The sequence below is a fragment of the Eptatretus burgeri genome, chromosome 6 (assembly GCF_056783735.1).
Source record: "Eptatretus burgeri isolate ZD-2024b chromosome 6, Ebu_testis_v1, whole genome shotgun sequence".
NCBI lineage: Eukaryota > Metazoa > Chordata > Myxini > Myxiniformes > Myxinidae > Eptatretus > Eptatretus burgeri.
This window is the reverse complement of record NC_140966.1, coordinates 72,913,678-73,040,387: the sequence shown is the minus strand read 5'-3', so window position 1 is coordinate 73,040,387 and position 126,710 is coordinate 72,913,678. Positions and strand designations below refer to the sequence as shown.

At 45.8% G+C, this 126,710-nt stretch overlaps 2 protein-coding genes and 1 long non-coding RNA gene across 9 annotated transcripts in view; 1 reads left to right on the top strand and 2 right to left on the bottom strand.

The window, feature by feature from the left end:
- Positions 1-10,256: 10,256 nt before the first annotated feature.
- Positions 10,257-79,215, bottom strand: TMEM53 (transmembrane protein 53). 2 transcript variants are annotated; one of them, XM_085885611.1, is made up of 4 exons: positions 79,049-79,215; positions 44,705-44,811; positions 19,489-19,872; positions 10,361-11,070 (listed from the first exon to the last, which is right to left on the bottom strand). In XM_085885611.1, the coding sequence occupies exons 1-4, from the start codon at positions 79,107-79,109 to the stop codon at positions 10,708-10,710; spliced, it is 915 nt and encodes a 304-aa protein (XP_085741737.1). In that variant the 5' UTR covers positions 79,110-79,215; the 3' UTR covers positions 10,361-10,707. The 2 variants fall into 2 exon arrangements, with proteins under 2 accessions (XP_085741738.1, XP_085741737.1); XM_085885612.1 differs by lacking the exon at positions 44,705-44,811 and having other exon boundaries at positions 10,257-11,070.
- Positions 79,216-85,127: 5,912 nt separating this feature from the next.
- On the bottom strand, positions 85,128-86,048 carry LOC147025046 (uncharacterized). The gene is made up of 2 exons (XR_015059327.1): positions 85,726-86,048; positions 85,128-85,312 (listed from the first exon to the last, which is right to left on the bottom strand). It is a non-coding gene; the product is annotated as an uncharacterized LOC147025046 (long non-coding RNA).
- Positions 86,049-115,856: 29,808 nt separating this feature from the next.
- IPO13 (importin 13) overlaps positions 115,857-126,710 on the top strand; it is a 189,032-nt gene continuing 178,178 nt past the window's right edge. For 3 of the 6 annotated variants that reach the window (XM_085885607.1, XM_085885609.1, XM_085885605.1), the window contains exons 1-3: positions 115,858-116,372; positions 118,451-118,663; positions 125,597-125,826. In XM_085885607.1, the coding sequence (XP_085741733.1) occupies positions 116,316-116,372; positions 118,451-118,663; positions 125,597-125,826 (500 nt within the window). In that variant the 5' untranslated portion in view covers positions 115,858-116,315. Of the gene's footprint in view, positions 116,373-118,450; positions 118,664-125,596; positions 125,827-126,710 lie in introns of all 6 variants that reach the window. The other 3 variants (XM_085885606.1, XM_085885604.1, XM_085885610.1) reach the window with 3 other exon arrangements.

The window sequence follows — 126,710 nt, the reverse complement described above, 5'->3', positions numbered from 1 at the left end:
AATCCAATAATCCTGCTCATCGTTCTATGCAGAACCGAGCTGGGGCTCGCATCAGTTCTCAAAGGGTTGTGAAAATGACTCCTCTGGAGGTTGGAGCAGACATTTGGAATTTGGCTCTTGTGCCGTTGATAACTCGCTTACTCTTTATTGACACCGTTACCTCCTTAATGCTTAATGTTAAAGCCTTTATCGGGTCAGAAAAGCAGTTCTTGTCTTTATATACACACACATGCACCACTGTGCAAAAGTTTGGTTTATTTACTTTATTCCAATGATATTCATAATTTTGTGTAAATTCATCAAATTATCAGTGATAACAGTCATACGTGTTTATTATTGTAAATTAACAGCCGATATAAATGCAAGTGAAAAAACTGCGAAAGGAAATAACAAGAGCAGTGCCATTTTATAGTATCAGTCAATACTTTGTGTGTCCACCCTTTGCCTTCTTAAGTGCCATCACTCTTTTATCGATGCTTCCTGTATATTATTGAAGCAATCTTGCAGGAATATTATGCCAGATGTCCTGTGGTACATTCCACAGTTCTGTAAGGTTAGTGGGATTTCTATGTTTCCAGGTAATCCCATATGATATCTTTGGGACTCATGTCTGGACTCTGGGTTGGCCATTGTAACAATTGGAGCACACTCGCTATAACCTTGTTTTCAAAATACTGGTTTACCATATTAGATGTGTGTTTTGGATCATTTGTTTTGTTGCAAAATGGATCCTCTTCCGATTAAACAAGTTCTACTACAAGTTCTACTAGGAACTACATGGTGCTGCAGTATCTGTTTGTACTTTGCTTTTGTTAACATCCCATTGATTTGAAAAACTTTTCCTCCATCAAAAGCTGAGATATAACCTCAGACAGTCACAGAGCCGACCCCATGTTTAACTGGATGCTGCAAATATTGCACGTTGCTATGTACACCAGGTCTTCGGCATATGAATTGGTGTCTTCGATCCAAAAAGTTAAAACTTCGATTCATCAGACCAGCAGATTACCCAATTACATTTAGTCAGCCAATCTTCATGTTGCCTTAAATTTCAGTCTTTTCACCTTATTCTGTGATCTCAACAGTTTGCTGCAGCTCTGCCTTGGAGACCTGCCACAATCAGCCTTCTGCACACAGTGCGAGATGAGATGTTAATGTTTAGGCTTGCTCTCATTTAATTTGTCAACTGCTGACTTGGTTTTCTTCTGTCATGTAAGCTGAGCCACTTCAAGTGCTTGTCGTGCCTTGATGAGGTTCTTCTGGGTCTTCCTGGCGTTTTATTGTGTTGTACCGAACCAGTTTATTTCAGGCGTTATAAAATGTACCTTACACCATGGTTAGACATCTTCAGCTTTTCTGCTATTTTTCTTCAGTGTGCCCTTCTTCTCATAGAGTTTGGATCTTCACACTCTGTTCTGTTGAAAGTTGCTTCCTTGGTGCCATTCTGAACCCACTCATGGATTTTTCAAGCAAGGAAACAAGCTGATAAAAAGTAATTTCACATCTATACCAATAAAAGGTAATGTGTGTGTGTGTGTGTGTGTGTGTGTGTGTGTGTGTGTGTGTGTGTGTGTGTGTGTGTGTGTGTGTGTGTGTGTGTGTGTGTGTGTGTGTGTGTGTGTGTGTGTGTGTGTGTGTGTGTGTGTGTGTGTGTGTGTGTGTGTTTCCATGTCCTCTGTAACTCCAAAACTATAAAACCGAGCAGCCTGAAACTTTGCATGCATACTAAGGGAAATCCTAGGAAGTGCATGAGTGAAAATTGGGTGTTTGGATTAATTAAACTACCGCTTTTGAAAATAATTAATGACCTAATTTAATTATATCCTTTATCAGGTGCATCCTCGGTTGCCTCACTCTTTGGGGTCTTAAGGCATCTCCTGGGTAACCTTGCCAGGGTCTGAAGCTGCCATGTTTTTTGGCCTGCTCAACCAAGCCTTGATTTGGAACAGACAGCAACAATTTCAAAATGATAAAGTTTTTTTTTTCACTTTTCTCACTCATATTATCGAATGACTGTTCATCATCGCTGCATACAACACTTTTGAAAGTGATATCGTTTTCAAATTAGGAGCTTGGAGCGATTTCATGCATTATATGATACGATATTCCATGATCAACTCTCACGGAATAATTAAAGCACATCATCGAAATATTATTTCAGTTTTGAGAATCAGATATCATCTGGACTAAAAAAGTGTCAAAATCTGTTGTGAAATCTGATAATTAAAAAAAAAAAAAAGAGTCTTATAACTAAGCCGATATACCTATTTACTTTAAACAAGCAAGGCTATGTTCCCTTCTCCTCCATATATATTGTTGTGGTTGACGAAATTCGCAAACCACCATTCAGGTCCCGTAGGTGAGATATCTCTGTAAGTATATGTGTAGTTAGGCCCAAACCCGTTGTTTAGAGGGAATAAATGTCATTCATTCGGGCTGCGACCCTTCAGGATAGCCGTTTTTCTTTTACTATCTTTATTTTGGACCAGCCGCCATTACTACCACCACAACCACCACCATCCACGTCTCAACAGCCATCACACAACAACCACCAACCGCAACGCTGCTTCACAACAACAGCCACGACCCTTGCCGTCACATCTCGCTCTCGCAACCATCGCATCACCGCCATTCCCGCGCCGCTTGTGGGCGCCGATCCTGGACTCGTGCAGGGCGCGCACCGAGCAGCGGGTGCAAAAACACCAGCCTTTCTGAAGAAATCGGATCAAAAACGATTCACGCCCACTTCTGTTCCGTCCTATCGGCGAGCGTGGGGCGATTTGGCCCCGCCTCCAGGTGCGTCGGAGTATAATCGCAATATGCAGATTCGCGGATCAAAAATCATTCACCCCCACTTTTCCTCTGTCCAATGGGGAGCCAGCCAGAGGTGAAGGGTCGAAGGTGAAGGAGCGAAGCCACGGGGGCTATAAAGGGCCGCGTTCGCTCGCCAACAGGAGAAAAAGGAGTCAGTCAAGGAGAGTTGAGAAGAGAAGAGAAGAGAAGAGTCAGAGAAAGCAGTTGGACGGAGCTGAGAAGAGTGGAGAGTTGGAGAGGTGGTGGCGGCGGCGGCGAAGGCAGTCGAGAGGGCGCTCGTGTCAGAGTCGGGGAGCTGCGGAGAGGGGAGGCCGGTAACGCGACCGAGGTCGCGGTGGAGACGCTCGTCGCGGGACCCAAGCCAGCGAGATATCCTCATTCCCCCGAGCATCAACAACCCCCTCCTGTTTCCCCCCGCGCTGAGATAGTGTGAGAAGGGGGCCCCGTTCCCGCCCCATTTCCAGGCAGTGCCAGCGAGGCCCGCGGAGTCGGGGCGCCACCGCCATTTTGCGGCTCATCACCAGACGGGTAGGCTCGACGCGGTCTCGGCCCCAGGCCCGTCTGCCCCCCTCATCGTTGAGGATGGTCTCTTTTTCTTTTGCTTTGAGTATATGTGTTGTCGGCGTCGTCTGTGAAGTAAAATTGTATAAGTGTTGCCGTGTGCTCGGTAGTCGGTAGTAGATCTGCATTGTTACATTTGCTTTTTGTGCAGAATTGTGTGCTTCTTCTACTTTTACATTTGCTTTTGGTGTATAATTGTATATGTGTGCTTTCCATTTGCCGCGGAATAAATGTGCTTTATGTTGAACTGTTTCTCCCGTTTCGCTTCGTCTTTTCTTTTATTGAATCTCCATCTTACTTCACGTAAAGGGTTGGTCGTGGGCTAAAACGCCCGATAATTAATCGAACCGTCGAGGTTGACGATAACACCGCTCGGTTATCCCGATAGTACGGAACGGGTCGCTTAAAGTGGCCCGTGTCCGAAGTCGACCTGCGGCGAGGTGCGATCGCCCGGTCTACCCTCCGTGTGGGTACTTAGGTAGGTCGAATTTGGCGAGCAACCCTATCCCACGCGGGGGGCCGATTGGCACGATCGTGGTGAGGCCGAAAGGCCCACCCGTGACTAGTTCCCGGCGTTAGTCCGAGAGGGTCACGACGGGATTGTCCGTCCGGTGGGCGACGTTCCGCGATTCGAGTTACGTGGCTGTTCGCACGCCGGCGGGCGCGAATCCGCAAATATATATATATATATATATATATATATATATATATATATATATATATATATATATATATATATATATATATATATATATATATATATATATACACAAGAAAATGTGAAATTTCCAAAGCATTAAACTTATCTTTTTCCACTGTTTCAAGAATTATATTGAGTGAACAAAAAATTTTGGAACGTGCCAAAATTAACCAGCTTCATTGAGCTACATGATTTAATGCTTCACTGCTTGACCTCGTGCCCTGTCCCCCAGAGGGACTGCTTATCCATAGCATCTGCCAGATCAGTCAGATGTTTCATGAGGTGCTCTACAGGGAATCAAAGCAAATATAGTGAAAAACAAGGTTATAACGTTTGCACGGACCGTGAATGAGGTACCACGTGACGCGTGCACAGACAAGCAGGCAATATGGCAGATTATCTGCATTGTTTATTTCACGGGCGATTAAACTTTGCGATGTCTCCAGGGTTGTTCTACATTAAATATATGGTGTGCAACCACAGCCTGGCCAGCCGTTCATGATCAACAATTTCATTGGAGTGCTTGCTTGAGTGCTTAAGCCACTTGCTGAGCACGCTATAGTTGATAGTGGTACCGCGCTACGTCATTCTGAGTGAATAGTTCACTCACTGCAGATGCTTTTGCCACGCCACGTCATCCTGAGCAAGTGGTTCGTGCTCCATCATCCTGAGTGAGTGGTTCGTGCTTCGCCATTCTGTACGAGTGGTTCGTGCTCGTCATTTCGAGCGAATTGTTGTGAAATAACACCCAATTTCTGAGCCGTTTGCCATAAAGACTAATGTTTGTAAATATACCCCTGAAATGTCTATATAATTGCATCATTGTTTTTCAGTGAAAGTTACTCAAAGTTTTTGGGTTGTATACAGTACGTACTGTAGTCGGTAATCACACTGAGTCCAACCTGCCGATAACCGAAAAATTGCCGATATCGGCCAAGCATAAATGTGTGTGCATGTTCAGAAAGCATAACATATTGTTGCGGTTCTGGAAACTGCATGCCTCCAGGGCAATGGCATCTATCATTCAGTGATCCCCAGACAGTTATTTCATTAATATACGTACAGTTAGACCTTTCCCTCACGTCTAATGGGTAAGCGGAACGAAGTGTATTGTGTGGGGTCTCATTGTCAGGTCTGATAATATCTCCTCCTATATTCCAACTCTTTTCCTCTTGTTCCTGAAATAAATCCAAGCAGGCACCACACCCAGACGGCCGTTTCTGAAAACCGCAGCAACACCCTCCACGTATGAATGTTCTCGTGGAGGCAAAAGGAATAACCAACGGAACGATTAAAAAAACAACCTCAACCGCAGGATCGTACGGGATGCACGTGGCGCGCCCTTTCATCCAAATTTCCATGTAATAATGAAATCTCTCCTCTTTTCAACCCGATTCTGCATCTGGTAATTGTATCTGTTCTTCTTTTCAACCCTGATTTATATCAAATTCTTTCGTTCAATCCATGACACAGGTCGGGCCGGCACCGTGCTAAGGCAACGCCTGTGAGGATCACCACTGTGGTGGATGCACGATGGCAGACACGGGCGCAGCCCCGTAATATATGACTACTGTGCGTGGATTTACAACGACATCTTACCGTCAATATTTGCTTGCCACCGCGGCCACCGGTGTTTCCCGCGGATGATGGAGGTCTTCTCGCGCCTACGCCTCAATACAGCCGCCACCAAGCAGAGGCGTGCTGTGCGGCCCGGATCGCTCGGGCCGCGTAGCATGCCACGGAGCAGGTGCATTGGCCAGCGGTAACCATGGGTCGCCAGAGCTGCCTGGGCGGGCATGCCGGGCCGACGCGCCCCTCAGCCAGTCGCCGGGGCACGGCCCGGGAGTTCGGTGCAAAGCGATTCATATCACGGAGTTCAGAGCAATACAATTCCGCAGCTCAGCTATGGCCAGCCGGATGTACAGTGAGGCCAATGCCGGTCATGGCGGCCGGGCTGTGTGGTGGCCGTGCTGATCTTTGACTTCGCGTGCTGACTCTGCCTTCTCCACCCACTCGCCGTTGGCTCCACCCACCCACCTGGCTCCGCCTACCACCCTTCCTCATGCCTGATGGCCTCGCCCATTCTCATACCATGCAAGGTATTACGAGACCATTATCCTCATCTCCTCTCCTTTCTTGAGATTAACTCCTCTTCATCGGTGTGTGTGTGTGTGTGTGTGTGTGTGTGTGTGTGTGTGTGTGTGTGTGTGTGTGTGTGTGTGTGTGTGTGTGTGTGTGTGTGTGTGTGTGAGATGTCAATTATATCGGGATAAGTCTGCTCTGTCTCTGCTTTAGTAAGTTGCTTGTTTTGTTGTTGCACCACACATTTATTTCTATCCCTGGTTTCTTTTTTTTATATGTCTTGTCGAGGATCGTGTGAGAGCTAACACACAGCGCACATCATGGGGGACATGAGACAAGAGAGGAGGGAGTGGGAAGGACAAAACAGTGGGGAACAGAGACATTAGGATATCTGTGGAACGGAGCAGGATGGGACGGGGAACATGGGGAATAGAATATGGACATGACAGGGACTTTCAGGAAGGAAAGCAGGGAATTTGAATGAGGTGGGCTTAGGTGGATTATCGGGGGTAGAAAAGATCGAGGATTTGGATGGGGGATGATAGTTGGTGGTGAACAGCTGTTTTGAAGGCCTGGAGGGAAGAATGCGAATGAATAGAGTGAGGGAGTTTATTCCAAAGGCGGGAAAAAAGAGGAATGAAAGAGTGAAGGTGAGCAGTGATTCGTGATTTCGGTAGTTTTACCAGAAGGGGGTTGTTGGCGGACCTTAAGCGCCCTGCGGAAATGTGGTGGGGACAAATCACAGAGAGAGCTGGGGGGGGGGAGGCTGGAGAGGAGACGGTGGAAGACAGAAAGACCACCGACCAACCTGCGGTGAAAGAGTGAGAGGCCCAAAGACTCAGCCTCATTGCGGGAGATGCCAATGATCCTAAATGCCCTGGTTTCTACAGCGTGAAGTCGAGAAAAGTGGGAGGCGGGAGCACCAGCCCAGAGGGCTGCGGACAAAAGCTTTGTAAGTGGTCAGGAGCTCAGGTGGGCCGAGGAAGGACTTTGCACGACGGAGGATTCCCAGTCGCGACTGGCTTTGGAGGTGAGGTTTGAAATGTGGCTTTCCCAGGAAAGGTCATGGCAGATAGTGAGACCCAGAAGCTTGAAAGAAAGGACTTATTCCAGAGGATTGTTGAGAAAGTGGATGAGGGGATTTTCTAAACGGTCCTTTCGAAGACATAGTAAGAGTATGAGATTTGTCCGGATTGAAAGACATAAACCGCAGGATCGTACGGGACGCACGTGGCGCGCCCTTTCATCCAAATTTCCATCTCGTAATGAAATCTCTCCTTTTCAACCCAATTCTGCATCTGGTAATTGTATCTGTTCTTCTTTTCAACCCTGATTTATATTCAATCCTTTCGTTCAATCCATGACACAGGTCGGGCCGGCACCATGCTAAGGCAACGCCTGTGAGGATCACCACTGTGGTGGATCACCACTATAAATCTATTGATTGTGCCACATGCTTTTCCTCGCCTGCCTGTTAATAAATGCTTATATAGGAATGTTCCCAGCTCGTTTTTGTCTTTTCTTTCATTGATCCAGCATGGTCCGTATCCGAGCCTAGCCAGGACTTTATTCCGAACAATCTGTTCTTCCAGCTCGATATGTCCTTGTCAGTGTCGCTCGGCTGCATCTGACCCGTTAAGATGACCCGGTTCGGACAAGGCGTACCGAGGGCGTGTTCCCCGGTAATTAGGTAACCGGTTAACCCATAGACGGACGACCCTAGGTCACGTGGTTGAGTTATTTGTGTTCACGGTCGGTTGGCGACCTGCCGCGTCACGGAGTTATCTGTGTGCGATGGCCTGCGATTTCGGGGAGTCTGGTGGGAACCCAGGATAGCTAGCCCCCTCGTGGTCTTCTCAACCTGACCCCCGGCCGCAACAATACTCAATCTGCGGATTTCCTTACCCCACCCCTCCCTCTCTTTGTCCCATCCTTGCTCTACCCCTTCCCAATACAGTGCATCACCCTCCTCACACACCTCTCTCTCTCTCTCTCTCTCTCTCTCTCTCTCTCTCTCTCTCTCTCTCTCTCTCTCTCTCTCTCTCTCTCTCTCTCTCTCTCTCTCTCTCTCTCTCTCTCTCTCTCTCTCTCTTCCCCTCCCCCCTTTAGTATTCCCTTCAGTGTAGCGAAAGGTGGTATTTGTAGTATTCACTAATTTGCAACTTTTATTTTTTTATTTTTTTGTAATTCACATTAATGTAACTGGTGTTCATTACTTCAATAATTTATAATTATTTACTCCACAAATATCCACAGCTGTTTCATGCATATTTTATTTGTGGTAAGTGGATATTACAAGCACATGATAACATTATATGTCGAGCAAATATAAAATTTCAATTTTCTAATTTATTTTACGAGAAACACCCGCTGCCTACGGGAGCAACCAGGGGTTGGCGAGGGAGGCGTCATGTGTACGTGCGCACCATGCGGATGGTGGGTGCCCTTCTAGTTACCTCTGCCACCGAAGGTGAAGGAGGTTATGTTTACACCCCCTCTTTGTCTGTCTCTGTCTGTTTGTGTGCAAGATATCTCAAAAAGTTGTGGACGGATCCTGATGAAATTTTGTGGACAATGTTGCGTGTGTGACAAGGAAGGATGGATTCAATTTTGGTGAAGATCCGGATTCGGATCTGATAATTTTTTAAGTGATTCTTCACCATTGAGAGATAGGGTGAAACCGATATATAGCACGATATCTCAAAAAGTTGTGGATGGATTCGGTTGATTCTCAGAAGGTCGATTGGTTTTAAGCACTCAAGCAAGCACTCCAACGAAACGGTTGAGAAGGAACCGCTGGCTTATACACTGCTCATGTGTAAGTATAGTATGTCCAATTTTATCAAAATTTCTCTCTGTTGATCGAGTATGAAACAATGCTAACAAACTTTAGGAATATGGTTATGCATTAAATAAAAGGTCACAATTGGGTCGTAAGGGTGTTGGAAGCAATCTCACACATCGCACTTGAAACCATGGCTAGGAGAAATCACATATGAGGGCCCAAGAAGATATAAGTTATATTAAACGGATTATAAACAATCCATATCCAGTCCACCTATAATGTGATGGTTAGAAAAATCGGACACACAGTGGAATTCATCATGCATGCGTAAAGACTGATTGAAGCAACTTTGTTAGCTCAAGATCATTGCTGCTTACCTATAGGCTTAGAAAGTGAGAACGCTCTGATCTGTTTGTCTGAGGGGGAAGTGATAAGTATAGAATGTCAATTAAGCTCGTCGAGTTTCTTCCAAACTTCTTCAGGTTTAGTAGTGACCGTTTAAAAATGCAATTGTCCATTGGACAGAATTGACTGAATCGTTTGTGGTTATGATAATTTTTATGTCCGATAGGTCCCTCATGAAACGCCATGACAACCTATTTATACACCTTAACATGGAGTCCGTCCAACGTGGAAATCCTCCTTGGGGAGGAGGGCAGTTAAGTCGCCACAACCACCGTCGTGTGACCTGGCAAGTTTGGTTGAGATTGGATAAATGTAACGACCAAATTTTTCATAGTCAGACAGAAAGACAGACAGACAGACAGACAGACAGACACCGAATGGCATATTTTCTTCTGGTTATATACGTTAAAGTAACTTTGATATTAAATTCACTTTCACCGATATTTAAATTATCATCGACTTACATTGCACACTTTTAACTTCTCACAAATGCTTAATGGGGGATATCACCGCAAAAAGTGAAAATAACCCAAACGGTTACACAGTACTGTAAATATATACCCGTTTTCGCCAAGATCCATCAAGTTCTCGATGTCAAAGGACAGTCAATTTTGATTGGCTTGTGCCGACAATTGTATTTTACAGATATACTTCTTCACATAAATTAAGTGCTTTGGTCCATTGATGATGTGCCTGAGATTTTGTATTCATCGGTTCAACAGTTCTGGAAAAGAGTATTTTTGAAATTTCTTTGAACTTTCTTTTCGTAAACCCAAGATGGCAACCAAGTCTTTCAACCAATTATGTTGATTGAAGAATATGCACAGGTTCTGAATTCAACAACCCAAATAATCTGGGATGGCTGCCAAATGGTTCAACTCATGGAAAGATGACATTAGCTCTGTAGAATTACCACCAACTCATATGTTTTATTAACCTTTATGTTGCTACATCTGTGCCTCCTGTTGGGCATTTTCCCATCAACGCATACAGATTTCAGAAATACCACCACGTCATTCTTCATCGTGGTGTCCAGTAACACACACAAGTTTTTATTCAAATTTGACAATATTCATGAAGGTATTTTGATTCGTTGTTGGCAATTGCAAGCTATAACATTCATCCTTCTTGATTCAACATCGATGATGTGTCTGAAGTTTCGGATTTATTGATTCAGCGGTTCAATATTATAATCTTTGGGACCAAAAGTGCAATCAAAATTCGATGTGTGTCAAATGAAGTTAGACTTAACTTCAACAAAATGAGTAGTTTGATGAGGTTGTGTTGGGTAGTACTTCATGACAAGTGCAACAGGGTGAGAAATGCTCACAGTGGAGAGCTTGAGCAAGCGTGACAGGAATCAATGACCCTTATTCTCTAAATTGTCCCCAATTCCTCGAGGCCTAATGGTGGCAGTGCAATCTGGCCTCAAACACACTCTGTGAAGATGGTTTTGAAGCAAGCAATGTTTCAGGAATGAGCAACAAATAACCTGATAACGCTGCGGGAAGCGACGGTAATGCTGGACGTGCTCCGATGTGCCAAAGTCCACAGCTTGCGTGATGACCCCAAACTGGTTCCGCGCAGCCATTATGTGCTCCACATCTTTGTACTGTACTATGGTATCAGCTCGTGAATACAGGTACAGCTCTGGCCAGCGACAATGTTGATGTAAGAGCTTTGAATATAATGAATCACAAAAGCCAAGAGGAAGGATCAGGAACTGGTCGTTTGGATGGGGGAGGGGGGAGGGGAAGCAGACATAGTATATTAATCAAAAGGAAGTAAATTTATCAATTACAACATTATAGTCGAAATTTTATCGAATTGGGCTAGATCTTAATTAAACGAGGTACACCGATGAGATAGTCAAGTGCATGTTCAGTCATCAATCACTGTCAGATGAAAGCTTTCCTTCATAAAGTCAGAAGGGTCTCAAAATATCTGTGACCGAAACGATATAATGGTTGTTAAATGAAACGTGTTTTTTGGCTTTAAGATCACAAAGCCCTTCATTTAAACAGTTTGTCTTGCTCAAAGGCCAATAAACTACAGGTTAACATTAGTTACTAGCAAAGGTAACCAGCATTGCCCACTAACGTCGGTTCCCTCCTCCCACCTCCACCCTACCCCTCCCTCCTCCACCCTACCCCTCCCTCCTCCCTCCTCCACCCTACCCCTCCCTCCTCCCTCCTCCACCCTACCCCTCCCTCCTCCACCCAATCCCTCCCTCCTCCCTCCTCCACCCTACCCCTCCCTCCTCCCTCCTCCACCCTACCCCTCCTTCCTCCACCCAATCCCTCCCTCCTCCCACGTCCACTCTACCCCTCCCTCCTCCACTCTACCCCTCCCTCCAACAAAGGGATTTTTTACAGGGTGTATATCAAAGTGTACGTTTACATAATCACTTCTAAAAAACGAAATAAAAAAATATCTCACAATTTCCTCGGCGGGCTCCGACTAATTAATTACATATGTCAGCATTTCACTCTTCCAAGACAACGCCAGGTACCTTTGCTAATCTACACTAATTAATGTGTGTGTGTCAGTGCATCATGATCTCCTGAGTTCATTAGGTTAATTAACTACAAAGAACACGAAGAATTCCCATGTTTTAAATGCACGCCATGTTAAGATATAAAGAGCAGCTTAATTGGTCCTTCAGCTGCATGGCATTCCAATCTTCACTAATCAATGTCAGTGTGTGTGTGTCTCCTCCATAACTCCAAAACCTTGAAACCTATCAGGGTGAAACTTTGCATGCATACTAAGGGAACTCCAAGGAAGTGCGTGAGTGAAAATTGCCTGTTTGGGTTTATTAAAACACCCCTTTTGAAGACAATTAACGGCCTTATTTAATTAGTTCCTTTATCAGGCGAATCCTCAGACACCTCACTCTCAATGGGATATTAAGGCACATCCTGGGTTACCTCCCTGGGGTCTTAATTCGCCATTTTGTTTGGCCTGCTCACCCATTCCTTCACTTGGAACAGTCCGCAACGATTTCTTAACGAGTTTTTTTTTTTTTAAGTTTCCTCATTATCGAATGCCGGATCATCATACCTCCGAATCACTGGACATATTACAATGCTTATAAACGCCCAGAGATGCCAGAGTTCATGGCTTTATTTCATTTCCACACATGCCATAAACTCAGGTCAGGCCAGATTAGATCTGTGACTTGCTGCAGGTACGATGTAAACCTGTACGAACCTGTTTCCTGGTCGGGCTGTCAGCGACTAAACCATTTCCCCCACCTGGTTTCCCGGTGAGGAGGGTGTATGATATGGACACCCCGCAGGATAAAAACAAAACCTGTTAAAGGGCGGAAGAGCTCCTTGTGAGCCAATGGCCATCCATATCTAGTGGCCAAATGTGTCTATGGACAGCCTCCTGCAGTTGGGTTACTCTTTTTTTTTTTTTCGGAGGATAGTGGCAGGATTTGCACTCCGGCCACCATAAAACCCTTCACTTCGCAAAACACAAAAATACAAACAAATTTGAGAACCCTCTCTGTGGGAGTACCTTCTGTGCAGCTCCAATACCTTCTGTGCAGGAGTACCCTCCACAGGGCAGCTCACCGGATGAGAGGATTGGGGCAATGCCTTCGAGAACCCCAATCTTTGATGTTTTGAGGAAAACCACGGGGTAACTTTCCCGGGTCAGATTGCAGTAGTGTGTGTCATGGTGGTGCTGAGGTGTCGTCCACCAGACGGCGGTCTTCTTGGGTAAATCTGGGGCGGTCCCTTCGGGTGGGTGCCTGGAATGTCCTACCCTAAGAGAGGATGATCACCTTTCTTTGTTATCATCTGAGCTCAAGCGCTTCAACATCAGTATTGCAGCACTATTTGAGGTTTGGAGACCAGATAGTGGCGAGATCATGGTGGATGGTTACACCTACTATTGGTCTGGTCGCTCTGATGGTTACCATACCCAAGGAGTTTCTGTACATGTGCCCAATAAGCTGACTCCAATGATAATTGAGGTAACACCGGTCAACGAGCGTATTATGAGACTAAGAATTCGTCACTCCTTGGGAGTCATTTCCCTGGTCTCTGTGTATGCTCCGACTGAGGTGAGTGATCTCACCATGAAGGCGTATTCTATGCCACGCTCGAGTTTATGGTTGATCAGTGCCCCAGGCGAGATACTCTTCTCGTTTTGGGAGATTGCAATGCATTGACTGGAACTGATAGAGATGGCTATGAGACATGTGTTGGTCCCCATGGGTCTGGAACTGTGAACCAGAATAGCACGAAGTTCCTTGACTTTGCAAGAAGGTCCACAGGCTCATCGCTGGACTTGGAATTCCAATGCTGGTGATGTGGCAAAGGAGATTGACCACTTGCTCGTTGATGCTCTTTGGAGGATGATCCAGAACTGCAGGGTCAACCGGAGTGATCGGTTCCTCAACACTGACCACAGGCTTGTTGTAGCAACTCTGAAGTTGCAGCTTAAATCCGGGAGAATGGTACCATCCCAGCCTCGGCTGGATGTTGGCAAGCTCAAGGATGAGAGGGTAACTGAAGAGAGTTTGCAAACAGGCTGAGTGGTGATTTGGGGTGGGGGGGGGGGTCTGGGTGCTTTAGGGAATCCTGAAGAGTTGTGGAATGCCTTCAAGACCACCTTCCTTGATGGAGCTGGTGGATGTCTTGGAACTCACTGGAGGGTGAAGAAGAATTTTGTCTCAAGGGACACTGGATACCATTGATCAGAGTTGGAGGGCCAGGCTTAATGGCAGAGCTGAGCTGTTCAGGGAGCTGAGGCGTAAAACTGTACGTGCGCTAATGGGTAGACAAGGAGGCCTATGTGTGAGGAATGTGTGAGGGGGAGAGCATCACCTGTGGTCAAGTGATTCTCATCCTGCATTCAGGGGAATTTGCGCATTGTATTACTCCAAGCCCGTTCCTCGGTGTACTGCAGATCGAATAAAGGGTGGTGGGCTCTTGACAGAGGAGTCCAAAGTGAAGGCCCACTGGGCCGGTTACTTTGAGTGGCTGTACCAGGCTGATCCACCAGCTGTTGAGTTAGATGTCAGGGGTGTTACTACCGCTGAGGGCTGACCCTCCAATCAACTGTGATCCACTTTTATTTGTGGAAACACAGGCTGCAGTGAACCGGTTGAAAATGGGGTAAAGCTCCTGGGATGTGTAACATCCATGCTGAACTTCTCAAGGCTGGTGGAAATGCTGTACTCATGTTGTTGCATGCAGTTCTGTGCTCTGCCTGGAACACAGGCATCATCCCAACTGATTGGAAGAGGAGCCTTGTTGTCCCTCTCTGGAAAGGGAAGGGTGATCGCCAGGCCTGAAACAATGACCGAGGGGTTACGCTGCTCTCAGTACCAGGTAAGATCTTCGCTCGGATAATTTTTTATATGGTTCGCCACCATCTGCTTGAGCACCAGTGCCCAGAGCAGTCAGGCTTTGCACCAAAGAGGTCAACGATTGACCGTATCCTTGCCCTTCGGGTCCTCGCCGAACGCAGTCAATAGGTTCGGCAGGGGCTGCTTGCAGTTAATGTTGATCTCTGCAAAGCATTCGATTCAGTGAATCAGGATGTCCTCTGGAGGATTCTGGGTCTTCGTGGGGTGCCACCAAAACTGATCAATCTGATGTCTGAACTATACTCTGGTACTGAGAGTGCTGAGAGATGTGGTGATACCATCTCTGACTTACTTCCAGTTATTACTGGAGTTTGCCAGGGGTGTGTACTGCCTCCACAATTTTAGGTGCTTGTATGAACTGGATTCTGGGGAGGATGTCAGAGAGATCAAGCTGCGGTGCATCATTTGGGAATGTCAAGATCTCTGACAATTATTTTGCAGACGATGCAGTCATCTTTGCAGAGACCCTGGATATCTTTGTGGAGGCCCTCGAGGTACTGAATGAGGAATCAGAGCCACTGGGATTATGGGTTTCCTGGGTCAAAACTAAGATCAAGGTTTTCAATGACATCTTTGACGCTGCTATGTTGTCTGTACCTGTTTGTGGTGAGGAAGTTGAGGTCATGGAGAGATTCACTTACCTTGGCAGTGATATTCACATCTCTGCTGGCTGTGAGTCAGAGGTCATTAGACGTCTGGGTCGTGCCTGGGGAGTCATGGATTCACTGGATCATGGGGTGTGGTGCTGCCGGTACTTGTGCGGGAGGAGGAAAGTCCGAGTCTTCACGTCCTTGCTGCTTCCAGTCTTGCTCTATGGATGTGAGACTTGGACTCTGATCAGGGATCTGAGACTGAGACTTAATTCCTTTGGTACCAGGTCTCTTCGGATAATCCTTTGCTGTCGCTGTTCGGACATTATGTCCAACGAGCAGTTGCTGAGAGACTCGAATGAGATTTGTTACTTGCATCGTTCGTGAGCATCAGCTGCAGCTGTATGGACACGTGGCTCATTTTCCTGACGCTGATCCTGCTCACCAGATTCTCTCAGCGAGGGAGTTTCATGAGTGGAGGAGGCCAATGGGCCGACCACGTGCCTCGTTGTTGCTGCAGGTTGATCAGCATCTCAATGAGATGGGGATGAGCCAGGCATCTGCCTGAGGGATGGCCAGATGGAGGTCCCTGAAATTCCAGCGGAAATGTACGTAGCGATGCACTGCTCTGGTGCATGCTCCAATACCTGACCTGACCATACCATATACTTGAGAATCTCTTAACCTAAGCCGAATTGCAAAACTTAAGCTCCAGAATTGAACTTAGAAGCACTTCCGACTGCAAAAAAACAAGTGTTCATTTTTCTAATTCAGACATATTTTGGGCGTCTCTGCGAGGTGTGTGTTTAATATGCTGGATCGGCGCTTCCCAAGCCAGCCATTCCTTATCAACCGTTTCGATGAATAAATACATAAATAAAATCATTTCATTGACATCAGGGAAGGATAGTTGCAAGGTACGCACACTCTCTCTAAGCTGTCGAGCTTGGCTTCAAATCCTGACGCAGCTACAAGCTGTCATCCCGGTGTTTCACAGGCATGGTGATTCATCAATGTGTGTGCTGTTAAACTGGACGTCACATCTGCAAGGATTCCTCCCCCCCTCCTCCCCTCTCTCTCCACTTCCATATCTCTCTCTCTCTCCCCCCCCCACCTTGCATCTCTCTCCCTCTCCCCCCCTTCATCTTTCTCTCTCTCTCTCTCTCTCTCTCTCTCTCTCTCTCTCTCTCTCTCTCTCTCTCTCTCTCTCTCTCTCTCTCTCTCTCTCTCTCTCTCTCTCCCCCCCACCCCTCTGCCTCTCTCTCCCAGCCCCACTCCCTCTCACTCCCACCACTCTCCCTCTCTCTCCCATCACTCTCCCTCTATCTCTCCCACCACTCTCCCTCTCTCTCCCACCCCTTCCCCTCTCTCCCACTCCTCTCCCTCTCTCTCCCACCCCTCTCCCTCTCTCTCCCACGCCTCTCCCTCTCTCTGACTCTTCTCCCTCTCTCCTACCCATCTCCCTTTTTCCAAACCTCTCCCTCTCACCCTCTCACCTCTTTCTATCTCACCCAACCCTCTCCCTCTCTCTCCCACCCCACTCCCAATCCCTCTCTCTCTCCCCCCTCCTCTCTCTCTCAAACCTTAATCCCTCAGCCTCTCGCTCTCTCCCACCCCGATCCCTCTCGCTCTTTCTCTCCCACCCCGATCCCTCTCGCTCTTTCTCTCCCACCCCGATCCCTCTCGCTCTTTCTCTCCCACCCCGATCCCTCTCGCTCTTTCTCTCCCACCCCGATCCCTCTCGCTCTTTCTCTCCCACCCCGATCCCTCTCGCTCTTTCTCTCCCACCCCGCTCCCTCTCGCTCTTTCTCTCCCACCCCCCTCCCTCTCGCTCTTTCTCTCCCACCCCGATCCCTCTCGCTCTTACTCTCCCACCCCGATGCCTCTCGCTCTTTCTCTCCCACCGCGATCCCTCTCGCTCTTTCTCTCCCACCCCGATCCCTCTCGCTCTTTCTCTCCCACCCCGATCCCTCTCGCTCTTTCTCTCCCACCCCGATCCCTCTCGCTCTTTCTCTCCCACCCCGATCCCTCTCGCTCTTTCTCTCCCACCCCGATCCCTCTCGCTCTTTCTCTCCCACCCCGATCCCTCTCGCTCTTTCTCTCCCACCCCGATCCCTCTCGCTCTTTCTCTCCCACCCCGATCCCTCTCGCTCTTTCTCTCCCCCCCCGATCCCTCTCGCTCTTTCTCTCCCACCCCGATCCCTCTCGCTCTTCCTCTCCCCCCCCGACCCCTCTCGCTCTTTCTCTCCCACCCCGATCCCTCTCGCTCTTTCTCTCCCACCCCGATCCCTCTCGCTCTTTCTCTCCCACCCCGATCCCTCTCGCTCTCTCTCCCACCCCGGTCCCTCTCGCTCCCCCGCCCACCCCGGTCCCTCTCGCTCTCTCTCCCACCCCGATCCCTCTCGCTCTCTCTCCCACCCCGATCCCTCTCGCTCTCTCTCCCACCCCGATCCCTCTCGCTCTTTCTCTCCCACCCCGATCCCTCTCGCTCTTTCTCTCCCACCCCGATCCCTCTCGCTCTTTCTCTCCCACCCCGATCCCTCTCGCTCTTTCTCTCCCACCCCGATCCCTCTCGCTCTTTCTCTCCCACCCCGATCCCTCTCGCTCTTTCTCTCCCACCCCCATCCCTCTCGCTCTTTCTCTCCCACCCCGATCCCTCTCGCTCTTTCTCTCCCACCCCGATCCCTCTCGCTCTTTCTCTCCCACCCCGATCCCTCTCGCTCTTTCTCTCCCACCGCGATCCCTCTCGCTCTTTCTCTCCCACCCCGATCCCTCTCGCTCTTTCTCTCCCACCCCGATCCCTCGCGCTCTTTCTCTCCCACCCCGATCCCTCTCGCTCTTTCTCTCCCACCCCGATCCCTCTCGCTCTTTCTCTCCCACCCCGATCCCTCGCGCTCTTTCTCTCTCACCCCCATCCCTCTCGCTCTTTCTCTCCCCCCCCGCTCCCTCTCGCTCTCTCTCTCTCTTTCTCCCTCTCTCCGCCCCCCCTCTCTCTCTCTCCCCTCCCACCCCAATCCATCTCACTCCCAACCCCATCCCTCTCTTTGATCCCTCTCCCTATCTCCTCCTGCTCCTCCACCCCCCCCACTCTGTAGAGATGTTAAGGACTGACGGTTTAGTTCTGAATTTGCCCAGTAGATAGCGTGGGTTTCTCAATGCTCCTGCCTGGTTTTATATAGATTGGGGTGGGAGTGCGACCTGGTGGTTAAAAAGAAAATGTTGCTGTTTGGGCACATTTTATCACCCTTCCCTTCCCCTCACGCTGCCTTTCATTCCCTTCCCATCACGCTGCTTGCCCTTTCCCTCAAGCTGCCCTCCAAATTGTGCTGCCCCTCCCCGCCCCACCCTCGTGCTGCCTGCTCCCCCTCACACTCCTCCACTCCCCTCATGCTTCCTTCTCCCCCTCGAACTGCCTCCCCACCTTCACACTGACTTCCCCCCTCTTGCTGCCTTCACCCCCTCATACTGCTCCTCTTCTCACTGCCTTCCCCCCCTCCCCTCATGCTGCTTTCCCCATTTCCCTCATGCTGCCTCCCTCTCCCTTCCCCTCATGCTGCCTCCCCTCCCTTCCCCTCATGCTGCTGTTTCACAGGCAGAGTAATTCATCAATATATGTGCCATCCCTCAGATGGATGTTAAATTGGACATCACATCTGCTGGAATTTCTTCCCCCTCTCTCCCCGCTCCCCTCCTCACATTCCCCCCTCCACCCTCCTCTTTCTCACTCCCCTCTTTCTCTCTTATCCCCCTTCTTTCTCTCTCTCCCCTCCCTCCTCACTCTCCCCATCCCCCCTCCATTCCCTCTTCTTTCTCTCCCTCCTCCTTTCTATCTTTCTCTTTCACCCTTCCCTCCCAGAGTGTTTAGCCACGTTTGGTGAGGAATCGCTCTCCGTCCCCCTTGATCACCCCCCCTTCCTAGCCCCCACCCCTCTTTGCTCCCCCCTCCCTTTTCTCCCACTCTCCCCTCTCAGTATTTCTGTGAGCAAAGCGATGGGTGGTATTTGCTAGTTTATATTCAAATTTTGTGACATCTCCTTTGGCATGTCTTGGACTCTTGTGAGTATATTGCTTGTAAAACGTTTTTTTAAGCCCCTCATTCACTCTTGTAAATCATTGAAGGTTGTGGCAGGGTGATAACCACAAATAGACAGAATTAATTTCGTACCTTCATCGCCACGGTGAAGAAAAAAAACAAGAAGAGAAGAACATAGCGAAGAGGAGAAACAACAGAAGACTGGAGAGTTGTATTCAGAGCACGCAAACTTCCTGCAATGTGGCGCTCTCCAGGCCCACTGTCAAACACCGCACCAATCACGCGTTCAGCAGCAAAATGGGCACAATCGGTGTTGTTCACCACCTCAGCAAAATAGCGGTAGAGTAAGGCACCACCATTACTGAAGGAGTGAAAAAGAATGGGATGGTCATTGACACCAATGTCGAAGAGCAGATCTAGGAGCTTGTGGGCAGTGTTGCTTAGCTGACTGGTGCCCAGAATGCCCCAGAGGAAGATGTCTTGCGGCCTTGCCGTGTATCGGATTGTAATGCATCCCTGCAAGGAGGCAAAAAGGGCTGGATTTCATTCATGACCGATCTCCAGTCATCACTGTGATACGTTATTAAAAGGCAACCTATTATATCGTGAGGTTTAGTATCGATCTGCGTCGGCAGACAGATAGAACAATGGATGGAATCACCAGAACGTTGATCAAGGTACGGTAACTGCTGTGGGAAGAAAGCGGGAGCAAGAAGGGGGCTTTTTGCCCTTCGTTGGAGGTATTTTGCTCTGACGAAGGGCGAGAGCCCGAAACAGCTTCTTGCTTCTCATGGACGTTAATTGTCATACTTTGACCAATGTTATGTTGATTAAATCTATTGTTCCATGAAATGCATTTCTGTTTCCCAGGCAAAAATGGTATCGTTGGAACTGTAGCTGTTGTGCCCTCATGTACTTCCTGGTAGTTTAAGTTAACTTTAGAATCACCGTGTAGTTTACTCCTATTATGGTTTATGTACTGCATTAAGGATTGCCGTAACTGAAGTGCTTACAGCTCTAACTAGAGTTCATAGAACATGCTACCCCATGTAGTGTTCAAAATTATTGTTCAATTTAAATAAAATAATGATTATTAAAATAGTTTAAAAAAAACAAACAAACAACAAAACAATAAAAAGGAACAAAAAATAATTAAAAAATTCTGGAAGTTTGAAATTGAATCAGTCTCATACACCACCTTATTTTACATGTCCTGCAAAACTGGAGGTTCTTGGAAGTGATAAGAGAGCGATTTGTGTTCTGCAGTGTTGAAATAGACAATTCAATTTAGATAAAATTAAGATTATTTTACCGGCACTGATGCAGTGTCTATTGCATCACCCCATCTAACATGATTCATTAGTTATTCGTGTCTGTCGTTTATGTCCTTTATAACATCCTTAAAAACAGTACGTTTCCTGTTTAGAATGATTTTCAGTTTTCTTTGACTACCAGGCAGGCAGACAGTAAAAATCTTTTTTTGCTCCTCTCTGCACATGTGTGATCGAGACAAATGCAGAGACGATGTACAGTTCAATGGCAGGTTTGTTTTCCGATTCATGGTCCGGTCCTATTCATGTTCAAAATGTAACATTCAATTTAAATTAAGTTGTTCCTCGATCATAAACTGATGTTTGTGGACAGACAGACGAACGTACTTTAACCAACTGCTTAACCCCACTTTTCACGTCACGTGTGCAAGGTAATTACAATGTAGTAGTCAGCAGAGAATAACTGCTTAAAAGTAGTTTAAAATTGGAGCAATACCCCAGGGCACTCTCCTGGTAGCGGCTGAATAATAAAACCAGGGAACCACTGATATGCATGGATGACCCACAAAATATGTAACGGAGAAGAAAGTAAACACCTATGAATTTTTTTTATTAATGTCATGAACAAACTTTGGTACATCAAGGGTGATGAAGGTTGTGGTCAAGTATCATCAAAATTCTGTATGTAGTTTCTTAGAAGAGAGCAAATACCTCTTTTGGGAGGGGCAACCCCCCCCCCTTAATCTTGCTCTGTTGACCCCCTCAGACCCCAATATACAGATATATATATATATATATATATATATATATATATATATATATTTTTTTTTTTTAATGCCATGAACAATCTTTGGTACATACAGGGTGATGAAAGTTTTGGTGAAGTTTCATCAAAATCATTTGCGAGGTTTCAGAGAAGAAGTTGTGCAAGTATTTGTGGATGGACGGACTGAGGACGCACCATCCCAAAAGCTCCCTGGAACTACATTCCAGGTGAGCTAAAAAAAACATATTTGGAACTTGGAACTGTCGTAAAGGGATGCTTTTTTTCTGGAACAATATAGAATCAGGTACTCAACCACAGAAATAGTCATGTTGTTTAAAACCGTTTCCACATGCACTTCTTAAGTGTCTCAGATTGAGAAAAGGCGAAGGTTGATAGTGGGACCTTTTCGAGCACAAAGCCATCGCTTGTGTATTTTCTCACTAGCCTTTATCGAAGATGAAAACGTATATCGAAAATGTATATCGAAAATGTATATCGAAAAAAATCGAAGATATCGTATGGACACACGCACAGAGACACACCAGCAAAATGTAATTAATTTTAATCACCTCAGTGCAAGTAGCAAGCTGAAGAAGTCGCATTCCAGAAATTAATGTTTGCAAATGGTTAAACACTTCGTATAGACCACAGGAAATTCCATAAATCAGTTTTTGTCTGTTTCGTTGTACATGGTAGATAATGTTTGTGCAGAAACATACCATGCCTTGCATCACACACAGTGCCAAAATTGGAGAGAAAACGTAAAAAGGACATAAAATGTCATAGTCCCTGTTGTTTTAGTAATTTTACTGTTTGGAGTTAAAGGGCTAGTCCATATTTACATATAACTAAAATGGTTGCCAGTCTTCCAGTCTGCCATCTTTGATCAGATCGCAAAATAGAGTGAGGGTCACGTGTATGCCATCATGTGCTGTGCTTATGCCAAGTTTCAACAAAATCAGACCATGTATGTCTGAGAAATGTGGGGACACATTTTAGTAATGAAATGGCAGCCAGTCAGCCATCTTGGAACTGATCTCCAAAAAAAATGATGTGCATATGTAAGCCATCATTAATTATCTGTGTGCCAAGTTTAAACAACATGGTCATATGCATGTCCGAGAAATGGTTGATGACGTGTACAACAACAGGTTTTTTCCAACTAAAATGGCCACCAGTCGGCCATCTTTAATCTGATCTCGAAAAGAACGACATACATATGTAAACCATCATTCATTATCTGTGTGCCACATTTGAACATTGGTAAATGCATGTCCTAGAAATGGTTGAGGACATGTTCAACATGGGGTGTTTTTACAATTAAAATGGCCACCAGTCAGCCATCTTGGATCTGATCTCGAAAAAAATGACGTGCTTATGTATACCATAATGTGTTGGCTTTGTGAGAAGGACGAATAAAATCGATCCATCTATGTCCGAAATATGGTTGTGGACACACAGACATGAAAAATCGAGACCAAATCCATGAAGCCCCCATTTTGAACGAAGTCCAACGGGGGGGGGGGGGGTAATAACATGAGGAAAGGCCTGTCCACATTATAGTCAAACTAATATTGATGAAAACAGCTAAAAAAAAAAGATAGTGGCAATACTCCTGGGCACTCACTTGGTGGCAGCTGGAAAAGAAAAGCAGGGAACCCTTTGTAGGCATGGATAACCACAAAATATTCAACGGAGAAGAAAGTAAATACCTCTGGATTTGTATTTTAATGCAACAAACAAACTGGTTGATGAAGGTTGTGGTCAAGTTTCATCAAAATCATGTGTGAGGGAGGAGAGGTGGGGAGAGGAGGAGAGGGGGAAGGAGAGGAGGAGAGGGGGAAGGAGAGGAGGAGAGGGGGAGGAGAGGACGGAGGGAGAGGGGGAGGAGAGGACGGAGGGAGAGGGGGAAGAGGAGGGGAGGGGAGAGGGGGGAAGAGGAGGGGAGGGGAGAGGGGGGAAGAGGAGGGGGGAAGAGGAGGGGGGAAGAGGAGAGGACGGGGGAAGAGGAGAGGACGGTGGGAGAAGAGGAGAGGACGGTGAGAGAGGAGAGGATGGGGGGAGAGGAGGGGAAGGGGGAGAGAAGAGGATGGAGAGAGGGGGAAGAGAAGAGGAGGGGAAGAGGATGGAGGGAGAGAGGAGAGGGTGGGGGAAGAGGAGAGGACGTGGGGAGAAGAGGAGAGGAGAGGACGGGAGGAGAGGAGAGGACGGGAGGTGAGGAGATGACGGGAGGTGAGGAGAGGAGAGGACGGGAGGTGAGGAGAGGAGAGGATGGGGGAGAGGAGAGAATGGGAGGAGAGGATGGGGGGAGGAGGGAGAGGGGAGTATGGAGGGAGGAGAGGATGGGGGAGAGGGAAAGGGGAGGACAAAGGGAGAGGGGACGACAAAGGGAGGAGAGGACGGAGAGAGGGGAGGAGAAAGGGAGGAGAGATGGAGGGAGGGTGAGGAGAGAGGGGAGGATGGAGGGAGGGTGAGGAGAGAGGGGAGGAGGGAGGGGGGGTGAGGAGAGAGGGGAGGATGGAGGGAGGGTGAGGAGAGAGGGGAGGATGGAGGGAGGGTGAGGAGAGAGGGGAGGATGGAGGGAGGATGAGGAGAGAGGGGACAATGGAGGGAGGGTGAGGAGCGCACGGAGGGAGGGGAGAGGAAGTGAGGATGGGGGAGGGAGAGCGATGCCTCACCAATTGTTGCTATACACTGCAGGAGGGAGGGATGTGAGGATGGGGTGAGAGAGAGACAGACAGACAGACAGATAGAAACAGAGAGAGAGGAGGAGGGGAAAAATGATAGAAAGGTGAGGGGTGGAGTTGGTGATAGCAAACAGAATGATATCTTTTGCTTGATGACCGAACACACATACAAAAAAAAACAACTCATGTCGGAACAGCTGTACACACAACGACACAACAGAGTGTGTAAAGTTAACCGCTGGCACATCTGCAAAAACTTTGATATCCCAGTTCCAGAGAATTTGTGGAAACATGAACCAAAAGCATGGACTGAAAACATGGAAGTACCGCTCACGTACAATCAAATGAGCCCATCGTGCGTGAACATTGAACACAAAACATTGTGACCAGATATCGTACTTAGGTAAAAAGAGAGAAGAAGGCATTGCTGATTGAGGTGTTAATTCCAGTGATTTTGGACTAAACAAAGCAGAAATCAAGAAAATGACCAAATACCAAGACCTCAAGAATGAAGTGAAAACATCCTGGAAGCTGAAGAATGCCAACGTTGTACCAGTGCTGATGAAGAACCTCATGAGAATGATGATGAAGAACCTCACAGAGATCTTAAAAACCATCCCTGGGAATATTACAAACAAACTACAGTTGAAAACTGTCCGGGGTTCAGCAACGATCCTGAAGACAGTCCTTGACACAAAACTTTGAGAACAGAAAACTTCACAGCTTGGTCCATGAATCGTGACCCCTTACTGAAATAAAGGTGGATACTTTGAGCCCACCCTGAGAGGACTCCATTCCACATTGTGAAACTCGCATATGAAGATACCATTCAACGACACACGCACACGCACACACACACACACACATTTATTTGTACAGATACCATATATATATATATATATATATATATATATATATATATATATATATATATATATATATATATATATATATATATATATATATATATATATATATATATATATATATATATACACAGTATATACATGCACACACACAAACGATTGCAAAACCCCATCTCCCGCTGTGTTGGGGATGGGCTGATGAGAGTTGCAGTGTACCAAACAAATGTCGGTTTTGAAATTGTAGTCTTTTCAAACGTTTGTTATTTGGCTATTTATTTTGTTTCAGACATGCAAAAATTCGGCCGTAAGACCAACTGCAAGGCAAAAGTGTGAAGGGGCTGTCCACATGCAACCTACATAAAATTACACCGAATTTAGATTTATTTATTTTTAATACCAAGTTTCTAAACAAGAGGGAAATGATCACATTTCCGAATAGCCCGACGTTACCAAGGAGCATATTTTGGTCATCTTGCTGTAGAATGACAAGTGTCCACAAATGTGTTCATGATGCACGCTGTAGACAACGCCACATCAATCATGGCACAACTTTCCAACTACATAAGACACAACGCATGATGAAGTTAATACCTTCTCTTCAACACGCTCAGCCAAACACAATAATCTCTGGATTACAGCGATGGCATCGTGTGAAGAAGAGTGCTCGTAGTTTATGTGATGAAATCCCTAGACCAGCTTCGTCTGGACCCTTAATGTATAAAGGCACAGTTGACCCTTAATTGGATATTTGCTGGACCTTGAATCGGCTATTCTTGCTGGATCGGCTTGGAAGCGAACGGTGTACTATAAACGGGCCGAGAAAGAGCAGCTAGGCCTCCACCAGTCAATGTAACACCTCACCCATAGTGACCGAAAAACACAGCATGCTTATTATGTCGCGAGACATGTGAAAATGTAATCCGAACACAGTGCAGAGGTGTAGCCAGGCCTTTGGATTGCATGCTGGCGACAATCACTGTAATGTCCCCAACTTGATTGCATGGTCAATTTAAAAGTTATTGACAGCTGTCAAAAGCAAATTCAAATGGATTTTGGCTTTGTCCATATATACATGGATACCGATATGAATATAAAGCATGTCACAAGTGTGAAAATAGGCTTTTTCTGAACAAACGAGCAAGATGGCACAAGCTATGTCAAGGATGCAAAGTTTTCTGCTTGACGATGAGTTTCTGATTCTACTATTGAGTGTATATAAAGAAATACAGGGAAATAAAAAAATAAAAAGGAAGGTGCAGATGGTGGATACCATCAAATACTCCAAATACTCCGAAAGAGGCATGAATAGGGCAACTAAATAGGGTTTCCCATGTGCCAGCATTAGTTGGTTGACGTTGAAGATGCGCCACAGTGTATTTCGCAAATCTGTCCCCCAAGTTACAAATTCCTACCTGGACTGCGGATAGCAAGTGGTTTGGCCTTCTTTGAGGATGCTTGACACAGAGTTACACTGCTTGCTATTTCCGAGTGTGGTTGCTGTCTGGGCAGCAGTGGTTGTACTGTAAACAAATTGGCCAGATGGTTTTGAATTTGCATGACCTTCTTTAATATATGAAGGGCAACCAACATAACATCTGCCTATCCTGCTCTTGGCCTTAAAATGACAAGACCACCAAACAAGATGTCCATAGTAAGACATTGGGTCCTTGCTTGTGTATGTATAGCCAGTCTTACAGATCGACCGTTGTAAGTAAAAAAAAACAAATAAAATTTTGAAAAGTAAAAACAACAAATGTTGATTTTTGTGGGGGACCAAGAGGGCAGGGGTTGGAGGAGGGAAGAATATTTCAGTTAAGTTTGATGGATAGTATTTATGAAATAAAACTGCCCTTCGTTTGTGAACGCGTTCAAATGTCGATTTGCTATTTAAGGCATTCGCTTGGCATCTCTCTTTTAATAAACAAATATGATGAGGGAGCCTTTTAAGGGTTGTAGTGAAATCAGCAAAAGTTGGATGCCAGACTGAAGTAGTTAACAACTGGATTTCAAATACGGCTTGAGGGGTTTGAAAGCTAACATTGCGCACAATGATGTACAATGACGTACGGTGATGTATGCTCCTTGAATAAACTTGTAAAATATTTGTGACATCAAAACAAACGATCTGTGGCATTTTCTGCAGCGTCATTTGAAAACAAATAATTAAAGGGAACCTGATGTATTCCTTTAGTATGCTGGTTTGAATTTCTAAAGTCCTGGGGGGGGGGGGGCGACCCCTTTTGTGAAAGCAATATATTACCATGATCCGAGATTGATCCTGTATCACTCTCCTACTTATTAAATGAAGTAAGGAAATGACAAACATAATAAACTTCAAAAAAAAATTAAGCAACAAATGTTTCAAGGGTTGTATTGTTCTTATGAGAGGTCCAACTTTGTTCCTATTATGGCTCATCTTCTTGAACCTGATGTTGGCTTAGTGGTTAGGGTGGTGGCTTGGGATTCCAGGGTCCTGAGTTCAAGCCCCGTTGGCTGCTGAATTAACACCAGGGGGTTGACTCAGCCTGTCATCCTTCCGAGGTCGGCGAAATGAGTACCAGTGTACTGGTCCCGGTGTATGCCCCGGTTAGAATAGGTGTACCATATCCCTGTGTGTCGTAAGAGGCGACCAGGGTTGGCGTCAGGAAGGGCATCCGGCCATAAAAAAAACATTGCCTCAAGAAAAAAAGCCAACCCCTGCACAGCAGGGAAAAATGGCTGTAAAAACGGTCATCATGGCTCATCTTCTTTCACGTGGTTGAATTGAGCGAATTAGCGGGTAAATCGGGCAGTCCTCAGCCACACCTGAGCAGTGAATTGTTGCAGCGAGTTCTAGCATCCGTAAAAGATGGGGACCTCTTCCTCCAGGTGATTACCATTCTGTATTTCATTTCTTATGTATACAGCACAAGGCTATGGGGTAGCATCATTGGCTGAGGGTGTGACTGTGTCGCTGATACAATGCCCTCTGTCGGTTAGGGCAGGAATTTGGCCATGGGGCTGGCAATAGCTCACCTACTCTTCGAGAAGGACACCGTGGGATCTTTAACGTCCACCAACGAAGGGCAGCGGACGGGACACCCGTTTAACTTCCATCCGAGGGACGGCACACACATTGATGAATCACCCTGGCTGTGAAGCACCAGGATGATAGTTTATAGCTGTGTCAGAATTAGACAGGCTCGACAGCTTAAAGGCGAGTGTTCGTACCTCTAAGTCATCCTGTCAGCCCCCTGTATTTTACTGCAGTCACAAGTTGCAATGTCTGCGAGGTTCCAATAGCGTATGCATGTTTCAAGGTGCCTGACCTCCATCCAAATATGGTTCAGGCAGTACCACTGATTGTGTCGTAGTTTAGAGCCAGTAAATGAGTGAGAGATTGACAACATTTCTTGCAGTCTCCCAGCAGGTGGTTTCCTTTTCCACTCATTGAGTCATAACGATTGTCTTATTGTCTGTCCTGCCTATTGTTCGAATGATGAAGAGTTGAGCCGCTATGATGAAGGGTTTATGACTCGAGTCGTTGTGCAGGCAGTTCTAGGATTTTGTCGTGGAGGAGGTGGGCAGTGGGCTGGTTGCTCAACTGCTTTGAATGCAGCCTGTCTAGTTGTAGCTTCATGCCTCAGATCAGTGTTTCTCAACCGGGGTTCCCCGGAACCCTAGGGTTCCGCAAGAGGTCACTCGGGGTTCCGCGAGAAACAGTAATAAATAGGCTAATGTATTTTTGAGTAGTTTTTGTTTGATTTAATATTCGTAATTTTACTATACACGTACGGCATATTGTTGGAAACTCCTTGGTTATTGTAATAGAGGCTTCAACCTCTTGTATTATTTACAATTATAACAACCATAGGGATTGTATTTGACGATGTCTATATGGTGCCAGTGTGAAACCGCCCTCACTGGTTAGTGGACGTCCTGTACGCGGTGGATTCGTGTACCATTGAGTGACTGACTCAAGTACGGGACGCATGCACGGTGTCCATCTATCTTCTCTGTGTTTCCTAGCGCAAAGTCTCTTTCTCTCAAGGTTAGTTCTTCTGTTTACCTTTTTTGCTTCAGTGTTGTTTGTTTAAGTTTTGTTGATCAAGTTACATGAGGTGTGTTTTTTAATTGTCAAACAGACTCGGGGTTGACAAACACTTTCAAAAATGACGTTTTCAAACAAAACAACAAAAAAATTTTTTTTGTGAATTTGTGTGAGGTCTCATAAACGAGCGGTATGTTTTTTTTTTTTCATTGCCAATAAATTTGACAAAAAAGGGGTCAATTTTTCCTTAAACCAGGTATCCGAAAAAAAATATTATATTTACCACGTGAACTACGATAAAAATATAAAAGAGCTAGATATTAATAATAGTATATAATATTTTTTATGCAGGGGTTCCCTGAGACATGAAAACTATATTCAAGGGTTCCACAAGGGTAAAAAGGTTGAGAAACGCTGCCTTAGATGGTGAGGTGGGATACCTGCAAGAATTGGTACCATCCTATTCCAGTTTAAGAGGATCAGCATATTCATATACTACACTCCATACATAAGTATAATTTCAATGGAAGGCAACATTAAGAAGATCTGTTAAAACAACATGGCTATCTGTAAAGAGCCTGCAAATTGGCAATGAAGTGAGTTTACAATTGATCACACAGAAGTTTACATTGGCAGAAATTGCTTTATAACATTTGTGACCACTTTTAACCTCAAAATAAGCTCGTACACGTCTCGTGGACCAAATCAAACAATCCGTCTCTCACTCTGGAATGTTGTGTAATTGTTTGGCCAGGGTCGCAATTATGGATGATCAAGAAACTGTGGGCAGACTTGGTGACCACAAGCATGCCTCTATAGGATGTGCCCAGCATGTTCAATCAAATTTAAGTCAAGAGATCATGCAGACCAGTCCACACGAGTGCTGCTTGGTCCTGAAATGCACCATTGTCATGGTCACTGTGTGGATGGGTGTTATAATCCGTAAAGATGAAGTTGGGACTTTGCTGTTGGGTCAGAGGATTGCTTTCAGGTGTAGTGATCTTACCCTGTATCTGGCACCAATCAAAGCACCCTTATGGGTGATAACAAGATCAGTTCTTCAGCAAACTTGAATGCCAACCGAGACCATCATTTTGCTCCCATCAAACCGATGATACTACACTATGACATGATTAGTAAATCACTTTCCACATTGTCTCAAGAATTGAACACATCTGTCATTAGAGCCTAGACAGATTCCTGACTCATGAAGAAAAAGAACACTCAGTTGTGCTGTTGAAAAGCAGTTAATTTGAGAAAGGGTGACAAGATGACAATCCTCACAAGAGTTTGTGACAACTTTGGTGACCTGAATGAGGTCTCTCTATGAAATATCTCATCTGATGGTACCTTACTGGTATCTAGAAACGACTGAGATTAACATTGTACCGGAAGGCAACGGTAGTCCGAGTCACCCCTCCTTGAACCATCCTGAAAGCATTAGCCAATGTATTTGGTGTTAAATGATGCCAAGCTATTTTTCCACTAACTTCAACCACTTGGCTGACCAACTTGTATCGGGTATTGACAAGGGTCATGTGTAGATATACGCAGTGTCTGTGGGAGACAATTTCCAAGCGAATGACCAGAATTGCTCAGTTCAGGTGACGATAACTGGAACATTGCATGTTGGAAATCCAATTTTCCTGATGGGGTTTCTTTCCTCAGTAGCCAAGGTTTCCACATGTATGACTAAAACATTTCTGAACTGGGAATTCATGACCTCATTTTGCAGTTTAAAAGTGGTTGTTTAATTTTTCTGTCTGGAGTACATTGAGCCAGTGATTTTCAATTTTAAAAACGTCTTTTTTTTTTTTTTTTTTTTTTTTTTTTTTTGTATACCTTGGTCGAGGCTCGTATGAGAGCTAACACACAACTCACAGCAAGGAGGCATGAGACAAGAGGGGCGGGAGTGGAAGGGACAAAACATTGGGGAACAGACACAGGTGAACTGTGGAAGGGAGAGGGATGGGGATGGGACGGGGAACATGGCGAGGGGAAGATGGACATTAAAGGGACTTTCAGGAAGGAAAGCAGGAGAATTGAAGGAAGTGGGCTTGGGTGGATTATCGGGGGTAGAAAAGATCGAGGATTTGGATGGGGGAAGATAAGAGGTGGTGGTGAACAGCTGTTTTGAAAGCCTGGAGGGAAGAATGGGAAAGAATAGAGTGAGGAAGTTTATTCCAAAGGCAGGAAAAAAGAGGAATGAAAGAGTGAAGATGAGCAGTGATTCGTGATTTTGGTAGTTTTACCAGAAGGGGGTTGTTGGCAGACCTTGAGCGCCCTGTGGAAATGTGGTTGGGACAAATCACAGAGAGAGCAGGGGGGGCAAGGCTGGAGAGGAGTCGGTAGAAGACAGAAAGACCACCGACCAACCTGTGGTGATTGAGTGAGAGGCCCAAAGACTCAGCTTCATTGCGGGAGATGCCAATGATCTTAAAAGCCCTGGTTTCGACAGCGTGAAGTCGAGAAAGGTGGGAGGCAGGAGCACCAGCCCAGAGGGGAGAGCAGTACTCCATCAGGCTACGGACAAATTTTAGATTCCCAACAAAAATTACTAAATTGGTTTCAAATAAAATAAATTCCCTTTCGTGTGATCAATGTAAAAATTAATATTCATTTTGTGCACTTGTATTGACAAAAATACAATTTCCCTCAAGTCCTCCAAGGGGTCACTGGGTGGTGAGTTTTGCCATCAGTGTGAAGATGATAAACCGGTTCTATTGAACGTGCCATTTTAAACTGAAAAAATCTTGATCACGATGCCCATGCACGCTCACCTACAAAGGAAGTACGATGACATGAACTTTTATTGATGTTCTTGATCATTTTTGGCAATCTCATCTGTATTTTGATGCTTTCAAACTGTAAAACACAAAGTTTCTCCAAAGTTGCACGCATGCGCAGGTGATGACAGATATTTCGTTTCTGCCGGCGACATAATCTTGACTTTTTTTTTTTTCTGTAATTTACGAAATTCCGTTTTTTTCTCCCCCATGTTAGATTCGGTTTTCCATTTCAAGTATCTGATTCCGTGAAATTCCGTCAGTTTTCCACGATTTGGGAAACGTCATTGGCTCGAAATACAGTTGGACCCCACTATTCGCAGTTTCACGATTCACGGGCCCCGCATATTCGCGGTTCATAAAGTGTGACCTATTTCTCCATTTGCGCTTCACGTGTTTGTGTTTTTTTATTAATTTAATTTCAATTATTTTTTGATTTTTAATTTTTTTTAAATGTTGTTACAATTCAGGACTGGTCTCCTATATCCACCTGGGAAATTAGAAATCAGTAAACATCACAGTATTACATAAAAAGGTGCAAAAACGAACCCCCTTGACTACAGCCCAATTAGCTTACTGTATTTCCAATTATCAGCAAGGTCATGGAATCCATAATCGTAGTTGACATAAAAATCATTCCTTTTCTCCAATAACATCATCATTCTCAGATCATCAATTCGGATTCAAACCTGGTCACTCTACCTCGGACATGCTGCTTCGACTCGCCCTACAATGGTGGAGGCCCTCAATATCCACACATGAGGTCAGGGCCGTCTCTCTGGACATATCTCAAGCTTTTGATAAAGTTTGGCATCCTGCCTTGCTCTCCAAACTGTCTGCCTATGGAATCCAAGGCCAACTTCACTCTTGGATTGCTAACTTCCTGCACTCTTGTAGACAATGTGTGGCTCTCAACAGAACCCTTTCATCTCCTCCCTGTCAGGGCTGGAGTAACCCAAGGCAGTCTTCATCAATGATCTCTCTGACTCTCTGGAAAATCCTCTTTATCCCTTTGATGATGACTCCACTCTCTGCCAATGCGTCTCTCATCCTTCTGACAGACAGGCAGCAGCCTCTTCCCTTTCCTCAGACCTTGACAAAATCACAAACTGGTCAAACACAATTTTGCTCATGTATCCATGTCCACCCGTTGTATTCTCCCTCACTGCTCGGCGTAACCTTCATCCCTTGTTTGTCTGTCTCCGTCTACTTTCTCCCTCCGCCCTGCTGTTGGTGTTTCTCCTTTCTCCTGCTGTTCCCTTTGTTATGTTGTGTCCTGATTTGTTCTGTGTAATCACTTTTCCACGAGCATAGACCATGTTAAAAAAAAAAATTTTAAGGCTTAAATTGGATAGGAAAGAGCATCCGTTCCGAGTTTATGAAGTCAATCGTTTGAAGCTCGGTCGAGTCACACCAATGACTTTAAAAATTATATGTGCCCGTTTCCTTGCTTGAAAATCAGCATTTAAAAAGGATAGAGTATGGCCAAACTGTGCTGTGTCACGTGATTGGGTTTTCGTATATCATGCCTCGCCCGCTAGGGGTGGTAAGACTGTGCTTCTGGTCGCGCAATAAAGCAGAGTGGATGGTGGCCCGCGTGCTTCTTGCGTCCCACCGCACCTAGTACACACTAGTTGGCTGACGAGGATGGGTGCATACGGACTTATGCCCGTTTTCGACAGGGACGACTTCGAATTGTTTTCGGAGCAATTGGAATGCTATTTCCACGCGAACGATGTGGTCGACGAGAGCAAGCAGAAGTCGATCTTGCTCGCTTCGCTTTCGCCGGAGCATTATCAGCTGCTGGGTGATTTAGTGGCACTGAACAGGCCCCGGGATGACGGGCTGGCGTTTCGGGACATTGTGGAGAAAATGAAAGCACACATGGCGGTTGAGCAGACTCGCGGGGACGTTCGAGCCACCACCGGCCACGCGGGGTCGCGAGCACCCCGGGACGCGCGCACGACCTTCGATGCGGGTCGGATGTCGCCGCGCGGCCACGCGTGCGGCGGGGTGACCCCGCGGACATGCTTGGGATGTGGAGGTCGACACCTGAACCGTGCATGCCCGTATAAAGGCAACGTGTGTTTGAATTGTCACAAGGTGGGTCATTTGGCGCGTGTGTGCCGTGGGGCGTCGGCCACCGTTAAAGTCGTGGACGGCGATGTGCGACGCGACTCGGGGCGGAACCAGCGGCCGTTGTTGAGCCTGTGTTCAGTTGGCCCGACGACGGCGCGCCCGGTGACGGTGGAAGTCAAAGTGAACGAAACGCCGATCACGTTCCAGGTCGATATGGGAGCAGCGGTGTCGCTCATCGGCGAACAGACCGCCCGTAGACTCAACGGCTTGAAGCTTATCAGGTCAAACCTCGCGCTGTTCACGTACACCCGCGAGAAGATAACGCCAGTCGGGATGGCAGACGTGTCTGTGCGGTACCAAGGCCAGGTCGCCACGCTTCAGGTGTACGTCGTACGGGGGAGGGGGCCGTCTCTTCTCGGCCGAGATTGGATGACCCGCATCAGGCTAGACTGGGCCGCAGTTCACCTTGTGCAACCCGTGCCGAGCCAGTGGGAGGATCAGTTGGAGGAGATTCTTCAAAGACATCAAGGGTTGTTTAGAGACGACCTTGGAAAACTCAAGGGCATGGAGGCGAAACTCTTCTTGAAGGAGGGGGTGGTTCCTCGGTTTTGTAAAACGCGTCCGGTGCCGTATGCCCTGCGGGACAAGGTCAAGGGTGAACTGGATAGGCTAGAGGCCTGTGGAGTGATCGAACGGGTGTCATGCTCGGATTGGGCCACCCCGGTTGTCACGGTGCTGAAACGGAATGGGGACGTCCGATTGTGCGGGGACTTCAAATCCACAGTTAACCCGGGGCTCAGCGTGGAGCAATATCCATTGCCGTCAATCGATGAAATATATGCGCGATTGGCGGGGAGTCAATACTTCACGAAGCTAGAAGCGTGCGGCCTGCGCTTAAACAGGGACAAGTGCGCGTTCTTCAAGCAGCGCTTGGAATACCTCGGGCACATCATCACGCCTGAGGGGCTGTTGAAAGGTCCTCGGAAGGTGGAGGCGATTCAGCGCATGCCACCGCCTCGCAACAAGACGCAGCTGCGCTCGTTCATTGGCATGGCCCAGTATTACCAAAGGTTCGTGCGCGGGCTCAGCTTACAACTTGCGCCATTGACGCGGTTGCTCAAGAAGGACGAGCGCTGGGTTTGGGGGCCTGCACACCAGGCGTCGTTCGACCACGTCAAGCGGCTGCTCACAGAGGATACGGTCCTCGTGCACTACGAGCCTGCGCGTCCGCTCCTATTGGCATGCGACAGCTCTGCATATGGCATCAGGGCAGTGCTCTCCCACAGGATGGACGATGGTTCCGAGCGGCCTGTTTGTTTTGCATCCCGGACCCTGTCCACAGCAGAGCGCGGATATGCCCAGATTGAGCGGGAGGCTGTCAGCCTCGTCTGGGGTGTGCGGAGGTTTCATCAATATCTGCTGGGGCGGCATTTTACTTTACAGACGGATCACAAACCGCTTCAATTCATCCTGAGACCCGAACGCGGGGTGCCGGTGGTAGCAGCCGCGCGAATACAGCGGTGTTTGGAAGAACTGCATGTCAGTCACCTGGGCATCGTGAAGACCAAGAGTCTTGCTCGTAGCCTGTTGTGGTGGCCAGGGTTGGACAAAGACATTGAGCAGTTGGTTAAGCGTTGCGCCACGTGCCAGACAGATGCTGATAACCCGCGTCGAGCTTCGGGTCTCTGGCCTGTGCCAGACCGAGCTTGGCAGAGGGTCCACGTAGATTTTGCAGGACCGGTTAATGGCAAGATGTTTTTGATTGTGATTGATGCATTCTCTAAATGGCCGGAGGTTGTAGTAATGCAGCATACTTCAGCAAACATTACAGTAGAGAAGCTGCGGACGATCTTTGCTAATAAAGGGTTGCCGGAGTTCCTGGTCTCTGATAATGGTCCGCAGTTCATCGCGGGTGTATTTGATGAGTTTATGCGCCAGAATGGTATTCGACATCTAAGGTCCGCACCGTATCATCCTGAGACGAATGGCCAAGCTGAGTCGTTTGTCAAGATGTTGAAGCGGGCTTTGCGCAGGGGGGGTGTTGCACCTGTGCAGGCGGTAGTCGGTGTCTTTTTGCTCCATTACAGGAATGCAGTTCATCCTGTCACGGGTGATTCGCCTGCCATTCGTCTCTATGGACGGGCTTTGCGGTCCAGGCTGGATTTGCTGCGACCTGGAGGGTCGGGGAGTGGGGCGATGTCGCGTCCGACGTGGCTGCGCAGCTTCGAGGTGGGGCAGCGGGTGATGGTACGCGATTATTTCCACGGTTCCAAATGGGTGCCGGCGGTGGTCTCTGTGGTGCTAGGGCCGGCGAATTGCATGGTGCGGACTGATGGTGGGGATGTGTGGAAGCGGCACGTGGACCAGATGCATGATCGCTGTTCAGCATCACCCCCCCCCACACCTCCCCGAGCCGAACGTTGCGGGGCCCCCACCAGTAGTCTCGCCGGCACCTGACGTTGTATCGCCGGGACTGGCTGGGCCGGTGCCGAGGGGGTCTTCGCCTGATGCCGTCCTACCCGGGGACGTCGAGCAGGCTGGGCAGTCGGGGGTAGCATAGGTTGGCAACACCAGTGCAGCCTCGGTAAGCCGAATAGCCTCCAACTGCATTGAAATTTCTTGTCAGGGAACATGTATTATTATTATTATTATTATGAAGTTGAGAAGAGTTAACTGAAGCCTCACTGAACTGCAGCTGAAGTCTTCTTATCCTACATGGGTTGAAAGTTAACTGAGTCCAACTCATTAAAATATGATTGAAACATCCAGCGAGTCTACCCAAGGATTGTATAGAAACTCAGCAGGCAGCGAGCTCGTTGAAAAAGACAAAGCAGCAGAGAACTGACTCTAATGAGGCAACTATAATGTTACTGTGTCTAATATTTATTGAATAAACCATTTGAGCCGTTCATGATGTACTGTATATGTCTCACAAACGGTGGGTATTTCTTCCATGCAGCTATGTTCACAAAGGTTACTCAGCTTAATGCACAAATCCTGATCAGTGCACGAGGGTGCACTTAATAATATTATATTCACAACCAAATCACTCAGCTGACACAAGGCAAGATCTTCATTCACCTGAAACGCATGTTCATGAACTCGATGAGAGTGATTAACGGTACATCGCCTAAGTCATCAAGCATCAGCGTGTTCACATGGACGTCGTCAGTTGATGGCAGTAAAAATTAAGGGGACATGAATCTGGAGTGTAATTCTGCATGCCATGTTCATTGGTAAGCATTACAATTGCCAATTAAATTCAGGAACCCATTGTGCAGTCGACTCACCTTCACTTTTATTGGGAATTCTCCAATGTTCTGGATTTTTCTCTTCTTGCTACCTTATTACCCTGGCCAGAGGACAGGGTATTGCATTTGGGTCTGTTTGTTTGTCTGTCTGCACATAACGTGCTCACGTAGGCCACAACCACCACCTGGTGGTAGCCAGTATTACACGGTATGCTTTTCCAACCGAGTACCTCTATAAAATGCATACTATTACGATGTGAACACGTCGAGAAAGTACGTACTATTATAATGTGAGCACGTCTATAAAGTACATACTATTACAATGCAAACACGTTGATAAAGTAAGACTATTAGAATGTGAGTAATTCTATAAATGATGTACTATTAAGAATGTAAGTCCACAAAGTACGTGTATTAAAAAAGTTAGAATATCTCTAAAGTACAGTACATATGATAACAAGAAAAAGAGCAATTAGACATCGCAGACCCTCGCCAGGACTTGTTTTGTGTGGTGTTTGTGTACTTGTGTGTGACTAATTAATAAGAGACATAATTAGAACTACCACTTTATAGCTACTGGCAGTGATGACCGGGTACCAAGACGTCCCGCTTTGACGCAACCTCACTTTGATCAGACACCTTATCCTGACCCATGACGTTTATTATTATTATTCAATTGAATTTGGAATGGGATTAAAATAAATTCAATTCGATTCAAATCAAATGAAGACCAAATAGGTACAGCCCTGCATTGAAGTAATCGGAAGGAACCCAAACAACAAAAAAGAAAAGATGAAGTCATCAGGCGGAACCTGGATAGGATTCACATTTCAGCTGCTGCTCCTCTACCCTCAAACCCATCCAGACACAGTCAAGTGATCCTCATTCAAACAAAAAAATCCAACCTCAAAAAAAAGAGAAGAACCCACATCAAACAAATTAAATGATTCTGGCTCCAGACTGTGCGTCCGATCAAGTTGAAATTTAAAACATGCATTCCTCATCACTACTGGATCATAAATATGAAGTTTCACGTGCATTGATGACGCGGTTCCAGAGAAAACATTATTTAATATTTTCTTTAATCCAATATGGCTACCAAACCATGTGACCTATCAACTATTCCTTAAAAAGAAAAATTGTGCACCCATGGCTTGGTGAACATTTGTGTGAAGTTTCCCCTCAATCTATCCAGTCGTTCTGGAGATGAAGATTTTTATAGGTTTTAGGGTAAATCCAATATGGCTGCCAAACCGTCACCTATGATGTCATATGTGTGAACGTTTTGCTCCCCATTGATAAGCAGTCATACGTGTAAAGTTTCACCCCGATCTGTTCAGCCACTTCAGAGACGAAGATTTTTGAAGGTTTTGAAAATAAAAAAGAACATGGCTGCCGAATCACGTAACTGATGACATCATCAATTTTTTTTCTGTGGACCATTTTATCCCTAGATGATCCTCAAAAATGTTCATACTGATCATATGTAGCATTCTACATATGCAATTCTGATGTCATAACGAAGACACATATGATGTCAGAAAAAAAACTCACTTATTCCACATGAGGAGGACTTGCTATGTGCCAAGTTAAAAAATTTTCCTTCGTGCAGTTTCAGGAATACAGAGGTCGAAAGTTTTTCCCATTTTTCCAACATGGTTGCACACCACGTGACATATGACATCATAATTATCAATGAAACATTCTACATGAGTCGTCGCTTCAGTGGTGAAAATTTTGTCTCAATCCGACAAGCGGCTGCAGAGAAAAACACGAAAGCTCTGTGCGGACAAACAAACGACCAAAACAAACAGACAGACAGACAGACAAACATACAAACGGACCCAAATGCAATACCTTCTCCTTCGGCGAAGGTAAAAATATGTGTACATCAGTGAAATATGTGCATCTATAAAATAAGTACGTAAGTATGTATATAAAATACAAATAAGAACGTGAATCTATACAATAAAACCGAAAAGGTTTGATTGTCCGCTGTATGAACATAGACCTGCATCGTCAATGCACCGTCGACACACCACGCAAACACAAACACACCAGCACACAAAGACCACACTAAACAGGTCCTGGCTGGGGTCTGCAATCTATAATTTCTCTTTCTAGTTGAATTATTGAACAGGGTGTGCAGTACTCTTCAGCTTCAGGGGGATTCGTTTTGTGGCAAGACTATATCCCACCCTCCAAGCTAGTGCTGAGATCATCAACATCAAGCAACTTTATAGGGCCCAGAAGGATAAATCATTGAAGCCAACGTCAGAATTTTACACAATGCTGACACATCTGTGCTGAGATTAATCACATTCAAACATCAGAGTTCTCCAACCTTCCCCCCCCCCCCCCCCCGAAGAACCATGCCAATGGCTAGCCGATAGAAAACGATCTCAACCTTCCATGGAGTTTTGCAACCTCTCCACTTTCAGCAATGACCATCACCATGATGTATGATTACCAGTTATTACCCTCGCCAGAGGCTGTTTGCATTTGGGTCCATTTGTTAGTCTGTTTGTCTGTCTGTCTGTCCTCACGTAATGTGTTAACGTCTGTAATCTCTAAAAGCTTGGTGTTGGTTTAGCGGTTATGGTGGTTGGTTTGCTATCTTAGGGTCCTGAGTTTGAGCCCTGTTGGCTGATGAATTAACACCAGATGGGGTTGATTCAGTCTGTCATCCTTTTGAGGTCAGTGAAATGAGTACCTGTGCCCTGGTATGAGGGCACAGCATCAGCAGCAGAGCGCCACCCCCAACAAAATGATAGCTTCCTGGCAGCCAAGCTGCCATACACAAAAGAAGGAGAAGAAGCCCGTAATCTCTGATTGCTCTTTCTACTTTTTGTTCTTGTATTATCTGCAATCTTAGGATGGCACCGTGCATGGTAGTTCATACCAATTCTCAGGATGATTGAACAACTGTGATTCAATCTCCAACTTAAATCGGGTGTCACGTTTGCAGGCAGCCATTGCTGCTCTCCTCATGTGCTTGAAGCAAGTTGATGATTTCTACTCCTGTCTACATTCGCTCAGATTGATGGACGGTGTTCGAGGTACAGTTGAATGCTTGCACGTCATATTTGTGTCATAATGCAGAATTCTGGTCTACTCTAGTCTCGCTCCTGCTGCCCTCTCTCCTCCCTCCCAAGCTCTCCATGTAGTCCGTGTTCTGCCAGAAACCCTGTCCTCGTTACCCTTCGCAAGTCTAAACTCCACACTCCCCTGGATTCATTCATCCCCTTGTTCTTTTTATTCCTCTTCCTGTGAAATCTGTCTTTGTGAATAAATTGTCGTGAGCTCTTCCCAACAGGATTTCAAATTTGCTGCGTACTCGTCTCTCGTATGCTCTCCCATTTCCACTCATGATCTTTACTACAATCGGTAGGATCCATTTGTCACCCTTCTCATACAATCTCCACTCCCTGCGATGTGGGGCACCGTTTGTTGTCACACTACTGTTTCCCCTTTACCGCATTGTGTCTGTTGATCCATTACACCATGTCATTCGGCTCTTCCATAAGCCACAATACCTGTACAAAAAAAGCTTGCGTTATGAATGCTTCTCACCCATTACTGCAACTAGTCTGACACCTGATTTACCTTCAAGCACCTCATGCCAGGTTACTTTGATTCAAGTTGGGCAAAGTAAGGCTGGAGCATAGATGTCCTCCAGAAGGATGAAACAGCATTATAGCTTGAGGGTTATACAAGATAATGTCCTGTAGAGCCGGTGTGAACTTTGTAAATCACTGTTTTTCTCAATGGATCTTTTTGAGAAACTAGTGGGCCCATTGGTGTGTTGGACCAATTTTTAAATTGGTCTTCACGTCCTTGTAGCATAACCGCCTGCTGTACTGCTTGAGCATGAGCTTGCCTTTCACCAAACCCAGATGTGCTTGGAACAGGGCAGGGATGATACGTTCGTTATTATTATTGCCAAATGATACGACTATTATTATTACTAGTGTGTGTCCGTAGGTGCAGCTTCGTGCCTGCAGTATCAGGTCCCCAGCATCAATTGTGACGTCATATCAAACGAAGAAGAATTGTGACGCCTCCTCTCTCTCACCCCCCCCACTCTCCCCCCTCTCTCCCCCCTCCTCTCTCACACTCCTCTCTCGCCCCTCCTCTCTCGCCCCCCTCTCTCCCCCCTCTCTTACCCTTCTCTCTCCCCCTCTCTTGCCCTTCTCTCTACCCCCACTCTCCCCCTCCTCTCTCACCCCTCCTCTCTCGCCCCTCCTCTCTCGCCCCCCTCTCTCCCCCCTCTCTCACCCTTCACTCTCCCCCCTCTCTTGCCCTTCTCTCTCCCTCCTCTCTCCCCCCTCTCTCCCTTCTCCTCTCTCCCTTCTCCTCTCTCCCCCCTCCTCTCTTGTCCCTCTCTCTGTAAATGTATTCACAAATGTCTACCAAGCACAACAATAATAATAAATAATAATAAGGCACATACTCAGGTCCCCAGTGTCGATTGTGACGTCATACCAAACGAAGAAGAAAAAGAATTGTGACGTCAATCGTGCCCCAATAAATGAATAAATAAATAATGAAACAAACATTAATTGTGACGTCATTCTTGATGTCATAGCACCGTGTCCTGTCTTTGATTCGCAGATAAATGGCCGTAACTTGGGAACCCCTTGTCCGATTGATATCAAACCTTGAAAAGGCACATCTGCGGGGCCCCGGCAATATTCCTGGCAAGTTTCAATCCGATCGGACCGGTGGTCGTCTGGTTATTAATAATTTGGGGAAAATTGGCATGAGAAGGTGGAACGACACCTTCAGCTGCCATATATTCACCTTTTCAACACTGAAAAAGTAATAAAATGGCCTTAACTTGGGAACCGCTCGTCCGATCGATATCAAAACTCGAAAATGCACATCCGCGGGTCCCCGGCAATATTCCTGGCAAGTTTCAATGAGATCGGACCGGCGGTCGTTGAGAAACAGTGGTTGCAGACAAGCAGACAGACACACAGAGATTGTTGGAATTATAGATAGATAGATTATTGTTGTAAATATTATGAGTATTAATTAATATATGGTTTGTTACAATGTTATCATTCTTTTTGTTATTTATTTTGTTATTAAATTGCCATGCCATGGAAGGACCTATTGAGCTGCTCCACACACCTTAACATACAAGGAAATCAGACACAGGTGAGGCCATTCAGCCCATCATGCCTGCGTGACATCAACACCACACTAATTTATCAACACAAGATCCAAAGAAGAAAATGCAAGATTAATAATATATTTTTTAATCGTCTTTTTGTGGGGTTTTTTTTATTTTTTTATTTTTCTTCTCCTCTGGGGAGGGGGCATGGGCTTTGTTAAAACACACCATCAACCACACAACACCCCTTGACAAGACCCCCACCAACAGCACTCTGTACATGTGCACACAATCACCCAGCAATGTTCAAACTACCTAAAAGTCCTGTCAACATCCCGATACCCCTGTATCTCCAATACTTCCAGGTACCTCTCTAATTCTAATTTATCCACTGTTTCTGCTGCGACTCCCTTTCCAGGAAGACCATTCCATGCATTAACTACTCTCTGAGTAAAAGTTCACTGCCTTACTACTGTCTTAACTCTCCTCTCCTTTACTCTCAGGCTATAGCCCCTGGTTCTATCACTGTCGATTCTGTTGAATAATTCATCTACACTTATTTTACCTCTACCTTTAATTACCTTAAACATCTCCATCACATCTCCTCGTAACCGCCTCCTTTCTAGTGTATAAATCCCTGTCTCCTTCAGCCGCTCCTCATGGCTGAGTCCAGCTCGGCTCAAAATCAATCTCGTCGCCCTGCGCTGAACTTTCTCTTTGGCATCTTTGTCCTTCCCGAACTGTGGTGACCAAAACTGCAAACAATATTCGAGATGAGGCCTCACTAAATTCCTGTACAATGTTAACACCACCTCTTTCGATTTATAAATGATCCCCTCCAAATACAGTCTAAACCCCTATTTGCTCGACCGATGGCTGCCTGGCTCTGTGCTGCCTGCTTACCTCCTGAATCTATTACCACCCCAGATCCTTCTCCTGTGTGACATGCTCTGAAATTACCCCTTGCATGCTGTAATCTCTATTTTCATTGTTCTTTCCCATCCCCAACACCAAACACATCACGTTAAATTATATCTGCCAATCTTTTGCCCAATCTATGCAAGTATCAATACTTTCCTGAATCTGATCACCACCCCTCTGCAATCCACCATACCTCCAAGCTTTGTGTCATCTGCAAATTTGGAAAGTCTACTCTTCACCCTATTATCCAAATCGTTGATGTAAATAATGAATGGTACTGGTCCGAGGACTGATCCCTGAGATACCCCGCTACTTACATCCTCCCAGCAAGACATCCTCCCACTCACAGCCACTCTTTGCTTCCTATCACTAAGCCAGTTTGCAAACCAATTAGTAAAGTTACAAACTAACATGACATGCATTTAAAACATGGGAATTCTTCTGGGTTTTACTTTTTTGTAGCTAATTAGCCTAATCAACTCAGGAGATCATGACGATCATTTTAGTGAATGACATTCCATATCAGAACACTCCAGTACACACACACACACACACACACACACACACACACACACACACACACACACACACACACACACACACACACACACACACACACACACACACACACACACACCTACCTCATCCATTTATATTTAAGTGATTCTCAGGACTGAACATTTTGCCACAACTGTCAGGATAATCAAGGCAGGTGTTATATTCACAATTCTTGCAAAGCTCAGCAGTTGCACTTGAGTCACACAACCCATTTGGGAAGCAAAATTAAATAAAGAATACCTCCGATTTTGGGGGGGGGGAGGGGAAGAGCAGGAAAAAGGGAAGAAGAAACCTGGTGTTGACTTCGTGGTTAGGGTGGTGGCTTGGGATTCTAGGGTCCTGAGTTCAAGCCCCCTTTTTCCCACTAAATTAACACCAGGGGGTTGACTCAGCTTGTCATCCTTCCGAGATCGGCGAAATGAGTACCGGTGTAGCAGACAAAAGGCTGCACATGAAGGGAAGGGGTATCGACGGATTGATTAAATCTGGTATTGGTGTGGCGCAGGCATGATGGGCCGAACGGCCTCTTCCTGTGCCTGAATTCCTTGTAAATCCTTGAAAATTAATCCTCAAATTGGCCAGGGACATACCGGTGGACAATGGAATCATTTTTTTTTTTTCAAAATGTACAGAAGGCATGTACTCTTGTGAAAAAGTTAAAACATCCTCCAGCCAAGAGCACACAGGAATCGTACATCCGAAAGATATTTTAATTCTTCCGCACAGGATAACGTCAGGATAGATAAGTTGATATGAAATTAATGAATGCAAACATTTTAAAATCCACCTTTCGAATCAACTCCTGACATGTTGCTTTGCTCTTTCCACCATTGTTAACATGGCTGTTGAAAACACAACAGTATTTTATGGGTGGTGTCAACAGTGGAATATTGAGCTTCACCACATGTTGCCCTGGAAAATAAACTACAGATTAAAGTACATCATTTTTAAAGCGTATAAAGGGAACGTAACTTTCTTTTGCTGTTAGTGTATCAGAAAGTTTGTTACGCAGACCTGTTGATGGTAGATGCCCGTGTACTTGGCTAAGTGACGGTCATGGCATCCGGCCCAGCCCAGCAAGAAAACGATGGGTTCATTAGTTCGACCATCGGTGTCCAATTCTGTTGCGAGAAAAGAGTAAGAAAGTTGGAAATGTTAAAACTTGTCCTGCTTGGCATTCCCATCTGCTCATGGAGATCATGTGATCACAGGTTCAAACTCCATTTTCTGTATCGATGTGTTCATTGCCTCCTATGTCCTTAAAATCACCTGTATTGTAAAGGTATTCTGATGTCTCCTAATGTCCTATATCTTATTGATGTGCAAGCTCCTCCACAAGCTTTAAATCACCTTCATAAAGGCTTGGGTACTTGGCACAAAGGAAAATGTCAGGCTTAATGAATACAGCTCAATTACAAAAGAAGGAAGAAAAAAAAACTCTTAACCCAGCCAATTCCAGTCCACCGCAGAATAAAGGCCTCACTTAACTCGTGCTTGGCATATTTTCCATGCTTGACAAGTGTGGGTTGGCGAGAATGAGCATCCGTGGGACGCCATCACACATCAGTGAGGGACAAAGAAGTCTCCAACCCACTTTAGAACAAACAAACAGCTCTTCTCAAGTTCAACAGTTCTTGGAGTAATTCATTCCTTGCAATAAATAATGATTCATTACCTACAAGTATGTCAGAATACATCCAAAAATGGTATTATCGAAACGAAAGTCAAGCTTGAACTTTTTTCTTTCACCTCCACTCCATCATCTGTCGTATATACATATTATACGTACGACTGTTGCGATCGGTTAGTGCAAGTTCAGACGAAACTGCTTGACTCTGATGAAACCTTTGTGTGACAGCAATTTTGTAAATTTTCTTTGGCGAGAGGATACAATGAGAAAGCAACAGCAAAGCAGAAACGTTCAAACTTGGCGGGGTATCGGCATACAGTGGCCTTATCTTTTCGAACGATATTGGGCAGTGACATCTTTGACGTCCATGAGCACGTCTTTACAGAGGGTACAGCCATCGATCCTCCCAAGAAAGTCGTGTTCATGATGCAGCACCTGTGCTGGCACTACCTCAAGATAATATTATGATGCAATCCAAAAAAAGCCATTTCACACATGACTTGAGAGCCAATGGCGTTTTCCAAGGGCAATGTGCTGTTGGGGTTCACCGAGTTATGCGTTCACTGAGCGTCTTAAGTTATACGAGGTGATCCAAACACACTTTGTGAACTTTTTTATTATTTCTCTATCTATCGGTCTCACTTTGATGGGATTTTTTTATTTTTCAGATCAGCCGGAATAAACAAGTGTACGACTCAAATCTCGTATGCCCAAGCCGAACCACTCTGTCCCCACCTTATCGTACTCACTGGCTACTGGACTCCGTGTTTTACACGCAAAAAAAGTAGAGAAAGTTACATCCAGCCTTCACTCCACATCAGTAATTGTCTCAGATGGCATCATTGCTCTGCCGTTGCTGCTTCTGCTCTCTTCAGCCTGTCCTTCACCTTTATCTGCCTGTTGTCTGCCTGGAAGATGGTTAACGTGTCTCCCATTCACAATAAGAGTGCAAAAACAAATCCTTTTTGTTGTATTTACGACATAACAACAAGGAACCTCAGACACAATCTTTGTCTGCATGTGTTCCTTTGATTCCAACATGGCTTGCCCATCCTCTCACGCTGGTTGTTGTTGTTGACCTATGTTGACCTCAAAAATAGTTGTTGATTGAATTTAGTGACCTGATATGCAAATCCTCTTCAAATTTCTTGTAAATCGGATGAAAATTGAGGATTTTAGAAAATTGACAAATGTTGACCTTTGGCCGATATGTTGACCTTAAAAGAGTGACCACTATATCACATGGTCATGTAACATGTGGTCAAGTTTCAATTTCCTCCCCTGAACAGTTTTTGATGTACGCTCTTAATAACATGCAGACACGCATGACGTATGACGTACGACATACGTACGTACGTTACCGATTGCTTAACCCTGCTTTTCACTTCGCGCGCACAGGGTAATGAGTTCGTACAATTGTGGACGATTTATTTGATGCACAAATAAATTGATCGACCAATGCATATCAACAAATGATAGATGGTGCTGCCCTCCAGTGGAAACCAAGCAAAATTGCATGATGTTTCCGAGTTATTTGTGGATGATGCGTGGAGAGTTGAACATGATCAAAAACGAGCAAGAAAGCAAAAATTATGGCACTTCGGTGGAATTTGTTTCGAAGCCATTAATTAGACGTATTTGCCAATGTAAATTCCAAGTTCCAGCTCGTTTCAGTGTATCACCTTTGAGATATGAGCGCCAACACATTACGGACAGACTGACAGACAGACGGACGGACAGACTGACAGACGGACGGACAGACTGACAGACATCAACATGAATTTCGAGGTTTTTCGTTAAAAACTCAAGAATGAGGAAATTTGGAACATATTACCTCGACGTACAAAGGATTTACTCCTGAAAACTGATAAACGAATTTTCACTCTCCGTGTTAAAGTTGCATACAGAGAAACTGTCCTATATAAAAACGGAGGGGCGCTTTGCGCTTCCATTGATAATGATACTGATAATAATGATACATAATGGTGATGGCTGTCTGTCTGTCCAGGCTATACCATTTTTAAACATTGAGCTTTTGTCAGCAAATCTTAAATAAACCTTTATTGGGAGAATATGGAGAACACAAATGAATAAAATGTACAATGTTTTTTTTTAGCTGTTGTTTTGTCAAGTGTAGTTTTAGTACAAAGCAGATGTGGATGGGCTTTGCATTTTGAGATGCTTTCGAGTTTAATTTGTTTTAAAATGTCAATTTAAATGGCACAGCATTTAACATTTCCAGAAAAAAAAAAGAAGGACACAATTGATATTTTTCCAATTAGACCTCCATTACGTTTTATGTCCCCTTGCGTGACAGAACAATGCACAGAAACCTTCCAAAAAAAACAAGACAAACACTTGACAATAATGTCTCTAATGATCCCTCAAGTTTTAGACTGCTTTTCAGGCAGCATGCAAATGAAAAAAACAAAAATGGAACAACTCAAGTGGAAACTCATACATCTGATTGTACTTATTACCTCCACCACTGAAGGTGAAGGAGGTTATGTTTTCACCTCTTTCTGTCTGTTTGTGTACAGGGTATCTCAAAAAGTTGTGGACGCATTCGGATGAAACTTTGTGGACAGGTTGGGTGTGTGACCTCCACGAATTGTTTCGATTTTGGTGAAGATCCGGATCCAGATCCGACTACCGTACTAACATTTTTAAAGTGATTCTTCACCATTGAGAAATCGGGCCAAAAAACGATATAGTACTTTATAGCATGATATTTCAAAAATGTATTGGGTCCAATATGTTCTCGTGGATCAGGTATTACGTGGTGGAGGTATGTGCTCTACCGAGTGTCCTTCTCACTGTTTGACAGTGACACTCCGTATTGTAGATGCACATCAAGCTTTCCACAGAGTATATTTATGAGAAGATTTTCAATGAGCCTTGCTCATTGATGTGTGCAAAGCTCGTTTGATGTGATATTTACTAAAACAATAAGTCCATGGTGTTCCATTTGAAAAGCCATGATTTTACATATTTATTACACTGGTCAACAACAAATTTGTTGTCTGCATTTTTTAAGCTGATTTAGGACGAATCTGATGCGCTGAATCCAAAACTCACATTAGTTTTGTTCAATCAGGTCAAGTTTTTGAGATATGGCCACATGTCGTTTTTTACATTTTTGTTCACATGTACGCATGTGTGGAGCATTTTAGAAGAAGTTGGTGGGGGTAAAATGTCATGTCAAATAATTGTTTTGATTGGAAATAATTATTTTAATGACAAGAAGTATTCAGGTACGATAGTTCTGGGTGATTATGTCGAAAAGGGATCAGTTTGAAGTCATAAAACCTCAAAATCTTCCAAAAATTGGTGAGGCAAAGCATAAAGTTCGTGGATCAAAACTAAAGTTAATGGGGCAGATTTTGTAATAATGTGATACAAAAAAGTTGTATTTCTTAACATAACGAACTCTGAAGAATGTACAATACCTACATGCACCAATTTATGACATGCGCTTCTGCTCAAGCTTGGAGTGCCACAGTACGAACCCAAAGATTGGAGACTGTTCATTGACAGCAGCAAGCGATCACTGAAATGTGTTCTGCTACACAACGGCAACCAGTTTGCCTCTGTACCCATTGCTCACTCGACTACACTGAAGGAGAAGTATGAAGCGGTGAAGTACGTGCTGGAGAAAATTGGTTATGATCAGCATTAGTGGTTTATTTGTGTTGACCTGAAGATGGTGAACTTTTTGTTGGGACAACAGTCTGGCTTCACCAAGTACCCATGTTTTCTGTGCATGTGGGATAGTAGGGACCGTGCTCAGCATTACACGAAGAAGGACTGGCCTGTGCGGGAGGAATTGGTGCCATGCAAAGAAAGGAACGTCATCAACGACCCTCTGGTGGACAGAGACAGAATACTCTTCCCACCGCTGCACATCAAGCTCGGCTTAATCAAGCAGTTCACCAAGGCTCTGGACAAAGATGGTGACTGCTTCACTTACTTGTGCCAGGCTTTTCCAGGATTGACCATGGAGAAGTTGAAAGCTGGCATCTTTGATGGTTCTCAGATCCGTCAGCTCATCAGAGATCCAGAGTTCAAAAACTCAATGAACGAAGTGGAACTGGAAGCGTAGAAGACATTTGTTTTGGTAGTGAAGAACTTTCTTGGCAACAATAAAGCCAGAAACTACGCAGAACTTGTCAACAACATGCTGACTGCTTTCAGAAACCTGGGCTGCAACATGAGCATCAAGATGCACTACCTATTTTCACATATGAATCGGTTTCCTAAGAACCTGGGTTCAATGAGTGACGAGCAGGGGGAGAGATTCCATCAGGACATGAAGGAGATGGAGACCAGGTATCAGGGTCGCTGGGACGCAGTCATGATGGCTGACTACTGTTGGAATCTGAAGAGAGACCTCCCTGCCGCTGAACATTCCAGGAGTTCGAAGAAACGGAAGTTCAAGCCCTGAAGTTTGAACAGTGGTGACGCAACATGCAATTTACTTGTACTTACCTTTATCAATGCCCACCATTCAGATGACAGTAATCGATGTTTCTATCATGTAATCAATAAATGTTGTTGGCAAAACATTTTTTTTTCTTAAAAACATGTTTAGGATGATATGTGTTGACAAAAATCAGCTGATAATGCCACAAAAATGTAATTGATTTTGTCACAAGATCTGATTTTTTCAAATCAACTTAGCACAAAAACCTGACCTGATGGAGAGAAACGGATGCCATTTCCTGATTCAGCAGTGCCAGAATACCCTAATTCACTTGTAGAAATCTAGACAACATTCAGAAAGTAAAAAATTGTTGACCAGTGTTATTCATGAAATATTGATGACACAAGCATAAATTTGGCACCAATTCTGGAGAAAAGTATAAAGTTTTGTTTCACGTTTATTTATTTTGTCCACAGGTAGAGCATTTGGATGGAAAATATGGATGGCAGAAAACTAGAGCGGCATTCGGTGGAGCACATATCTCTGTCAGGGTGAACAGTTTACATTTTGTATCCCACTGATTGGTTGGATCTGCATCTAGATCTTAACCAAAATCGAATCAGTTTGTTATTGTCACCTACCCAACTCTCCATGCTGTTCCTTTTGTTCTGTTGCATCCTAATCTATTCAGTGTTCCAGCTCTTCCTCTCTGTATTAAAAAAACAAGATTTTTAAAAGGCTCCCTTAAACAGCAGCACCAATCGATAATATAAATGTAAAGCCATAATTTATAATACTGTATGAAGGCCTTACAAGTACAGTACACGAGTAGTGTCTGTTATGACTCTGTCCATCACTAATTAAGGGTCAGATGAGGTGTATATGTACCAGTAATGTATTTGGCCAACTCACAGCCATTTTTGTGGATGGTGAGAAACCCACAAGTTCAGACCTCTAATGAGCCTGGTTTGAGTTCCGGCACATCCGAGTACAGAAACACACTGGTTGTGAGTCTTGCATAGAGAGCGCAGATTACCATCAGTGGAATTGGTTTTCCAGTGCAAAGCAAGTAAAGGTGCTTTCTGGCAATTTATTAATCTATGAATCATCCTACCAAGGACAGGATGTTGGGCAAGATCACTGCAGGCAGGAAACTACAAACTGATGGACAGATAGAGAGAGAGAGGGGGTGAGAGAGGGGGAGAGAGGAATGGGGGGGGAGAGAGAGAGAGAGGAAGAGGGAGAGAGATGAAGAGGGAGAGAGAGGAGAGAGGGAGAGAGATAGAGAGGAGGAGAGAGAGTTATGGAGAGGGAGAGAGAGGAGAGAAGGAGAGAGGAGGAGAGAGGAGAGAGAGGAGGAGAGAGGAGAGAGGAGAGAGAGGAGAGAGGAGGAGAGAGAGAGAGGAGAGGGAGAGAGAGAGAGAGAGAGAGAGAGAGAGAGAGAGAGATAGAGAGAGAGAGAGAGAGAGAGAGAGAGAGAGAGAGAGAGAGAGAGAGAGAGAGAGAGAGAGAGAGAGAGAGAGAGAGAGAGAGAGAGAGAGAGAGAGAGAGAGAGAGAGAGAGAGAGAGAGAGAGAGAGAGAGAGACATGTCAGCATGTCAATTTGACAATGGCCTACTAATGTTGGAATTTATCCCATGTGAGGGAACACATGTCTCTTTATGTCCTTATTTTGCATTGAGATGAGTACAATCTCCAAAAAACTAGAATTCAAAGAACACCTTGTCCCGTGCAATCTCAAGAAAAAAAAGACATGGGAAGAGTCTTTTTAACTCTTGCTTTGCGTTTCCGAGGACGACCTGTTTCCTACGAACTGCGATTTTGTGTGAATCTTGATATTCCTCAACGTTTAGAGAGCAAGTGACAAATTAGATTGGTTGAGATGGTGCAAAATGGCGTAATATTTTGTCTAAGTACTGCTAAACAGAAGGTTTTTGAAAGTGCCAAGAAGGTGATTTGTGTTCTCGAGTGTTCAAGTATATAATTCAATTAAAAATTAAATGAAGGCTCTAAAGGCTGTAGGGAAGAAAACTTTTTTCAGAAGTTTACCACAGTTGATGCAGTGTCTTTTACACCACCTTATTTAACATATTAAATTAGTTATTCGTGCCTGTTGTTTGTGTCCTTTATGAAGTCCCTAAAAACAGTAAATTTCCTGTTTGAAATGATTTTCAATTTTCGCTTGACTGCCAGACAGGCAGACCTGAGAGTAAAAAATAAATTACACTCCTCTATGTGCATGCACGTTTGGGACAAGATTCCGTACAATTTGCCAAATTCAGAGCCCAAGCACTACTAAACTGCAGGTTCCTGTTTCGATTCATGTTTCCGATTTGTGTTCTTTGTTCAAAATATATAATTCAATTGAAATTAAGTCGTTCCTCGATCGCAGACTGACGTCTGTAGACAGGCAGACAGACAGACAGACAAAGTGAACCAATTTTGGTTATCTTTGCTTTTCACGTCGCATGAGCAGGTTAACAACTGTAAAAAAAAAAAAGGCAGGTCTCACTTAAATTGCATAGCATGCTGTGAACCAATCAATAAAAGATGTTCAAACAAAACAAAAATGCAAATTTTGAATTCATATGAAATAAGCAAAAGTCAAAAACAAATGTTTGTGTGTTCAGTTAACAAAGAATAGCTGACTGCAAAAAGAAAAATCCAACATGCATTGTTTGGGACATTTCAAATGGAATGAAAAACATGTTTTGTCAAAATTCCCATGATTATTTTATCCATTTTCTCAAGACTCTCATTACCATCACTGTCTGAATTCCCTTTTAGTAATTTTATTTTTCCTATCGTCATGATCTGCTGTCCACAGGAGCACACAATCTAGAAATTCAATCGGATAACTACAAATGTCTTTTTTTTATTATGCAATAGCTATAAATTTCTTCCATTGCTTCCCACAAAATGGCACAATGAAGGCAAAAAAATATGTCGAATACAGAAATCGTTGTGGTTCTGAAAAAACAACTTCAGTGATCCAGCCAAAGTGAGAATCATCTCTTTTTAACAATTCATCCTTCCAAAGAACATTCGCACACTTGTCATCAAATTTCCAATTCTCAAGGAAATAAGATTTTCTTTATTTTATCATTTTGTTGGCATTAATATTGCACCATTAAATATGTTTTCTCGAAATTGTCCGATCTCTTTTGCACAGGTTTGAGATTGGACCAAAAATCATGGGACACCAGCTTTTGAGTTCCGAGAACTGCGTCAAATATGCGTCTGGTTTTATTAACTTTGAAAATCATCAACAGACACCAGATAAATAGTCAGGGAACAGCATCATTGCTCCGTTGCTAAGCAGCATGTTCCAAAGGAAAGAGATAATGAAATTTCGATGTTGAATGCTAATTGGTTGTCATAGAATGGGAAACTCCATCAGGATGATTTCGACCATTCTAGCCACGTCCAAATCAATTGTGGCTGATGTCATCCTGATATGGAAGAGTCGAGGCAACAGCAACTCTGATCAGTAATCTGGCATGAACATAAACTATCATCTCGAGAGAGGAAAGATGCCTATTATAGATCGTTCAATGAAATAGACATGATTATTTCATCAAACCAAACCCCCATGATGTTACAAAAGACATCACACATTTATTGCAATACTAGCAGGAGTGCCCGGCTTTGCCAGGCAATGCCAGGTTCCTCCTCCCACCCTTTCCCCTTTCTCCACCCATCCCATCCCCTCCTGTCTCCCTTCCCACCCCTCCCTTTTCCCACTCCCTCCCTCCTGAACTCCCGTGACTGCAGATGAAACCAAGTAGCCCATGTTCACCATGAAATCAAACTTGGTCCATTTGCCAAGTTTGGTGACAACTGGCCCAGTTTTTCTTTGACGTGCTTGGTGTTACACGCAGACAGACAAAAAAAAAATGACATTTATTTATTAGACTACATGTGGTTATGCAAGGAAGTATGTGAAAATAATGGTGATTATTGTGCACAGGGGACAACATAAATAAACCTTGATGTAGTTCAGACTCTTGTGAAAAGAAAATCTGTACACGTGTATCAGAAGAAGACATTGATTTGTACATTGCAAATAAAACGACAGAATAACTGTGCACAAAAACACAGACAGAAGATCCTTTCGCTGTACAAAACTAGAGGTCAAAGAACACATTACACCAAGCTGTTTTCATAAACAAGGACATGGGTCAAATCTGATTGGTCATGATGACATAAGATGCTGTAATATTTTGTCCAAGTACTGCAAAACGGAAGGGTTTTGAAAATGCCAAAAAGGTGATTTGTGTTCTACAGAGTTCATGTACATAATTCAACTGAAATAAATAAAGCTTTTAAAGGTCATAGGAAAACACATTCAGAAGTTTACCACTGTTGAAGCAGCGTCTTTTAGGCCGACACCACCTTATTTCACATGTTAGATTAGTTATCCATGCTTGTTGTTTGTGTCCTTTATGAAGTCCTCAAAAACAGTAAGTTTCCTGCTTGGAATGATTTTCAATCTTGTTTGACTGCCAGACAGGCAGACAGACTGAACAAAAAACACTTCTTTCTGTGTGTGCACGATCGGACCAATTCAGAGACAAAGTACTGTGAAACTACAGGTTCGTTTTCCCATTCATGTTCCCATTCGTGTACAAAATTAAACATTCAATTAAATCGATTTACTCCTCGAACATAAACTGACGTTTGTTGACAGGACAGACAGACAGACAACCATATAGGACACGGTGCTATGACGTCACGAATGATGTCACAATGCTTCCTCTTTTTTTTTATATGATGTTGCAATTGACTCTGGGACCTGAGTATGTGCTTTTTCAAGGTTTGATAAAGTTCTTCATCCGTTTCAGCTGTTGATGTGCCTTTTCAAGGTTTGATATTAATCGGACGAGCGGTTCCCAAGTTACGGCCATTTTATTGCTTTTTGCAGTGTTGAAAAGGTGTATATATGGCAGCTGAAGTGTTGTTCCACCTTATCACCTTTTTCTTTCTCAAGTTTCTCGACGACCGCCGGTCCAATCGGATTGAAACTTGCCAGGAATATTGCCGGGACCCCACAGATGTGCCTTTTCGAGGTTTGATGTCAATCGGACAAGCGGTTCCCAAGTTACAGCCATTTTATTGCTTTTTGCAGTGTTGAAAAGGTGTATATATGGCAGCTGAAGTGTCGTTCTACCTTATCACCTTTTTCTTTCTCGAGTTTCTTGACAACCGCCAGTCCGATCGGATTGAAACTTGCCAGGAATATTGCCGGGGTCCCGCAGATGTGCCTTATTGAGGTTTTATGTCAATCGGACGAGCGGTTCCCAAGTTAAGGCCATTTTATTGCTTTTTTCAGTGTTGAAAATGTGTATATATGGCAGCTGAAGTGTCGTTCCACCTTATCATGCCATTTTTTTCTCAGAATAATGATAACAGCATATTAATAATAATAATAATAATAATATTAATAGCAAAATAATTGGCAGTAATAAAAGGAATAACGTGATACAATGACCAGTGTCTGTCAACCAATAACGACCTATATATTGTCTGTCAACCAGACAGGACATGGTGCTATGACATCACGAATGACGTCACAATGCTTCCTCTTTTTTTTTTCTTTGAATTTTATTGCTTTTTTCAGTGTTGAAAAGGTGTATATATAGCAGCTGACGTGTCGTTCCACCTTATCATGCCATTTTTTTCTCAGAATAATGGTAACAGCATCTATCTGTAATTCCAGCAATCTGTGTGTGTGTGTGTGTGTGTGTGTGTGTGTCTGTCTCTGTCTGTCTGTCTGTCTGTCTATCTGTCTATCTATCTATCTGTCTATCTATCCGTCTGTTTGTCTGTTTGTTTGAATGGGACCGCAGTTTCTTGACAACCGCTGGTCCGATCTGATTGAAACTTGCCAGGAATATTGCTGGGGACCCGCAGATGTGCCTTTTCGAGGATTGATGTCAATCGGACGAGCGGTTCCCAAGTTACGGCCATTTTATTGCTTTTTGCAGTGTTGAAAAGGTGTATATATGGCAGCTGAAGTGTCGTTCCACCTTATCACCTTTTTCTTTCTCGAGTTTCTCGACGACCGCCGGTCCGATCAGATTGAAACTTGCCAGGAATATTGCCGGGGCCCCGCAGATGTGCCTTATCGAGGTTTTATGTCAATCGGACGAGCCGTTCCCAAGTTAAGGCCATTTTATTGCTTTTTTCAGTGTTGAAAATGTGTATATATGGCAGCTGAAGTGTCGTTCCACCTTATCATACCATTTTTTCTCAGAATAATGATAACAGCATCTTAATAATAATAATAATAATAATAATAATAATAATAAAAGCACAATAATTGGCAATAATAAAAAGAATAACGTGATACAATGACCAATGTCTGCCAACCAATAACGACCTATATATTGTCTGTCAACCAGACAGGACACGGTGCTATGACATCACGAATGACGTCACAATGCTTCCTGTTTTTTTTTTTCTTTGAATTTTATTGCTTTTTTCAGTGTTGAAAAGGTGTATATATAGCAGCTGACGTGTCGTTCCACCTTATCATGCCATTTTTTCTCAGAGTAATGGGAACAGCATCTATCTATAATTCCAGCAATCTGTGTGTGTGTCTGTGTCTGTGTCTGTGTCTGTCTGTCTGTCTATCCGTCTGTTTGTTTGAATGGGACCGCAGTTTCTTGACAACCGCCGGTCCGATCTGATTGAAACTTGCCAGGAATATTGCTGGGTACCCGCAGATGTGCCTTTTCAAGGTTTGATATTAATCGGACGAGCGGTTCCCAAGTTACGGCCATTTATCTGTCGACCAATATCTGCGAGAAAGGGGGACGGGAGAGGGGGGATGAGAGTGGGGGCGAGAGAGGAGGGGGGAGAGAGGAAGGGCGAGACTAGTAGACCATGTGGAGGTACTCGCTATTACCTTCAGAAAATGATTTTCATTGTGCAGATCACCAATCTGGATGAAATTTGGCATACTTAAATAATTTTAGACGCTGAGTCCAAATCCACTTGTTTCCACGTCGAGGATGTGACACAATTGGTCATTTTTGGCAATTAACAATACACCGAACATTAAAGCACGATTTTGACACAGAAATGAAGAATCAAGGAGAGACTGATATGTACGTCAAAGAAAACTCTTGTGAGGTCTTAAAATGATACAATATGTTTATACAGAGCCCTATTCACTGTTATTAAATATGTTTATAATTAAAGGTCGTAAACCGAAGCAGTTACATATTTTTACTGGCGTAAAACGTCTGGACCGACCAGACAGGCCTTCGAGTTGACCAAGGCAACTTTTTGCTTAAAAGGCAGCCACACTGGCTATTAAAGGTAGTTACATTGACTATTAAAGACAGTTACAGCACCTATTGAAGACAGTTACATTGGCTATTACGGATTAAATCAAAGACAAAGAGACTGCGCGACTCAGCCTGATGAAAAGTAGAACCGCCACAAGAAGATTACTGTCTTAGAACTCCAGTATTTCTTGCTCTGAAGCGGTTGCTGAACTAGGCTCTTGACTGCTGTTATTACAAAACTCAAGTCCACTATTACATGCTAACCAACCTGAATACTACTGTGTAGTAGATTCTCACAGCAAAAGCAGTGTGACACCCGCATTCACAGTTCGTCGTTGGAATCATCGTCAGTTCCGCTTTCATCATCCATAAGTTCCATTTCTGCACGGGTCTGTTCATCGTTGGCGCAGTTTTGACACCCACAGCACTCTGCGCAGGACAGTCCTTTTGACCGGCAAGAACACTGGTTGGTCTCGCATTTCGTCTTCTTGCAATTACATTTTGTCGCCTCTAACAGTTCCTTCGGCGCTGGTGGTTTGTTCAGCCAGTGAACAATCAGTGAGTGCTCCATTGCGTTCCACCCATCTGTGAAATGTAGGAGAAGGGGCTTCTATAAACCTCTCAGTCGCACAGTAGTGGATCGCAGACTGATAGTTCACTCTTTTGCAATGCTGCATCAGAGCGTCGCTTGCAGGCGGCAACTTCTGTTCTCCCAGCAACTGGCTGCAGAATAGCTTGTAGCGAGCCTCATCCACACTCTTCATGGTCGGCTGATTGTACATGGTGCAGACGAATTGTTCCAGGTCGTGAATGATATTCTGATCCAGCGTGAATGCTCGACCAATGCTCCTGAAACAGGTGATGAGATGGGGACCCTTCATCATCAGCTCAAATGGCCTTGTTTTGCCCTTACCGTGGAATGCACTGGTGGTATCACTTCCCGTGAAATTGTGCAAACCTATCAACGCATCGCAGACAGAACTTTCCAGGGCATTACTCAGCTTCCTAATGTCAATGACGATAATGTCCTTTGGACTTCCTCTGACCAGATGGAAATTTCGCGCCCGAATCGACTTCGAGTGAGCCAATGCCAACACAAATACATCGGTGTCGAAACTCTCTATGCGCACCGACTCTTCATTCTGTCCTGCGTGAGCGGCATGCAGCAGGAGCTTCGTGTCAGCTTCCTCATGGTCACATTCAAGTTCAGGTACTGACGACACAGTCATGACACCATTCGAGGCCTTGATTTTCTCAAATTTGCCGGCATGACTGACGTACAACAGCATGTCACCCAGTTTTGATGGAGAGATGTTTCTCGTCCACGATTCGACGATGAACTCTATCAACGCCTCCTTGTTGGCTCCGCTCAGGAGATAATTGGCCCACTGTTTTGGAAGGGCTTGATCACGTCTGTAGATGGTTCGTACCTGAAGATCGCCCACCCTGCCCGCTCGTCTGGCGTGCTCCAGGCACTTGATGCTGATACTTGGGTAAGTATCAAACACCACGTCCAGTCTCGAAATTGGTTATGTCGTGCTTTGGCCACTACGATGTTCAGCACCATCTCTTCCATTTTGCCGAAAGTGTTAGGCAGTGACCCAGCCTTTATCGCCTGAATAACGACCATTCCAACCACAATTGTTGCACCTTGGATAGGCCGAGTGTCCACACGGCAATCGGGCCACAGTGTCAGTATATGGTTGCGGAGTTTGGCTTTGTCCATCTTAGCAATCGAACCATCACGGATGCCAGCGGGAAAGATATGTTCGCCAGTGGGTACGTGAGCAGATCGTGGAGTGTTGCATTGCTTTACTCGCCAATCAACAGCAGTCGTGTGAAAAGACGACGTTCATTCGCAATTTCAACCTTCGGTGTCTGCTGGTGGGGAGTCGCCGACTTGCCTCGCGCCTTCGAGAAGGTTGCCAATTTGGCCTTCGAAATCGGACTGAAGAATGGGACCTCACCCGAGAGAAGCCGATCATGCATGATTTGCACGACAGCATTCTCTCCCTTGACATACGCGTTCATCAAGTCCGTGGAAGTGGCTGGCGGTGCGATGACACCTGAACTAATATTGACGAGTTCAAGGTGAGCACCGGAAAAGGGTTAATCATTTGAAGTACTGTGTCCATCATTTGTACCACCACTGCTTTGTTCTTCTTCGAGCTCGACACATCCAAATCCTTTCTCGTTCGGGGCTCGTCGAGGATACCCGCCATGGACTCACATTTCCATGCAATTTCCACACGTGCTGGTTGGGACAGGACCCACTTCTTCACAGCTGTGCTTTTCTGAGTGTTACCAATGATGCCTCCACTGGTCTTGCTGTCCCTATTTAAAGTCTGCTCTATGATCTGATCACACGCAACACTACTAAATCCATAACGAGTATGCCGTTGGGCAGTCCATTTGCCATCCATGAACGCTTGATAGGTGTCTGGGTGGGAGTTCTCGAGACCGGCCATTTCCAGCCAGTAAACGGGTTAGTACCTTACATAGTTTAGGTGATCGTACGCAAAGTACCAGGGCATTGACGCTCTCGTGATCGCAAGGTGTTTCCGCCAGTTCGAAGTACGAGTTGCCCGTATAAGCTGTAGTGCTAGCTCCACCATTTCCAAGTCGGGCCATGTAATGTCCACACTTTGGTGTTTGTTCAGGTCATCCCTCACCATGAGTGCTCCCGAGTATATAACATGTAAATTGAGGTCTGAGTCACCCTGCTGTGGACCCTGGCTGGCTTCATCCTCTGTAGTTGACTCTGTTTCTGTTGTGGAGCTACTGTCTACAACAGCAGCCTGAGCAATGGAACCAATATCAATGTCCTTCATGTACACCACTTCGCTCTCAGACATTTTTGGTGGACAATAGAAAATCATGTCTGGGTACCGTTCCTGCAGTCTTTTCTTCAGTCTTGTTGCCTGGTTGTTGGCCTTATCCTGACCTTCGCATACTCTGAGTAGGTCATTGAACATCTCACTCAACTTCTTCATATGTATAGATTCCTTTCCATCAATGAGTCTTACCTGGATTACTTTATCACAGAAAATGTCAAATGTTGAGTCGTAGTTCACTTTCTGAGTTTGGAGTTTACTTTCACTCTGTCTGTGGTATGTGTCATTCACATACTCGTAATAACATTTATGGTGATAACAAACTGCCAGCGCCACACAGTCTTTATCCTTTATAGTTGTCATTATTCTCACATCACGTTCATCTCTCCTCTGCTCACCAGTTTCCCTCAGCTTTCCTCCATCCTGTGTTTCTGCCAGGGACAACTGATCACGTTGAGATTTTCCTTTGACACGGATGAATTTGTCTTTTTTCTGGCATATGATACAAATTATTGGCAGTACACCAGCTGATTTGCCAGCCACCCTTTCTACAGAGGTTCTGACGGATTTTCTACGTATTTTGTGGTATGAGTGCCCCTCTTCTTCTAGTCCGCCTACCACCTCACTGGCTCTAGCAGAAACTGCAGTAGTGCTGGCTTCTGATTTCCTTTTCCTGGCTTCAGCACGTGTTATATGATCCTTGTTACAAAACGACGCATAGCAGAACTGGTGACAGCCGGCATCCGCAGGAGGATCAGTCATTGGCAGCAGTTTCATAATTTGATCAGCCAGCAAACGGCATTTGTTGATAGTTTCACTATCTGTGGCGTCGCACCAAGCCTTCGCACACTCGCATACCTTAAGCCGGCTCTTATCCGTGAATTGCGTCACTTTCTCATCTTCCTCCCCGCCCAAGTGTGAAACAACGCATATTTGGTTGTTGAAAGACCAAAAATCACTCGATCACCAGACAACCATGGGCGCCGCCATCTTGATTGGTTGTTTCCTGGTCGTTTCCTCCGTGATTTCAAGCATGCCACACCCACTTCACGGCGGTAATTTCAAATGGTAATAACTGTCAGTGTGTCAACTTGTGCATATGGAAACAAGTAGGAATTTCAATGGTGTGTTCTCATGAATGTACAGGGTGAATTTCGTTTAGATTGGTGATCTGCACAACAAAACTGAACGAACCAACCCACCTCTACATGACCTATCGGGGGGAGAGAGGGGGGGCAAGAGATGGGGGAGAGAGAGGGGGGTGAGAGAGGCAGGGCAAGAGAGAGGCGGCGAGAGAGGGGGATGAGAGTGGGGGCGAGAGGGGGGGCGAGAGAGAGGGGGCGAGAGAGAGGGGGCGAGAGAGGGCTGCACATCCTGGCACTCACCTTCGGGCCTGCCACTACGGGCATCCCAGAAATATGCATCCCAGAAGCTATCTGATGCCATAATTGAAAAATTTGGATGTCAATTAGTAAATATTTGCAATACAGTATTAACTTTCTGGAGGAGTCCATTATAAAATTATAAGCCACTGAAGTTGGAAAAAAATGTATTTTTCACATTTGGCATTTTTAGGGCCAAATTTCAAAGGTCTCTTGAGATAGATATTTTTTCAACTATGAAGAATTGAAAGCTAATCTTTTGCATGGTGGGTAGAGTCATATAGATCTACATTTAAGAGTTTTTCGAGCAAAATCTAAGGAGGTGACCTGGGGACCCTTCGGTGAGTTGGCACGGAATGACCCTGTGGGATCTTCTATTAATGTCCACCAATTAAGGCTAGCAAACCGAACATCTGGCTGAACGTCCATCCAAGGGACGGAGCACTTTGTGATGCAAGCACCAATCAAACGACACCATGCCTGTAAAACACCATTCCTACAGTCTGTAATCAGGTTGGAATCAAACCCATACAAGCTCGTTCAAAGGCAAGTGTACTGCCTCTGCAAATAATCTATAATAACAAATGCCAGTGTGTGTGTATGTATCTCCTCCATAACTTCAAAACCATGAAACCTAATGGCCCAAATCTTTGCATGCATATGAAGGGAGATCCAAGGGAGTGAATGAATGAAAACTGTGTTTTTGGGTAAACTTAAACACACCTTTTGAAGATGATTAACTCATCTCATCATGAAAAAAAAACAGGCTTATTCTTGGTCAGCCTGATCTCCATTGCAGGGGTCTTAAGCCACCATTTGTTTCGACCTGCTCAAACATGCCTTGCCATGGAACCATGATGTACTCTCACGGACTAATTAAAGTATACAACCAAAATCTGTCTTCGGATTTGGAGCCATAAGGACGCCAACCTAGTTGGAGCATGTGGACTAATTAAGCGTCAAAACCTGGAGTGAAATCTGAAAATTTCAAGAAATTATCGATTCTTACAACTAAACATGTTTACCTATTTACATCAAACAAGCAAGGCTGTGGTCCCTCCTCCATATTTACACAAGAAAATGTGAAATTGCGAAAGCATTAAATTTCACTTTTTCTACTGCTCAGAGAATTATATTGAGTGAAGAAAAGATTAAGGAAGGTTCCAAAAGTGTTACTTCATTGTGTGCAACGAAAACAATTATCCAGCTGGATATCCGCGAAAGTTCCTGTAGCTGCGGCTGGGTTCTCCGTATGGAAATCTTTAGAGTTAGGAAGGCAAAATAAATCAAACACAAGATCAAAGTGGAGCTGTCACTTTATAACTGCTGGTAGTGATGACCGGATACCAAGATGTCCAGCTTTGATACAACACGGGAATGACGAGTTACGGACCGAGTAGCACGCCGAGTTCGACCACTTTATTATGTGCGCAGCTGACCATTTTTCCTGGAAACATCATCGGTATCAATTGAATTGGAATTTAAATAACCTGAACACAAAGTAATAAATGTTCGCAGCATTTGTCCACAGGGTAAAGTGGGACTTCCTCAAGTCTAACGAGGCCCCACATGTCTCTCTACGACGTGGGATTGACGACTTATGGACCGAGTAACATGCGTGTTCAATATCTATTTAATACATACGCAGTTAGCCCTTTTTCCTGGAGGCATCATTGGAATCAATTGAATTAGTATTTAAATAACCTGAACACGAAGTAATAAATGTTCACACTGTGGGTCCACAGGGCAAACTTGGACTCCGCAGAGCCAAACGAGGCCCCACACGTCTCTCCACTATGTGGGATTGATGAGTTTATGGACCGAGTACCAGGTCTCGTTCATTTTATCGATTACGTTCGCAGTTGACCTTTTTCTTAGGGCCATCATCGGTATCAATTGAATTGATACTCCTTTACTCTCAAACCCATCCAGGTGCAGCCAAGTGAGCCTCATTCAAAAAAATTTTGTTTTAAGTTCTCAGATTCAAACAAATAATTCTGGCTTCCAGTCCATGTAACCGATCGGGTTGAAATTTAAAACATGCATTCCCCATGTCTACTCGATCATAATTGCGAATTTGCACATTTATTGATGAAACAGTTCAAGAGAAATAACTTTTTAAAGATTTTCGTTCAATCCAAAATGGCTGCCAGACCATGTGACATGTTAATTATATTCATGAACACCCTGGTATCCCCAAGGCTTGGGTAACATGTCTGTGATCTTTCCCCTCGATCTGTCGAGCTGTTCTCGAGAAGGAGATTTTAAAAGTTTTATACTTCAAAAAATCATAACTGTCAGACCATGTAATGTATGACATTAAAATTTACAAAGTATATTTCTCATTTGTCATAGTTTCAGAAGTATCAGATCAGATGTGTTTGAAGTCTCAGATCGATTTGGGAACCCATTCTGGAGGAGGTTTTAAAAGTTTTTTGTTTTTTTCAATCCAATATGGCTGCCAAACCACGTGACCTATGACATCATAAATTTATTTTCTGTGGACCAATTTATCCTAAGATGACCCTCAAAATTTTTCATACTGATCGGGTGTAGCATTCTATGTGTTGAATTTTCACCGGGATACCGCTTCACCGATGATGTCACAAAAAAATCACTTATTCCCCATAGAGTACTTGCCGTGTGCCAAGTTTCAATTTTTTCCATGGTGTGGTTTCGGAGACACAGAGATCCAAAGTTTTTCCGTATTTCCAACATGACTGCCACACAATGTGACCTATGACGTCATAATTATCATTAAAACATTCGACATGAGTAGTCGCTCCAATGTTGAAAATTTTGTGTAAATCTGACAAGCGTTTGCAGAGAAAATAAATTTAACAGTGAAGAAATCCCCAAAATAGTGGTGGAATAACTTACAAGGAGAATAAAGAGAAGAAAAACAATACATTACCCCAGCCTGAAAGGCTTGGTACTCCAGTAATAGTATTGGAAAAGCAGAAGAAAAACAAGAAAAAGAGCAAGCAGAGATTGCAGACCATTGCTAAGACTTGTTTTGTGTGGTGTTTGTATAGTTTTGTGATTAGTAATTAGTTATAGACACAACTAGAACTGCCACTTTATAACTGCTGGTAGTGATGACCGGGTACCAAGACATCCCACTTGGATGCAACCCCGCTTTGACCGGACACCTGACCCTGACCAATGACGTTTATTAGTATTCAATTGAATTTAGAATGGGATTAAAATAAATTAAATTCAAATCAAATGGAAGACAAAATAGGTACAGTCTTGCATTGGAGTCATCAGAGGGAACCTAAACAAGCACAAAGCAAATAGGAAGTCATCAGGAGGAACCATGATAGGATTCACATTTCAGCTGCTACTCCTCGACCCTCAAACCCATCCAGGTGCAGCCAAGTGAGCATTATTCAAAAAAAAAAACCAGAGAAAACAACCCAGATCATTTTTTTAAATAATTCTGGCTGCCAGACCATTCGTCTAATCAGGTTGGAATTTTAAAAAGTATATTTCCTATCATTACGAGATCATAATTGTGAAGTTTTAGATCGATTGATGAAGCGGTTCAAGAAGAGAATTTTTTAAAAGATTTTTCACTCAAATCAAATATGGCTGCCAGACCATGTGACCTATCAATTATTTTTGAATAAGCTGGTATCCCCAAGGCTTGGGGAACATTTTTGTGAAGTTTCCCCTCGATCTGTCCAGCCATTCCGGAGAAGAAGATTTCTATGGGTTTTAGGGTAAATCGAATATGGCTGTCAAACCTTGTGACCTATACCATCATATGTGTGAACGTTTTGTTCCTCATTGATAGGCGGTCATACATGTAAAGTTTCGCCTCGATCTGTTCTACCATTTCAAAGTAGATTTTTGAAGATTTTTGTTTTAACGACAATTTGGCTGCCGAACCACGTGACCAAAGAGGTTCCCATCGTGTGCTGCCTTTTTGGCTGCTTCTTGCACCATTGGTTAGGGGTGCAGCTATGCTGCTGATGCAGTGTCCCCATTACCAGTATACTGGTGCTCATTTCGCCGTCCTCAGAAGGATGACAGGCTGAGTCAACCCTCCAGTGGTCAACGGGGCTCAAACTCAGGACCCTAGGATCCAAAGCCACCACCCTAACCGCTAAGCCAACACCAGGCTATAACCAAATAGTTCATCCACGTTTTTTTCTGTGGCCCAATTTATCCATAGACGACCCTCAAAATTTTCCAAACTGATCGAATGTAGTGTTCTATGTATGCAATTATGACGTCATAATGAAGGCACTTGTGACATCATAAACAAATCACACCTATTCCACATGAGGAGTACTTGCCGTGTGCCAAGTTTCATTTTTTTTTTTCCGTGCTGTGGTTTCGGAGATACAGAGGTCAAAAGTTTTTCCATTTTTCCAACATGGTTGCCACACCACGTGACCTATGAAGTCATAATCTATATATATATATAGTTGAAAGTGTGTCTGTGTGTGTGTTTGTGTGTGTGTTTGTCTGTGACCTATGCACGCGAAAAGTACTGGCCTGATCCTCACCAAACTTCACATGCTGACAGAACATGTACCCGGGAGTGTCCCGATGTAAAAGAATTGCACTTCCGACTTGCGGTTTCCGAATTATGACGTCATCACCTGATTTCATAACGTTAATTTTTCAAGTTCAGCCGATTGACGTGGGGCCAATGCCATTTGCAATAGAATGAAAAAATAATGCTGCAGTAAATTGAAGACAATGACTTCCAACTTCCCGGTTTCCGAATTATGACGTCATCACCTGATTGCGTAACGTTAATTTTTCAAGTTCAGCCGATTGATATGGGCCCAACGGAATTTGCTGGAGAATGAGAATTAATTAAGTCGCAAATGATGACATGAAACCAGTCTCACATTGTTGAGGCATTATGGTTTTTTATCTGATGCGTTAATAAAACTTAACATTTTTGAACTCGAGTCTTCTGCATATAAAACATGCCGGGGAAAATATTATATTATAGTGGTGATGAAAAAAAAATATTGGTGGCAGCCTCCACAATTTTACAATTAACTGTGACATATACTCCTTCAGACCCGCCGTCATCCACGGGATTCCTGTGCGGAGCACGGGTATCCCTGCTAGTTGTCATTATAATATTCTTCATGAGTAGTCGCTTCTGTGGTAAAAATTTCATCTCAATCCGACAAGTGGTTGCAGAGAAAAACACTCATGTTCTGTGCGGACAAACAAACAAGAAAAAAAAAACGTCTGCACGGTACTTACAAAATCCACTCCCCTCTCAGAAGGTTGCCATGGATCCATCAAATTTTCCATTTCATTAACATTAAAATTGACAATCTTAATCAAAGCTCAGATCAATTAGATGAAAATTGATTATTTTTCAGATTGAAATAGATGATTTTAGAAGTTTGACATGACCGTTGACCTTTTAACCTCAAATCGCTGGTTTCCCAATCCAATAACACACTATGCAAATCCTGTTAAACTTTGAAGTCAATGGGATGAAAAATGACGATTGTAGAAATTCGACTTCAAGATGAGCTTTGACCTTTGACCTCAAAATCAATAGCCTTCTCAGTTGAGACCACCTCTACGACTTGGTAAAGTTTCATGACGATCAGTTTCGAATTGTGACCTGCAGACAATTGACAAACAGACAGACAGAATAACAAAATCGACTGACCAATATACTTGAAAAATCTTCGATTTTGCAACTAACAAACGTACAGACAAACAAGGACAGACAAACGGACCCAAATGCAATACCCTCTCTTCTGGCGAGGGTAACAATAGGTTACCCAGTCTGAAAGGCTTGGTACCCTAAACAAGGCTCTTCTGGCTCAACAGTTGCATAGGTTCCACCTATTAGGCACGAGCTTAGTTGAGCTACAGCTCCCTACTTCCCAACAGGGTTGTACTGCAGCCAATATCGGAAAAATAATTTAATTCTCAACGTTATAGACCAGTCCACCAGTGTGACCACTCCTTGGCTTTTTTCATAAGATCTTGGCAATTCGTTGTTCACCTTGGCATCTTGGTTTTCTTGAGGTTTTCTTGGCGTATAAGTTTTCTATTATCATCCCTTTTCCGAAACCTTGTGAATTATTGTCTTTTTTCATTGGCTCACCTTGGCATTGATGAAAATGAGGAGTGGTCACACTGCAGTCCACCCCAGAGAGGGAACATCCACAGACACGCGTTTCAGGCTTGTTGGCGTATTGATTCAGTAAAGTTCAGGAGGACAAACAGTTCGGTTCGGTAGGAAAAAAAGAAACAAATAAGAAAGAAAATGTCCTGCAAATAACTTAACTCCCACAATCACCCCTGGCAGAAATAAATCAACAAACGGAAGTTGGCCAAGAAAATTAAGCCACTGTTTACATCAAGTACAGCAAAAGACAACCATTCACCTGTATTCACAACCTGACAATTTGTCCCAGCACTCAAAAAAAAAAAAAAAACAAGCAACAATACGATTAAAATTCGATCGGCGTTCATCATTTGCTACACCAGAAATAACAATGTAAACAACGAAGAAGAATGAAAAATACAAGCATGAAGTATGCCCTCTTCGGAAACAACGCCATCGACAAGGCCTTCTCCCGAGACGGAGTCCTTGCCAGGAATCGAAGGCCCGGAGCAATTTCACTACGGAAAATGGCGCTGCAGAGAGTGGGGTCCCACTCGTCCTTCCCAAACACCGCCAGACATCTGCACTTCCACAGGGCCATTTTTGTTGCACTCACGATATTCCAAAAAACCAATTTCTGAAGAAAAAAAGGGAACTCACCCACACACCCCGAGTGTGATAATACTGTATCATGTCAAAGGGATACTCGGTTTCAGGCGAGTATTCACCATCTGTCTGTCTGTCTGTCTGTCTGTTCCCTGGTACTGCAAAAATGACTGAACTGATCACAACCATTTTTTGGGTGTGTAATTCTGGGACCCCTTGGAGTAAAATAGGCATAAATATAATAACATGACCCCCTTGACGGCTCCCGTAGGGAGCAGGTGCTTCTAGTATTTCTAATGACGCAAGCTTCATGAACACGCAGAGCTCGAGACATAAGTGGTAAATAACTTGCTGCATCACTCAAATTATTCAAGTCAATTCGTATAACAAGCTTTAAGAGACCATTAGGATAAGGAGGAAACCAATTATAGGGCCATGATTACCTGAACTCGAACAAATCCCAAACACACAAAATTGGGCCTGCGTTAAACCACCAAACTCAATAACTTCAGATGACGTGCGACAGAGGCTACTTGAAGCAAAAAGGGAAGATCCGGACAATCCCTAGCTCCAATCCATCACTTCACTTTTACACAGCTGTTCCCACTTGGGTTTAAGGATACACTTTGCACAAAAGAAGCTATCAATCAAGCCCCTCAATCTGTGAACGACCAAAGTTGGAGGAGGTAACACCTCAACAAGGGTCCTCAATAAAGGGGGAAATCTGCCCATCCACTATAAGGGCTTTCTCTCCATGAAGTGAAAATTTTCATGAAAGCTTCTGCTCCTTTCATTCACAAAAACATCTTTTAACATAAGACAACTTTATACAACAATTATTTACAACCTTTGTGGCCTCACATAAGGATATTCCAAAAACCTTAATATTGTTGTCACAACCTCCAAGTGTCAGATGCTTTGGGCACACTAAAGCCCTTTACCAGTCCCAGTAAGCAAAATACTACTTTTGTCAACATCAATATGAAGGTCAGAGGCTTTCGAAAACACCTTACAGCATTCAACTGCACTTCATAACAACCAGTCATCCCTAGAGAAAATAACAAGGATGACATACTATGATCCGCCATCCGCAGAATCCTAAAACCTTAGACTCTATCTTCAAATGCAGAGACCAGAGGAGTAGTTGCCAGAACAAAAAGCGAGGGTGATGAGGGACGACCTTGTCTATTCCCTCTTTCGATATTAACTCCAGCTGCCAACCTACACAGCATATTTGTAAAGCTTTCCATGAGCTGCAATGACGGCTGTGCCAAAAGACATGTCGGCAACACCTCCCATAAATACTTCTATGAGACGTCATTGAAACCCTTCACCAAATCCAAGCTCAGAATTGCAAGACTTGTTTTTCTGATATTTGCCAAAGACAAGGTATCTCCAACACAAATAAAGACACCCGAGGCTTCCCGGCCATCTGTCAAGGGGGGACCTCTGATGCTCATGCAAAACACCATTGGCTCCATCCTTCACCAGCTTTAACAACGCAGCTGCCATGATCTTGTAATCTGAATTCAAAAGAGATATTCGTCTCCAATGTGTTACATCCTTCAAATCCCCTTCCTTTGGGAGCATCAACAACAATGCTTCATACCATGATGGTGGCACCCTGCCAAAGCTTCAGATGGCATTGCAAACTTTCAAAATGGGCCATTAATTTCTGGTCAAAACACCTTATAAAATTTATTTGGAATTCCATCCTTCCCCGGTGTTTTACCTTCTTTAAAGCCTTAATAACTCGTTCTAACTGCTTAGGTTTACCACATACAACACTTTCATCTGCAGTCTGATAGAGTACTGCTCTCCCCTCTTGGGGTGGCTCCTCTGCCTCACACCTTTCTCCGCTTTACGCTGTGGAAACCAAGGCATTTAGGATCATTGGTATCTCCCGCGATGAGGCTGAGTCTTTGGGTCTCTCACTCTCTCACCGCAGACAGGTCGGTGGTCTTTCTGTCTTCCACCATCTCCTAACAGCCTTGCCCCCCTGCTCTGTCTGCGCTTTGTCCCCCCCCCCCATATATTTTGACTTCTGGTGAAGCTGCCAAAATCAAGAATCACTGCTCACCTTCACTCTTTCATTCCTCTTTTTCCCCCACATCTGGAACAAACTCCCACACTCTCTTCAATCCCATTCCTCCCTCCAAATCTTCAAAACAGCTGTTCCCCACCATGTCTTATCTTCCCTCATCCAAAATCATGATCTTTTCTACCCCCGCTAATCTACTCCAAACCCACCTCCATCAAATTCCCTGTTTTCCTTCCTGAAAATCCCTGTGGTGTCCATCTTGTTTACCCCATGTACCCCGCCCCATCCCTCTCCCTTCTATAGGTATCCTAATGTCTCTGTTCCCAACTGTTTTGTGCTTCCTTCTCCTGCCCCTCTTGTCTCCTGCTCCCCTTGTTATATGTTCTGTGCAATTATACGAGGTTCGACAATGCAAAAAAAAAACAAAAAAAAGGTGTAAATATATAACTTTCCTTCGCACTAATCACATGAGCAGTACAATGCAACAGCAGATCTTTCCTGTCCACTGCAGACACCTCCTGCTTCATATACAAAGATGAGAAGAAATCCCCAATCAACCCATCGACCACCAGAGGGTCAGTGTGAAGGCAGCCAACACTGCCACGCATGCGTGATGGCTGCACACAATGTTTTGCCAACTTATGGTAAAAGGGAGTGGAACACTGTTAATGGTTTCCTGTTGAAACGAAAGGGCTTCAAAACACAATGCGGTCCTCCTGTTTCTGAAAATAGGCAGTAATGCTGCTCTTCACTGAGATTTCATACCACATGTCAAATCCATTCGACTGAAGGGCATACAAATCGTTGAAGCCTCCGGGACAACCAGACAAACCATTCTCTCCCTCCGCATCATGGTCCTCCCCAAACCCAAAAGCATACTTTTCAGCTAGCTCTTAAAGTTATCCCACCAGTTGGAAATGTCATCAAATTCCGGAATTTGTGAAGCCCATAAACAAATTCATGCCTGGTGTTGGCTCAATGGTTTGGGTGGTGGCTTGGGATCCTATGATCCTGTATTCAAACCCCACTCGGCTGTTGAATTAATACCAGGTGGGGTTGACTCTGTCTGTCATCCTTCCGAGGTCAGCAAAATGAGTGCCAGGATGCTGGTATACTGTGTCGGAGTGGTGACCCATCCAGGATAGTGCACAATAACCAAGTAGACTGCTTAAGCAGCACCAACGCTCTGCACAGAGTATGGTCCCAATCTCCTCCTCCTCCTCCTCTTCCTCCTCCTCCTCTATGTCTCCAAGCAACGACTGAAATGGGTTTAAATGACTTGCATATATATTTTTACCTCCGCCACCAAAGGTGAAGGAGGTTGTTTTCACCCCTTTATATCGGTATGTTTGTCTGTTCATTTGTCTGTGTGCATGATATCTCAAAAAAGTTGAGGACGGATCCGAATGAAATTTTGTGGACAGGTTGGGTGTGTGACAAGAACGAACTGATTAGACTTTGGTGAAGATCTGAAGCCGTATCTGGAAACGAGAGTTATTTAATTTTTAAAGTAATTCTTTACCATTGAGAGATCGGGCTAAAAATGGGATGTATCATGATATTTGAAAAATGTATTGGGCCTGATATGTTGTTGTGGATCAGGCATTACATGGTGGAGGGAGGTGGGCGCTCTACCGAGTGCCCTTCTAGTTTAATCATGTATCTATACAATATATATATATATATATATATATATATATATATATCATTAATATTTTTACTATTCTTATAACTGTTCTATTTCACTAATTACCCTCACCGGAGGAGAGAGTATTGCATTTGGGTCCGTTTATTTGTTACTTGGCGAAATCTTCGATTTTGTCAAGTATGTTGGTCTGTTCCGTTTGTTGGTTTGTTTTTTTGTTTGTTTGTCCGGTCGTCTACAGCCCAAACGGCTGGACCAGTTGTTCTTAATTTTTTACACCTGATAGACAATCCACCTGAGACGGTCGGCGTCCAAACCCCGTCTTAATCGGACTAAACGTCGCGACGTGACGTCACACAACGTGAAAACACATTTTTGGACATAACTCAGTTGACGCCAAATTAAACTTCATTCAAATATCTAAATGATTACTAAATGCATCTTATTACAAATTACGCATAATTTTTGCAAGCGTATGACGTCAAAGTTTTGCCTATTGACGTCATTTCAAAAATATATTTACGCTCGTGTGCAGCCGAAACTACTGAAGCAAACGTTCTCAAATTTTAACACGTGATAGCCAATCTTGCTGAAATAGTCTGGGATCAAATCACGTCATAATCGCACTTAACGTCACGACGTTATGTCAAAAAAAGATGAAAACAAGCTTTTGAACATAACTCAGTAACCGGAAGTCGTAGCGACTTCCTGTTGATGCCAAAACAAACTTCAATGGAATATCTAAATGTTTTAAAATGCATGTTAGTACAAATTAGGCACAGTTTTTGCAAGCATATGACGTCAAAGTTTTTAGCTATTGGCGTGATTTAAAAAAAATTCTATTCGTTCTACAGGTCACAATTCTTAACCAATTTGGATGAAATTTTAACAGCTGATAGAAATCCACAGTGCAAAAAGATATGTGACTTTTGGTGATGTTCAAGATCAGGATCTGGATTCTGCATCACTTTATATTATCGCCCATTATAAACCAATGGGGAATTTTGTGAATTACACATGGCTATTTCTCAAACAGTTTTGCACTTATTATATTGAAACTTATACTGTCTATTTATGCATGTAATATTAACATGTGTACAAAGTTTGATCGAAATTGACCCAAGGTCAAGGTCAGGGTCACCCAAAACATGAAAAACACACATATAAAATACATATTTTTGTTTTACAACATATTTGAAACTTGATAATGGGATCGTAAAGCTGGTTGAAAAGAAATGTTCCTTGGTATTTTCAAATATTTTCTACGATCAGAATGAAGACAACAAGCACCGATGATAAGTTGTTGAATGTCACGTGGTGGCTTTAAATGAGTTGTGAAAATTTTCAATCTGCTGCCGTTACCATGACAACGCGCGCCTGATAATTGTTATTTGTGACGTCGTGTCATTTTATTAGTGTACGAACAAATAAACACCACACATTCCATGACATTAGAGCTTGGACCACCACATGGAAAGGTCAACTAATTCGCCAAGTGTCATGCGAAGCACGATTTTTCATTTGTTTGTCTGCACAGAACTTGTGTTTTTCACTGTAACCGCTTGTCTGATTGAGACGAAATTTTCAACATAGGAGCGACTCCTCATGTAGAATTTTCAACGATAGCTATGATGTTATTGGTCATGTGGTGTGGCAGCCATGTTGGAGAAAAGGAAAAACTTTGGATCTCCATCTCCAAAACCACACCAAGAAAAAATTGAAATTTGGCCCGTAGCAAGTACTCCTCATGGGGAATAAGTGTGAGTTATTTATGACATCATACATGCCTTTGTTATGACATCCCAAATGCATTGATAGAATGCTACATCCGATCAGTCTGAACAATTTTGAGGGTCATCTTCGGGATAAATTGGTCAACAGAAAAAAAACAAAAAAAACTCAATGACGTCATCGGTCACGTCATTCAGCAGCAATATTGTTTCTTTTTAGATAAAACCTTCAAAAAATCTTTTCTGAAATTCCTGAACAGATTTAGGCAAAGCTTTACAAGTATGACCGCCTATCAATGAGGAACAAAACGTTCAAACATTTGGCAGCCATATTGGATTTACCCTAAAACCTACAAGAATCTTTTCTGAAATGGCTGAACAGATTTAGGCAAAGCTTTACAAGTATGACCGCCTATCAATGAGGAACAAAACGTTCAAACATTTGGCAGCCATATTGGATTTACCCTAAAACCTACAAAAATCTTTTCTGAAATGGCTGAACAGATTTAGGCAAAGCTTTACAAGTATGACCGCCTGTCAATGAGAAATAAAACGTTCACACATTTGGCAGCCATATTGGATTTACCCTAAAACCTACAAAAATCTTCTTCTCCAGAAGAGCTGGATAGATCGAGGAGAAACTTCACACCATTGTTCCCATCGTCTTGGGGATACCAGGATATTCACGAATTATAATTGATGTCACATGGTCTGGCAGCCATATTGTATTGAGCGAAAATCTTTAAAAAAATTATTTCTCTTGAACCACTTCAACAATTGATGTGAAACTTCAGAATTATGATCAAGTCATAATGCTGAATATATTGTTGCGGATTTCGCGCCCGCCGGCGTGCGAACGGCCACGTAACTCGAATCGCGGCACGTCGCCCACCGGACGGACAATCCAGTCGTGACCCTCTCGGACTAACGCCGGGAACCAGTCACGGGTGGACCTTTTGGTCTCACCGCGATCGAGCCAATCAGCCCCCGCGTGGGATAGGGTTGCTCGCCAAATTCGACCTACCTAAGTACCCACGCGGAGGGTAGACCGGGCGATCGCACCTCGCCGCAGGTCGACTTCGGACACGGGCCACTTAAGCGACCCGTTCCGTACTATCAGAATAACCGAGCGGTGTTATCGTCGACCTCGACGGTTCGATTAATTATCGGGCGTATTCAGCCCACTACCAACCCTTTACGTGAAGCAAGATGAGGGTTCAATGGGGGAAAAGACGAAGCGAAGCGGGAGAACAGTTCAACAATAAAGCACATTTATTCGCGGCACACGGGAAGCACACAAATACAATTCCACCAAAAGCACACAGAAAAAAGAAAACACAATTCCATTTACACAAAAAGCAAATATAAAAGTGAAAACACAGTGCAGAGCTAATACCGACTACCGAGCACACGGCAACACTTATACAATTCTACTTCACAGACGGCGCCGACAACACATACCCAAAACCAAGGAAAAGAAATACCCTCAAGGATGAGGCGGGCCTGAGGCCGAGACCGGGTCGCGCCTACCCGTCTGGTGATGAGACGCGGAGCGGCGATGGCGCCTCACTCCGCGGGCCTCGCGGACAGTGCCTGGCAGGGGGTGGGAAAAGGGGCCCCCTTGGTCGCACTATCTCAGCGCGGGGGGAAACAGGAGGGGGTTGCTGATGCTCGGGGTATAGAGGATCTTTATTATCCCTGGTGTGCGTCTCCACCTCGGACAGGTCGCGCTGCCGGCCTCCCTCGGGCGTGCAGCTCCTGGCACCGACGCGAGCACCCCCTCGTCTGCCTTCGCCGCTGCCGCCTCTCCGCCTCTGGACTCTCCACCCTGGACTCTTCTTTGGGCTCCCCTCGTTCGACTCTCTTCAGCTTCTCCAGCTACTGCAGGCTTCGGGCTCCAGACTTCCACACTCTTCTCCTCCGTTCCGACTCCTTCTCGATCTGCTGACTGACGAACACCGTCCTTTTATCCCCCCGTAGCTTCGCCTTTGACCCCCTCCCTTTGACCTTTCACCTCGCTCCCCATTGGCCCGAGAAAAAGTGGGCGTGAAGGCTTTTTGATCCACAAATTTGCATATATCGATCGTTCTGGAGGCGGGGCCAAATCGCCCCTCGCTCACCGATTGGACGGCAAAAAGTGGGCGTGTGTCGTTTTTGATCCGTTTTTGAAGCACAAAATCCGTGATTTTGTACACGCTGTTCAACGTGCGCCCTGCACGAGTCCAACACCGGTACCCACAGCGGGGCAAGAACGGTGGCGATGCTACGGTTGCGAGGTGTGACGTGAAGGTCGTGGCGGTTGTGGTGAAGCGGTGTTGTGGTTGGTGGTTGATGTTGTGGTTGTGGTGGTAATCATGGCGGTTGGTCCAAAATAAAGATAGTAAAAGAAAAACGGCTATCCTGAAGAGTCGCAGCTCGCATAAATGACATGTATTCCCACTAGACAACGGGTTTGGGCCTAACTACACATGCACTTACCGAGATACCTCACCTAAGGGACCTGAATGGTGGTTTGCGAATTTGGTAACCACAACAATATGTTTTAAATTTAAACCTGATCAGATGCATGGTCTGGCAGCAAGAATTGTTTAATTTCTTGATCTGAGTTATTTTTGATTTTTTTTTTTTAATAAGGCTCACTTGGTTGTGCTTGGATGGGTTTGAGGGTAGAGGAGCAGCAGCTGAAACCCAAATCCGATCTAGATTCCTCCTGATAACTTCATCTTTGCTTTTTACTTGTCCGGGTTTCTTATGATTACTCCAATGCAGGATTATTCCAATTTGATCTTCCATTTGATATGAATTGAATTTATTTTAATCCCATTCTGGATTCAATTGAATAAGAATAAACGTCATGGGTCAGTGTCAGGTGTCCGATCAACACCGGGTTGCATCAAAGCGGGACGTCTTGGTACCCGGTAATCACTGCCAGCAGTTATAAAGTGGCAGTTATAGTTATGTCTATTATTAATTACTTAACACACCAGTACACAAACACCACACAAAATACAAAACACACAAAGAAGCCTGATGGGGATCTGCAATCTCTGATTGCTCTTTTTCTTGTTCTATTTGGTGTCATTTTATGATCTTAAAGAAAATTGTTTTAACGTGCTAACTGTAGCTCCCTGTGTTAGTAAACGTCTGACGAGTTGTTTTAATCTACTAACAACTTCAATACTGTGTGTGGTTCCTCTCAGTCCTAATTATTTCACCTATAACTGTACCATGGAATAGCTTCTTAAGAATATTGCTGTGCAAGAAGACATTTGTACAATATGGAATGGAACATCATCTCGTTTATAAAATAATTTGGTGTAAAATTTATTATTAAATAGTGCATGTCGTACGTGCATGCCCGTACGCGTGTGGTGTACATGCAAAAAAAAAAACTTTCAAACCGCGTGCCAGAAACAGCAACCACACAGGCTGTTCCTTCGCTCTCGCGTGCCCGTACGTGCATGGCCGCACGTGCAAAAAAAAAAAAAACGACGTCAATTGTGATATCATAGCACCGTGTCCTGTCATTGGTTTGGTAAATAAATGGCCATAACTTGGGAAACACTTGGGAAACAGCTGAAACGGATGAAAAAGAACGATATCAAACCTTGAAAAGGCACATACTCAGGTCCACAGCGTCAATTGTGACGTCATATCAAACGAAGAAGAAGAATTGTGACGTCAATTGTGATGTCATAGCACCGTATCCTGTCATTGGTTTGGTAAAGAAATGGCCATAACCTGGGAACCACTTCTCCGATTAATATCAAACCTTGAAAAGGCACATACTCAGGTCCCCAGCAATATTCCTGGCAAGTTTCAATTATATCGGACCAGTGGTTGTCGAGAAACAGCGGTCACAGACACACACACACACACACACACACACACACACACACACAGATTGCTGGAATTATAGATACTAGTCCGGGCCCGTCGGGGCGGGCCCGTAGGTGCGTGCCAGTATGTGCAGCCCTCTCTCGCCCCTCTCTCTCGCCCCCCCTCTCTCGCCCCTCTCTCTCGCCCCCTCTCTCTCGCCCCCTCTCTCTCGCCCCCCCCACTCATCCCCTCCTCTCTCGCCCCCCTCTCTTGCCCCCCTCTCTCTCTCCCCTCTCATGCCCCCCTCTCTCCCCCTAGTCTCGCCCTTCCTCTCTCCCCCTCCTCTCTCTCACCCTTCTCTCTCCCCCACTCTCATCCCCCCTCTCCTGTCCCCCTCTCTCGCAGATATTGGTCGACAGATAAATGGCCGTAACTTGGGAACCACTCGTCCGATTAATATCAAACCTCAAAAAGGCACATTCGCGGGTCCCCAGCAATATTCTTGGCAAGTTTCAATCAGATCGGACTGTCAATCGTGCAAAAAAAAAATAATAAAAAAATTAAAATATAAACATTAATTGTGACGTCATTCGTGACGTCATAGCACTGTGTCTTGTCATTGGTTGACAGATAAATGGCCGTAACTTGGGAACTGCTTGTCCGATTAATATCAAACCTTGAAAAGGCACATCCGCGGGTCCCCAGCAATATTCCTGGCAAGTTTCAATCAGATCGGACCGTCAATCGTGCAAAAATAAATAAATAAATAAACATTCATTGTGACATCATAGCACCGTGTCTTGTCATTGGTTGACAGATAAATGGCCGTAACTTGGGAACCGCTCGTCCGATTGACATCAAACCTCGAAAAGGCACATCCGCGGGGCCCCGGCAATATTCCTGGCAAGTTTCAATCAGATCGGACCGGCGGTTGGCGAGGAACGGCGGTCGCAGACAAACAGACGGAAAGACACACACACACACATTGCTGGAATTATAGATAGATATGATATCGATTTGTAATTCTAAAAAAGAAACTGAAGTGAGTTTGGTTTTCCTTTTTTAATTTGAGTTTTCATAAACACACACACACACACACACACACACACACACACACACACACACACACACACACACACACTCACACATCCTCACGCAGTCATAAACACACACACACACACACACACACTCACACATCCTCACGCAGTCATAAACACACACACACACACACACACACACACACACACACACACACACACATCCTCACGCAGTCATAAACACACACACAAACACACACACACACACACACACACACACACACACACACACACACACACACACACACACACACACCCTCACGCAGCCTCACGCAGTCATAAACACACACACAAACACACACACACACACACACACACACACACACACACACACATCCTCACGCATCCTGACGCAGTCATAAACACACACACACACACACACACACACACACACACACACACACACACACACACACACACACACACACACACACACACACCTTATCTGATCAAAATTTAAATGTCAACACGATTGTAGACAGGACAGCCAGCTTCACACCCCCCTCAGAAGAAGATGGTAAGCCCCACGGTGCAGTGAGTGCCCTTTTCAGTGTTTATAAGTCGTCTGATGTTCCCTTCGAAAGTGCCATTCAGTTTGGAGCTGGGACCCTGGACGGCGATTCCGCCTTGCGCTTGGTACAATTGATAGAATCGAGCAAACCCCGTAGGCCCGACTAGGCCTCAAAGATATATCTCTCTATCACAGTCTCGAAACAAAACTCCATTTTGGATGAAGACCGCACGACTGACCAGATGGTGAAGCGCCGGCATCGGGGAACGTTATGTTGTAATCAAAGTCCTCAGCCGACATGTCGTCTGGTTCACCCAATAAACGCTCGTTTTACCTCACAACTGCCGCTGCCAGGGCAATGACGGGACGCTGTCACCGCATGGTGGTTTAACTGGGCCAGAAGGAGAATGTGGTTTACATTGGGGCTCATAGTAATTAATGTAATAATTGTGGGGTAATTGTGTTATGAAAGACACGAAGGCATGGACCGGTTGCTGTATGGGAGCCAACTATTTATTACATACCTGCAGGGTTTAGTGGGACTGGGGAGGAGGAGGAGGACTCAATCAAGAAAATATAAATTGAGATAAAGGAGGAAAAGGGAGGAGGGTAAGGAAGTTAGGGTGCAATGAGGGAAATGTGTTGGTTTTAAATAGTACTAGTGCGGGCCCGAAGGTGCAGCTTTGTTCCTTCACTCTCGTAAACACCGACTGGATTGGGGCATTATTTCAATTAGATCGGATAAACCGTATCATAAATGGTCATAACTTGGGAAACACCTGGGAAACATACTCAGGTCCCCAGCGTCAATTGTGACGTCATATCAAACGAAGAAGCAGAAGAATTGTGACGCCCCCCCTCTCTCCCCTTCTCTTTCCCCCCTAGTCTCGCCACTCCTCTCTCCTCCCTCCTCTCTCGCTCCTCTCTCTCTCGCTCCTCTCTCTCTAGCCACCACTCTCACACCCCCTCTCCCGCCCCGCTCTCTCGCCCCCTCCTCTCTCGAATTGTGACGCACCCTCTCTCTCGTCCCTTCTCTCTAGCCCCCCCCCAAACCTTGGGATTAATTAATAATTTGAACAATTAATTCAAACCTTGGGAAAAAAACAGCTTTCAAACCTTGGGAAACAGCTGAAATGGATGAAGAACGATATCAAACCTTGAAAAGGCACATTTTTCCCAGCGTCAATTGTCCCGGCGTCAATTGTGACATCATACCAAATGAAGAAGAAGAATTGTGACGTCAATCGTGCAAAAATAAATAAATAAATATTAATTGTGACATCATTCGTCATGTCATAGCACCGTGTCTTGTCATTGGTTGACAGATAAATGGCCGTAACTTGGGAACCGCTTGTCCGATTAATATCAAACCTTGAAAAGGCACATCCGCGCAGCCCCGGCAATATTCCTGGCAAGTTTCAATCAGATCGGACCAGGGTCGTCGAGAAACAGTGGTCGCATACAGACACACACACACACACACACACACACACACACACACACACACACACACACACACACACACACACACACACACAGATTGCTGGAATTATAATTATAGATTGCTGGAAGATTGCTATCTTCCTATAGCTAGTAAGGAAGGGACATTGATGCAACAAAAGGTGTGTGTGTGTGTGTGTGTGTGTGTGTGTGTGTGTGTGTGTGTGTGTGTGTGTATGTGTGTGTGTCCGAGTGTGTGTTTATGACTGTGTTGTATGTGTGTATTTCCATAATACTGGTATGTTACGTATTTAATAAGAGACATAATTATAACTGCCACTTTATAACTGCTGGCAGAGATGACCGGGTACCAAGACGTCCCGCTTTGATGAAACCCCACTTTGATTGAACACCTGACCCTGACCCGTGAGGTTTTTATTATTATTCAATTGAATTACGAATGGGATTAAAATAAATCCAATTCAGATCAAATGGAAGACCAAATAGGTACACTCCTGCATTGGAGTAATCAGAAAGAAACCAAACGAGCAACAAAGCAAAGATGAAGTCATCAGGAGGAACTGAGATAGGATTCACATTTCAGCTGATACTCCTCCACCACCCTTAAATCCATCCAGGCACAGCCAAGTGAGTCACATTCAAAAAGAAAATTAAAAAAAAAGAACTCACATCAAAAAATTGAATAATTCTGGCTGCCAGACCACATGCCCGATCAAGATGAAATTTGAAACACTAGTGCGTGCCTGTACATACGTGGCCGTACGTGCAAAAAAATAACTTTCAAACCGCGAGCCAGAAACAACCACACAAATAGATCTAGATCAATTCAATTAGATCCGTGAGAGCAAAGGCCGTTCCTTTGCTCTCACGTGCCTGTACGTGCGTGGCCGTATGTGCGTAGCAAAACGTGCAAAAAAAAACTTTCAAACCGTGAGCCAGAAACAACAACCACACAGGCCGTTCTTTTGCTCTCACGTGCCCGTACGTGCGTGGCCGTATGTGCAAAAAAAAAAAACTCAAACCGCGAGCCAGAAACAACAACTACACGGGCCGTTCCTTCGCTCTCACGTGCCTGTACGTGCGTGCCCATATGTGCATGGCCGTACGTGCAAAAATAAGAACAATTGTGACGTCAATAGTGATGTCATAGCACCGTGTCTTGTCATTGGTTTGGTAAATAAATGGCCATAACTTGGGAACCACTTGTCCGATTAATATCAAACCTTGAAAAGGCATGTCCACAGGGCATGCTTTATAGCATTATACTTGTCAAGTTTCAATGAGATTGGACCAGTGGTTGTCGAGAAACAGCGATCGCAGACACACAGACACAAAGACAGACACACACACAGAGATTGCTGGAATTATAGATAGATGTATTCCCCATCACGACCAAACATTAATTGTGAAGTTTCATGTCGATTGATTAAGCGGTTCCAGAGAAAACATTATTTAATATTTTTCTTCATTCCAATATGGCTGCCAAACCAGGTGACCTATGATGTCATATGTGTGAACCTTTTGTTCCTCATGGATAGGCTTTCGTACTTGTAAAGTTTCATCTCAATCTGTTCAGCCACTTCAGAGGTTTTTTGAAAGGTTTTTTTTTTCAACAATATGGCTGCCGAATCACGTGACCGATGACGTCAATTTATTATAATTATTTTTTTCCGTGGACCATTTTACCCTCAAAAATTTCCATACTGATCAGATTTAGTGTTCTGCATATGCAATTATGATGTCATAACAAAGGCACTTATGACCTCATAAAAAAAAATCCCACTCATTCTCCACGATGAGTACTCGCAACGTGCCAAGTTTCAATTTTTTTCTTGATGCGGTTTCAGAGATAGAGGTCCAAAGTTTTTCCAACATGGCTGCCACACCATGTGACCTATGAAGTCATAATGATCATTAAAACATTCTACATGCGTAGTCACACCAATGGCGAAAATTTTGTCTCAATCTGACAAGCGGTTGCGGAGAAAAACACAAAAGTTCTGTGCGGACAAACAAATGGACCCAAACACAATACCCTCTCCTTCGGCAAGGGAAACTGGAGTTCATAGAACATGTTACCCCACGCAGCATTGAAGGCAATACTTCAATTTTCATAAATAATGGTTTTACAGATCGTTTTAAAAAAAATTCCAGCGATTTTGGGCTATGGAAGCAGTCTTACATGTCACCCTCATACGTCACCCTGTTTAACACGTTCAAGTACTGCGAAATGGAAGGGTTTTGGAAGTGACAAGAAGATGATTTGTGTTCTACAGAATTCAAGTATATCTATCTATAATTCCAGCAATATCTGTGTGTCTGTCTGTCTGTCTGTCTGCGACCGCCGTTTCTCGACGACCGCCAGTCCGATCTGATTGAAACTTGCCAGGAATATTGCCGGGGACCCGCGGATGTGCCTTTTCGAGTTTTGATATCGATCGGACGAGCAGTTCCCAAGTTACGGCCATTTTCCTGCTTTTTCAGTGTTGAAAAGGTGTATATATGGCAGCGGAAGGTGTCGTTCCACCTTCTCACCTTATCATGCCAATTTTTTTCCCAAATTATTAATAACCGGACGACCACCGGTCCGATCCGATTGAAACTTGCCAGGAATATTGCCGGGCCCCGCGGATGTGCTTTTCAAGGTTTGATATAAATCGGACGAGCGGTTCCCAAGTTACGGCCATTTATCTGTCGACCAATGACAGGACACGGTGCTATGACATCACGAATGACATCACAATTAATGTTTATTTATTTATTTATTTTTATTTCTTTTGCACGATTGAAACTTGCCAGGAATATTGCTGGGGACCCGCGGATGTGCCTTTTCGAGGTTTGAGAGAGAGAGAGAGAGAGAGAGAGAGAGAGAGAGAGAGGCTGCACATACTGGTACTCACCTACGGGCAAGCACCTACGGGCCCGCCCCTCCGGGCCCGTACTTGTCTATCTATAATTCCAGCAATATCTGTGTGTGTGTCTGTCTGTCTGTCTGTGTGTCTATCTGCGACCACTGTTTCTCAACAACCACTGATCCGATCTAATTGAAACTTGCCAGGTATATTGCTGGGGACCTGAGTATGTGCCTTTTCAAGGTTTGATATTAATCGGACAAGTGGTTCCCAAGTTATGGCCATTTATTAACCAACCAATGACAGGACACGGTGCTATGACATCACTATTGACGTCACAATTCTTCTTCTTCTTCGTTTGATATAACGTCACAATTGACGCAGGGGACCTGAGTATGTGCCTTTTCAATGTTTGATATCGTTCTTCTTCATCCGTTTCAGCTGTTTCCCAAGTGTTTCCCAATTATGGCCATTTATTTACCAAACCAATTGCAGGACACGGTGCTATGACGTCACAGTTGACGTGACAATTACCAATGATTTTTTTTTTTGCACATACGGCCCCGCACGTACGGGCACGCACATACGGGCACGCACGTACGAACACGCACATACGGCCACGCATGTACGGGCCCGCATGTACAGGCACGTACATACGGGCACGCGAGAGCGAAGAAACGGCTTGTGTGGTTGTTGTTTCAAGCACGCGGTTTGAAATTTTTTTAAAAATTTTTTTGGACATACAGCCACTCACGTACGGCCATGCACCTATGGGCAATTTACGTATGGGCACGCGAGAGCGAAGGAACGGCCTGTGTGGTTGTTGTTTCTGGCACGTGGTTTGAATTATTTTTTTTTTGCACGCACGTACAGGCACGCACGTACGGGCACGCGAGAGCGAAGGAACGGCCTGTGTGATTGTTGTTTCTGGCACACGGTTTGAAAGTTTTTTTTATTTTTGCACGTACGGGCACGCACTTACGGGCACGAGAGCGCGAGCGAAGGAACTGCCTGTGTGGTTGTTGTTTGTGGCTCGCGGTTTTGAAGTTTTTTTTTTTTGCACGTACGGCCACGCATGTACAGGCCTCCACTAGTAATTTCAATTCCAATAAAATAAAGACAGTAAAAGTTGTGTAAAATAATAAAATTCCGGAATTTACCGTGGTTGAAGCACTGTTGATTTCACCACCTTATCTATCAGATTACACGAGTTATTCGTGCCTGTTGTTTGTGTCCTTTATGACATCCTCAAAAACAGTAAGTTTCCTGTTTGGAATGATTTTCAATTTTGGTTCACTGCCAGACAGGCAAGACAGAGTAAAAATATCATCTCACTTCTCTCCGCATGCGTGAGATCGAGAAGGATTCAGTCAAAGTACTGCTCCATAAAATGGCATGTTTGTTTTCCTATTCACGGTCAAAATATAAACCATTCAATTTGAATAAGTTATTCCTAGATCAAAACCTGACGTTTGTAGACAGACAGACATAAACCAGTTACTTAACGCCGCTCTATGCCTTGCGTGCACAGGATAACTACCACCTGGCATTTCCATCCAACCATTGGGACCATACTCCGTGCAGAGCGTTGGTGCTGCCCAAGCGACTGCTTGGGTACCAGCAAGCTGGCACTCATTTTGCCCACCTCAGAAGGATGACAGGCAGAGTCACCCCCACCTGGTATTCCATTCAACAGCCAAGTGGGATTCAAACTCAGAATCCTAGGATCCCAAGCCCACCACCCTAACCATTCTCAGAATCCTAGGATCCCAAGCCTACCACCTTAACTATTCTCAGAATCCTAGGATCCCAAGCCCACCACCCTAACCATTCTCAGAATCCTAGGATCCCAAGCCTACCACCCTAACCATTTAGCCAACCCCAGGTATACCTGGAATTTGAACAGCCATTAAGAATTTGGTGCAAAATTGGCCAAGCACACACAAATTTAAAGGATATGCTATTCAACATATCATGCCAACAGAAAGTCCACACTCAGTTTCAATATTTTTTTAAATTATTTAAACTTTATTTAATATTAATACATTTCAAATGAAAAAAAATTCAACAAAATTAAAAACAAAACTAAGCATCTTCTCCCCGATCTCAAGATCTCCTTCCCGATCTCCCCGATCTCTTCTCCCCCATCTTGATGACTCCTCGATCTTTGGCTGATGTTACTTGCCAGATCTAAAGGTAGAAACATCGAATTTCAAGGTTAAAAATGATCGTTCGGCATTTTGCACAAACATTATCATACATTAGAGAGCCGTGATTTGCGGTCTCCCTTCGAGACGGCCGTGTTGCCATCATCAAGAGACCACGCACGAGTTCAGAGTACTTGGGCGTGTTCAGTCGCAAGCGGTTTCTTGTGGAGCGCTCGCCAAGTGGCTTAAAACACTTCAGCAACCACTCCATTGGAAACTGTTGATAAGGAACAGGCGTCGTGCACATACGCCGACCATAGTACGTCGAACCACTGTGAGTGATCCAAAAAAACCACGTCCTCAAGATTTGTATATGTAGACTAAAGGAGGACGTCGTTGGAAACACCATTCCTGGTCTCACCTGCTGTGTTTTCCTCCAACTTTCACAACACTCACCTTCCACCCGGTGCTCGTCCTGTCGAACCTTTGTCAGTGCGCTTCGTTGTCATATTCCCTGAGCGTTTCGTCGACCGGAAACCTTTGAACAACATCATCATTTTAATTTAATTAACACACATTAAAAGCTCGTAAACAAGCTCCAGGTCGAATCATGCAAACAAACATTCTGATGTGTCGAAACTTTCTCTCGAGATCGAACAACCTCGGGGCCCCAAATTTTATCTTGGCTTTACAAATAGAAAGTACATCAAGTTTTAAGAATGGAGACGTTTTTTTTACAAGAACGAGCCATTGCTTTCTATTAGATAAAAAACAATCAAACGCACAACCGACGAGGAGGCGTCTCTAATAAATCCCGGCATGCATCGCGGCTCTCGTGCTCGCTTGGTGGTATTGTTGTTGTTGTTGTTTTTGGAATTTGTCACATGACCCATTGTATTTATTTATTTTCTATTAACCGTTGATTCGGGTATTTGATGAGTATCGTGTTTTAATACTCTGTGTTAATGTTAACCGTATAAAATACGTGCCTCTTGCACTCTCTGCGGTATGCTTGTGTGTGGTTGGTACAACGTAATACAATACGTCTGGAACGCTCACATGAACCCAATGACATCCAGACTTGCTGCAGAGGATCAGGATAACCCCATTCGTGTATCGGGGTGTTTTTTGTTTTTTTTAATCTTTGCCGATGGTCTTGGGGGTTCGTAAATTCTCTATGTAAATGTGTATCGTGTAGCGCCCCCTATAGGTGGAAGAGGGTACTACAAGTCTCCACCATTTACAGCGCGGTATTCCCGGCCCCACGTTTTCCAGTGCTGTGAGGTGTTTTGAATTATAAGGAGTATAGTAGGTATGTTTTTGCTTCATGCACGTAACCTGAGTTATTTATTTTTTCCTATACAGAACAGTCACTTGCTTATACACCGCCCAACTAACGGTATGCGTCAGAAGGACGTGTTGCATGTTTGGAGCAAGATCGCTTGCGGTGCGGGTACTTTGCGAGGAATAGTAATGATTTCTGCGAGTTCCATGAGGAGGAGGAAGAAGAACACGGATGGAGGTTCATCGGTCCAGATCAGGGCTGTGAAATTCTCTGGTCGGACATCCGGGCACTCGTCCGCTCGCGCCCACAACACCAGGTCAGGTTTCTCATCAACGGGTGTTGTGTGATTGATGTGTTTCTTTTTGAACCAAGCCCTCCGAGGCCCCCTCCCCTGAGGAAAAATAAAATTAAATAAAAATACAAAAAAAAATATTTAAATAAAAAAACATTTCGCATAATTTCCTTCTTATCTGTGGATGTGTTGTTGATAAATTGTTGTGTTGATAAATTCATGTGGTGTTGATAAATTGTTGTGGTGTTGATAAATTCATGTGGTGTTGATAAATTGTTGTGGTGTTGATAAATTGTTGTGGTGTTGATAAATTGTTGTGGTGTTGATAAATTGATGTGTTGATAAATTGTTGTGGTGTTGATAAATTGATGCAGTGTTGATAAATGGTTGTGGTGTTGATAAATTGTTGTGGTGTTGATAAATTGTTGTGGTGTTGATAAATTGCTGTGGTCATAAATTGTTGTGGTGTTGATAAATTGTTGTAGTGTTGATAAATTGTTGTGGTGTTGATAAATTGATGTGGTGTTGATAAATTGATGTGTTGATGAATTGTTGTGGTGTTGATAAATTGATGTGTTGATAAATTGTTGTGGTGTTGATAAATTCATGTGTTGATAAATTGTTGTAGTGTTGATAAATTGATGTGGTGTTGATAAATTGTTATGGTGTTGATAAATTGTTATGGTGTTGATAAATTGATGTGGTGTTGATAAATTGTTGTGGTGTTGATAAATTGTTGTGGTGTTGATAAATTGTTATGGTGTTGATAAATTGTTGTGGTGTTGATAAATTGTTGTGGTGTTGATAAATTGTGGTGTTGATAAATTGATGTGGTGTTGATAAATTGTTGTGGTGTTGATAAATTGATGTGTTGATAAATTGATGTGGTGTTGATAAATTCTTGTGGTGTTGATAAATTGTTGTGGTGTTGATAAATTGTTGTGGTGTTCATAAATTGATGTGTTGATAAATTGATGTGGTGTTGATAAATTGTTGTGGTGTTGATAAATTGATGTGGTGTTGATAAATTGTTGTGGTGTTGATAAATTGTTGTGGTGTTGATAAATTGTTGTGGTGTTGATAAATTGTTGTGGTGTTGATAAATTGATGTGGTGTTGATAAATTGTTGTGGTGTTGATAAATTGTTGTGGTGTTGATAAATTGTTATCAGGTCAGGTATGGGAGCATGTGCCAGAACAGCACGTCACTGCGTCCACTTTCCGCCGGTACTCCAGGGGCCTCCGTCTGGCCATCCCCCAGGCAGATGCCAGGCCCATCCCCATCTCCTTGAGATGATGGTCAACCTGTTGCAACCATGAGGCACGTGGTCGACCCACTGGCCTCCTCCACTCATGAGACTCCCTCGCTGAGAGAATCTGGTGAGCAGGATCAGAGTCAGGAAAACGAGCCACATGTCCATACAGCCACAACTGACGCTCACGGACCATGCAGGTAACAAATCTCATCCGAGTCTCTCTCAGCAACCGCTCGTTGGAAACAAAATCCGACCAGCGATAGCCAAGGATTCTCCGAAGAGACCTGGTACCAAAGGAATTAAGTCTCCGTCTCAGATCCTTGGTCAGAGTCCAAGTCTCGCATCCATAGAGCAAGACTGGAAGCACCAAGGACCTGAAGACTCGGACTTTCGTCCTCCCGCACAGGTACCGGCAGCGCCACACCCCATGATCCAGTGAATCCATGACTCCCCAGGCCCGACCCAGACGTCTATTGACCTCTGACTCGCAGCCAGCAGAGACATGAATATCACTGCCAAGGTAAGTGAATCTCTCCACAACCTCAACATCCTCACCACAAACAGACACAGACAGGACAGCAGCATCCAAGATGTCACCGAAAGCCTGGATCTTAGTTTTGACCCAAGAAACCCGTAATCCCAACGGCTCCGACTCCTCATTCAGCACCTCGAGGGCCCCCAAGAAGATGTCTAAAGTCTCCGCAAAGATGACTGCATCATCTGCAAAGTCAAGGTCCGAGATCTTGACATTCCCAAATGACGCACCGCAACTTGATCTCTCTGACATCCTCCCTAGAATCCAGTCCATACAAGTGCTGAAAAGTGTGGGGGCAAGTACACATCCCTGACGAACTCCAGTAACAACTGGAAATAAGTTAATAAGAAATAAATAAACAACTGAAGACGCAACTGGAAATCAAACATAAATTGTTATGGTGTTGATAAATTGTTGTGGTGTTGATAAATTGTTGTGGTGTTGATAAACTGTGGTGTTGATAAATTGATGTGGTGTTGATAAATTGTTGTGGTGTTGATAAATTGATGTGTTGATAAATTGATGTGGTGTTGATAAATTGTTGTGGTGTTGATAAATTGATGTGTTGATAAATTGTTGTGGTATTGATAAATTGTTGTGGTATTGATAAATTGTTGTGGTATTGATAAATTGATGTGGTGTTGGTAAATTGATGCATTGATAAATTGTTGTGGTGTTGATAAATTGTTGTGGTGTTGATAAATTGTTGTGGTGTTGATAAATTGATGTGGTGTTGGTAAATTGATGTGGTGTTGGTAAATTGATGCGTTGATAAATTGTTGTGGTGTTGATAAATTGATGTGGTGTTGGTAAATTGATGCGTTGATAAATTGTTGTGGTATTGATAAATTGTTGTGGTATTGATAAATTGTTGTGGTATTGATAAATTGATGTGGTGTTGGTAAATTGATGCATTGATAAATTGTTGTGGTGTTGATAAATTGTTGTGGTGTTGATAAATTGTTGTGGTGTTGATAAATTGATGTGGTGTTGGTAAATTGATGCGTTGATAAATTGTTGTGGTGTTGATAAATTGATGTGGTGTTGATAAATTGATGCGTTGATAAATTGTTGTGGTATTGATAAATTGTTGTGGTATTGATAAATTGTTGTGGTATTGATAAATTGATGTGGTGTTGGTAAATTGATGCATTGATAAATTGTTGTGGTGTTGATAAATTGTTGTGGTGTTGATAAATTGTTGTGGTATTGATAAATTGATGTGGTGTTGGTAAATTGATGCGTTGATAAATTGTTGTGGTGTTGATAAATTGATGTGGTGTTGGTAAATTGATGCGTTGATAAATTGTTGTGGTATTGATAAATTGATGTGGTGTTGGTAAATTGATGCGTTGATAAATTGTTGTGGTGTTCATAAATTGATGTGGTGTTCATAAATCGATGTGGTGTTGATAAGTTGTGGTGTTGATAAATCGTTGTGGTGTTGATAAATTGTTGTGGTATTGATAAATTGATGTGGTGTTGGTAAATTGATGCGTTGATAAATTGATGCGTTGATAAATTGTTGTGTTGATAAATTGTTGTGGTGTTGATAAATTGATATGGTATTGATTAATTGTTGTGGTGTTGATAAATTGTTGTGGTGTTGAGGTGGCGCAGGCATGATGGCCAAATGGCCTCCACCTTTGTTTAATTTCCTTGTGTTTCTCACAAGGAGATTTATTCAGGTAACACCACTCAGGACAAGGCCCAGCTCCCGAAACCGCGCGAGTGCGCAAAATGGATGCAGTGGGGTGGAGCACTCACAAACACAACAGCAATGGCGTAACTGCCTCTTACGTCCTCCGACAGGGTGATGAATGAACACTCAAGATGAACAACGAACACCACCTGGAAGGGGACAGTAACAGTGTGAAAAGGACACCATTACTGGTGAGAAGGTTGAAGCCCCAGCAATGTACACAAATGAGACGAGGATACCCATGTTGTGAGAGGTACTGCAGCCACTTGTAACTGAGACCGAGTGGAATAAAACCGACGACACGACAGTTGTCTTGGTCCTTCGCTCGACTCCATGAGCCTGGATAAATTCATCACTGTACTGCCATGCCGGAGGGTGGCATGAATGGCTGACCTCAAAGGGGGAGGAGCAACTGTGCTGTATCACGTGATTGGGTTTTCGTGTATCATGACTCGCCCGCTAGGGGTGGCGTTGATGTACATCCGGTCGGGCAATAAAGCGCAGTTACTGCTACGCTCTCGCCCTCCATGTTCCGCTGCGCCTCGGACACCACAATTGGCTGACGAGGATGGTTGATCGACGAGTCATGGCGCACGGACAGGTTTCAGGTTGATACGGGAGCGGTGGTGTCAATCATCGGCGAGCAGACCGCGCGTAGACTCAGCGGCCTGAAGCTTATCAGGTCCGACCTCACACTGTTCACGTACACCCGCGAGAAGATAACGCCAGTCGGGATGGCAGACGTGTCTGTGCGGTACCAAGGCCAGGTCGCCACGCTTCCGTTGTACGTCGTGCGGGGGAGGGGTCCGTCTCTCCTAGGCCGAGACTGGCTGACCCGCATCAGGCTAGACTGGGCCGCCGTTCACCTTGTGCAACCCGTGCCGAGCCGATGTGGGACCCCCACCTGTGATGTCGCCATGGCCAGACGTATCGCCAGGGCTGGACTTGTCGACGCCCGCGGGGTGTTCACCTGATTCAGTCCTGCTCGAGGACGACGAGCAAGCTTGTCGGCCGGGGGCGGTTGGTGTTGTGGATGGGGCAAGTCCGGCGAGGGTGTTACCTCGACCTAGCCGGGAGGCGTCTGAGCCTGGGCCGTCTGGCGTCGCTGCCCGTCCGAGGCGGGTCAGGAGACGGCCGCGGTACTTGGAGGATTTTTACTGTTGATTAGTTTTGTTTGGTCATGTTATAATTGTCATTTCATCATTTGAATTGTCATTTTACGTGGGGAGGATTGTGCTGTATCACGTGATTGGGTTTTCGTGTATCATGACTCGCCCGCGAGGGGTGGCGTTGATGTACATCCGGTCGGGCAATAAAGCAGAGTTACTGCTACGCAATCGCCCTCCATGTTCCGCTGCACCTCGGACACCACAGCAACCTCCTTTGGACCATCCGGCTCAGCAGCGAGATGCCATCAGGGGGTGCTTGGCCGGGTATCGGTGGCCTGCACGACCGCTAGAGGGAGCAGTAGAGTTGGCTCCACCGAACACACCGGAATTTAGGTCGTGACCCTCGGATAAGTCCGAAAGGTATGGGTCCCTTACAGGGCCATCAATCGCCAATAATTCGACCGCGTGGGGTAGGGTCAATTGACAAACTTCAATATACCTAAGTACCCACGCGGCAAAGCTACCGGGGAATTCACACCCTCGAGTGGAACGAGCCGTTACCGTGCCCGAACCGTGTGTAACCCGAGCGGAGATTACCGAGGCCTGTCGGTCCAAATGAACAATTTACTACCTTGCAATTTCTCAAGACACACCATGCTAAGCCATTGAAAGAAACACAAATGAGCTGGTACATTTAACAAAAGGGATATTTATTTATAATGAGGCAGGGAAGACACAGGAGTGGAGTTATCTGAATAAGCAATGCAAATAATGTGCAACAAAAAGCACTTAATAATTCTACTTATCAGACGGGCCCACACACAGACACACACACCCCCAAAAGAAATGGTGGCCACAGCCTTTATTGATATCCCCAGTTCGGAGGGAAGGTGAGCTGGAGGTAAGAGCCTGTCTCGGACCTTGCCGCTTCGTGCGGCCCCCGACGATCGGGCCCAGCGGGACTCGAACCCGCAGCACTATGCCGCTCCAAGCACCAGGCACGGAGAGAGCGTCGGGCGCTGGCACGCTCCACCGGCAAAATCAGGCGACGAGGCGGGCAAAGCAAGTCAGCTCGGCAGGCAGGCAAAGCAAGTCAGCTCGGCAGGCAGGCAATTCACCGTGGGAAGACTCAGATTCTCAGCCTCAACCAACGAACCCTCCAGAAGGCACTCCTGTCTTTACAATACTCGTCCAGACAATGACTCTCCTCCTCTTGAGGAGGGAGGAGCTTCTTCTCCCCGCCACTCGCCTCCTGATTGGACGTTGGGTTGTCAGGTGACTCGTGGCGGCCTCCCGATTGGCCGGGCTGAACACTCCATCTGGCTAAGGCAGAGCCAGCCTGAGGTGATAGCTTCCCTGATTGGGCAAGGGGTGGTCTGGTGGGAGGGGCAACGACCACCCTCCCACCATACGTGTCTGAGAACCCAAATGGAACAGCCAGGGGAGCACTCGATTCTCCACCTCACCCCTGTGCGTGACACGATGCACGTGGGCGATGGCAGTGATGGTGTTGTTATTGTTGTAGTTGTTGATGTAAAAACCCGTAGTAAAAAGTAACCCGTAGCGCATACATGTAATTCCCATTAGACAGAAGGGGATGGATTGTAACTGTGCACATACTTATCGATATAACTAACTTTGTGACCTGAATGTTGAGTGCGCATGGTTTCCAGATTCGTCACGGTATTAGGTGATCTGACAATAGCATCTGCTGGTGTGGGCAGCATAACCAAATCCAATGGGGCAGGATCCACGATATCCCATGAGACCTGTTGTGGGATGGACTCTGGCTTGGGTCCGACGGCAGGGCCTAGCGTGTCCTGTGGGAGATGGTATGGGGAGGTAGGCTCAGAATTGGACTTGGACTCCGAAGTTACATCCCAGCCAGGGCGGTGGGGGGCCTGACCAATTAATGTGGACACAATAGGATAGCGGTCACATTCTCGAACATCACAGGCCTTTCTCCGAAACTGAGAACAGGTAAATTTTCTGAGTTGGCATCATTCATTGTCATGAGAAATCCACGTCACTATATACTTGTCACAGGCTTTGCATTTGTCTCTGTCACTCTTGAGGAAGACGAGGTCACCGACGTCAAAGCAGATGATGGCGGTAGTAGAGTGGCCACGAGACTTCATACGAGTGCTGAGAGCGTGGTTCTCCTTCTGCTCATATTCTGATTGAAAATTAAGTGTCTATTTGATGTCAGTAACTGTTCGCCAGTGAGTTGGTCCCGTTGAGTCCAGTCCTCTCGAGTGGAGAAGCCACCTCTACGTATACGTTGATTCGCATTGCCTGTAGCTAAGGCTAAATAACCTGCAGATAAAGGTCCACCCTCTGGAGACAAACGTAAGCATTCCAGACCCAGCTCTTCAATAGCTCGTTCAGCCACCGGATTTTTATTACAGTTTTTGGTTTGGCTGACCTGTGAATGGATGCCATGCCTTTTCAAAGTGAAATCATGAACTAAGGCAACAAATCCAGGTGCAGAAGCTATCTCCCAATGGGCGTAGCTCTGTACACATTGTGAGGATAGCGTTGCATCGCCGATCATGCCTTTTACCATCAATAAGCTTTGTCCGTGTGTGTGAGGAAATATACCTGTGAGGATACCTGCGCATTCCATCTGCCGCACAGGATGCCCCGACAACAGTGGGGGTGTGGATGCACAGGCAGATACTTTAGTGACTCGCACTGGTGACATGATGAGAACATATTGGTAGCCCTGTTGATGTATGATGCAAAAAAGTACCTGCTGAAAGCACGTTTAATTTGGTGTCTCAATGGGTGGTTGAACCTGATGTGCAAAGCAGTCAACAGCGCGTCAATCATTGAGTGGGGATCACGATCCGTTCACGAGAGGGCTGGTTGTCCCTGATGACGAGGAGGCCATCATTGGCCAGTCACCACTTTGAGGTACCTCTTGACATCCCCCACCTTTGTCAACTTTTTAGGTGGGTGAGTACCTTGGGAAAGGTGACAATAGGTGTGTCTGAGGTCACGGCACTCCAGCTGAGTAGCATGCCAGACGACACGGCATGTAAATGGCATTCCAGCTGTGTCATCCAGTACTTCACCCATCGAGACACCACACACAATGGAGGCCTCCATTTCTTCGATAAACTTGCACACTTGACAGCTTGCGTCGAGGCAGACCTGAGGGTTGTGATTCCCAAAATCAGATGGCAAGGTGGTGATATCTGCAATATGCCGAACCTGCACATGGCACCAGCTGGGGGTGGAGAGGAATGAAGTTACTCTGGAGCTGGTTGAGAACTCGCCACGCATAAGTTTGCTGTAGGCTTGGATACAGGGGCAACTGTCCGTCAACACTTGGGCACTGTGGTGAGACTCGACGATGAATGGTGCGAAGTGTCGAATGGCTGCCCCAATACACAGTTCCTCTACTCGTTCAACCATGTAACCTGGTGTTTACGGAATTTAGCATTAAGGAACCCCACGAAGAGCAAGTCATCATCCTGTGCACATACATTGTAATATAAATGCAATGCCTTTGTTCTTGACAGACCCATCAGTGATGATCCACAGTAAATCATCAGGTCTATATATCACAATGGTCTTGCGATCTTTCAGAGCATTCTGGGCAGCCATGAACGCATGAAGTAATTCATCAGACCACACTATCTTATCGCTTGATGTTTTGCCAACAGTGGCCATGTCTAAAGTATCCAGTAAGCCAGCATAGCCATGCAGGACTCGGCTGAGTACTTTGTATGCTCCCACAAATGACCGCAAAGCCAGAACAGTCAAGGGGGAGGTGGAGGGGGGGGGCTCCACTGCGGCCATGCCAGCAACCTTGTGGGGGCTTGCATTGAATGTTCCGTCACACCACATCCATCCCAGTACCGTTGGTGACCTTGGGCAAATAATAGTTTTCACCGCTGAAAGTCGTAGGTTGTTCTGTTGTAACGCAACCAAGCCTTGGCGCCAGTTATTAAGAGCACTCTCAGGTGTATCACCACCGATGTAGAGATCATCAGCCGTCTTGGCAACGCAACCTTCCTGGTAAACTCCTGGACATGAGCTCCTCCAAGCAAGTCTCTGAGCCAGGTATCCCCATTGCTGACCTAGTGTAGATGTGGATTCCTTTATATGGGGTAGCAACACCACAGAACTTCAGGGTCGTGAGATAACGGGATCTGATGGAAGGCCTTTACGAGGTCTGTGGTAATGATACACTGCCATTTTGCAATCTGTCGCAGCACACTGTCAATGTTTGGCATCAGGGAGGGTTGTGGTTTGCTGTACTGCACTACCTCCCCAAAGGATGTGACGAGTCTGCTCCCTCCACTTGGCTTCTTGATAAGAAAAAGGAAGGGTTTAGATACTCAACACGAACGTTGACACGCTCGAGCTTAGCCACGACGCCTACATTCTCCATTCGTCAAACTTGCCTTGCAATTCGTCCAAGTTGTTTTCGTTGTATTGGGGAAGTCTTCCCTTTCTCTATCGAGGTAGCGTTGGACCTATGTTGAGAAAGGCCTTGGTATTGCCGCGAGCCCCACTATATTTGGAGATTTGAGGATGAAATATCGATTTACTTGAGACAATTTTTTTTCCCTTTAATCACAAACTTGCCTCTTTTGAAAGGCCACGTTTCCTGGATTGAGGAAGAAGAAGAAGAAGAAGAAGAAGAAGAAGAAGAAGAAGAAGAAGAAGAAGAAGCGTGATTGAGAGCTTTAATGCAGCAGTTCCAACGGTAACATTTATTATTCTCCCACAGCAGCCACTCTTAAGAATGACATGGCAGGAGCACACAAAAGGAAATATATTAATAGTGCTCGAAGCAATCAAAAAATATATAAAAGTTCGATGGAGCACACAGACAAGAACAACCTCAGGCACAACAACAACAACAACAATGACATGCTATGAAAGATTCTTATTCACGTTTTACTTCATTTTACATTGTCATGGACACTCACAGATAGACATGCAATATGTTTGTGAACTACAACATGCTGTCTTTCGATTAAACCCGTCGGCGAAGCGACGGTAGGCACACCTAGTATTCCAGAAAGTTCTTACAGTCATCCTCAGAATTTGAGGCAACAGTCTGTTACTATTTTTGTAATGGCCTCAATTATTCTTATCATCTTATGGGATGGGTCAGGGGAAGATTTTGGCCCAAGTATCTCACGTATTGGCTGGCCAGGCCTGACGTTCAACTGAAAAGGATTTTTTTTTTGTATACCTTGTCGAGGCTCGTATGAAAGCGAACATACAACACACAGCAAGGGGGGGGCATGAGACAAGAGGGGTGGGAGAGGGAAGGACAAAACAGTGGGGAACAGAGACATGAGGAGATCTGTGGGAGGGAGAGGGATGGGGTGGGGAACACAAGATGGACATTAAAGGGACTTTCAGGAAGGAAAGCAGGGAATTTGAAGGAGGTAGGTTTGGGGTGGATAAACGGGGGTAGAAAAAATCGAGGATTTGGATGGGGGATGATAAGAGGTGGTGGTGAACAGCTGTTTTGAAGGCCTGGAGGGAAGAATGGGATTGAACAGAGTGAGGGAGTTTATTCCAAAGGTGGGAAAAAAGAGGAATGAAAGAGTAAAGGTGAGCAGTGATTCGTGATTTTGGTAGTTTTACCAGAAGGGGGTTGTTGGTGGATCTTGATCACCCTGTGGAAATGTGGTGGGGACAAATCGCAGACACAGCGGGGGTGGGGGGCAAGACTGGAGAGGAGACGGTAGAAGACAGAAAGACCGCCGACCTGTCTGCGGTGAGAGAGTGAGAGGCCCAAAGACTCAGCCTCATCGTGGGAGATACCAATGATCCGAAATGCCTTGGTTTCCACAGCGTGAAGTTGAGAAAGGTGAGAGGCAGGAGCACCAGCGCAGAGGGGAGAGAGCAGTTCTCCATCAGGCTGTGGACCAAAGCTTTGTATGTAGTCAGGAGCTCAAGTGGGCCGAGGAAGGACTTTGCACGACGGAGGATTCCCAGTCGGCGACTGGCTTTGGAGGCCAGGTTGGAAATGTGGCTTTCCCTGGAAAGGTCATGGCAGATTATGAGACCCAGAAGCTTGAAAGAAAGAACTTCTTCCAGAGGATTGTTGAGAAAGTAGATGGCGCGGGGGGGGGGGGGTTCCAAATGGTCCTTTCAGAGAGACATAGTGAGAGTGTGAGATTTGTCCAGATTGAAAGACATGTTCCACGTGTTGGACCAGTTTGTGATTTTATCCAGATCTTCAGAGAGCGAAGTAGCTGCGGCTTGCTGGTCTGAGGGATGACAGATGGTACGGTAGAGGGTGGAGTCATCAGAAAAGAGATAAAGAGGATTTTCCAGAGTTGGAGAGATCATTGATGAAAACCAGAAAAGAACAGGGCCCAGAATGCTGTCTTGAGGAATTCCAGCCTGGACAGGAAGAGGGGATGAAAGAAAGAAGAAGAGGTTTCTCCCATACATAGATGGCTCCTTGTATGAACAGTACAGGCTTTCTTATGCAGATTCCCTGGCAGTTTTAATGGATTACTTTCCTTTGTGGTTGGGAGATTTGGCTCATGGAGGAGCGAAATCACAGAGGGCAGCATGTTCACACACCGCAGCGGTCAAAGGGGAAGAATAAGGCAAAGACATTGCACAAAAGTGGAAGAGTACCATTAAAGTCTTCAGTAAAGCTACCAACAAAAAGGTGACAGCAGGCAGGCCTTTTTGCTTCAGCAACTAAACGAGGATACTGTACTGCCCCTAATTGGTGCTGGTTTAGACAAAATGGAAATTGCCTCAATTTGGCCTTCTTGATGGCATCATCATCCTGCCAGATTGCACAATGGCCTGCCTATACAAGACTAGCTGCAACCTATTGGAGGGAGCAATCATGGTAATGGGAATGCCAAACAAGCTCAAACTTTCAGTGTCGATTCAGAATATCGGAGAAACCTCTTTTACCTTTGGGTGGAAGATCACGTCAATCACACATCACGAAATGAACAAGCTTTTTGCAAATCATCGAACACATTGACAAACCATTCAAATGTTATCTGTTCAACCCCAATGTTCACACATGGGGCTGGCAGTGTATGGTCTAGAGGTATCTAGCCAGGATTCAAGTATCGGCCCAGGTGTAAACAGTCACCCTGGTGTGTTTCGCATCCTGTCCGATGCATCAATGTCTGTGCCGTTCAACCGAAGGACGTTTCACCAGAGGTCCAATCTGCCAGTGATGCTCGATGGTGAACTTTAAGGATCCCACAATGGTTTTGTGAAGAGTAGGCGAGTTTTCACCAGCACCCTGATTGCCTGCACAAATTGCAAATTCCTGCACCTTCAGGCAAGTATCCGTGGCCTTATAATGGCATTGTATGCAGCCTGTGGGTGCTGGTTGCATCATTTCTGGGAGCGCGGCTGTGTCGCTGATGCAGTGCCTCCCGTTTCCTGTGAGTTTATACTCATTTTGCTGACCTCGGAAGGATGACAGGCTGAGTGAACTCACCTGGTGTTTGGAAACGGAAAGGCAGGGGCTCAAACTCAAGACCCTAAATTCTTAATCCAGCTTAAGCTTTCTCTCATTGGTGTGAAAAACATTCTCGTATCCAGATCCGGATCCGAATCTTCACAAAAATCGAATCAATTCGTCCTCGTCACACACCCAACCTGTCCACCAAATTTCGGCCGAATCCGTCCACAACGTTTTGAGATATCCTGCTCACAGACAAGGGTGACAACATTACCGGTGGCATAACATAACATTTGGTGGCGGAACAGGCAGAACTCTACTGACTTCTTTCCATTCAACTATGTCTTAATTTACTCTCTCTGCGAGTACCTGTGATTGAAATAAGTAGTCTGTCCTTTTCACCTGGCAAGCTATTTGTATTAGCAGCCAATGAGGATATTCATTATCCATACCCACACTGTATTCTCAAGTTGTGCACCGCTGTTCGTTCTCTAAATGCTGACGAGTCACTGTTCTTCGTTCGTACGCAGCAGGTGGCTGTGGGCTCATCATTGGCTGAGGGAATGGCAGTATCATTGCCTGAGGGCGTGGCAGCATCTTTGGCTGAGGGCGTGGCAGCATCGTTGGCTGAGGGCGTGGCAGCATCTTTGCCTGAGGGCGTGGCAGCATCGTTGCCTGAGGGCGTGGCAGCATCTTTGGCTGAGGGCGTGGCAGCATCGTTGCCTGAGGGCGTGGCAGCATCGTTGCCTGAGGGCGTGGCAGCATCGTTGCCTGAGGGCGTGGCAGCATCGTTGGCTGAGGACGTGGCAGCATCTTTAGCTGAGGGAATGGCAGCATCTTTGGCTGAGGGCGTGGCAGCATCGTTGGCTGAGGGCGTGGCAGCATCTTTGGCTGAGGGAATGGCAGCATCTTTGGCTGAGGGCATGGCAGCATCATTGGCTGAGGGCGTGGCAGCATCTTTTGTTGAAGGAATGGCAGCATCTTTGGCTGAGGGCATGGCAGCATCGTTGGCTGAGGGAATGGCAGCATCTTTTGTTGAGGGAATGGCAGCATCTTTGGCTGAGAGAATGGCAGCATCTTTGCCTGAGGGTGTGGCAGCATCATTGGCTGAGGGCGTGGCAGCATCATTGGCTGTGGGAATGGCAGTATCTTTGGCTGAGAGCATGGCAGCATTGTTGGCTGAGGGCATGGCAGCATTTTTGGCTGAGGGAATGGCAGCATCTTTGGCTGAGGGCGTGGCAGCATCGTTGGCTGAGGGCGTGGCAGCATCGTTGGCTGAGGGCGTGGCAGCATCTTTGGCTGAGGGCGTGGCAGCATCTTTGGCTGAGGGAATGGCAGCATCTTTTGTTGAGGGAATGGCAGCATCTTTGGCTGAGGGAATGGCAGTATCTTTGGCTGAGGGCATGGCAGCATTGTTGGCTGAGGGCATGGCAGCATCTTTGGCTGAGGGAATGGCAGCATCTTTGGCTGAGGGCGTGGCAGCATCATTGGCTGAGGGCGTGGCAGCATCGTTGGCTGAGGGCGTGGCAGCATCGTTGGCTGAGGGCGTGGCAGCATCTTTGGCTGAGGGCGTGGCGGCATCGTTGCCTGAGGGCGTGGCAGCATCTTTGGCTGAGGGCGTGGCAGCATCGTTGGCTGAGGGCGTGGCCACATCTTTGGCTGAGGGCGTGGCAGCATCGTTGCCTGAGGGCGTGGCAGTATCGTTGCCTGATGGCATGGCAGCATCTTTGGCTGAGGGAATGGCAGTATCGTTGCCTGAGGGCGTGGCAGCATCGTTGCCTGAGGACGTGGCAGCATCTTTGGCTGAGGGCGTGGCATTATCTTTGGCTGAGGGCGTGGCAGCATCTTTGGCTGAGGACGTGGCAGTATCGTTGCCTGAGGGCGTGGCAGCGTCTTTCGCTGAGGGCATGGCAGCATCTTTGGCTGAGGGCATGGCAGTATCGTTGCCTGAGGGCGTGGCAGCATCTTTGGCTGAGGGCATGACAGCATCTTTGGCTGAGGGCATGGCAGCATCGTTGGCTGAGGTCGTGGCAGCATCGTTGCCTGAGGGCGTGGCAGCATCGTTGGCTGAGGGCGTGGCAGCATCGTTGGCTGAGGGCGTGGCAGCATCGTTGGCTGAGGGCATGGCAGCATCGTTGCCCGAGGGCATGGCAGCATCGTTGCCTGAAGGCGTGGCAGCATCTTTGGCTGAGGGCGTGGCAGCATTGTTGGCTGAGGGCGTGGCAGCATCTTTGGCTGAGGGAATGGCAGCATCTTTGCCTGAGGGCGTGGCAGCATCGTTGGCTGAGGGCGTGGCAGCATCTTTGGCTGAGGGCGTGGCAGCATCTTTGGCTGAGGGCGTGGCAGCATCATTGGCTGAGGGCGTGGCCGCATCTTTGGCTGAGGGCGTGGCAGCATCTTTGGCTGAGGGCGTGGCAGCATCTTTGGCTGAGGGCGTGGCAGCATCGTTGCCTGAGGGCGTGGCAGCATCGTTGTCTGATGGCATGGCAGCATCTTTGGCTGAGGGAATGGCAGCATCGTTGCCTGAGGGCGTGGCAGCATCGTTGCCTGAGGGCGTGGCAGCATCTTTGGCTGAGGGAATGGCAGCATCTTTGGCTGAGGGCGTGGCAGCATCGTTGGCTGAGGGCGTGGCAGCATCTTTGGCTGAGGGCGTGGCAGCATCTTTGGCTGAGGGAGTGGCAGCATCGTTGGCTGAGGGCGTGGCAGCATCTTTGGCTGAGGGCGTGGCAGCATCTTTGGCTGAGGGCGTGGCAGCATCGTTGCCTGAGGGCGTGGCAGCATCGTTGCCTGATGGCGTGGCAGCATCTTTGGCTGAGGGAATGGCAGTATCGTTGCCTGAGGGCGTGGCAGCATCGTTGCCTGAGGGCATGGCAGCATCGTTGCCTGAGGGCGTGGCAGCATCTTTGGCTGAGGACGTGGCAGTTTCGTTGCCTGAGGGCGTGGCAGCATCTTTGGCTGAGGGCATGGCAGCATCTTTGGCTGAGGGCATGGCAGCATCGTTGGCTGAGGTCGTGGCAGCATCGTTGCCTGAGGGCATAGCAGCATCGTTGCCTGAGGGCGTGGCAGCATCATTGGCTGAGGGCGTGGCAGCATCGTTGGCTGAGGGCGTGGCAGCATCGTTGGCTGGCTGAGGGCATGGCAGCATCGTTGCCCGAGGGCATGGCAGTATCTTTGGCTGAGGGCATGGCAGCATCTTTGGCTGAGGGCGTGGCAGCATCTTTGGCTGAGGGAATGGCAGCATCGTTGGCTGAGGGCGTGGCAGCATCGTTGGCTGAGGGCGTGGCAGCTTCTTTGGCTGAGGGCGTGGCAGCATCTTTGGCTGAGGGCGTGGCAGCATCGTTGCCTGAGGGCGTGGCAGCATCTTTGGCTGAGGGCGTGGCAGCATCGTTGCCTGAGGGCGTGGCAGCATCGTTGTCTGATGGCGTGGCAGCATCTTTGGCTGAGGGAATGGCAGTATCGTTGCCTGAGGGCGTGGCAGCATCGTTGCCTGAGGGCATTGCAGCATCGTTGCCTGAGGGCGTGGCAGCATCATTGCCTGAGGGCGTGGCAGCATCTTTGGCTGAGGGCGTGGCATTATCTTTGGCTGAGGGCATGGCAGTATCGTTGCCTGAGGGCATGGCAGCATCTTTGGCTGAGGGCGTGGCAGCATCGTTGGCTGAGGGTGTGGCAGTATCGTTGCCTGAGGGCGTAGCAGCATCATTGCCTGAGGGCGTGGCAGCATCATTGGCTGAGGGCGTGGCAGCATCGTTGGCTGAGGGCATGGCAGCATCGTTGCCTGAGGGCATGGCAGCATCGTTGCCTGAAGGCGTGGCAGCATCTTTGGCTGAGGGCATGGCAGCATCATTGCCTGAGGGCGTGGCAGCATCTTTGGCTGAGGGCGTGGCAGTATCTTTGGCTTAGGGAATGGCAGCATCGTTGCCTGAGGGCATGGCAGCATCGTTGCCTGAGGGCGCGGCAGCATCTTTGGCTGAGGACGTGGCAGTATCGTTGCCTGAGGGCGTGGCAGCGTGTTTGGCTGAGGGCATGGCAGCATCTTTGGCTGAGGGCGTGGCAGTATCGTTGCCTGAGGGCGTGGCAGCATCTTTGGCTGAGGGCATGGCAGCATCTTTGGCTGAGGGCATGGCAGCATCGTTGGCTGAGGTCGTGGCAGCATCGTTGCCTGAGGGCATAGCAGCATCGTTGCCTGAGGGCGTGGCAGCATCATTGGCTGAGGGCGTGGCAGCATCGTTGGCTGAGGGCGTGGCAGCATCGTTGGCTGAGGGCATGGCAGCATCGTTGCCCGAGGGCATGGCAGTATCTTTGGCTGAGGGCGTGGCAGCATCTTTGGCTGAGGGAATGGCAGCATCGTTGGCTGAGGGCGTGGCAGCATCGTTGGCTGAGGGCGTGGCAGCTTCTTTGGCTGAGGGCGTGGCAGCATCTTTGGCTGAGGGCGTGGCAGCATCGTTGCCTGAGGGCGTGGCAGCATCTTTGGCTGAGGGCGTGGCAGCATCGTTGCCTGAGGGCGTGGCAGCATCGTTGTCTGATGGCGTGGCAGCATCTTTGGCTGAGGGAATGGCAGTATCGTTGCCTGAGGGCGTGGCAGCATCGTTGCCTGAGGGCATTGCAGCATCGTTGCCTGAGGGCGTGGCAGCATCATTGCCTGAGGGCGTGGCAGCATCTTTGGCTGAGGGCGTGGCATTATCTTTGGCTGAGGGCATGGCAGTATCGTTGCCTGAGGGCATGGCAGCATCTTTGGCTGAGGGCGTGGCAGCATCGTTGGCTGAGGGTGTGGCAGTATCGTTGCCTGAGGGCGTAGCAGCATCATTGCCTGAGGGCGTGGCAGCATCATTGGCTGAGGGCGTGGCAGCATCGTTGGCTGAGGGCATGGCAGCATCGTTGCCTGAGGGCATGGCAGCATCGTTGCCTGAAGGCGTGGCAGCATCTTTGGCTGAGGGCATGGCAGCATCATTGCCTGAGGGCGTGGCAGCATCTTTGGCTGAGGGCGTGGCAGTATCTTTGGCTTAGGGAATGGCAGCATCTTTGGCTGAGGGCGTGGCAGCATCTTTGGCTGAGGGCGTGGCAGTATCTTTGGCTTAGGGAATGGCAGCATCTTTGGCTGAGGGCGTGGCAGCATCGTTGGCTGAGGGCGTGGCAGCATCTTTGGCTGAGGGCGTGGCAGCATCGTTGCCTGAGGGCGTGGCAGCATCTTTGGCTGAGGGCGTGGCAGTATCTTTGCCTGAGGGCGTGGCAGCATCGTTGCCTGAGGGCGTGGCAGCATCTTTGGCTGAGGGCGTGGCATTATCTTTGGCTGAGGGCGTGGCATTATCTTTGGCTGAGGGCGTGGCAGCATCGTTGCCTGAGGGCGTGGCAGCATCTTTGGCTGAGGGCGTGGCAGCATCTTTGGCTGAGGGCATGGCTGTACAGGTGATGCAAAGCCCTCTGTAGGTTTGGGCAGGAATTTGGAATTTGGTCAGGGTGCTGAGTCTGACAACGATATGTCCCCTACTCTTCGCAAAGCACACCACGGGATCGTTGACGTCCACCAACTTACTCCGGCAGATGTAATGCCCAATTTAACGTCCATTAGAGGTTTATTCAAGGGACGGCAAACACACCGAAGCCTCGCCCGTGGCTGTGAAACGCCATGACAGCTTATAGCTGGGTTGGGATTCAAACTCAGGTTAAACAGCTTAGAGGTGAGTGTGCGTACCCATTGGCCATCCTGCCAGTGCCAGGCCTACGAGTAAGTGAACTTGGCCATGTCAATAATATATCGATATATTGTTGATCAGTAATTCAGCTGGGTGGATTGCACATGAAACTGAGAAATTTCAAAGCTCGATTTGTTCCATGCTTCACGATCTCGTTTGCAATTTGGATGCTGTTTGGTTTGAACATGAGATGGCGCCATTGCTTATGTTTTTTCAGCAAATGTGTGATTTAAAATTTGGAAAAAAAACACTCATGGAATAATTCCTCATCACAGGGGGTGGGAGAGCCCATTTTGCCATCAGGAGTCCTTGGAGTAACTTCCTCAACAGTGTTCTTTCCTTCACTTTTTCATCCTTAAATATAAATATTATTTGACATTCTGAGCCTGGTACACGGAGGCATGTGGTGATGTAATCACAAAAAAGCAGCTTGTGGCCAACATCTGAAAAGCAAGTCCGACTGCTTGGAACCTCAAGTCTCTCCACATACCGCGACCAAAGTATTCCACTCCTGCGACGAGCCAGAGCTCACGCGACCGGAGCCAAAGGTCAACCTCAACTGAAGTCAAACAATTGTCACAATCGTCCAATGGGTGTTGGCAAATGATCAAGTCTGCCACCGGAACATATTCCACTTCTGCACTTTAACTCATCGAGGAAGGAGTGATGTTAGTGCTTCTCAGATGGTTTCCTGCCTCCATCTTGGAAAGTTGCAAATATCATCCATATTCACAAGAAGAGTTCCGAGTCTGATCCACGCAACTACAGTCTGCTGAGCTTTTTTTCTAATCAGAAGCAAAGTGTTGGGAATCTTACGAGTGCTGAAGACCTCAGGCATTATCTCTTCTCTAACTCAGTAATCGCTAAGCATCGGTTTGTCTTCTTCCTCTGCTACTCTACCATGGAGAAATTGCTTATTTGAACCCAACAATGGATGGATGAACTAAATCCCAAATGAGAGTTTAGGAGTTTAGGTCTGTCTCTTTGTATATCTGTCAATCTTTGCTGTACACAAGGGGGAAGAGCCAGAACATAGAACGGATAAGGATGTAACAGAACAAAAGGAACGGTAGAAAGGGAGGAGGTTGAGCAGCAGAAACAGCACGGTTGAGGGACAAAATAGAGGGACACTTTTTTTTGGAGAAATTGGAGAAATAAGGGATGTGGGGAAGAAATAATATAATCGCTAATTTCAGCACACGACTGGCGATCTGCTTGAATACAAAAAAAGTTAAAGCAGAAATAAAAATTAACTGAAATTGTGGTTGATCCACAAATTATGAGTGGAGGTGAGCAGTGGTTCTGGATTTTGGGAGTTTCAGCAGAAGGAGGTTGCTGGCAGGCCACGTTTGCGCTGCGGAAAATTGGGAAGGGAGGAGTGGGGGTAGGTGGAGGGTGGGGACAGAGCATGGAAAGAGTCGAGGGTGCAATACCAGAAAGGAAGTGGTAAAATACAGAGACCATCGACCTGTCTGCAATGTGAAAGTGATAAGTCCATAGACTCAGCTCCATTGCAGGAGATTCCCATGATTTTGAAGGCCTGGGTTTCCGTGGTGTCAAGCTGAGCAAGATGTGAGGCAGTCTCTTGGTTTAAGTACATATATAAATATGTGTTTCATTGTCTTAGTTAAATGTGACAAAATTTATTATGTAACCTTCATCTCGGAGTGGTCATGCTGAGCACCGCCACCGCCCGAAGACGCTCGGAGTTGCAGCCACTGGTGGAGTACTTTATAGGTTATTAGGAGAGAGCGTTTTTACAGTTTGCGCATTATTTGGCATTCCGGGAATCTCCGGTCAGTGTGTGACCTCTCAGAGAGATCCAGTTCCAGAGCGGGTAAACGGGTTGGCAGCCTTAGTTCAAGTCGCATACCTCAAGGGAAGCCCATGTTATAATCTCTTTTAAAATGTTACGTTCTGTTTGAAAGTGATGGGAGGTTTTGCTAACTTGTTTAAACGTGTTGTTTTAATGTACCCTATTTTGTTCAATCTTGTACTAATGCTGGCAGATGAGACCATCCCCTCCACCACTTCACCTCAAGTCCCCCTCCCAAATGACAGTTGAACTCCCTCCCCCACCCCTACTCTTCAAGTCCCACTACCAAACACAAGTCCAGAACACCCCTTCCCCTCCCCACTTCCCCCTTGTTGCTCCCCCATCCTCTTCGCTCCTACTCCCTCCTCGCACCCGCTACCTCCCGGAGTGTATTGCAACGTATGGTGAAGTGTCGCTCTTCCACTCTCCCTTCATTGCTTCCCTCTTACTCACCCCCTCCTCACTCCACATGCTCTCCCTCCTCTCTCGCTCACCTCCCTTCCGCTTTCTCTCTCGCTCCTCTCCCTCGCCCTCTCTCCCTTCCCTCCCTCCTTTCTCCCCTCCCTCCCCCTCCCTCCTCTCTTTTCCACCCTTCCCCTCCCACCTTCCTCACTCTCCCCCCTTTCTCACTCCACAACCCCTCCTTGCTCCCCCTCCTTCCTCTCTTTCTCTCCTCCCCCACTCAATATTCCCTAGTGTGTAATATTTGCAATATTCTATTTGCTGGTGTGGAATAAATATGGTCAACTGCCATGACGTTTTTTTTTTATTACAATGGTTTAAGCTTCTCTCCGGGCTGGTATAGGATGTTCTACCCCAAGGGGTACAAACACTCACCTCTAAAAACCTATATAAAACCTGGGTTTGAATCCTGACCCAGCTATAAATTGTCATCCCAGTGTTTCACAGGCAGAGTGATTCATCAATGTGTGTCGTCCCTCCGATGGACGTTAGGAGAGCGTCCGATTTTGCCAAAATTAATTGGTGGATGTTAAAGATCCAATGGTGTCCTTCGGGAAGAGTAGGTGGGCAATCAACAGTACCATGGCAAAAATTCCAAATTCATGCCCTTTATCCTTGCGTTCATCCAAGGGAACGAAATACAAAAGGGTCAACCCCCCAAGGGTTCACTACTCCCCCCTCAGATGGGCATGCAGATTAGTAATAGGAGTAGTAGTAGTAGTAGTAGTAGTAGTAGTAGTAGTAGTAGTGATATAATGCGCAGTTAATAGATGCACACATCAATTTTACAAACAGGACTCTGCTTTGATAGAGTTGTCCTTGCTCCAAAGATCACATGCAGAACTCTCAAATTTGAAGCTCTTCTTCCTTTTAATATGGTTCCTTCCCTGAATAAGCATACATGTGCCCAAGATATCTGGCCTTGGCACACTATACTCACCGTGGACAAAATCGCTGCAGCCATTCATGGGAAGACATGGCTCTGCATTGTTGTCCTCATCCCCAAGGCTTCACTCTGATCAAAACACTAGATCTCGCATTCAGCCCGCATCGCCCTCCGCAGGAGGAGAGGAGGGTGCAATATAACCTGCACCTGCTTCAGCCTAATATTGCCAAGAAGATCTCAAGCACACACTGAAAATCCATTGCGTCGGTGTGAAACTCATGACCATGTGGGAATTCATCAATTGAAAAAAACTATAATGGACAAAACAACAACAAAAAAGTTTGTGCGCCACTCTCCAACTTTCCCCCGAAAGCCTTCCTCGACCAATTTGCCGCCTACCAATCTCCTCATTCACCAGTGACATCAACCTAAGGTGGCTGACCTCAATGTGCTTTAATTGTGTTTTAATCGATAAATAATTGAAGAACAAGGTGTGAATTGTCTTTTGGACAACAGGGCATCTGTACTGCTGTACTACTCGGGGCAGTTTTAACGCCTGAAACAAATTCACCAACACACTTTGGCTTGGCTGAGCTCTCAGGTCTACAAGGATCCTTATGATCCTCAAACAAGGGCTAAACTACCGAGTCGGTCAACTTCACATACTTCATGGGTCACTGTGTCCGTACTGACGCTTCGATGAGGTTGCAATATTAATATTGTTATCATCTTTGTTATCATGCTTTCATACCATTTGGCATTTGGACATGAAAGTGCTGAAGACTGTGCTGGGAATTGAAGGCAAAGGACAGCCTGGTGTTGGCTTAGTGGGTCGGGTGGCTGGCTTGGGATCCTAGGGTCCTGAGTTAAAGCCCTGTTGGCTGCTGAATAAACGCCAAGTGGGGTTGACTCAACCTGTCATCCTTCTGAGGTTGGCAAAATGAGTACCAGTGTACTCGTAATATAGGGCACTACATCAGTGGCACAGCCATGCCCCCAGAAAATGATGCAACAAACAGCCACAGGCTGCACACGATAGCTAGCTATGGCACCCAGAGTGCTCAGAGAAGCGGTCACTCCCCTCCCCCCCACCCCATACTGAGTGGTTGTATTTGTCTGAAGTAAAGCCCGAGGTTGTCTCGTGTATTCTTTTACATGTGTGATTTGTGTTGCAAATTGTCCACGAGCCTTAGATCCTGGAGAAAAAAAAATAAAGGAAGTGAGTTAATGAGGGTAAAAAAGCTGTTGGTTAGGCATGGAGGAAGATATGAACCTGAAACGATGGTATACTGCCAACATATTGCACTGGATAGAAGAGAGGGGTTGAACAGATTGACAGGGACAAAGGAGTGGAAGCAGTAAGCCTGGGTTTGGGAATTTCACAATGAGGAGGTTGCTGGGAGAATGAGTACGACCTGGAGGGACTGAAAGTGAAAAGAGCATACGGAGCAAGACGAGAAGGATATCTGTTAGCCAACAGAACGACCTTCGATCTTTCTGTGACGGGAGAGTAGCAGGCCCTGTGCTGAAGCTGCTGTGAGAGAGATGGAAATTACGTTGAAAGCTTTGGATTCCTCAGCATCTAGTCCCAGAAGTTCGAGTGATTGATCCTCTTCCAGTGGTGGATTGCAGAAATAGATAGGTGGGTCAATTTGCTGATCTTTACCAAGAGACAATGTGAGACCCTTTGAACCCTAGCGGCCGTTTTACCAGCCGCTATACAAACCTCCATACACCCGAGTGGCCGGATTTTTCTCCGGGGAACCCAGGGTGGGGGAGCCAAAAGTCCAAGGATCTCAGGGTTTCAAGGTGATCTGTATCGTACAGCATAATGTAGTCATCTGCAAAGAGTAAAAAACAGTTTTCAGAACATCGTAAAGCCTGATCTTGCCTTGCCGGTTAAGGTGGCTTCGTTAAGATCTTAGGGTCTTGAGTTTGAGCCCTTGTCTCTCTGTTGAATTAACACCAGGTGGGGTTGATTCAGCCCGTCATCCTTCCGAGGTCGGGGAAATGAGTACTGGTGTACGGGTAATAGAGGGCACTGCATCAGCGGCACAGCTGCGCCCCCGGCAAATGATGGAAACCAGTAGCCACAGGCTGGGCACGATAGATAGCTCGGTAGAGCATCAGAGATGTCATTATGAAACAGTATATGAGGAACTGAGGTGAGCCGAAGAGACTGCCTTGGGGCACTGTAAACTTTAATGAGAAAGGGGATAAAAGTATTTCATCGAGAGCTACACAGTGACAGCACGAGTGGAAGAAATCAACAAGGCAGGAATGAAGGCAGCCTCGTTTGTCACATGCAGTAAGCTTGGAAAGCAGAACAGCGTGCCGAGGTGTTGAATGCCTGTGACGTTGTCCAGACCTGCAATCGTGACCTCTTGAATGATATTCAGGGCCTCAATCCATTGTTGAGAGACAGAATATGCAGCAGCATATCCAAAGATGAGTGGCTGGGTCAGATGAACCAACTGATGATCAGAGATCAGTCTCTTTGAGAAGAGGAGAGAACTGATGACAGCTGCTATGATGGATTTCAAGACTTCATTTGTAATTGGAAGTCAACTATTGTGATGTGAAGGTTTAGCTTACGTTTCAGGCATTTACCTTGATTGGTTAAGGTTGCATAGTTTGCAGAATAATAATACTTTAGAACACGAGAAGATAAGAAGGTAGTAAGACTTGCAGTTAAGTTTCCAGGCTTGTGATGAAAGGAGTCACAACAACAACAACAACAACAACAACTACAACTACAACAACTGGGAACTGGAGAAGATCTCTCATTCTTCCTATCCAGTGCAGCACAATGAATGCTACTGGGTTGCATCATTGGTTGGGGGTGTGGCAGTACCGCTGATGCGGCAGTACTAATTTGTAATTTGTTCAGGGTGCCGGCGAATGCTCGCCTACTCTTCATGAAGGACACCGTGGGATCTTTAACATCCACCAACTAATCCCGGCAGATGGGTCGCCTGTTTCACGTCCAACCAAGCGACGGCACACACATTAATGAATCACCCTGCCTGTGAAACACCGGGATAGCAGTTTATCGCTGGGTCTGGATTCCAACTCAAGCAAGACAGCTTAGAGGTGAGTAGTGCACACCTGTAGGCCATTCTACCAGCCCTATAGGAGAAAATAATACAAAAACATGAAAGGAGATCATGGAGGCAATCCGTTAGCTGCGTTCCTTCGGGACTTACCTTCGGCGGCCATGCTTTGTTTCCAGTGGTGCCCTCCATTTAATTCTGACATCCACAGTGAAGAGGAGATCGATGGGTTTTCTTTGTGTGAATATATGAAGGTTCTATGACTCACCGGTCCCTTTGCCACGACGGCTCAACTCTAACCCACAATGTGCTGGTCCGTGGAGGAGGTTCAGCTTGTCTTCTTACATTTACCCTTTGAAGTATTCGTCTCCGCTCAACTCCTTCGGCCATTTGTTGTGCCTGCCTCTTGGATGTTGCTTCTTATGTTACCTCAATGGTGCCATTTTGTTTGATTCACATGACATTTTGAGAAGGTTTTTGGACCCCCCCCCCCAAAATAGGTATTTGCTCTCTTTTCCTAAACTACACAAACAATTTCGATGAGACTTGACCACAACCTTCATCACCCATGATGTACCAAAGTTTGTTCATGGCATAAATAAAAAAATCAGTGTCTAAGGGGGTCTGCAGAGGTTTGAGAGACTGTTGCTCCTGATCCAGGTGAGCGTCAGGTCGCGCCATCTTATTTTTGGGGTTATGGGACCATTCGTCGCTCATTAATCCAGAAATCAGAAATGACACTTGTGCTCGAAATGTTAATTAAAACTGAAAATGGCACCATTTGACCTGGTGCCACAGACCAGTGTCCCGCGTGGCGCAACTTAAGAACGACCTTTCTCGCATCCCCATGTACTGTATATACAAATGGTATTGGACAATCAAACGTTTTGTGCTCAAATGACAAACTAAACTCCACCGAGCTCCTGGTCTATCACCCTTCTGTCTCCTGTCATTTGTTGGTTTCACCTGTAAAATAATATTAGGGCACTTTGTTTGTCCTTATTTCTTTTCTGATGTGATGCCCGTCTGGTTACCGGTGCATCATCTCGCCATGTCCTGACGTCGACATGTACCAGGTGCACGACCATTTCGCTCGCATCATCTCGTGCTCACGACCATTGCCCCGGGATAGCCAATTGGTAATTGGCTGAATTTAAACGATGCACAGAAAAATGTTAACTGCTACACTTTTATGATGGCTTCCTCTTTTCCAGCAAGTCAATGGCAGCAACAGAAAATATTTCTATACCAATTTATTAAATTTTAATCACGGTAATTCAGGTAGTAATAATAATACATGGCAATAGTCAATAATTTAAAAACCACACTAAGTGTATGAGAGAGGCCCAACGAGACAACACAGAACACGTACTTAAAATAATCTCTAAGTACCGCTGCAAGACTCTTTATGAAAGTGTTTCCTGGGGATGATGTAGTACCAAACAAATAAATGGACCTTCAAGCTGGAGTGAAGAAAATAAATGGAAGATACTGAGGGTGTTTAGGGGGTTGAAGAGGAGGGGGGTATCGTGTCTCCCCTCATTGCTGGTGTGCAGGTTCAGTGAGCATGAAATGGGATCCCCAGAGGCACAGTTGGCAGTGGACCACACAGCATAGCCGGCTCGTTGTGGGTAATGATGACAGCCTCACCATCCTATCTAGCCGATTATCTTCTCCAACAGTGATCACACCCTCTCACACATACTCCACTGAACTTGGACAATAACTGTGAACCAACTCTCTCACTCACTACACTTACTGCACATGCACCAGCAGTGTGTCCTTCTATATGCCAGCCTTGGTGGAACCCTTTGACTTTTACGAATATTCGAGGGCAATTCCACGCTGATGGATCCAAGCAAACAGAATGGTGTGACTTTATAGTAGGTTTAGAATTGGGGGATGGTAATCATAAGAAGGAGTGTCACCGAGGCAGAGTTAATGCTGGCCACAACCAGGTCTACCTTCCCTGTCAAAACAGAAAACTACCAGTACCAAATATAGACAGTGCATAAGAGGGGGGATGAGGGAACAGTATACAATGTATACAACTTTGGAGGTAAAGAGCCAGTTAAGCAATTCAGCTTTGTGTGTAGTGCAGTGAGCTGTGAGGGAGTAAAGGGAGGTGGAGTGCACATGAGACGTGCATACAAGACCACACCAGGACCTTGAGGAAGGAGACAGCAGAGTTCAGCGTTAAGTTTTCCAGATGATGAGATGCTGCATATCTGATTCGGATGAGTACAGCACACACGCACGCTTGCGAGCTTTGTGAAATGTCCAAAAGGTTGTACAGCATCCTAACAGCTCGATGTGGTTTACATTTTACGATGAGAAAGCAGTTGCTGATTCAACTAGAACGGCACTCGTCGAGCTCAGAGTCACTCCCCACGCGCTCATTCTGAACAAAAATACCATCGTGAACCGAGCACGCCATTATTATGGCCCAGGTACCTTTATCATCCATGCAACCTATTATACGTCACAAACATTGCCATTATCCATCGCTTTATTGATGAATTATTCGGATATTCGACGACAACTTTTGTGAGCATGCGTCAATGAAGATGGATATGAAAAAAAAAACATTCAAACTAGTATTCCCCACGGCTAGTTGATCATATATCGATGAAGTTTCACATCGATGTGTTCAGCGGTTCTGGAGAAGAAGATTTTGTTTTTAGATCCTCGTGGAGGATCTCTCAGTCTTACTCACGTTGTTGTTCTTCATCTTCTTCTTGTGGACTTTTTTGTTTAACAGCCTACAGTTTTCATTGAAACTTCCTGAAACTTGGTGTATATATGTAAAAATACCCTGCGCAGACAGTAACCATCTCAAATTTTGAAAATTCCTCCTAGAAAAAAAGTTATGACGTCAAAATATCTCCGCTAATGGAAATCGCCTAAAAAATTATCTCCGAAACTAGGCAAGCTTTTTGAATTCTGTTTGCGGGAATCGAACAGGGCATTAGCAGAGATGAATTACCGCACGTATGATACATCACTATGACGTCATATCAATTTTTATGACGTCATTCCTATTTTTCGACATTTTTTGTTTCACAACCCAGAGTTCTCATCGGATCTTTGTGAAACTTGCTATGTATATGCAGAAAGCCCACGCACAGGCAGTAACCATCTCTGATTTTGGAAATTCTTCCTAGAAAAAAAGTTGACGTCATAATATCGCCGCAAATGGAAATCGCCTAAAAAATTATCTCCGAAACTAGGCAAGCTGTTCAAATTTTGTTTGCGGGAATCAAGCTGGGCATTAGCACAGATAATTTATCGCAAACCTGATACATCACGATGACGTCATCTTCGTTTTTTTATGACGTCATCATTAAGAGGACGAGGATCTTAGCTCATTTGAGCTTGTTTTATTAACGTTTTTATTTTCATTCCATTTCGGGTTGCCAGACCACGTGGCCGATGACGTCATAAATCAAATTCTTCACTCACATCGTGTTCTTCCATGAGATAACGACAAGTTTCAATTTTTTCGTTTAGGGTTTTCGATTATTGTTTTTTGTCTGATTTTTTTCCTTTAATCCAATATGGCCGCCATACCACGTGACCTATGACGTCAGAGTTGCCGATGAAATATTCTCCACGGGGAGTTCGTCCCATGTTTCGCATTGATGGAACCGCTGCAGAAAAAGAACATTTTAAAAGCGATAATATACAGACGCAGGGACACAGACAGAGAGACAGGGACGTTGTAATCGTCTTGCATCCCCTTCGGAATCGAAGGGAGGCGAAGGAGACTAACGAACGATACATTTGGCACGACATGGAGAAGGGTTATAAAAATGGATTCCCAAGAGGAGTTTAACAACATAGTGAAGGAAAATCATTGCCGCCGCGTTTATTCATTACGAGGGGAACTTGATGTGAGCCTGAAATCACATCACATGCACTTTGATGGTCAAATTCACACAGGAAGCTCCTCCCCTCCTCTCCTCCTCCTCCTCTCCTCCCCTCCTCTCCTCCTCTCCTCCTCCTCCCCTCCACCTCCTCTCCTCCTCCCCCTCCTCTCCCCCTCCCCTCCTCTCCTCCTCCTCCTCTCCCCTCCTCTCCCTCCTCCTCCTCTCCTCCTCCCCTCCTCTCCCCCTCCTCTCCTCCTCCCCTCCTCTCCCCTCTCCCTCTCCCCTCCTCCTCTCCCTCCCCTCCTCTCCCCTCCCCCTCCTCTCTCCCCTCCTCCTCCCCTCCTCTCCCCTCCTCTCCCCCTCCCCTCCTCTCCCCTCCCTCCTCCTCCTCTCCCCTCCCCTCCTCCCCTCCCCTCCCCTCCTCCTCCTCCCTCCTCCCCTCCCCTCCTCCTCCCTCCCCTCCCTCCTCTCCCCCTCCCTCCTCTCCTCTCCCCTCCTCTCCCCTCCCCTCCTCCCCTCCTCTCCCCTCCCCTCCTCCCTCCTCTCCCCTCCCCTCCTCCCCTCCTCTCCTCTCTCCCCTCCCCTCCTCCCTCCTCTCCCCTCCTCCTCCCCTCCTCTCCCCTCCCCTCCTCCCTCCTCTCCCCCTCCCCTCCTCCCCTCCTCTCCCCCTCCCCTCCTCCCCTCCTCTCCCCCCTCCCCTCCTCTCCTCCCCTCCCTCCTCTCTCCTCCCCTCCTCTCTCCTCCTCCCCTTCTCCTCCTCCCCTCCTCTCCTCCTCCCCTCCTCTCCTCCTCCTTTCCTCCTCCCCTCCTCTCCTCCTCCCCTCCTCCCTCCTCTCCTCCTCCTCCTCCTCCTCTCCTCCTCCCCTCCATGCGTTCGCATACGCACACACCTCTCCCGATACCCTTCAACTCCAAGGATAGCCTTCATGATCCTCTGGAAGAAGTCAGTAGATACATAGATAGATAGAGCGCTTGTCCCCCTTCCCCACTTTTCCTCGTCTTTCCTTTTTGTCTCTTCTTCCTCTTCCTCTTCCTCATTCTCATTTTCATTCTCCGCCCACTCTTCCATCCCTTGCTCCGCCCACTCCTCTTGCATCCCTTGCTCCGCCCACTCCTCTTGCATTCTTTGCTCCGCCCACTCCTCTTGCATTCTTTGCTCCGCCCACTCCTCTTGCATCCCTTGCTCCGCCCACTCCTCTTGCATCCCTTGCTCCGCCCACTCCACGACGTCCACGAGCGAGCGGCGCGTGCGCCTTGGCGACGCGTGCGCTCACATGGGAGCAGCACGCAAGCCGGTTCCTGTGCCGCAGCGTCTCTCGTAATTACCGCTGCTATTATTATCATCATCATTAGCGTTATTTATCAGCCTCCGCTAACGTTTCCGTGTCGTCGTCGTCGTCGAGAGAGATGGAGCTGCTGCAGGCGGACGTCGTTGGAGTAGTTTGTTGTCATTGAGCGAGTCGACGTCGAACATGCTCTGTGAGCAGTGAGTACAGCGGCCTAGCGCGCGCGCAGGCCCCGCACGATTTTCCAGGCCAGAGGGGGTTCCCGCGGATCGTGCCTCCTGAAGGAGAAGGGAACGACCTGACGGACGGGGTCGGGGTGCTTCACGGGGCCCGCCGGCCTCTGGGGGCCCGTCGGACGGCCAGGGTGGCCGAGCCTCCCAGCCATGGACGCACAAACGAACGGAGGCGCCGAAGAATACTCGGTGGAAAACGTGGAGAAGGTAAATAAATCCCCGCACGTCATGTTTTGTGTACATTTGCTTGCGCTCTGTCGGTCACACTTTTGGTCCCCAAGTCGAAAGACCGGTCCTGACCCTCCGTGGACCCCGTGATGCCAATTCTGTGTCCACACCGACGTTACAGTTATTTATTTAAAACGTGACACGTCGAGTCCCCTCGTTGATACCGAGCAGCGTGCTGCGAAGATCCTTTGGGTCACCTGTGACGTCATCAGGGTCCAGCACTGATAAATCCACCGAAAAGTGTCATCCCGTGCGTGTTGTGACCGTGTTTCAGGCAGACGGTCACCGGTCTCCCCCCCCACCGTCACTTTGGGTCTTCACGTGGCATTGCTGAGGTCAAGTTTGGCCAAACGTGGGGGCAATCCGTCCAACGTCCATGCCTTGCGGGGGGGGGGGAGAGAGAGAGAGAGAGAGAGAGAGAGAGAGAGAGAGAGAGAGAGAGAGAGAGAGAGAGAGAGAGAGAGAGAGAGAGAGAGAGAGAGAGAGAGAGAGAGAGAGAGAGAGAGAGAGAGAGAGAGAGAGAGAGAGAGAGAGAGAGAGAGAGAGAGAGAGAGAGAGAGAGAGAGAGAGAGAGAGAGAGAGAGAGAGAGAGAGAGAGAGAGAGAGAGAGAGAGAGGAAAAAAAAAAAAAAAAAAAAAACGAAAACGAACTAGCACTAGCTGCCACGGTGGTCTTGGGCCAAGGATTGTGCTCCTTGGTTTGTCATCTCCTTCAGAGCACTCTGGGTGTGGATTTGTAATTGGTTTCTCAGGGTGGCCGCTCTTTCTGCGAAAGACACCGCGGCATCTTTAACGGACACCGGCTTAACGTCAATCCGAAGGATGGCGATGCAATGCCCAGCCAGTTTTATGACCGCCTCGGGAATAAATCCCGGACGAGCCGGCTGAAAGGTGTAGTGTACGACCCTGTGGTCGTACGGCAGCTTAGCTGCCGGGGTAGCTATCATTTCTTGAATCGCGACTGCGTTGCTGATGCAGTGCCCCTCTATCAGTACACACACTGGAACTGGTACTCATTTTGCCGACCTCGGAAGGATGACAGGCTGTGTCAACCCCCGGTGTATTAATTCAGCGGCCGACGGGGCTTGATCTCGGGACCCTAGGATCCCAAGCCCCCCAACCACTGAGCCAACACCAGGCTCAGTGTACGACCTGTGTGCATCATCCTCCCAAGGCGTGTGTACGCAAGTAATTCGAAATTTGTTCAGCAAGGAAATGTGGGAGTGCGGGCAGTGTTGGAGGAAAGGGGTAGAGGTGATTGAATGCAATGTCGTTTCGTTCTGGAAATGTCAAATGCTGTATACGTCACATATGTGGCGCGAACGATGCCCCGACAACCCACTCGGAATGGCATTTTGCCGTCCTATCCTTAATGGAGGACGTATGGCCAGCTCGCAAGCGATGCTGCCAACGCCGCAGACAGAATGAGTTGCACATCTTTTTCTCTTTTATTCATTTATTTACTTATTTCGTTGCTGCATGGGTTACGCCTTTGAAGTGCAGGATCAATCTCGATCAATTAATTGATACATAGCTCTTTTCATTTGGAAGCAAAAGCCTCCAAGCCCTCTCCTTCAGGATGCCGGACGCCTACGTGGCCATGAGAGATGCGCAGGACCTTTTGGTTCTCTGACATTGGGAAGGTTCGTTCGTCACGGAGATGACGCCGTCAGGCTCGCTCACTGCGACGATGATTATGGTGGAACGCGTGTTCTCGTGCAGAACTTTCACACAAATGATGTGAGCATGCTTGGAGAGCTAAACTTGGCCATTAGCTTGATGCAAGAACAGATTCGGATTTCATGAAGCTCAATCACATGGGATGGAAATGCATGATTTGGGTGTTTTGGATTCCGTCCGGGAGGAGAGAAGAATTAATTTCTGCGCCAAAGATTAACGCCGCAGTTGAGCTGCAACCGTAGTTAGACGGAAGGTGTACACCTGAAATTTGATGCGTTTTAGTCGGGCGGTAAAATGACGTCGCTCATCCGTCTGGGTTTTGAGTTTCTGTTTCACTGGTAAAACTAAATGGTGACATGTGTTTCGTTTTGCATGCAGGCCTTGCATCAGCTCTACTACGACCCTGATATCGAACATAAAAACACTGCACAGAAGTGGCTGATGCGAGCACAGGTGTCACCCGAGGGATGGAATTTCAGCTGGGTGCTGCTGAGCCTTGATCGTGCTCCCGAGATTCAATACTTTGGAGCCAACGCTCTGCAGACAAAGATTTCTCGCCACTGGGCTGACATTCCCGCGGAGCAATACGAGGTGTATACGCCGTCGCGGTTTTGGATAGATGGCGGGTTAGGGACAATGGTGTGGGGGTGATTGGATTAGATATTATCGTTTTATGCATTAGAGGAAGGATTTTATCATGGGCTCAAACTGAGGAGTAATTGCTTGATTCTAACCCTCTTTCCATTCAGATTTAAACACTTTTTTGAATGAATTCCTGGAGAATCGTTGATCGATGTTAAACTCTCGTGAGAAGCGTGAACATTGCACGGTATTAATTTTTTAACCCGCGCACGCAAAGTGAAAAGTGGGGTGAGAGCAATTGGTTCACTTTGTCCGTCTGTCGTCTGTTTCCAGCCATTAGTTTATGATCGAGGATCAACTTGATTTCATCTCGATGTTATATTTTGAACACGAATCGGAAAACCAAACCTGTAGTTCGTTTAGCAATACTTTGGCTCCGAATTTGTCCCACTCGTGCATGTGCAGAGAGGAGTGATAATTATTTCACTCTTGTCTGCCCGTCTGACAGTCGAGCAAAATTGAAAGTCATTCTCAAACAGGAAACTTACTGTTTTTGAGGATGTCACAAAGGACACAAACAACAGACATGAATAACAGATGTACTGCGTTAAATCAAGTGGTGTAAAAGACACTGCATCAACGGCAGTAAACCTCCAATTTTAATTTTTTTTCTGACCAACCTTTAAAATCTTTATTTTGTACAGCGTGCCGACATTGCGCCGTTATATAATTGGCTATTCTGTCCTGTGTCTTCTGTCACACTTATTGTTGGGTGTGATGTGGGCGGAGATTGCCGGGTGGATGTGGGCAGGGATTGCCGGGTGGATTGTGGGCGGAGATTGCCGGGTGGATTGTGGGCAGGGATTGCCGGGTGGATTGTGGGCGGAGATTGCCGGGTGGATTGTGGGCAGGGATTGCCGGGTGGATTGTGGGCGGAGATTGCCGGGTGGATTGTGGGTGGGGATTGCCGGGTGGATTGTGGGCGGAGATTGCCGGGTGAATTGTGGGCGGAGATTGCCGGGTGGATTGTGGGCGGAGATTGCCGGGTGGATTGTGGGCGGAGATTGCCGGGTGGATTGTGGGCGGAGATTGCCGGGTGGATTGTGGGCGGAGATTGCCGGGTGGATTGTGGGCGGAGATTGCCGGGTGGATTGTGGGCGGAGATTGCCGGGTGGATTGTGGGGGGAGATTGCCGGGTGGATTGTGGGCGGAGATTGCCGGGTGGATTGTGGGCGAAGATTGCCGGGTGAATTGTGGGGGGAGATTGCCGGGTGGATTGTGGGCGGAGATTGCCGGGTGGATTGTGGGCGGAGATTGCCGGGTGGATTGTGGGCGGAGATTGCCGGGTGGATTGTGGGCGGAGATTGCCTGGTGGATTGTGGGCGGAGATTGCCTGGTGGATTGTGGGCGGAGATTGCCGGGTGGATTGTGGGCGGAGATTGCCGGGTGGATTGTGGGCGGAGATTGCCGGGTGGATTGTGGGCGGAGATTGCCGGGTGGATTGTGGGCGGAGATTGCCTGGTGGATTGTGGGCGGAGATTGCCTGGTGGATTGTGGGCGGAGATTGCCGGGTGGATTGTGGGCGGAGATTGCCGGGTGGATTGTGGGCGGAGATTGCCGGGTGGATTGTGGGCGGAGATTGCCGGGTGGATTGTTGGCGGAGATTGCCGGGTGGATTGTGGGCGGAGATTGCCGGGTGGATTGTGGGCGGAGATTGCCGGGTGGATTGTGGGCGGAGATTGCCGGGTGGATTGTTGGCGTGGTTAATGCGGAAGAACCACGTTTTTTGTGCTGAATCGTTTTCTGTGTGACGCCGGAAGTTGATTTTCTGAGCAGGAAGTGATAATCTTCCTGTTCCGTTTGTTGTTGACGTGCAGCGTTGTTACTCTCGTTACAGCGCGCCGACATCGCGCTGTTATATAATTGGCTATTCTGTCACACTTATGGCCGAGTACGTCCCTTTGATCTGAGGGCTATAAATAGAAATTTGTCCAACGTCACAACTCTTCCTATGTCCTTATGTTCTATGTCCTTGGCACTTCCACAAGCTGAGACCATGTATTAAAAAAAATAAAAATAAAAGTATTTACATTAAAAAAAAATTAAACCTCTTAGTTTTTGGCAGCTGAAGCCTGGAGCCTTTTGTTTTTGGATTGTGTGTTCGTGCATGCAGCAAAGCAGATTTTCATTCCTGCGATAACTTGTGAAGGACTAAAGGGATTTTGCTCAACTTGATATAAGTACGTTCTTTGATGCAAACATAAACATATTCCATCTTGGGGTCAAGGGTCAAATGCCATGTGCCCTTGGAAATGAATTTGTACCGCAATAACTTGTCAACCACTTATGGGATTTCAACCAAGCTTCACACAAGTTTGGACTGAACTACAAAGATGAACCGATTCAATTTCATGTTCTACAGGTCAAAGGTCCCGTGCCCTTTAAAAATCATTTTGCCAACCAAAGATGGAGTTGGTAGCATCTGATGGGTGTGTCTCTTCTTTTTATCCGTCTTTTCTCTCTCGCGCTGTTTCTCAGGTGACCTTAAATTTTTAATGTGACCTTTAATTGAGATCAAACACAACAGTGGGTTGAGATTTAACCTGAAAGGAGGATATATCCATTGACTCAACCCATCAAATTCTACTTCTGGTTTTTATTTCAATTGATGTTGATGTATTGCTCCACCACAGTAGTTGGATGTAGGTTATGTTTTCAACCCCGTCTGTCTGTCTGTTGACTGTGGGCAAAGCTTTATGTATGGATTCGGACAAAACTTGATGGCCAGGTTGCGTGTGTGTCAAGGACAAATTTCTTCCATTTTGGTTAAGATCTGGATCTAGATACTAGAATTTTTATAGTGATTCTTCACCATCGAGGGAGGGGATCAAAAACGATAAATAGCATGATAGATCAAAAAGTGTTGGGTGTGCGACAAGGAAGAATTGATTCAATTTTGGCGAAGACCCGAATCCGAATTAGGATCTGATAATTACCTCCGCCACCGAAGATGAAGGAGGTTATGTTTTCACCCCTGTTGGGTGGTCGCTAGACTCCCCTTATTCTCAGGTTTTCCGTCTGTCTGAATGTATGTAATGGAGGAGTCAACCGATTTTGATGAAACTTGACTGATAGGTTCATACCAGGATCTAGTTGTCTGCTTTTGAGCACCGTTGCTATGGATGTCACCGTTGCCAAGCAACGGGACTTTGAAATTTTTGAAAAAATCCGAAAAGTATTTATATATATATATATATATATATATATTTTCGAAAATCAAAAATCTGCTTCCACGCTTTTATGTGCACTATAATCAACCTCTTTGTCAAAAAATTTCAGCCCGATCTGTCAAAAACTGTATGACTAGTATGCAATTATATTGCCTACCGGCTTGTCTGTCTGTTTGTCTGTCTGTGTACAGGATATATCAAAAAGTTGTGGATGGATTCGGATAAAATTTTATGGACAGGTTGGATGTGTGACAAAGCCAAACTGATTAGATTTTGGTAAAGATCTGGATCTGGATCCGACCACTATAAATTTTAAGTGATTCTTCACCATTGAGAGATTGTGCTAAAAATGATATGTATGTAGCACAATATCTCAAAAAGTTGTGGACGGATTCGGACGAAACTTGGTGGAAATGTTGGGTGTGTGGCAAGGACGAATTGATTCAATTTCGGTGACTATCAGGATCTGGATACGAGAATTCTTTCATTCTTAAAGTGATTCTTCACCATTGAGAGATCGGAGGAAAAAACGATATAGTGATGTATAGCACGATATTTCAAAAATGTATTGGGCCCGATATGTTCTCGTGGATCAGGTATTACGTGGTGGAGGTGTGCGCTCCAGCGAGTTCCCTTCTAGTTTTGGCATGTAACAGGACAGTTCTCATTCAGCATGCTGCCTTTGTTTTCTTCGGCATCTCGGATAATACAACAAAGCTTCAACGATTTCTTTTAGTTTGGAATTTAACTGAATGTGGAAAAAACGAAAATGTTGTTCTGTCGGCTAATAATGGCTTGATTTGGAAAGATGACCTCTATGGGGAGTGACAGGCATTTGTTTGGTTGGATGTAAAAGTGCTGGTGGGGGTGGGGTAGGGGGGGGGAGTGGGGCCTTGGGATCCAATTATCAGCTTGAGGAGGAAGAGGAAAAAGAATCGCCTTTGGTGTGTGGAAGACTACTACTTATTAGAGGACAGATATAATGGGGTTGGAGAGACGGGTGGCAGGAGTCGTTAACTTGATAGGTGTATCAGGAAGTGTTCTATGTTTGATTTTAGAGCTGTCATCGTTTGAGATAACTTTGACAGTTGAATCGGTATATGTTGGTTTCAATAATAATAAAAAAGAAAAATTGAACCTCATCTAATCAACAGTTGAATAATTCAAATGGTGTTTGTTTGTGTGTTTCTTCCATTAAATATTTTTCTCTTGCTTTGAGAAGTATTACTACATATATTTTTGTGTGCTCCTTTCGTGCCCATCACACTTTAGTCGAAAGAGTTCCTGCTGTCGTCGAATAATAATAATAATCTCACCCTTGGAACCGCGTCTTTGAAGGTCTGGGTTCTCCTCCTCCTCCTCCTCCTCCAGAAAGACGTGCTTTTAAAACCGGCATCTTTATGTTTAAACTTGGACACAAATGTTTTTCCAAGTAAATGAATTATGAGCTTTCCAACGAAACCATTTTTTTTATTATTCCACGACAGCAGGAGCCCAGTTTAGAATACAGAGTGACAGACGGACGGACGCACACGGATGGATGCCTCTCATTCTAGTAACAGATTACTGAGGATCGTGAACTTGTGCAGATTTTGTAGAAATGATGAGCACAATTGGGATTTGTAGGGCAAGTAAACACAATGCAAGGAGTTCAGCCGATGAACTCGGAACTGTGGCAAGTGGTCAGCCCACGAGATAAATCTTCCATTGCCCTTTGTGTTTTTATTTATTTATTTATTTTTCCTGACAACTCGTTACCCATTTTCTTCATCAGCCTGAATACCTTTGGTCTTACTTTGCTGGAGTCCTTGGAACAGCAAGACCTATGATTATTCCTTTTGCACATTGCATTGTGTAGTTTTTAGGGTGATGGGCTTGGGACCCTTTATAAGGTCCTGAGTTCATATCCTGCTCGGCCATTGAATTAATACCAGGTGGGGTGGACTCGGTCTGTTATCCTTCCGAGGTCGGCAAAAAATGAGTGCCAGCTTGCTGGGATGATCGAGCCATTCGATTATCCTGCGTCGGAGTGGCGACCCATCCAGGAACGTACCCAATAGCCCAGGAGACTGTTTCGGCAGCTCACCGACACTCTGTACAGAGTCTGGTCCCGATGGATGGATGGATTGTGTCGTTTCGATGTAAAAATGTTCTTGACTGCAAATGGAAGCTTCTTATTCTCCTTCTTTAAGGACACAATTATTCCCATGTTCTTGTGGGGTTGCTGCAAGCTTGGCCCAAGTCTTTCAATAACCTGCTATCCAGGCATGACATTTGACAAAAGTGAGGGCAGGAATTTATAATTTGTCCATGGTGGTGGCCATAGCTCTCCTACTTTTCACAATGGAGTGCCAGCAGTGTTTAACGTCCATCAACTAATGCTGGCATATGGGACGCCCATTCAATGTGTGTGCCTGTGGACGTTGATGACTCGCAGTTCCCGTCAAACACCAGGATGACAGCTTGCAGCTGGGCCGAGATTCAAACCCATGCTCGACTGTTTAGACGCGACTGTGTCGACTGCGAACGGGGTGAATGTGCTTGATTCATTTTCTGGCCCGTTCCGATGTGCCACTCTCGTGATTTTTCTCTCGTGCTCCTTTTGCCCGTGGACGTTGACGGGCAGTTCCTGCTTTGTTCTGGCAACTCTCTGTTTTCGATATAATGAGCATAGCTGTAGCCTCGTATGCAGGAGTTGGAATGCTCTTCAATCATACCTCCCCCGAGCAGACCCGCTGGCATGCGATGTAAGCATTAATATTCTTACCTGTTGGCATGCTTTGTCAATATGAACATCCTTTAGCCAGAGTCCGATCAAGCCAAAAGTCATTTTGTGGCTTTGCATCTTAAACACGTGTACTTGCTTGGAGATGATTTTTTAAAATTTCTTTCTGCTAACCTAATCGTAAAGATTTTCTGTCGTAAACGCATTAATGTTGCATTAGAGCGGCGGTATCGATGCACAGAGACCGACCGTACGTTTTACTATTTCTGGTGTGGCAGTGAGGAATCAATGTGGCGGTGACGGCAATACTGCAAACGCTCGACCCGTCTTGCTCTTGGACGGACATGCTTTGCTTTGCTTGGGTGACAGCATCATTTCCGTACAGTCTGATGTAGCTTTTTATTCGGTTTGTACGAAGATGAGACCTTCTCGAGGTTTTAATGGTAAATGCCACATTGTGCATGTTTGCTGAGCCTGCCCTTTGCGCATTTTGTTGGAGGCTCCTGATGGACCGACATTTAATCAGGGAAGTGACATGCTATGGGTTAGGTGCGAAGAGTGTGAGAAGATGTGAATAGACATCTGATCTTACTCGAAATGTCATCGGGCTTCGAGCGACGAGTGATTCTTTAAGTTAGCCGTTTTTCTTTTGCTGTCGTTATTTTGGATCAACCACAACAACAACGAACATCTCCACAACCAACATCTCAACAACAACGCCATTCACACCACGACGCCACCTTCAACACATTACCCACCACCATCTTCACCACTTAGATTGTGTGCAGAGCCAAGTGCAGTGTTTTCCTTACAACAATCATAGTTATGGAATGGGTGTGGGGGGTGGGGCAATGAATGACGGGGAGAATAATTTCCAAATTATGCTGAGGCAGTGAAGTTGCAATCGTGTTTTCTCGGCTGAGCATGGCGATGGATGGTTTTAAGAGAGGGAAGTGTAATAACGACGTTCCTTTGATGTGTTTTCAGGCCTTGCGCTCACAGTTGAGCGCACGGATTGCACTATTCTCGGACGGGCCTCGCATGGTTCTCACCCGCCTGTGTGTCGCGCTGGCCTCACTTGCCCTCCACACGATCCCTGACAGCTGGCCTAATGCTGTGCAAGATTTGGTGCAGTGCTTTCCACCTGGTCCGGCTTTGCTGGAGCTGCTCACCGTCCTCCCCGAGGAGCTGCACACCAGCCGATTACCTCAGTACAGGTATGAAAGGATTAAATGGTTTGAATTCACAATGACTGCTCGAGTGCTCGTCAGACATTTGACCGAGTCATACTCGGTTTGACCGGTTCGAACACCCCACCGAGTCATACCTAAGACTTTAAAAATGGTACGCGCTGCTTCCTTGCTTGACGCTCAACATTGAAATGGGTAAAAGCACAAACAATCCCCATTTGGATGGCATCCATGGGGAGGAGGAAATTCCTTTTTCGGAAATTCTCCGCTGAGTGCGGTGAGAAAGGCGACGCCATTGTCGTGGCATCGCTGGTTACCAGGATGCCCTGGGAAGTGATGACATTTCCCACAAGCCCAGTGGCTGTGTTTGTTTCATCTGACAGTCCTGTGTCATGCCTCATGCATTCGACTGTATGTCCATGTGTGTCCATGTGTGTGGCAGCTCCACTAAGAGCCTTCGATCCTGCAAAAAAATGAAAAAGAAAAAAACAAGTACCATGAGATATTGTGTTCATCAGTGAATTATAGGAGCTGGAAAACCTAGTTTAGCATCTTTCTGAAGTGTGGCAGGCTCATTGATGCCGTGCCTTGTTCGCCAAGCGCCATGCTGCTGCCGTTTTGTCTCGTCAGGTGAAGAATCGAACCCAGTTTTGACAGATCAAAGGTGTATACATCGCCTCTGAGCTGTCCACCCGGCTCCCGTCTATTTTTTTTTTCCTGCACATAGGAAATTGACATTGTACTGCTATGAAGAAAAAGTAATATTTTGGAAAGAGTCAGTTAGTGATGAACACGAGCCAAAAGTGTTCCCTCCATGAATGATTGAAATTGCCAAGGGGTCGGATTTAATTGTCTACTCTGGGAATGCAAATAATGTCATCCTCGTAGAACTGACCGTCCCAATGGAAGAA

Coding starts and splice junctions, on each gene's coding strand:
- TMEM53 (XM_085885611.1), bottom strand. CDS start 79,109: ATGTCGGCTGAGGACTTTGATTACAACATAACGTTCCCCGATGCCGGC. Junction 44,812..79,048: donor TGCCGGCGCTTCACCATCTG/GTCAGTCGTGCG, acceptor TTCTCGCAACAG/AATTGGACACCGATGGTCGA. Junction 11,071..19,488: donor TCTTCACCGTGGCGATGAAG/GTACGAAATTAA, acceptor CCAAACGACCAG/TTCCTGATCCTTCCTCTTGG.